At 40.6% G+C, this 144,179-nt stretch overlaps 3 protein-coding genes, 1 long non-coding RNA gene and 1 pseudogene across 10 annotated transcripts in view; all 5 read right to left on the bottom strand.

Moving 5' to 3' along the window:
* Positions 1-2,443: 2,443 nt before the first annotated feature.
* Positions 2,444-2,590, bottom strand: LOC131345536 (U1 spliceosomal RNA; annotated as a pseudogene).
* A 21,221-nt stretch (positions 2,591-23,811) lies between these two features.
* gcgra (glucagon receptor a) lies at positions 23,812-86,117 on the bottom strand. Of its 3 annotated transcripts, XM_058378113.1 has the most exons (15): positions 85,772-86,117; positions 62,332-62,530; positions 38,918-39,069; positions 37,439-37,535; positions 35,882-35,989; positions 35,629-35,732; positions 35,431-35,537; positions 35,046-35,205; positions 33,578-33,746; positions 32,763-32,823; positions 30,261-30,330; positions 28,748-28,836; positions 27,217-27,364; positions 26,165-26,206; positions 23,812-24,421 (listed from the first exon to the last, which is right to left on the bottom strand). In XM_058378113.1, the coding sequence occupies exons 3-15, from the start codon at positions 38,966-38,968 to the stop codon at positions 24,074-24,076; spliced, it is 1,554 nt and encodes a 517-aa protein (XP_058234096.1). In that variant the 5' UTR covers positions 38,969-39,069; positions 62,332-62,530; positions 85,772-86,117; the 3' UTR covers positions 23,812-24,073. The 3 variants fall into 3 exon arrangements, with proteins under 3 accessions (XP_058234096.1, XP_058234095.1, XP_058234097.1); XM_058378112.1 differs by lacking the exon at positions 62,332-62,530 and having other exon boundaries at positions 85,772-86,116; XM_058378114.1 differs by lacking the exons at positions 62,332-62,530; positions 85,772-86,117 and adding an exon at positions 41,272-41,354.
* Positions 86,118-113,397: 27,280 nt separating this feature from the next.
* On the bottom strand, positions 113,398-124,209 carry LOC131345505 (uncharacterized). Its single transcript, XR_009203490.1, has 3 exons — positions 124,073-124,209; positions 116,831-116,890; positions 113,398-114,813 (listed from the first exon to the last, which is right to left on the bottom strand). It is a non-coding gene; the product is annotated as an uncharacterized LOC131345505 (long non-coding RNA).
* A 5,812-nt stretch (positions 124,210-130,021) lies between these two features.
* mrpl12 (mitochondrial ribosomal protein L12) lies at positions 130,022-135,950 on the bottom strand. The gene is made up of 5 exons (XM_058377141.1): positions 135,750-135,950; positions 133,341-133,533; positions 133,176-133,253; positions 132,110-132,247; positions 130,022-130,981 (listed from the first exon to the last, which is right to left on the bottom strand). The coding sequence occupies exons 1-5, from the start codon at positions 135,806-135,808 to the stop codon at positions 130,865-130,867; spliced, it is 585 nt and encodes a 194-aa protein (XP_058233124.1). The 5' UTR covers positions 135,809-135,950; the 3' UTR covers positions 130,022-130,864.
* A 5,062-nt stretch (positions 135,951-141,012) lies between these two features.
* Positions 141,013-144,179, bottom strand: part of hgs (hepatocyte growth factor-regulated tyrosine kinase substrate) — a 12,532-nt gene continuing 9,365 nt past the window's right edge. For all 5 annotated transcript variants that reach the window (XM_058377987.1, XM_058377988.1, XM_058377989.1 and 2 more), the window contains 4 exons: positions 143,975-144,111; positions 143,302-143,397; positions 143,077-143,163; positions 141,013-142,332 (listed from right to left, as the gene is read on the bottom strand). In XM_058377987.1, the coding sequence (XP_058233970.1) occupies positions 142,240-142,332; positions 143,077-143,163; positions 143,302-143,397; positions 143,975-144,111 (413 nt within the window). In that variant the 3' untranslated portion in view covers positions 141,013-142,239. The remainder of the gene's footprint in view (positions 142,333-143,076; positions 143,164-143,301; positions 143,398-143,974; positions 144,112-144,179) is intronic.

Raw genomic sequence — 144,179 nt, 5'->3', positions numbered from 1 at the left:
AGATTTGGCTTCTGAAGAACAGACTCAAATACAGGAATGCTGAGAACACACTCTCCGTGTTACCTCCATGATGCGTGATCTGTTCCTCCAAATCATTCAGTTCAATTCAATTTTATTTGTATAGCACTTTTAACAATGAACATTGTCTCAAAGCAGCTTTACAGAACATAAGAAACAAAAGATGTTAGACAAAATCATCCCTAGTGAGCAAGCCTGAGGCGACTGTGGCGAGGAAAAACTCCCTTAGATGATATGAGGAAGAAACCTTAAGAGGAACCAGACTCAGAAGGAAACCTCATCCTCATTTGAGTGACAGCGGAGAGTGTGATTCTAAACCACAGGGAGTGTGATATGAACAATGTCCTTTCTGCAGTTATGTACAGTAACAGCAATCATCACAAACAAATCTGTTCATCCTTCTAAGATCATCTGATGAGGACATTTCATTTACATTTCCGGCATTTAGCAGACACCCTTATCCAGAACAACTTACAATTTTACCTCATTTTATACAATTGAGGGTCTTTCTCAGGGGCCCAGCAGTGGTGGACCTGGGATTCAAAGCTACCCCATCCCCAAGGACACAATGTATTGGGCAGTGGTGGCTCAAGTGGTTAAGGCTCTGGGTTGTTGACCGGAAGATGAGGGGTTCAAGCCCCAGCACCGCCAAGTTGCTGCTGTTGGGCCCTTGAGCAAGGCCCTTAACCCTCTCTGCTCCAGGGGTGCCGTATCATGGCTGACCCTGCGCTCTGACCCCAACCTCCAAGGATGGGATATGTGAAGAAAGAATTTCACTGTGCTGTAATGTATATGTGACAAATAAAGGCTGTTTCTGATACAAATCTGTTGTCATTTGATTTATTTCTATCTTTATTTGGAAGCTTGCTGAACTCTCTTAGGATCTCCTCCTGAACATTGGGGTGTAAAGTTCATCATCTCCATTGTTGTAGTGTTTATTGAATGTTTACTGCCATTTAGTGACCACACAGAATGTCCGGTTTTGTTGCACCTGTCAGATTTTTCCATCAATTATAAACTCCAGGACAAATTAAAAAAAACCCCAATAAAGCTGCAGTTCCAGCTCCAGTCCGATTGTTCCAGCCAACTGGCCGAGTTCAAACACAGTGAGAGTCATAAATTTGAGCCTTTGTTAATGTTCGTGGTTATTTTTGTGAAGCTCTTGGTGAAAGTATTGTAGCTCTAAATCACAGCAGCAGCCCAGGACACGTGTCACGTTATTTAAACACTTTCAGATATAATCTGCCCTACAGCTGAAGAAAACTGTAGCTAAGTTTAATTTCTGTAAAGTGACACGTTTGGCAGGATGGCATTCTAGATTCCAGATGTTGAGATGCCACAGATGTGCTAGACAAGCTTTTGTGGTTAAAAAGTATACAGTTTTTTATTGGCTAGATAAGAGCCTTGTTCCTGGGCTGGGATGGTTTAGAGCTCTTTGAAGCTGCATTTAAACTGCATTTTGGAATATCAAACTCCAAAGCGGGCACCATTGAAGTCCACTATATGGAGAAATGTTTTCCTCAAAAAATATAATTTCTTTAGGACTGAAGAAAGAAAGACATGAACATCTTGGCTGACCAGGGGGTGAGGAGATTATCTGTAGATTTTTGTTCTGGAAGTGAATTTCTCCTTTAACTCACAGTTTGTATGTTTAAATGTTCAAAATGTAATGAATTAAAATGGATTTTAATGGACTTGTTACTCTCCTACACTCATACAGTCCATCTAAATCCAAACATAACAAACACCAACAATTTATTAATTTATTAGTAGATTATTAATTAGTTAGTTTATTAATAGATTGATATGAATAGATTTTCTTCACAGGATCCGGATCTGGTTTTTCTCGAGCTCACAGGACGACGTGAAGACGATCCAAACGCAGAACTGGAGCAGATGAAGAATTTTAACAGCGCTGTAACTCTACACTGAAATGCTAAGCTCATTAGAGAGGAACAAAAAAAGCACTCAGGAGTGAAAAGGATGAATTTGAGAGCTCATGCACGCTTTCCAAACATGAGCAGAGTGAATTTATGCGTCCAGTTCGGTGCATGAGCAGAACAAACGTGATGGGTGATGTGTGATTTTGTCTGAGAGCAACAGAAATCTGGGCAAGAATCGTGATTGTGCATTAAAGCAGGGCTTTTTTTAGGTACAGGCAGCTTAAGGAGTCACTAATAGAAGAACTGAGGGCATGAAGCCTTTATTATTGCCACACATACAGTACAGCACAGTGGAATTCTTTTCTTCACATATCTCAGCTGAGAAAGTTGGGGTCAGAGCACAGGGTATGATACAGGCCCCCCCTGGAGCAGAGAGGGTTAAGGCCCTTGCTCAACTACCCAAAAGTGGAACTTGGTGGTGCTGGGGCTTGAACCCTGATCAACAATCCAGAGCCTTAACCACTTCCCACAAAAAAATGAGAAAGGGGAGAACGTGAATGCAACCCCCCACTATCAGAAATGATGCAGTTTCATTTGGGGAAGGTCAGCACAGCCTGAGTGGAATGGCTGAGCCTCGCTTTGGGCAAACCACCTCCATGATCATGATATTGCCCCTGCCAGGTAAGCTTATAGCATCATAGGGACGCTGTAGAAATACGCAGGTCGTTTAAAACAATGCATAGATTGTCAAAAACAACAGAACAGTACCAGTGCAAATATCCCAAAAACCTGAATCAAGACTGTGGTTTTTGTTTACCATTTCATCATAATGTTTACGCTGTCCTCCGGATGATGATCCCCTCTAATGTTCCAAGAATGAGCTACAGAAGGTTATAACACTGTGATAATGTGCCATCAAGCAGTTCTGAGCGATCTCACATCCCGAGCTGTCCTGACTTTTAATAATAACTCACGCTGGGTTTCACACAGTCTAATGAAATCCTCATCCCTCCTTCCACACGCCTCTGCCACAGGCAGCCCGGGCGTCAGATATCATACACTCAAATATTGATGTAGGCATCGCAGGAATTTCATTATCAGCTGTAGGATGAAACATTTCCTCCAGGAAGTCAAGCAAACTCCACAATATTTGTGGAGAAGAGTGAGATTTTTCAAAATGGCCCTCTTTAGGTGACACATGAGTGGAGCTCTCATAGGACGTCTCTTTAGATGTGTCTTCAGTGGAAGAAGAATCCTGTGCTTATTATTTCAATGATTATTTTGTCGTTTTCCGTTAAAACAAGCACAAAATCAAGCTGAAACATCATTGAAAAATAACCGTGGAGGGACTGAATATCAAACAAATGTAAGCATTGTGCATGGCTGACCAGGATCATGAACATTTTAAACATCAACTCTCCTTCCCAAAGGCTAAAAAACAGAATTTTCTCCTGTTTTATCATGTCCATGTTCAGCACTGAGAGTCTTGGTCATGTCTCACTCCACAGTGGTGGTTAATACGAAGCTCATATGACAGTAGGGGCTCAGGATTGTAAGCATTTGTAGTGTTTTATAGCCTACTAGGGAAATATTTCTATATTCAAAGACAATTGGTTTGTTTTTTTCCACACAATTGTTTGTATCTTCAGAGTAAATGTTGAGATCAAACCCATTTCTTCTCTCTGAGATGTTCTCCGAGTGTTTGTTCATCTGAAAAGCAGCTCAGATTTCATCTTCAACCAGGAAAATTCTGTATAAGGTTCTCCAACAGAGGGAAAAACACACGTCTAGAACACACTGAAAGCTAAACAGACTCGTTTTAGATCAGACTGGTGTCATTTATTATACTGTATATATTAAAAAGATGTTCCATAAGTCTATTTCCATTTCCCTGAAAAGCCTCTGAATGTTCTAGCTCTGTATGCAGTTTATTTTCAACCTTTCATAAACGGTCAGTAATTTATAGTATTGAATATGCGCCATGTTGTATCTCGGACTGTGCCGCAGTTGTATCACGGACTGTGTACACACTGTTTTCAGCTTTCTGATCAGTTCTCATGGTGTGTCTGTGAGAAATGTACAACTGTAGCACAAGACATTGTAAAGAAAACTGGTTTTCTTTACAATGTTTCATGTTTATTGCCCTGACACTATAAACTGGAAACTTATGTCTGTTAGTTGAATTTGTCTGTTCAAGTTATTTTAACTTGATAAAGTTATCCATTTTTTTTTATTGTGATAATGGATAAAAAGTATAGCCCTTTGGTCAACAGACATAAAATAAATAAATAAATAAATATATATATAAATAAATAAATAAATAAATAAATAAACAACTAACTAACTAACTAACTAATTTACTTACTAAATAAACAACAAAATAAATAAATAAATAAACAAACAAACAACTAACTAACTAAATGAATAAACAACTAAATAAACAAATAAACAACTAACTAATTAACTAACTAACTAAATAAACAACAAAATAAATAAATAAATATATAAGTAAATAAACAACTAACAAACTAACAAATAACTAAATAAATAAACAACAAAATACATAAATAAAGATAAACAAACAAACAAATAAATAAATAGACATCTTTTGAACTGATAACATTTTTTTTTTAAGTTTTGAGTGTAACTTTATCCCAGTCAAGGTAATATTTGTAAAATGTGCATTCTTCTTGCTTCATAATAAATAAATAAATAAATAAATAAATAAATAAACAACACAAATTAGCTCTTTTATGAATCCCAAATCCTTTCAATTTTATTTTAGTTTTTTAATTAAAGACGTCATTTAAGTTACATTAAACAGGATGCACCAAACGAGCTCTGTGCTGGATTTCTATGAATGTAATTAAACAGATGTGTTAATCTTCTCCGAGCATTAGCGATGTTCGTGTTAATGGGTTTATTTTGTTGTATTTTATTTATTTTTTAACGCAGATTATAAATTGAATCTGACTACAACGGAAAAGCGAGTCATTACCTGGTTAAGGTTCTGTTTAGAGCACACTAACTAAAACACACTAAAACAAACTAAAGAACTATGATAAATAAAATAAAAATATAATAAAATCCACATGAGATACAGGAAAAATTGCATCAGGAACGCACACAGATCGTGGTCCTGGGTCAGTTTTCAGGTAAATATGATGTTTAAGTGTGTATTAACTGACCTATTGTACTCCTAGAGATTGATCTGTTTTGTATGAATTATGAAGAGACACGTTTAGTAAAAGACAGAGATGGAGTCATGGAGCGTGAGCATCATCATTTTCCGCCTCAGGCTTGAGCGCTCTGCTCGTGATTCATTATTCTTCTATCGAAGCAGAGTCATTACACTGTGAATTCACTTCTGCCACATGATAAGGACAAACACAGAACTCCATCTTCACGCTAAAAAGATCGAGGCCTGAAGGAATAAAACGCTCAGCGTCGTGTCGTCATAATAGAAAATAATCAACGGCGTGATGGTGATACGATGAAGCAATGAGAGACGTTTTCAGTAACAGCCTGTTATTACAGCTCCTTGTACATCACGGCAATTTGCTAATGATCACAATTCTCACACTATATATTAAACAATGGCGCATGCATTTTATCCATTTATTGTTACTTTTAATATTGTGGAACGTCCATGAAACAAATTCCAGCTCTCTCTTATTGAAGGCAAATATTTAATATTTGGTCTTAAATCTAGTCACATTTATCTGCTATTTCTTTGTAGATATTGAATATTTCATTTATTTTTCATTTACATTTTTGAAAACAATTTGTACTTTTGAATACATTTGTATACACTGATCAGGCATAACATTATGACCAGTGAGAGGTGACGTGAATAAGACTGATGACCTCCTCATCATGGCACCTGTTAGTGGGCGGGATATATTAGGCAGCAAGTCAACATTTTGTCGTCAAAGTTGATGTGTTAGAAGCAGGAAAAATGGACAAGGATTTGAATAAGTTTGATGAAGGACCAAATTGTGATGGCGGATAGATGACAGGATCAGAGCATCTCCAAAACTGCAGCTCTTGTGTGGTGTTCCCGGTCTGCAGTGGTCAGTATCTATCAAAAGGATCAAAAGTTTGTGAGGTGTGACCCTTGGAGGATCTGCTGCTAACATCTTGGTGCCAGATACCACAACACACCTTCAGGGATCTAGTGGAGTCCACGCCATGACGGGTCAGGGGCTGTTTTGGCAGCAAAAGGAGGGGGATCAACACAATATTAGGCAGGTGGTCATAATGTTATGCCTGTTTGGTGTATATATATATATATATATGGTAGATAATGGCTGACATGAGGGTATGTGTAAGTGTTTCAGAAGTATCTGTTATCTACCCTACTAAAGGCAATATATTCATAGAAAAGTTTAAAAAATCCCTAACCCAAAACAGTTTTCCTCACAAATCTTTAAAATAAATGATATCAAAACCATTTCTGCTCTCTGAGATGCCCCAAGTGCTTGTTTATAAGCAGCTAACATTTATCTTCTCTAGTAAAATTCTGTGTAAGGTTTTCCAACTGAGGGAAAAACACACTGAAAGCCAACAGACTCGTTTTATATCAGCCTGAACATCATTCATTTCTTTATACTGATTAAAAATGTCCCATAAGTCCATTAACAAAAATTTGCAAAATAATCTAACCTTAAAGCTTTAGTCAAATATGTCTTGTTTAATAATCTTAGACTTGTCTCATTGTAGCAGCTATAACAGTCTCTCTATTTTCTCTATCTTGAAGTTAATAAATCAATGACCGTTCAGTTTGAAGGGATCTGCGGTCATGCCATCAACCTGCGGTCATTCCTCTCTCTGAATGCAGCGTGGTGCTGACAGCCGAACAGCTCGCGTGTCTTCACATCCTGATAACAGTCTCTGTGTTGATTTTCCTCTTTACAGCCCGTGTCAAAGGTTGATTCAAGCTGAAAGCTGTAAAGAGCATGCTATTAATCTCTCCGAGGTTAGAGTGCTGTGAAATTTCAGAAAGAGTTTGACACACTGTCACCCTTTTATTTGACACTGGCTCATTTAGCCCAGGTCTCTGTGGGTCAGTGAGCATTTTTGAAGACACTGTAGTCTCCCAGTTTAATAATCAGGAGCAGTGACCGGCTTTTAATGCTTCAGCGCTGGAGTGACTCCTTATATTTACATTCACATTTCTGGCATCTCTTTTGTTTTGTACAACTGAGCAAATGAGGGTTAGGGTAGCTTGGTGGACCTGGGATTTGAACTGATGACCTTCTGATCAGTAGTTTTAACCACTAAGCTACCACATCCCCAAGAAATCTACACGCCTGGCATTGGGCAGACATTCTTATCCAGAGCAGCTTAAAATTTACCTCATTTTTTATGAGGTTAAGAGCCTTGGTCAAGGGCCCAGCAGTGGCAGATTGGTGGACCTGGGACTCACAACCTTCCAATCCAGCACCACTAGGCTACCACGTTCCTACCAATGTTACCACGTTCCTACCAATGTTACCACATTCCTACCAATGTTACCACATTCCTACTCCTTTATAGCATGAACCTCTAATGGCTACTGTACCGTATGATTAGGGATTTATTGTATGAATTAAGATAAAGTCCACTGACTCTTGTATGTGAATCTTTTCCTCGCGTTCTAGCGTTATATCCTGGAACTGAAATGGACTTAATTGCAATTATCCATCATGAATATCCACAAAATATCCCGTAACACTGAATTGAGAAAAAAAAGAGCCTCCTCGTGGTCCAGCGGCATGGTCTCAGTGCTCTTATTGCCATGGCCTGGGTTCGATTCGCAGGCAGGGAGCAACCCCACCCACTGAAGGGTTAACTCTCAGTGCTGGTCCCAAGCCCAGATAAAATGGGATGGTTGCGTCAGTAAGGGCACCCGGTGTAAAAACCTGTGGCAGATCGAAACATGTGGACCAAATGATCCACTGTGGCGACCCCGAACTGGGAGCAGCCGCAAAAACATCAACAACAACTGAATTGAGAGAAAAGTGTCTCTGGTGGTCCAGCAGCAGGGTCCCAGCCTGGATAAAAATGTGAGGGTTACATCAGGAAGGCAATACGGCATAATCCCTGTGCCAAATCAAAATATGTGGATCTGCTATGGCGACTCTGAACAGGTAGCAGCTAAAAACCAACAACATATTAATTGAGAGAACAATATATTAGGAAAAAAATAATTAATTAGTTCTCATGCATTAAATAAGGAACTGTAAGGAACATGGCTCAGAAGAGTGATTCGGATCCATATGCAGAATATTTATTATAAAAAATATCCACAGTCTCTAATCTACAGTGAATAAACACCAGAGATCATCAATATTTCCAGAACAGAGAAACAGTAACCAGCTAAACATACGATCCACACAGATCCAAAACCAGCTTTCATGATAATCAATATGAGCCTCCAGAGTATGTATGAGAGCGCCCTCTGGTGATGTGGCATCTAACTGTCCTGAGTGGGTGTCACAGTCACATACACAGAGATCAGTATAAAGGCACATGTTCCAGTATGGTACCAGAGTTTGTTTGAGAACTTCCCAAGAATCCCAAACTTCTAACATCAATAAGAGTGACAATAAATTCATTCATTATTTAAAAAATAAAAAGAATTTGGCACAAGTCAGAGAAGCAGAAGCTACCACAGGACCCAGAGTAATAGTCTCCATGATGTCACCACCACCATGCTTCACTCTGGGGAGTTTCAAGGTGATGAGCAGATTTCGGTTTTGGACCAAAAGTTAGATTTTGGTCTCAGGACAGACTCCAAATCGGATATCATGTGGTTTTCCACAATAAAAGCTATAAAATATAGTCAGAGAATTAACCAAGAATGACACGATTAACTCTGAAGAAGCTATTATGCACAAAGCTCTATGTTTGGCAGAAACCCAACACTTCTGCAAGACACTGCATCATCTCAACAACTGGTTATTAGTGTACTGAAACTAAGCAGGAAAAATTGCTCATTCTTCACCTTCAAATGGATGCATTTATTACGCCTCGGCTGCTGTGAGTTACACTGAAGTCACAGGTTTGGCAGTGATTACTGGTGCAATGTAATCCCTTATAATCAAGACGGATTGAATGAATTAACTCAGACTGTCTTGACTCTTTCTCTTAGTTTAGTATCTTGCAAAGAAACCTTTTTTCACTAACAATATTATTAATGCAGCTAATTGATATAAAGCCTCACCGAACTCTGCTCTTAATCTTAATCCCAGAAACCAACAGGAAACCTCTTGGCTTTTTTATTGAAATAAAAGTTTGTGTTAAATAAAAGCTCCAGTTTTACTTGTGGGGAAAAGACTAATGTCCTCAAAGAAAGTATTTTTGTGGACGTTTGTTTCCCAGCAAGATATAAGAACACACACACACACACACATAAAATGTCTGGTGAATATATCACTAATCAGATACTAATTGGCATCCAGTCCTTAATCAAAGCAACCTCTAATTGACCCTAGGACGAGATCACTGGCAGACTGATTGTGTGTGTGTGTGTGTGTGTGAATGACATCAGATCATCACAATGATTCTGTGCTATACTTATGTTCCACGCGTGAGTGCTTTGGCAGACCCCGCATTGTGATGATGGGTCTTAGTCCAAATCTGTGGCCATTTTGAAAAATCGCAAGCTCCTGTGAAGTTCTGTTGATTTTGTGTTGTCTTCTGCAATTGCAAAATCCTGGAGGAACTGCTACCATCCGTCCAATACAATTTCATGATAAAGTTAAGGAGAAGTAACAGAGTACACGTACAGTAGCTGCTGCGGCTAACAGCAATGAAGGATGTCTAATCACAAAATCCAGTCACATCTGAGACAAATACCAGACAATTTGTCTTAGCTGTCCATTTGTGATTGAAACGCTTCAGATGGATCTTCACACCAGGCCTGGACACTGCCTCAGAGAGATGTTTCTACCTTGAAAATGTTTGATTTAAGGCATAGTGCAGTACTGTTTTTAGTTTAGCTTTCAGCAAGTTCAAGGAAAAGCTTCACTCCCAATGCTGTGTATCACGCCACTCCTTCAAAATCTTTCTGATATGAAGACACAGTGAATATATTCAGGTAGGTTCTGAGTTTAATGAAGAATTTATGTTTTCTCCTACACTAAGGAATATTTTTGTGTAAATATGTCAATATATATAACTTTCTAACTAAAAGGTACGCACTTGAGACGCAGTGGTAGCTCAAGTGGTTAAGGCTCTGGGTTGTTGATTAGAAGATTGGGGTTCAAGCCCCAGCACCACCAAGCTGCCCCCCCCCAACCCACCCTTCTCCAGGGGTGCTGTATCATGGCTGACCCTGTGCTCTGACCCCAATCCCCAAGGGTGGGATATGCGAAGATGGAATTTCACTGTGCTGTAATGTATATGGGTCAAATAAAGACAACTTTAAGTTACAAAAGTTATGGTATCACCACATGCACAGGGAGTGATACCATTTGTTACTAAATTTCTGAAAGCACATTAGAGCATATAATCAAATACAAATACATTTTTTGGATTAAACGGATATAGAGACAAATACAGAGACAATTTTTGGCTTAGTCCAAAGGAACTCTTAATGCTTCAGCATGCCAAGACATTTTGGACATTTTCATGCTCCCAACTTTGTGGGAACTTGTCTGGGGATGACCCAAAACTTTTGGCAATGTAGCGTTTATTAAAATATGTATTGTTAATATACTGTGTTGTCTTTGTCTTATGGAACAGTAATGATATCTGTATCAGATCTTGGTCCAGATGTCCAGTCAGAGCAAGGCTGACTTTTATCTGTGAGCTTCTTCCTTTGGATATCCATTAATTCGTTCCTCAAGTATTTTGATTAGGATGGTGGTGGATCTGGAGTCTATCACAAGGACACAAGATGTGAGGTGGGGATACACTTGGGACACCGTTTCATCTCAGTGCACCATGAACACACGAATACACACCTAAGGACAATTTAGAGTCACTACTGACACACACGGAGAGCATGGTAAACTCCACACACAAAGTAACCTGAGCTGACCAGGGTCATCTGGAAACTGTGCTGCTCGGATCTCAGTAATTTGCAATGATTCAATTGTGACAGATTGTTGACGATGCCCTGGGGCGACCTCGAACAGGAAGCAGCCAAAAGAACAACAACAACAACAACAAATTGTGACAGACAGTTGGCCAATTCTGATGGTCACCTCTTTCAAAAAAAATCCTTATTAGCCAAACGTAGCCAAAGCTTGTACTGTTGAGCTCTTCCAGATGCATTTCGGAATGCACTTTGGCTAGACAACAGAAACTTTTCCGAATGAAACATGGTTTTAAGCAAGCAGCATAAAGATCGAAAGATAAGGAATGCGCTATGTCATGTCCTCTGAAGTGCATTCCATCCTGACTCTGCTTTTTCCACCTTGTTTAGAGCTGACCACATGGCTGCTGTTCAACAGGCCGCTGACAGGAAGAGCACTCGTGAACTCTGACTTCGGTTTGGCCGAATCGTTCGTCTCTTCTGTCCCAGCCCACCCAGCGCGCTGCTCTTTCTCTGGAACCCTGGTGACTCTCCCAGCTGCTGTGTGTAACTTCACAGCCAAATGCGTTCACCCACCCAACGCCGCGGATAACGAGGTTAGTCTGTTTGACAAACACATTCATTCAAGCTTCATTTAGCCTCGGGCCTACTCTATTTCACTAGACATCCTGGAAAAAAAAATGGTAAAGTCGTTCATTAAGATGGCGTATTTGTACACCTCGGCCAGAGAATTGGACAAACAGTTATTTGTGGAGGCTGAAAATATCTTTCTAAGAAGTGTCTATCCACGTCATTGATGGGTTTGAGTGGTGTTGGGTGAATACGCAGAAGCGTCACGTTTTAGCTTAACAAAGTGAGAGCTGACCTGCACAGAAAAGGACACAGGGTTCAGAAAAAGCTGAATAAGGATAATGGTATAACACAATGTTGTTATCTGTCTCTATCTGTTTATTAGGGAAGAGTTTACTTATTTTTATTTATTTAAAATTTTGCTTATGTTTATTTATTTATTTTAATTTTACTTATTTTTTATTTATTTATTTATTTAAAAATTTCTTATTTTTTATTTTTAAATATTATTTTAAGATATAAGTTTACTTTTTTTTGTTTTGTTATTTATTTATTTGTTTTTTAAACAGGGTTGGGGGGGGGTTAGCAAGATCCATAAAGACATGGATGAGTGAGTTTGGTGCGGAGGAACTTGACTGGCCTCAACCCCATAGAACACCTTTGGGATGAATTAGAGTGGAGACTGTGAGCCAGACCTTCTCGTCCAACATCAGTGCCTGACCTCACAAATGCACTTCTAGAGGAACGGTCAAAAATTCCCATAAACACACTCCTAAACCTTGTGGAAAGCCTTCCCAGAAGAGTTGAAGCTGATATACCTGCAACGGGCGGGACAACTCCATATTACATAAAGGCAGACGTCCCAAAACTTTTGGCAGTGTAGTGTGACGAGTGCTCCAAATCGTATGAACTGTAATGAAACACATTGCGCCTCCTAATTCATATCTGTATTTCTGTCTGTTCAGAAAACGTTCCAAGTAACATATTTGTATTTGATTACACCCCATGACAGATCAAGCAGAACACTTTCACCTTTTGTGCTTTTGTGTTTTAATCAGCCTGATGTATGGCCCCTCTTAATCATATATGCAAATTCCTCTGAGATGTGTAATTAGACCTTATTTTAGAAACACATTAAAATGCTGTTTATCACTCCCTAACTGCCGTTTTTTTCCCAGCACTTCAAAACTCAAGTCTGAATAACGACATGAATAGCGTAATTAGAGTCAGATGGGAGCTGTACACACATAATGCTTTTATAATGCCATTCGATTTGAAAGACTTTTAATTTTTCCACTCTGTCTTTCAATAGTTCAGTTCATGATGTTCTGTTAATAACATGGGAAATAGCCTCAATACCTGGAGCTGTCAATACTCTCAATAGTTCTGTCCATTTCCTCTTTATCTTCTTTGATTCACTTCTCAAGAGCTGAAGTCTATTGTTCGGTTTGTGGAAATCTATGTGTCACTATTCATTATCAGACAAGTCTTGTATGGAGAAGAGGCAGCAGGAGTCAGAGTTCAGGTACCACTCCTGTACCTACAATTATTTTTCTACCCAATGTTGAAGTCTTTTACGCAATTAACACTCAGCTTAATCAGAAGCAGTGAGAGAGGTTCGAACAAGAGCAACTTCACCTAAAACAATCGTTATCTCTTTATAAACTGATGCAGCATCAATGATCTACTCCATTGTAATAATCTGTAATGTCAAGTGAGAACTAACGATAAAGAGGATGCAAGTGAATGAGGTTCGGAATGGCCGTTTTAAGCAGTTCACACCCAGAAAAATGAAATTAGGCAGACTGAGAGAGGGAGTGTGTGTGTGTGAGATGAAGAGATGATCAGATGAATGGACAGCACTTTTGGTTTGCTGAAGGAACTTCCTCCAGCACACACACTCATCCCACTCCTGCTCCAGTGTCCTGTTGCAGCAACTGTGTGGCGTTTACGCTTTTTGCATAAGACAAAGAAGATTTTTAACAGTTTTTTTTTAATTGTTGTTTTTTTGTGAGTTTTATGTAGTTTATGATTTATGTATATGTGATACGGATTTTATATATTATCATTTTATATATAATAATAAGACAATATATTGATTAGATTGTACATTTAAAAGTTTCTCCTCTGAGCAGGGAGTGTGTTGGTGATCTCCTCTGAGCAGGGAGTGTGTTGGTGATCTCCTCTGAGCAGGGAGTGTGTTGGTGATCTCCTCTGAGCAGGGAGTGTGTTGGTGATCTCCTCTGAGCAGGGAGTGTGTTGTTGGTGATCTCCTCTGAGCAGGGAGTGTGTTGTTGGTGATCTCCTCTGAGCAGGGAGTGTGTTGTTGGTGATCTCCTCTGAGCAGGGAGTGTGGTGTTGGTGATCTCCTCTGAGCAGGGAGTGTGGTGTTGGTGATCTCCTCTGAGCAGGGAGTGTGTTGGTGATCTCCTCTGAGCAGGGAGTGTGTTGGTGATCTCCTCTGAGCAGGGAGTGTGTTGTTGGTGATTTCCTCTGAGCAGGGAGTGTGTTGTTGGTGATCTCCTCTGAGCAGGGAGTGTGGTGTTGGTGATCTCCTCTGAGCAGAGAGTGTGTTGGTGATCTCCTCTGAGCAGGGAGTGTGTTGGTGATCTCCTCTGAGCAGGGAGTGTGTTGGTGATCTCCTCTGAGCAGGGAGTGTGGTGTTGGTGATCTCTGAGCAGGGAGTGTGTTGGTGATCTCCTCTGAGCAGGGAGTGTGTTGGTGATCTCCTCTGAGCAGGGAGTGTGTTGTTGGTGATCTCCTCTGAGCAGGGAGTGTGTTGGTGATCTCCTCTGAGCAGGGAGTGTGTTGGTGATCTCCTCTGAGCAGGGAGTGTGTTGGTGATCTCCTCTGAGCAGGGAGTGTGTTGTTGGTGATCTCCTCTGAGCAGGGAGTGTGTTGGTGATCTCCTCTGAGCAGGGAGTGTGTTGGTGATCTCCTCTGAGCAGGGAGTGTGTTGGTGATCTCCTCTGAGCAGGGAGTGTGTTGGTGATCTCCTCTGAGCAGGGAGTGTGTTGGTGATCTCCTCTGAGCAGGGAGTGTGTTGGTGATACCCTGTTTTGATGTAGAAATTTATCTTTAAAGTGAATGTGCACTCTCAAAAGGAAGAAGTATGCCTTCTGGGAACGGATGATAAGACTTTAAGACACAAGAGAAACGGAAACGAATCTACACATGAAAACGCATGGCCCTTGTTGCCATGGTAACTGAGCCAGAAACTGGATAAAAACTTTTTTACATTGTGCAATTTTAAGAGATTGCTAGCTAGGAAGATGCGAGGATGAATGTGAAGTCTCATTCGCAGCATGAGTCTGATTTGCAGTTTGTGTTGAAGGAGTAAAGAACTCAAACTCCAGACCCTTACAACACATTTACACTGAAGAATTCTTCCAATTTTGAGAATCCAATAGAGCTGTGATATATATAACAACAAAAAAAAAGAATTATTTTTTTCCCTTTATATTTTGGAATGGGAAAATTTCCACCATCAGCCCTGTTAATGAATTCCTGTGAGGTAGCTATAAGCTAAGATAATGAATCGCTATCGGTTAATCATAATCATGCTAAGCTGCAGAGGCCAAACCAGGTTCCAGTAGAGTCAGAGCACTACACGGCAAAGTCTCTGCCTGCTGTAAAACACCTGCTTCATCTCACACACGACTTGATAATTATCTGATGAGTGTAAACAGGCTTGTTGGAGCCAAAGCGGTAAGCTGTGCAGCACTTGCAGGAATGCAGGCTGACAGATGTGCTGTACACTTTGTATATAACAGAGCTTCTGTGGTGAAACTGACATCTGTGTCTGTAGGTCTGCTTCTCTCTCTATTACTGTACACTCATTTACTGTAAATACCATAAAAAGACATTGCCTAGGAGTCAGTATCTGCTGTTTCTTATCAACAAAGGGTTAATGATTTGACCCTTATTATATTCCCATTCCCATGCATATTTAGCATTTTACAGTAATGGATACTCGAACACACATGTAAGGGTCTTTCCCCCAAATTGTCTAGAATGTCTTAATATGCTTAAGATTTCCTTTTCCTGGAGCTAAGAAACCCAAACCTGTTCTAGCATGACAGAGTTTACCATGCTTGGTGTGGAAGATCTCATGTGCAATCCTGAGGTCCTGAGAACCCCACAGCCAGATTGCAAGATCTGTTAGATGAAAATGAGAACCAACTCCATATTAATGACCATAGTGTATGGTTATGTCTTTAATCAGCATGACAGACATTAATAATCCAACAATAAAGATGAGGGAGAAGAGCATTGCTTTAGGACATAGTTGTCAACCTCAAAATCTGAGGCCATATTAGCATTTTTGAAGGGCAGTAATATAAAGTCATTAGTTTTCAAACATAACTTGTCTATTGATTAACACAAGAACTCACTGATGCACTAACAGTGAATTTCACACATTGTTTTTTGCATATATTGTTAAGACACAAGGGTCAGACCACAGGGTCAGCCATAATACAACACCCCTGATCCTTGCTCAAAGGCTCAACAATGGCAGCTTGGTAGTGCTGAAGCTCGAAACTTACCTGTTTTCAATATCAAAAGAGTGTCAGCCCTGTAAGATCTGAGCTCATGCAGGCCTCGAGCTTTAGATTTGTACTCCATGGCCCAACACTGGCTCTCTGTCCATGGAACATGATCTGTTTAATGTGGGGTTCCTCTGGGTTCCTCACGTCTCCCAGAAACTTGCAGGTGAGTATGTTGGCTGGTGTGAATGAGAATCTGAATGTGTGTGCATGGTGCCTTGAGATTGACACCAGGGTATTTTCCCAATCTCACACCCATCGTTCTCAAGACAGAATCCGCCACGACCCCAACCAGCAGTTACTGAAGATGAATGAGTGAGTGACATTAGAGTATAGATACCAAATTCCTTCACAAAGCTTTTCCTCTATTTTAGACATTCTGGAAACACAGGCTCAGAATGAGCATCTTCACTTACTAATAAATGAACTAGGTCACCTGACCTCTTGCTTCATTTATTTTGACTGGAGGCCCACTGGATTAAGTGTGAGGTAAAGGGAATAATTCATGTCAGCTATCTCTTTGTCACCCTCTGAGTAACGCATTGAACAGAGACAGTTTCTACCACTTAGCCTAATTTATTGGCTTTTATTCTTAGTAATAATCCACACTAGCATAGAATCAGTCTGGCGTAATGATGAAGAGACTCAATAGGACAATCATAACACAATAAAAGGAAGAGCCTGAGTCACTGAACATAAGCCCGGTGCATGTAAAGCCACTCAGTCATATCGCATCAAGAACAAATCCATTAAGGCTTAATGGGATCTGTTAAAAAACCTGCACGGAAGCAATAGAGCAATTATTCGAAATATTTAGGCCAGTATCGGACCTAAAATTGCCTCCTGACGTCACCGTCATTATGTGATTTTGAATCCATTAAGTCTAGACGTCACTGAGTTAGAGGGAAAAAAAAGTGGTGGGGAAATGGCCACCATTTTGTTATCGTTTGTGCTAACCGTCAGGTCTTATTAAAGTAGAACGAGTCAAATAGATGTAATGTAAAAGTGCATGTCATCTCCTAGTTGTATATAATGGAGATTCATTTGAACAAAACACTTTATATTAAATCCATCTTTATCCCACTGTAATAATGACATTAACCTGTACTTGATTACACTGGACGACACATTATCTGGACATGATGAGGAAAATAAGCATCACAAAATTGCCCACACTTTACCTCATACCAGGGATGTCTGAACAATGTTAAGGAGCAGGTAGAGCTCAGGTTGCTCACTCTGAAAGTAAAAGAAGGGATCAGATGATATAGATATGGAAAACTCTGTTAACACTGTTCTCTTACAGCTTTTGTCAACACCTGGGTGTTCTTGTGGTCATTTTTGCTCTTTGTGAAAAAGGTTTGCCCTTCATGCACTCCTGATGCAAGCCGGTCACTTGCTGTGTGGAGTTTATATCATATTAATATGGTTAGAAAGCATCCACACCACACTGATGATAGCAGACTAATAGGTTTCTAATATAAGATTGTAATATTGTGTATGCTTCACAATGTGCAATTAAACGCTCAGAGGAAAGCCCAAGCTACCCTCTCCTGCTTCAGTCTGCTTACAGAGGTCCATGTTTGGTTAGTGTCACTCTGATTGACAGGGGAGAGAGATGAATGACATCACTCACACCTAGATAGCATGTCCAGTTTGACTCTTTCGGCACCCAGTCACAGACAGCTGTGGCATTGTGGGCTTGTGATTTCTATCCTAATGGGGGTGGAAATGGATGTTTGTCAATGCCTCTGTCAAATTCTTGTCAATGCTATCTCTAGAAATGAAATTGTCATTGTGACCAGCAGATGAACTAATTCGATTTTGAAATCGAATCAGGCTCAAGGTCAGATCCGATATCTGAACCATATTTTAATAGGTTTGTTCCTGTTTGTCAGACAGAGATGTTACTCATTCATGCTCAGGAACTCAAGGCCAATGTTTCGGCTGTCTTCTTCTGTCTTTTTCCAACAAGTCAGCGTCCGACTCGTGTTCATTGAAACAAAGAAGTCAGAACCTGTTCTAATATGATGATGCCCCTGTGCACAAAACAAGCTCCATGAAGTCATGGTGTGTCCTGCACTCGAGTGTCCATCCCACTGAACACCTTTGCGATGAACTGGACCTGGATGACTGACCTGATAAACAGCTATTCCTAGGGGAATTAGTGAACCTTGGGCACACAGGATCCTGTCATTGGTTGATCAGTTATTCTTATTTAGACCACCTTTGATCGGTAATGCACTCTGCATAACCCTTTGACTAAACACCCAAGTGTTTTAGATGTTTGAGATGCTCTGACCCAGTCATTCAGCCAGCTCAATTTGGCTCTTGCCAAAGTTGTTCAGATTCTTACGCTGAACCTGCCTGTACTGGTAGGTTTAATGAATTCCCCAGAGGGAAGTTGAGTAGCTAAATCTGTCGCCTGTCTCTGGCCAACTGTCTGTTATGAAAGAGATGATTCACCCTCATCTTATTCTTTTTATAGAGCCAGTGCTTAGAAACGGGTGACATCTATGCCCATTTAATTAAATTCTATTCTCAAGAGCAAAATAAAACCAATTGTAATATTTGTTCAGTGTTTATACTGTAAAATGTCTATTCAGAGTAGGAGAGAAATGATGCCTATTGCTGTATGAGAATCCAAGATAAATGTACCTCTGAATACCTTTGCTATTGAAACATTCCCAGTCATTAGATGCCTCTGTCTGTACTTGATACCTGTAGCCATTTCCATTTAGATACCACATACTTTCATTATTTTAGTGTTGTTTTGAACAACCAGCTATCAGTTTCTGCTAGCGAATTGCTAACCTGTCATGTACATCAAGAAGATTCAAGTGTTTATTCAGTGGCTGGCCCTTTATAAATTAGCGATGTTGTTCCTGACAAGTCTTCCCATTCATGCCATCAGATCCCTGTACCTGATCCCGAATACAGCTAGACACGTTACTCACGTCATTGATGCCTTTTACTCCCATGGTAGATGACAAATTAAAGAAATTGCAGCATACCGTGTCTCAGTAACTGTAAGTTCTGGCCACCTCAAGCCTCTAAAAGTCTCTGGAACTGTACTGAAGGGACTGACACAGTTCTTCCAAAAGATTTTCCCACAGTAAGTGTTTTGATGATTGCACTGAAGAAATCTCCTAAATCTGCAAAATCCATCCATCCATTGTCTATGCCCACTTTATTCCTAATTAGGGTCACGGGGATCTGCTGGAGCCTATCCCAGCACACATTAGGCGAAAGGCAGGGGTACCAAAATCCTTTATAGGCATTTATTTGCTTTGAGATCTACTGAGTGTGAGGGTCATAGCATACGATTCACATCATTTTAAATCATTAAACTATTCATTTCATGCATTTTTTATACATTGATTTCTTTTTCATTCATTTTGACCTAGCATTCTATATAAACCAAAACCTAACACCAGAGACTTTATCATCTACAGCATTTGTGTCTGCTTTTATTCCTCCCCTCATTGGTACAGTGGTGGCTCAAGTGGTTAAGGCTCTAGGTTGTTGATTGGAGGATTGGGGTTCAAGCTCCACTGTAGGGCAATTGAGCAAGGATGTTGTATCATAGCTGCCCCTGTGCTCTGACCCCAGCTGGGATATGTGAAGAAAAGAATTCTGCTGTAATGTATCTGTGGGAATAATAAAGGCTTCATGCCCTCAATTCTTGTTCATTTGACTAGTTGGTCCACAGTGAGGTAGGATTGAATCAACATGTGATATTTTATGTTTTTATTAAGATCTGCAGATTGCATTCAATCAGAAGGACACGTGAGAAAGACAGAAGAGGCTAGTTCATTACATATAATAAGTGATTTGTCTCATTAGTTTTTCCAAAGTATTTAAACTGACCCAAAAATGCCAAATTAATGGAAAATCCAGCATATAATAGTTTATTAGTCTAGCCTAGCTTCAAGGCTGCACACTCCACAGAAACTGCACTTGTGGCCTTTATCGAGAGGCCTCATGCTTCTAGGTCAAGGGAACCATCATCAGTCCTCATCTTCCTTGACCTTTCAGCAGCCTTCGACAGTTCACAAGACTCTCTTGTCTATCCTCCTGAGTCGTGGAAATCATGACACAGCATGGCAATAGTTTGCTTCGTACCTGGAGGGTTGACTCCATTACTTCTCCTCCATGCAGACTCTCCACTGCTGTCCAACATGGCTATGTTCTGGGTCTTCTTCTGTTCTTCCTCAGTACCTCTACAGTATATCTGTCCTCCTTGCCTCACATTGCTAAACTGACTCAGTTGTGCAGGTTTCACCTCTATGACATTAGGAGGATTCGGACATTTTTATCCACAGAGACCACTCAGGTACTTGTTCAGTACCTTGTGAATTTGAGACCGGACCACTGCATCTCGCTCATGGCATGTCTGTCTCTGCACACCATACTGCTTCTACAACTTTCAAAACAATTCAGAATGCAGCTGCATGTCTCGTCTTTAACTCTCCACATATTATCCAATGGCTATGTTCCCTCTACTGGCTTCTTGTAGCTGCTTGCATCTAACATTTATGCCTGCCTTGAACTAGTACCCACCTACCTGACAGCACTTGGCACACCCCACTCTGCACCCTGCTCTCTCTCGTTTATCATAACCTACTAAAAACGTTTTTTTGACTAAAGGTACTCTGAGCCACGTACGTAGTGAAGGGTGTCAGTCAATGACTATAAATGGTGTAGAGCACTGTTGCTGTCTTACATCAATAGATGTTATATTGGATTATGATCAGGTGGGTGTGAAAGCCATAGCATATAATTTATCACATCATATTTATTTTCAGTCTTCAATGAGGACGTAAATGGGGGTGTGGTCAACCTAGAAAAGGTTCAAAATGCTTCATTAGAGGATCAAAACGATCAGTCAGAAGAAATTTGTTACGATGCCGGTCTTTAAAGGATAAATGGAGCCAAACCATGCGAACAAAGGCTCATCATTAGTATTTTGCCTCATGTGGCTGTGTATTTATTTGTCACATATCTGTAAATGAAAAGCAGACAAGATGTTTCTATAATACAGCCTTGGGTCTGAATAAGGTAATACGTTTGATGTCTCACATCATCTCAGGATCTCTGGGTTCTGGCAGGAGTTCAAAGGCCTCATACTTCGAGTTAGAGTCAAAGAAGGAAAATACAGCACCATTCGTATGATTTATTCCCCCTCATGCCCTGCTCTGTCTCATGCTTTTTGTTTTTTCGTCACCAGGCTAAATTATTTTGAACTACTAAGGCTGGACTGCAGTGCTTTAGCATCCGAGATCAGATTTACACCTTTGATCCTTCATGGAGAGAACATTTTGTATCGTGTATGTTTTGTAATATACTGCTCTTCTCCACCTACAGGATTTATGAAATAGATTTTTTCATCCCTAAGGACACAACTGAATCATTTTGTTCAGATCCAAAGGAAAAAAAAACTGGTTTCTTTAATGTTTAGTAACGCACAAGAAAGATGCTATTCCCAAACACATCTAACACCAAGGTAGGCTCTAAAAAACCAAAAAAAATGGCACCCTGCCCTTGTGGAGGCCCACATAGGTACAAAACACCCCACATGCATTGTGCACACACACAACAGACACGGACTTACACACATGCAGAAAAAGCGTATTACATGTCAAGCAGGATGTACAGATATCTACATTTTGAGCAATTATAAATTAACATTGTGCAAACAGACCCCCCCCCCCAGAGTAATCGAACCTCGTCCTCACCCTCGTCATCGATCTTTATTCTCTCCTGACGCACAACATGGAGCTGTGGCCTGCAAGTTTCCGTTAAGACACACAATAACACACAACTTCTATACTCAGCTTATGTTTATATGACCGCATTAATGTGTCTGGATTTTTTCCTTTCTTTTTCTTTTAAACAAACAGGAAAACCTCCTGGAAAAAAAACAACCAAAGAGTTTGATCAAGGTATTTTTGTTCGGAATTTTAATGGCTGGTGAGATTTCATGGCTTTGCAGATGTGAAAAAGAACCTTATACTATCCATCCATCCATCCATCCATTTTCTATACCCGCTTTATTCCTAATTAGGGTCACGAGGATCTGCTGGAGCCTATCCCAGCACACATTGGGTGAAAGGCAGGGGTGCACCCTGGACAGGTCACCAATCCTAGTTATACTAATCATCTTAAATAGCAAAGGAGAAATAAATGACAGACCAATCTGATTTGGCATGATGCCCCATTGAGGCATCTTAGGTTATATTTGTTTATTCCATGTATAACTAAGGTCAGGCTATTTTTACTGCACGTGTGCCAGTTGGCTCGTTGTAACAGTTCGCGGTAATGCATTAACATTAACATAATGCTTCCGGAGTCTCTGTTCATTTTGATTGGACCTTTAAGTGTGTTAATGTGTTCCAGGATAATCACAGTCTAGCCTTAGCTTTACAGCAGCTGTGAATTTGTGTGATCATGTGAATGGATCTCTTATTTTTTGTATATTTTTTATTCATTTCAGCATCATGTTTAAAGATGATTTAGCTCTTCAAGGCTTATCAATAGTTTAGCAATAATTGACACTAATGGGCGTGAAATTGACCGGTAAATATGAATGATCTGAGTCGAGACACAGCAGTAAGCTAGAGGCTGCTTTCACACACTGCTGTTTTGCGTCCACTGCTTGAAGACCTTTTCTGTGTAATCTTATGGAATGCAGAAAGAAAGTGTTTGTCTGGTCTCAGCCTTCAAATGTACATAAGGTTCACGTGACCTCAAACTCCATTCAAACCAATCAGATTGACCTGGTGGCTAAAAAACGTATCTTGTCACCAGATTTATTTAGAATTCATCTGCTAATATTTCAATGCTGCGAGTGAGTGAGGGTTTTAGCTCAAAACATACAACAACAACAACAACAACAACAAAATATGCTGTGGCCAAGTGTGAAAGCAGCCTTCTGGTCCATGTGTCTGGCTCAGAGAATGCAGTCGGATGTGTGGAAACATTCTGCAAAGCTGAAAAGAACCTCATTAATTTCTCTCATTAATGCAGTCACACGCATCAAATAAGGTCTTTGGGCAACAACAACAACAAAAAAGCCTGTGTAGGAAGGCTGTGTCCACTAGGGTCATAAATTCTATCCAATACACTGGAGCTAGTACCATGATGGATAATTGTTTTCGGTGGGTGTTGTGAGGCTTTTCTCCCCAGTTAACCTCAATTTAGCTTGAAAATTTTCTCATCATCCCTTGAGCTTTAGTCATAATAATAATGTTAATGTTGTAAATAAAGTGAACTCACAACCTGGCGATTTACCTGATCAACCAAACCTGGTGAACGAGGAGAAAAACCACATATAAGGATACCTTTTTCTTTTTGGTCATTTTTAACGTCTGGGAGAAAGAAAAAACTGCAAGATTAGGTCATTCACTGAGCTTTGTCTGTTTGAGACGACAGCAATAATTAAACCTTGACACGTTACACAAATACCAACAAGCGTCTTTCATTTTTCCGAGACAACGATGAAGATAAAATTCGACACAGTCGTTTGATTATTACGTTCTTATGTCACAATTATTTAAATTTCTTTTAAATACCTAGGAATCTTTCATAATTTTTGCCTTTCCGAACCGACGTACCGTCCGAACGGACCCCGAAACACAACTAGAGAACCTGCACCAGTATTTTTTCTCGCCTCATTTCACACGACGTCCAGGAATCCGTGATCCGCAGGCTCCGTTAACTGAGATTGAGGTACAGTCCAGGTGTCTGTGTCCATCAGAGGTTCATGTTGTAAGTTTCATTGAGGGTTTTTTTTTTCTTCAGCATGTCTGTGGTCAGGTCCATGTGCTGAAGATGCAGCAGTGGTGTGATGATGTGGTGTGTGAACAACCAAACATTTAATTCTTTTTCTTTTTTTTTTCACACGAGATGGACGGCTCACGAGTGTAGAGTGATCACTGAGGTGCTCACACACTCATCCACATGACACACACACATTATGCATGCACAGACACTCGCATACACGTTTACACCCGGCTCGGACGGTGTGCTCAGAGCCCACAGAGCCCGCTCTCGATGCTCCCTCGTGGGTCCTGATGGCACACCATCGGCTCTTCGGTTGCCGTGCCGTTGGCGCTGCTGCTACCTTCCGGTGACTTGGGATTGAAGTGGAGGCGGTCCGTGCCGTTGTGGCAGCTGAGCGCCAGCAGCTGCTTCTCTTCAGAGTTGCACAGGACGGAACTCGAGCACGTGACGTCCGGCAGCCTCAGCTTGGAGGAAGCGGCTTGGACGTGTTTGTTGTTGGGCACCTGGGCCGTGTTGCTGTAGGTGTGACGGTAGTCTTCGTCGATGTCCTTCCCTCGCCAGCGCTTCCAGAACTTCATGATCTCAGACTGAACCTGGGGGAATAAAAAGCGTACAGAGATGATAATAATAATAATGATAAGGCAATTTGTCCATCACAACGTGAATTTCTGTCCGCAAGCCTAAATTAGAGGTTTTTGCATCTTTACATATGTTATTATTGTTAGCAAGGTGACCGCTCAATCACAGGGACTGGAATGGCAGACCCACCACATCATCTAAAGCTAATTACAGGATACCAGATTCGTCCTGCTAAATATAGCTGCGGTTACAAAATGTCAGCATCGCATCCCTTTAAACGTCTTATCAGTATGAACAGCCGAAAGTTGGACAAAGGTGGACACCTGAACATCACGCTCAGATGTCCAGTTGAACGTCTCTCATTTTCGGCTTTAATAAAATCCATTTATCTGGGAATGCTTTCCAGTAGATTTTGAAGCCTAGCTGTGGGGATTTGCCCATTTAGCCATAAGAGCATTAATGAGGTCAGGATTTTGTGCCGGACACTCGATTTCTACTCCAGTCTACGAAAACCATGTCTTTAAGGACCTCTATTTTATTCTGGAACAGAATTGAAACTCATAGTTCCACTGAAGGTAAATTCTAAAGCTACAGCATTCAAAGTCATTCGAGATCATTCAGGGTAGAATTCTGACGAATTGGACAGGATTAGATTTCGTAGGATTAGTGACGTCTGCGCTACCATGGTAACGATCAGATCTGCTTAATATCTGATTAACCACACCACTTTTTTTTTCTTTAACCTGTTGAAAGAATGAAAGGAATTTTCATTCCTTTGTTTTGCTCATTATTTTTGCAAGCAAGGATTCTCACAACATTTGAGCATGTTTATGTAATAAAATCTTTATAAAATCTTTGTAATAAAAACATTATATACAGGACTAGTACAGTCACCAGCAAAACCTTCAACAGATAATAATCCTCTTGATGCTATGTTATAATTGAAGGTTAAAGGAAAGGAGAGTAAAACTGTAGTAATTTTAAGCAGTAATTCCAAGCAATTTTATTAAATTAGTTGTGATATGTGTGCTGCACATTGCAATGCAGTGCCATGCTCTGAGGCAAGATTTTTTTGTAGCTTTTTAAAAGTTAGAATTAAATTGTAGGTACACTATATTGCCAAAGGTTTTGGGACGCCCCTCCAAATCACTGAATTCGGGTGTTGTTTTTCAGGGGTTGGGCTCCGCCCCTTAGTTCCAGTGAAAGGAACTCAGCTTCAGCTTCATACCAAGACATTTTGGACAATTTCATGCTCTTTGTGGGAACAGTTTGGGGATGACCCCTTCCTGTTCCAACATGACTGCACACCAGTGACCAAAGCAAGGTCCATAAAGACATGGATGAGTGAGTTTGGTGTGGAGGAACTTGACTGGCCTGCACAGAGTCCAGCTGTTATAGCTGCAAAGGATGAGCCAACTCCATATTACATTCATGTGCATGTAAAGGCAGTCTCTGCTCTAATTCATCCCAAAGGTGTTCTATGGGGTTGAGGTCAGACCAGTCAAGTGTGACACTGAATTGTGACCAATCATGGGCATCTGTGAGCTCATCTATGTGGAATATGGCAGAAAGTGCTTTTCTCCATGTGTGCAGCCCGAGCAGCTAGCTGATGGAAAATATGTGGTCAGCTGGCTTAGTGCGAATTGGAGGACGCATCTGCCCCTTGTTGGTAATTATAGCATGATTTGGGAGAGCTAGCTAGTGAGTGGAATTGGCAGAAGAAGAAATGAAGAGGAAGTGGATAGTGTTCAGCTCACCTCTTTGTTGACAAAGCAGTAGAGAATGGCCACCAGCAGCCCCTGTAACCACAACACATGTAAGCATAGATCAGTGGCTGAAGACTGGATTAGTGTGAGCCAGGACAGTCGAGGAACACAAAGCTCAGGGATGATTGATTATTTCTGAAGTATCATCATAAATCAAAGCATGCACAGATGGACCAAGTCCACCTCTCTCTCTCTCTCTCTCTCGCTCTCTCTCGTTTACAGCAGACAACAAAAACGACCCTTATGGTGTTGCCTTATGGTACAGATCTACAAGAGAACACCTCACATTTGCCATCTGATTTGTTAGGTGACCTGAGCTTCCAGATGATTCTGCCAACTGGACGATGTGGATTCGGTGCATTCAGCAGCTGCGCTCCACATGAGTGTCACGGTCAGTTTATCACACGGTGACTCAGCATCACTGTGCCGCCTGTACTTTCACTGCAATTAGCTCAGCGTTATCTCTGTTTTCTCAGCAGAGCTCTAGTATTAATGACTTTGGTAATATTGAACACTAATATCGTTTAAGCCTCACAACATGGTGTCTGAAGAGGCACTGGAGTAGATGACCCTGACACTGGATCTTATTTCAGTTTGGGGTGAACCAAGCTCCAAGCAACTATTCGAACACACAATTAATAATCATAAAGTATAAATAAAACATCTTTTTGTGAATAATGAAGTGTTTATCGGAGGAGGTCACTTAGGAAGCATGCTACAAGACCAAATACAGCAAGCAGCCTCAGACGAATGCAGAGATAAGATCTACATCGAAAGTCTCAGACGTCTTTCCAGAAAGAGTATCATCAGAGTATCTGATGTTCTAATCTGTCATCTATAGAATCCATGTCACACAAATGAAATGGACATTGCATGAAAGGAAAGAAGTGTGTGAATATGGGATAAATGAGAGAGTTAAACACTATAGACTTGTATGTATCTAGAAATATCAGAAACCAGATTCAGTGTTAAGCATGCACTCTGGATATCAGTTACTTCCAGAACATAGTGTTGGAATGTGTTAGAAGGTGTTCCTGTGTCACCTGGAAGGAGTTGAAGACGAGGTCGATGAAGAGTTTCGTGAGCCGCAGGGTGATGGCGCCGTTTGAGGTAGACTCATCAGTGACGAAGGAAAACAGGACCAGATGGCAACCAAGCAGAGGGATGAGGGTGAGCGTGGACTTTGCCAGCCTGGACGACAAAGAAAACCAAAGACAGTAAGACAAACTTAGGAAAAGAAGATCCCTTTACCTGTGAAGTAAACTCTATTGTTCTCCTCTGTGCATAATCTATAAACCACAGAACACTTTATTTGTTAATGTGTATAATTATATTTTGCCTGTTTATTTAAGCCATAGCACGTTTTAATTCCTGGCCTTGATGCTCAAAGAACACGTACATCATTTACAGTCTACTTATTTTTTTTTAGTTGGATTAAACCTTGTTTATTTCAACAGACCAAACAGAGTAATAACTACAAAGCACTCAGTAAGGCATGTAGTGATGGTAGGATGTGATTCTCATGACTTGGTTGGGACTAAAGATGTGAGCAGAAACTCAAGAGAGTTCAAAGCAAAACAGTACAAAGAAGGAACTTTCAGAATATTTACGAAGGTAAAAACAGATGTTCAGCTTCATCTTGTGCTTTCTCTCGAACAACAATTTGTGTTACTCAATAAAGGATACAAATAAATTAATGGAGTTTATGGTTCAATATATTTTCATGTTAATTCTAAATTATGCCAGATTTCTGATTAAAATTTCAAATAAACAAATTCAATGAAGATCTAGAGGTAGTAGAAGATCTAGAGGTAGTAGAAGGTCTAGAGGTAGTAGAAGGTCTAGAGGTAGTAGAAGGTCTAGAGGTAGTAGAAGGTCTAGAGGTAGTAGAAGGTCTAGAAGTAGTAGAAAATCTAGAGGTAGTAGAAGGTCTAGAGGTAGTAGAAGATCTAGAGGTAGTAGAAGATCTAGAGGTAGTAGAAGGTCTAGAGGTAGTAGAAGGTCTAGGGTGGTAGTAGCTCAAGTGTTTAAGGCTCTAGGTTTGTTGACAGAAAGATCGGGGTTCAAGCCCCAGCACCGCCAAGCTGCCACCGTTGGGCCCTTGAGCAAGGCCCCCAACCCACCCTGCTACAGGGGCACTATATCATGGCTGACCCTGCTCTCTGGTTAATATCTACATCTTAAAAGATCTCAGGGGCGGTGGTAGCTCAAGGGGTCTAGGGTCATTGACCAAAAGATCGGGATTCAGGCCCCAGCACCACCAAGCTGCCACTGTTGGGTACTTGAGCAAGGCCCCTGATCCACTCTGCTCTAGGGGTGCTGTATCATGGCTGACCCTGCACTCAGACCCCAACCCCAAAAGATGGGATATGTGAAGAAAGAATTTCACTGTGCTGTATTGTGTATGTGTCAGGAGTCTATAGTCTTAAACTATACATTAAAGTTCGACTTTTCTTTGCTCAATACAGCAACACAGATTTTTTGCTGTGTAGCTGCTCATTCACATGGACGTCCATTCGAAAACAAAAAGATTTGTAAAAGACATTTGACAAATCATGCTGGGGAGACACTTACCGGAACTTGTAGTCGGAGTATCTCATTTGGTGAGCCCTCAGCTTGGACACGAGGATCTTAATGATGCGTATGAAGATGAAGAAGTTGATCTGAACACAGGAGGAAGCAGACATGAGGTTAAACATCTCCAGGGCCGGCTTACCACAATTATGTCACGTTAGGATCATGCGTTGAATGTTAGCAACAGTTTGTTTAATAATGTCTGAAACGTGACATTACTACATCTGAGAACCCTCAAGTGCAGCCATTCCTGTGAGAATCGGGGACTTCTGCACACGACAGCTGTGCTGGAGAAGAAACTGAGATGTGTTTGCCAAACGCCTCTCTGAGCCATTAGCGCTCAAAACTGGTGGAGAGGTTCACAGAAGCCATGAAATCCATCAAGCTATAAACACGTCTGAGTTTTCTGACAGCTGGCATTTTAGAGCAATGTGTTTATGTGTTAGCTATATAGTGGCTAGGGATGCATCAATATGTGTTTGGTGTTTATTTACTTGTAAACATTGCTCTGATATCAGTTGATATGCTGTCATTGTATGCTGAATGAACAGACAACATAATTCCCTAATCCGCTAATGGACGTGATCCTTGATTCTTGATGCCAGTCAAAGCAAAGCAGACTGCAAACACTGTTCTCCAAGAATATATCAAAAGGAAGAACTACGCATTTTCCTACGATACAACTAACCTGATGAAACATCTTTTAAAACACCTTTAATATGAGTGTGTAAGCATCATCAGCTGTGGTCATTAAAAACAAGCCCTGTGAACTGGGTATCCATGAGCATGGAGCAACCAGAGAAGCATTTTGGTTCTGTAAGCACTGAGATTCTTTTCCTTCTCACTCGACGAGGGCTGAATTTTTAATGACCATGCTCACAGATACTGCTTCACACATTCCCATCACACTGTCTACTCAAGATAAGGTTCACGGCATTTGGCAGGCGCCCTTATCCACGGCGACGTACAAAAGTGAAAAGGTTTAAATGCCAAAACTTATTAATCATGAAACAGCACCACAGCAGCAACCAACATAAACAGACCTGAGGAACTTAGACACCTCTGACTGCTTAACACCAAGTAGGTAACTCATTCAGCTATCTGTATCAGCAAGTACCAAAAGCATGTACTTGTACTCTCACTCCAGCTGAAAAAAAAAAAAAAACTGTATTGATGCGTCTCTAATGATAGCAATCAGCGAATGGATTGGACGTAATGGATTAAGTGCTGCTGACTCAAAAGTAGTCCATTAAACAATTTGACACAATTTCTCTCCGTGGCCTCAGTGATTACAGGACAGGAAAGAGGACCGTATAATCACACGTTTTTCTGTGGAGTGTCCTGTACGTTTAGCTGAGAGAGGTGTTTAACAGTCAGTCATTTCACACAATAATCACCTTAAAGTAGCTTTATACTCCAGATCGGACAGTTTGATCTGTGCGTGAAGCTCAGGAAGCTGAAGCACTACGAGTGACCGTAGCGGTGATGAACAGAAAGTGATGGATAGACTCACCAGCACTGACAGTAGGATGGGGGAACGAATAATCCACCAGTATCCCATGTTTATGTTCTGCTCCCAGCAACTGAAGACAGAGGAAATTTCACACACATTAGATAGATTTTTACACAGCAGTATTTTCCTCAATAGAAATCATTTGCTCTCAGTCTCCAGCCAATTAAAATGTCTAATCACTTTCTGACTTGCACAGTATAGGTAATTGATGTTCTCCAGTTTTAAGGAAACTTCTAGATGCTCCGTTCATAACAATAAGCTGTATGGAACAGAGGCAATTCCCTAAGCTTGACTTACTGTCTGTACAGAGCTTTGTAACCTTGTGGGTTTCCTCGTGGTGCTCTGGATTCCTTCCACCTCCCAAATACACAGTTGATTAGCTATGCTAAATTGCCCCTAGGTGTGAAAGGTGTGTGTGTGTGTGTGTGCATGGTGTACTGAAATGAACTGCTATCCCATCCAGGATGTTTCTCCTGCTCATACTCAGTGTTTGAGGGATAGACTCCAACTCTACTGTGATCCTGACCTCAGGGTAAAGCACTAACTCATCACTAGTACTGAGGCAAAGCAACTATTCTGGTGTCGGTTGTTTAGAAGTGAGTGCTAACAAAACTTTGCGTTTTAGAAAATACTTAAGGAAAAATAAATAAAAGAAACCATAAAGCAAACAGGATCAGTCAGCTGTCAGTGACGATGGCCTAGACCACAGGATTGAACTAGGAACCCTGAAGTTCCCACTGAACTGTCATGCTGCCTACTACCGAATCATTTTCCGAACCCACTTGGTTCATATATTATTTTTATTGGTAGTCATGTTAAAAAAAAAGTAAACAAAAAACTTTGAGCAGCTTGAGTTTTTGCAGACCCCAAACCTGTGGACAAGCCTTGTCATCAGTCTGTACCTGCTGATGAGCAGGATTTTGGTTCTGGAACCTCACTGTGGAAAAAGTGTGTGACAAGACATGACATAAATCATGCCTCATACCCACTGGACCCAGTGCATCATATCTCTAGCACATTGTTTGTCAGTAGAAGTTGCTTCACCATGATGACATGCTCTTCACAGATAACAGGCTTTTTAAAGACAGAGACAGCCTAGAAACCAAAGGTGAAGCAAGGCCAGACTAATCCACGGGGAGGTGTCTATCAAAACAGCAGGTCCTAAGAGCAGCAGGTAGACTGAAACACGAGCAATGGTGCATGCCAACTCATCCACATCCACGTGAGAGCGACTAGATGCGAATGTGCAAGTCAGACCTGACCCACAGTGGAGAGAATGCACCATGACATTTATAGGACTTATGTAACATCTGAACATACTCCAAAACTACTTTCAGCGAGCTTGTTTTAGTCTTCATTTTTTATGTTATAGTGACAGATGAGCTTCAGTGTCATTTTCCAGGAATGCATATTATCAACCAGACCAGGGCTCTACAGCCAGAGACCAGCTTCTGCTGGAAAAAGATTCCCCTGAATCCTTTTATTACAAACAAGGGATTTATTCATTTAACAAAATAACTGTATTTAATGAAACAATTTGAGAAGAATAAGCAAACAATAAGCTGTGACTTAAAAGGACTAATAAAGCCTGATCTTTGTGAGTGGCTCACTATAAATCACTGTACCAGTGCAAACAGTGTCAGTTTCAGTACCACTTTTATTACCTCATAAAATAACAGACAGACATCCTTATTTATATTGCTAATAAGTAAGCGAAGAGCATCAGCCATAGAGCGTAATTTACTCCCTTGAGAGCCATCCAGAGCATAAGAAGGGTCGTGTAATTTACACGCTTAGCTGCAGGAACTGTGAGAACGCAACACGTTTTTTCCCAGCTAGTCCTTCAAAAGACAAGCAGCTCGTCTGCACAGCGTCACTGTCACGGGCAGAGTAGTTACCATGGCATAGCTCACGTTCTTGTGCCTTGTAAGTCTTTTAACCTGCTTGATTTTTTATACAACAGCAGCTTGTGAGGCAGAGTGATCACCCTCTGATTTTGGGCTGCATCCAGAAACAAAGTCACTCTGGATGCTGTTTTAAACATGTAATGAACTCACTCGGCATCTGCCAAGGAGCACTTCACAGTGGTCCTTGGGACAGAAATAGGGACCGAGAAACACTCAGAATAAAAAACAGGTTAAATCTAGGACCTTAAAAGGTTCTTTGGTTTGTTTCCCCAGAGGAACCCTTAAAAGATTCCTTAACATAGAAGGTTCCTCTGTCCTGAAAACTTCCCCTAGGTTACAGATTTATCTCATTTTTAAAAAATGAGCTCCTTCCAGAAATCTCTCCTTACAGACAAAATTTCAATGATTTTAATGCATTTGTGAGCATCCACACGTGTACATGTCCATTAGCCAACTTTCAGTAGCTCCAGTGAATTATTATATCATTAATGAACATTTTGAAATTTAGAAATCCTCAATGCACACTGGAAATTTTGAGAAGCTAAAACGAACTGACACTTTATGGATATATACGTGACATTTATTCAGAACTTACTTCTCGTTCTCGTAGATATATTTCACAATGATCCAGGGTAGAACAAAGATCAGTGGAGCTCCTGTAGGAAAGAGAAACAACACAGAACATATCTTCAAGCAAGGAAATCATTATATCTAAGCAGACTAATAACATACTGATTAACAGAAAATGTTCACTAGGGGTGTGTCTGAGTATGAATACATTATTTGGGTGGAACAGATGTAGGGTTTTCTTTACGAAATCTGGGGACATGGAAAGTGAGATGTTTTACTTTCATGCTGGTGTAAGGAAATAAAGTGCAACTAGATTGGTTAAGGAAAAAACAAATGGTTCTGAGCAAGATGGTTCTCTGGTAAAGACCAGTTATGAACCAGAATTAGCACACCATGCTAAGTTGTCTTTATTTGTCACATATACATTCCTGCACAGTGAAATTCTTTTTTCACATCTTTAGGGGTTAGAGCACAGGGTCACTAGGGGTCAGAGCACAGGGTCAGGCATGATACAGCGCCCCTGCAGCAGGGTGACTTGTTCAAGGGCCCAACAGTGGCAGCTTGGCAGTGTTGAGGCTTGAACCCTGAGCTTCCGGTCAACGACCCAGAGCCTTAACCACTTGAGCTACTACTGCCCCGCCATGTGCCATGCTGACACTGCTTCCATTTCTACAGCTGTTCTGAAGGGCATATTTTGGGTTTAAATCTGATTAGAGATTTATTTAGATCATGCTACATATACAGATATGCAATGAATAGAAATGTTTCTAATATTCAACATCTTGTGTTAAAGTCTCATTTGACGTAAAGGTTTCCAGGCTTGGTCAGTGAAGGCCTCACCCCAGCCGATACACAGGTAGATGCTGAAGTGGTTCCCCTCAGTCAGCACGGTGACTGCCAGCAGGTTGTGCAGGTATATTCCCTCCACCAGCAGCCAGTGGCTGTTTGCTATGATACTGTACTGCATCATCACTACAGCAATCCTGCAGCCAACATCCGGCTGTAAAACCTGCAGAACAGAGGAGGTAAACAGTACAATAATGTCAAGTCATGTTTTTGTTCCAAAATGACCAAAAAAGTCTGATTCTACTGAGAAAAGCATAATAGCTCTTTAACCCTCTCTTATTATGTAAAAATGTTATGGTCATAGTAACTTGAAAGAGTAATGGAGGAACATATTACGGGAGTCGTCATGGTGAGGATTAAAAATAAAAGAAGAAAGTCTAGAGAAATTATACAACGCTTTTGACTTCTTTAAGAAAGCCTTTGAGAAACTGTGTCACTGAATGCAATGTTATAAAGATAAAGAAAATGCATCTAGCTATAATAGTGAAAAAAGACTCTACATAAACAGTATGGGAAATCATTCACCAACAAAATTGAAACAAAAGCACTGCCCTAATCAATCTTAACATTGTGACTAACAATTAAAGCCAATTATCCAGTATTACAAAGGATGTTGTTTTGATTCCTCCCTCAGGCCAAGACAAGCAAATTACCACAAATTTAATGTGTTAAGCTGCTGGAATGGTTGTAGGAAATGACTGTCAGGGGACATGCAATTACAGTGTGTAGAAACAGGAAATGAACAACCAAAGTCCTCATGCTCTTTATACACTATATTGCCAAAAGTTTTGGGACACCCCTCCAAATCATTGAATTCAGGTGTTGTTTTTCAGGGGTTGGACTCCGCCCCTTAGTTCCAGTGAAAGGAACTCTTAATGCTTCAGCTTCATACCAAGACATTTTGGACAATTTCATGCTCTTTGTGGGAACAGTTTGGGGATGACCCCTTCCTGTTCCAACATGACTGCACACCAGTGACCAAAGCAAGGTCCATAAAGACATGGATGAGTGAGTTTGGTGTGGAGGAACTTGACTGTCCTGCACAGAGTCCTGACCTCAACCCCACAGGACACCTTTGGGATGAATTAGAGCGGAGACTGTGAGCCAGACCTTCATTAAGAGTTCCTTTCACTGGAACCAAAGCCCAACCCCTGAAAAACAACACCTGAATGCAATGATTTGGAGGGGTGTCCCAAAACTTTTGGCAATACACGGTACGTCTGAGTAATGTTTCCTTTTATTTATTATATGATCTGAATGTTTAAACTAACAGGATTTTATTTTTAGAAGTTTGTCTGTAAACTTTAGTTTTGCAAATGTCATTCTGTGATCTGCAGCTAACTCTCCAGCTAACTGCAATCATCTTGTCTTGTCTTCAAGCATTAAACTTTGTCCTCCTGGATTTCAGTGGTAAAGGACAATGCTAAAATGTACTGGATCTAGAAACATGGTGGGTTCTGACCTCGTTCTGCACAAACAGATCCACCTCTATGTCCGTGGTAGTGCCCGGGTTGATGTTAGGTTTCTCCAACAAGGCGTCTTTGATGAAAATGGTGGCGGCCCGTAGGATGAAGGAGGCAAACAGGTTCATGTGAATGTTGTTCCTCATGCAGTGCAGCTTTCTGAAAATATCACAGCACATGGAACACCAATATGCATTGTTTGCTGTTATCACGATCACAAAGGGCCTGTACAAAGACTATTTGAATGGACCTCCTATATTGAACTTTGGGGAATACCACAAAGTAGCTTATATGTCCATTTAATTTATCATTATTCATTAGAGGAAGTTAGGTGTAGGATCTTTATGGCTCCCTATGCACTAATAATCCGATGGCATGACTTACCTGAAGGCCACCAGGATACCGAGTGCCAGCACCAGCGCTCCCAGTGAGAGGGAATAACCAACAGTGTATATGACCCTGAATTTACTGAGGACCGTGAAATAATATTGCTGTGAACACAGAAGCAGATAAAGCCATACATACATCAATTTATTTTCTAGTTGTCCATATGTGCAATGATATTCACTAGTTTAGACATACCGTGTCATTCTGGGCCAGATCATTATTTTCACACTCATTCGCGTTCTTCTGTTTGGCCCACTGACCATCAGCCTTGCACTCCAGATAAACCAGGCCATGTTGGACTGAAATACACAGGGAGTCATGACGCTGTTGCAGAAAATGTAAAGCAAATGTACCACAGTGCAACTGTGTGCATGACCTTGACTCTCCCATAGAACTGCGGTAAACACATACACCAGAATTTTTCCTGCTGATGTGTGTGGACTCTCACCTTTTGTGTGCCATGGCAGGTACGTGGGGCAGGGGACACTCACTGTGGTGTTGGGTAAGCCATCCGGCCAGCAGGCATATTTATCAAACGTCCTATTACACACAAGACCTGCATAACAAAGCAAATATCAGAGGAGTCATAGATCAAGGATTAAGGTTTTCTCCAAATCTTTATTCCATACTCTGTCTACACAGGTCTCTAGATGCAATGAGACTTGATCACTGCAACCCACTACTGGTTGGTGGGCACCTTGCTGGCTTGCACCTGACTGGCCCAGTTCTGGTTGGTGGGCACCTTGCTGGCTTGCACCTGACTGGCCCAGTTCTGGTTGGTGGGCACCTTGCTGGCTTGCACCTGACTGGCCCAGTTCTGGTTGGTGGGCACCTTGCTGGCGGGCACCTGACTGGCCCAGTTCTGGTTGGTGGGCACCTTGCTGGCTTGCACCTGACTGGCTCACTCCTGGCTGGGTGGCTCCTCATTAGCTCACTCCTGGTAGACTCACTCCTGGCTGAACACTCTGCACATGCTATTACATGCTTGGATCTCATCCGTTATGCAGCTGGCATAATTCAGTGCCACATCCTTAATAATGATCAAAGTAACTCAAGCCTTTTGAGCATCATCTAGCATTTGAGTTGACCAGCCAGCCTTGAAGAATGAAGGCAGACATGTCCCAAGACTTACCAAGACCAGAATGATGGGAATAAGTGTTGTCTTCAGTGTGCAACAAATCATAAAATATCTTGAAGCAGCTATGGAATGTGTAAATGTAAATATATCTTCTCACTCTCCTTTTTAATTCCAATGCACAAATATCAAGATAACTACTAAGGCGTTATCTTTATATTAGTACATCAGCAGCTCTGAAAACACTACAAATATCATATCATATCCAGAACCTCTTTAGAAATTAAAATTCTTCCAAAACGGTCACTTCACCTGCCTTAGAGTGTTGCTTTTTCACACCAGGCTGACCTCACATAGTACCACCTGGTATCAGATGTTTGGATCAAAGAATTTTTATGAGTAAATGAGCGCAGTATCAGACGAACACTAAATACTTATGACTCACGTTATGTCAAATCCGTTAGAGTGCTGTCTGAACACATGCTCTAATGGAACGGATAAAACTTGACCTTTTGTCCAACATAAAATGGTAAAATGGCCAGCACTGCACTTCCATTTAAATAGGTAATACGTTTACATAGTTGAACATTTCCTACACTGATAGGTTTGGTTTTGTAAGCCTATTTATTTCCCATTTTAAATCCCAAATATAAAAGATCCCAGATTTTCAATGTGGTCTCAGACCTTTGGACACGACTGTACTGTGTATGTTGGATATATGGGCCATGAACATGCCTCTATGTATGAGCATCTAAAGAAAGAATCAGTTCTTATATAAAAGTGATCTCTGATCAGAGGGCTGCTTTCCTGGTGGTTCAGAAGCCTTGTGGGTAATGTGTACTTCAAATAAGGTTACAGAGACTTTGATCAGTCCAGCACTCCTGATAGGTACAGCTCTGGAAGAAAACACTGGAGAAGAAAAAGCCTCACCTGTGGCTGGTGCTTCTCTGCTGATATTCATGTGACACTCCCTTTGGTATTTCATCCACTCTTGCATTAAAAGTTTCATGGATAGGGCAGAAGACACCTGTGAGACATGCAGTGACCACAACGCACTGATTAAAATAAAACCGAGCACTCGAGGACCTAATCCTGTGCTTAATCTCATGTGATGCTTCTAAGGTGCAGTTACAGGGGGTGTTCAGATATGTGTTGTTATACAGAAAAACCTCTAATTATTGATATGATGAAGCTTTTTCTAAGAGCTTTCTCAAATGTTAACCCTTTGGAACAGATAGACATAAAGCTGTAACTAAGTTTTCCATCACAGGCCATTGTTCAGGAGTGAGATCAGTTTACACTTATAACATTATATATGTTTAGTCTTATTAAATAGAAGAGAGAAAAATGAGGCTGGTGGTGTAGTGGATGTTGATAGCTGCTATAACGAGAGATAGATAGATAGATAGATAGATAGATAGATAGATAGATAGATAGATAGATAGATAGATAGACAGACAGACAGACAGACAGACAGACAGACAGATAGATAGATAGATAGATAGATAGATAGATAGATAGATAGATACACAGACAGACAGACAGACAGACAGATAGATACACAGACAGACAGACAGACAGATAGATAGATAGATAGATAGATAGATAGATAGATACACAGACAGACAGACAGACAGACAGACAGATAGACAGATAGATAGATAGATAGATAGATAGATAGATAGATAGATAGATAGATAGATAGATAGATACTTTATTCATCCCAATAGGAAATTTAGGATAACAGGACTTAACCTGTTCTGCAGATGTTCCACACATTAAATGTTGAATAGAAATTGCTGACAGAAAGTGACATTATTTCATAAACAAACAACTACTAGGCAGCGTCCAACACTTCAGGGTGGGCTGATGTGGGAAAATAATCACCTTCAGGACGCCAGAAGTAACTGTTCTTCATTACTCTAACCTGTTTGTGTATTTTTTTGCTTTTAAGCCTACTGTGTCTCTGGAAAAACACACATTTCTTTCAAGTTGTTGTCCTTCTCTTAAGCAGTGCAGGGTTCTGGATAATCATATTGTTCTGCTGGTAAATAACACTCCAGTGTGTGTCGCCTGTTCGTCTCATTACCCAGGCAGATAGAGCTGCCGTCGTTCAGATGGCCATTTACACTCCTCAAACACGTCTGCAGGAACTGACAGGCCATCAGCTTTTCCCATAGTCTTATATTTAATTCACGTGTATGTTTTATTCCTCATATTAATAATTCATTCTGTTTCTGTTTGTAAATTTAACCTGTTGTTGTTATGCAGGAAACGGAATGCAGAAAACGAGAAGTGGGATTTTACAGGTCTTCATAGGATAGTTCAAAATATAATAAAATATGACAGCTGGAAGTGGGGGAGGATTGAGGGAGAGAGAGAGAGAGAGAGAGAGAGATTTAAGCTGACCTGGGTGCAGGAGAAGAAAATGATCAGGCTCAGAAGAAACGTCTGTGACATCCCTTAGTCGTGATGCTGCTGACGTTAGGTGGGGGACCTGAGGGTGGCTGAGGTGGGAATCACCTCATAGGAGTCCTATAGGGGTTACCACACTGCCTAGACTGAACACACACACACACACACACACACACACAGAATAACCTCCTTAATGCTCACTGTTTAACAACAAGCATCCATTCGACTTGGTTGTTGTAGGGTTATGGAAATATAACAGATAAATCAGGTCAGTAAAATGAACCACAAATGTCCTAAATGAGCTCATTTCCCCTTTCAAGCTCATCCATTTATCTCTGTTCTGACACTCTTGGTCCCTGACACTCAAGTACTTATCAACCTTTTTAACTTTACTGTATTGTAAAGTACATTTAAACCAAAGTGCTGTACCCAGAGTCACACACAGACAACATCCACTTAAATAATATGAAAAGTCTAACGTGTCTTATATATCCAGCAGTGCTGACATACACTATATTGCCAAAAGTATTGGGACACCACTCCAAATCAGGTGTTGTTTTTCAGGGGTTGGACTCCGCCCCTTAGTTCCAGTGAAGGGAACTCTTAATGCTTCAGCTTCATACCAAGACATTTTGGACAATTTCATGCTCTCAAGTTTGTGGGAACAGTTTGGGGATGACCCCTTATGGGGTTGAGGTCAGGACTCTGTGCAGGCCAGTCAAGTTCCTCCACACCAAACTCACTCATCTATGTCTTTATGGACCTTGCTTTGGTCACTGGTGTGCAGTCATGTTGGAACAGGAAGGGGTCATCCCCAAAAAGTTAGGAGCATGAAATTTTCCAAAATGTCTTGGTATGAAGCTGAAGCATTAAGAGTTCCTTTCACTGGAACTAAGGGGCCGAGCCCAACCCCTGAAAAACAACATCTGAATTCAATGATTTGGAGGGGTGTCCCAAAACTTTTGGCAATATAGTGTATGCAGATCTTCCTAGATTAATGACTACTCTGAACAAGATTCTGTGAGAGTGAGAGTCTGAATAAAGAAAGAGGAGAGAATTATACAGAAACATGATACAGTCATGTGATATTTCAGGTAAAGTCATCATATTTGGGATCAAATATACAAGCTGGACGTAACTTACTTCGGAAGAGAATGAAATATATTTTGACCACAGACTAAAATGCTCAAAACACAAAATCTCATACACATGGCATGTCCCTGTTCAGGGTGTGCAAAGGTTCCTGATGTGTTCAATCCGATGAGAGGAAGTCGTTATTAGTACATTTTGCTAATGTTATGCAGTGTTAAAACGTTCCCATAACTCAGCTAAGGAAGGTTCTGCTGCGTGTGGCAGATGTACAGTATGTACTGAGGTCTATTAGCACTGTAGATTCTCAGTATTAATAAAAATAACCTCATCTCACTGGAGCAAATGGCAGTGATTATCCAGGGTGATATCACAGGTTTTACGTTTTAAACACTGTCATAACTACGGTTTCTAAAAATCCATTGTTTATCAGATGGGTTAAGCACGAGAACGAGCCTGACATGCTCACCCTGGGTTTATTCAGCAAAGCAATCAGATGGAAAAGCATCCAAAAAAATGAAGGAAATGAAACACAGTGTGGAGTGAAGTAGAGTAACATCCAGATTCAGCTAATTCTGTAATGAAATACATGTCCTTTCTGAGCTGCAGTCCCCGGCTCTGTGATGGTGTTTTTCAGCCCAACTAAGAGCTGTAGTGTGTGTAAACAGATTCAGTCTTCAGTGTCCTGCAGTGTCCAGTAATTATTCAGTTAAGTCATGTAGAACACTCTAACCAATTAATAAAAATACATGGAGATAAAGGGGAACACACACACACACACGAAACAATCAGCAGTAGCAGCTGTATCTTTTAAAATAAGTACCACAAAGGTGTGTGTGTGTGTGTGTGTGTGTGTGTGTGCTGGGTCCTAAAGTGTTTTGCTTTTTTTTTTTTTTAATAAAAGCAGCAGGTTTGCTTGTAAAAACACGCAAATGGTGTTCTTGTTCGAAAAAGGATCGAGGTTTTAGACATTTTCTTTGTCATGATGAGGAGAACATGATGAAACATGAGGAAAAATGATTTCCTAATTTATTTATTTTTTAAATATTAATTATAATCATAATTTTTTAATATAAAAAAATAAAAGATTTATGCTTGATAAGGCTAAGGGTAGTTGGTTATGTCTATAGAAATGTTCCTACAAGGATGCTGTGATTAACCTGTGTGTGTGTGTATGTGTGTGTGTGTGTGTGTGTGTGTGTGTGTGTGTGTGTGTGTTAGGACGTGCGTATGGATGACGATCACTGATGATCACTCACCTGCAGTCGGAGAACCTCTGTAGTTGGAGAACAGAACGAAATCTGAAACGTTTCTGCAAAAAACACCTTTACCATGGAAACATTTTTAGCTAAAACGTTTCAAATTCCATTCTGTTCCAGTCTCGGGCCGGGACGGGGTTGTGTGTAGCTGCTAAAATTACCGACAGCATGCTTTGAGTTCTTCTAGCAATCGTAGCAAAAAGAAAAGATAACAGAAAAGCGGTTAAGGAGCTTATCGGGGTTCTGTGTGGTGGCCACGTCGGTTTGAAGGCTCTCAGTTTCACAGCACTGAAGCGCACTTGATCCCAATCACGCTTCAAAGCAAAAAAATAAGTCTCCTTCGTTAACCACCGCAGAATGTTACCGTGTGTTTGGGTTTTTTTTTTTGCAGACAGCAAAACCGTGCCCTATTTTTCATTCTCTGACATCACTAGAAAGCCACAATTTCCTCCAGCATGTCTGTGATTCATAGCTTTCTACATAAATCAGCTATGATGCGAAACCTAGCATGCAGATATGCCACTAATGTAGTAAAAACAAAAACAAAATGAGACAGTAACTAAGAAACCACAAGTGTACAGCTTGGGAAAGAGCAATACGGTGCATCAGGCTTATCTTTAATATGGCACATCTGTAGCGTATATGTGATTACTGCTGACAAGCATCGCTAACACATTCCCACGAACTGAGGAAATAACACGAAAACCTCCTGACGTTAAACTTCACAACCACACATTCTATATTTTATACAACATTGCGATCTAAATGATAGAAATCTTTAAGTAAAAGTGTTTACAAGTCAGCTGTAGCTGCTTGCATCAACAAGGTCAAGAATGCTCAGGAATCGGGACCATAAATAAACGTAATCAGTTATTAGCTGTAATGAAGCTCATTATAAAGTTTAAGTGTGCATGTGCTCTAAGTCACCCTGAACAACGCTTTCTTATTTTAAGCCCTCATTTTGCAAGTCAAGACCTTCACAGCTTTAAGTGTTTGAATAAAAAATGTGAGAACGATGTTGTGTTGCTCAGCTCTGAAGTCGAGGGTATTATTGTTCATATAAAAATATGCAGATAAGAAGAAAACAGTATATTTACACTATATTGCCAAAAGTTTTGGGACACTCCTCCAAATCATTGAGTTCAGGTGTTGTTTTTCAGGGGTTGGACTCGGCCCCTTAGTTCCATTGAAAGGAACTCTTAATGCTTCAGCTTCATACCAAGACATTTTGGAAAATTTCATGCTCCCAACTTTTTGGGGATGACCCCTTCCTGTTCCAACATGACTGCACACCAGTGACCAAAGCAAGGTCCATAAAGACATGGATGAGTGAGTTTGGTGTGGAGGAACTTGACTGGCCTGCACAGAGTCCTGACCTCAACCCCATAGAACACCTTCGGGATGATTTAGAGCAGAGACTGTGACCTTCTTGTCCAACATCAGTGCCTGCCCTCACAAAGGACCACGCTTCTAGAGGAATGGTCAAAAATTCCCATAAACACACTCCTAAACCTTGTGGAAAGCCTTCCCAGAAGAGTTGAAGCTGTTATAGCTGCAAAAGGGCGAGACAACGCCATATTACATTCATGTGCATGGAAAGGCAGACGTCCCAAAACTTTTGGCAATATAGTGTATGTTGTTGATCTAAATGGTGTAGATGCTATGATTAGAATGATAGAATTTTACTTGATGGCTATCATGATAGATGCTACAGTGTCTGAAATGTTCTGAGGTGATTTATGGATGAAGAACTGAGTGAAAATAAATAAACTACTCATAACTCGTGTGTGTTTTTTTTCCACAGTGTTTAGAGAAGCCTTCAGAAGAAGAAGTATCAGAAAGCATCAAGACTGCTGACTCACGCTCGAGACAGAATCAGCCTCTTGCTGGGTCATGTAAAGTTCATCACAGACAATCTGGGAACTTCCTCCATCTAAACTAGGTCACAGCTCATATGCTGCTGCTGATTTAGGTAAAAGCCTAACCTCCACTGGTTTGTTTGGGTTAAAGCCACTGACGTGTGTGTCCTTCTGGTCACAAAAAGATGAATAAATTCTACCTGCTCACATGGCTTAACCAGGTTAACCATTTGGAATGAAGAACAGCAGGGCAGACAGAACAAGGTCAATCTTTAACCCCAGTACTGCGCACTGTCCAGGCCAGATCATTCATAACCACAACAAAAGATAAAGCAGGTCAAGAGTCTGAGGGGTATACTGTAACTGAGAAGTACAGATGAAGCAGCCTTTATTTTGTCACGTACACATTACATGCTCAGCCATGATACTGTTGAGGCAGCACTTCCTGTGCAGCTAGGAGATCAACTATAGCGACAAGCAGACCACAAACGAGTGGGTCAGTCTTCAGCACTATTGAGACGAACACATGCAGCATGTAGTGTACATGAAGATCGAGTGCATTGTTAAACAGTTTCTGTAGAAATCAGGAGAGATCCATACACATTCACACTGACATGCACTACAAAGATCTCTTTATAATACTTACTATAGGACGCTTAAGCATTAAAAGGTCAGACATTTATATCTTTTTTCGACGCCGAGCCACCTTCACCTTTACCACCACATGATTTTAGATTTGTTTTTACTACCTGTGGTTATTTTATTGTCTCAGAAGGAGAGTCCAATAATATTAAAAGTCAAATAATCTCCAGATTCCGGTCAATGCAGACTGTAAAAAAATTACTGACATGATGGATTCGGAAATTTTGTCATCATTATACATGGAGATGAAATATTTCATGCAAACGATCTTATCTGATATTAGCATTTACATATTTCACATGCAAATGATTAAGGTGATTACTGTTCCACGGAATAAGCCAGAGATACTAAACGATTAGAATAACATCATTCAGCTAAATGAAATCAGCAGCTCCTAGTCTCCCTTTCACAGCCGGTGCTTCATCCTTACAGACACCTGCAGCACCTGAGGCTTTGCCTTAACATATTTGGGCATTCTCTACAGGTCCAGTGGTCATCACAAGACAATGTGGCTGCATCAGGGAGAGAGAGAATGAGAGACGCAGGGAAAAAAATCCTGTCTGCTTCGCCAGTGTCGCTACACGACCTGCGCTAATGCAAAGCCTGTTTAATCCAATCAGAATCGATAATTGCTAAAACAAGCTTGTCACAGTGTGTGCAGTAGCTTTTTGATTTAATCAGAGGAGCAGGAGAGGGCAAACGGTTTGCTGGGCTCCTTTTGAAAAGGGCAACGCATTTGCTTGCAGGCTCGAGCACAAATAGCACTCCGTACCAGTAGCTCACCTCACGTCACAGAGCATTACATCCAGCGCTGATTTAGGTGAGCTCTCCACGCCTTCCTCTCGCGTTCTACGACAAATCGACCCTAATAAACATTTCCTTCAGTAGTAGATATGTCACCACAGTTTATTCACCACATTAAGGACTGCCAAGTCCAACCCTTTTTTTCAGAGAAAAGCATTCGTATTATCTCATTACGTATTCATTACTCAAACTCGCTATATATTAGGGTCATTCATTGCATGTTCTTAATGCTGAACATTGCTGCCAAATCGCTCACAGGCACAAGGAAGAGCGATTACATTACCTCAGCCCTCATTTCACTTCAGTTTGCAGTGCTCTTATTTGTATTTAAAGCTCTTAACGGCCTCGTTACGTTGTTAATAGCGCCTTCGAATGTGCAAATGATGCTTGAGGATCCTTACAGGTGACTGGGTATTTCTTTTTGTTTCCGCCTCAAGACTCTGGAACAGTTTAAGTCAAGTAGCTTTTCTTGACTTGAACACAGATACACTGATTCTACAGGTTTCTAGTTCTGCATAAATCTATTCTCTCCGCTGGTGTTTTTGTTGACCGTGGTGTAGAGCGGCCTCTAACGTGTCGCTTCCAAATCTCTGACAGGTGTTCAAGATATGGAGGCTGTAAAGGCCATAGCATTTCATCTGCACCATTTTCATCCTCATCAAAATATTCAGTCAGCCCCAGTGCTCTGTGGATAGGGGAGTCATCCTGGAAGAGACCACTCCCATCAGGATAGAATGGTTTCATCATACGATAAAGGAAATATTGATTTGCAGTGATGCTTCTCTCTAAGGGGATGAGTGGAATCAAACCATGAATAAATAAATGTCCCACCACAGCATAACAGAGACAGCGTCCTCAGTGTTTGAGTCGAGCATTCAGTCTGTCCCCTTTCGGGACGCTACAGATGTACTCACCTCCTTCTTCAAGAATATAGTGAAGGATGAATCACTGAATTCCTTTTGAACACCTTGCCTTTTCTACTTATTTACACTGCAGTCCTTGCACACATGCTGGAATTTGGAAAGTAAGCATCTGACCGGATTCCTCTTTAATGTAACACCATGTTGCTGATAAAGCTGGTATGCCGTTTAGAGAAACACACGCCACCGCGCTTTGCTACCAGTGGGAAATTAGCCAACTGTGTTCTTGGCAAATGCTTAGCCTGATGTGACTCACTTCTGAGTCTGGAACCTGATGTACTGATAAACCTCAACATCTGAACCTGTTTCCGAATTTCAGCTGTTTTTGCTGTGTGAAATCCAGCTCTACCGCTTGCCGAATGTAATTAGAGGATGCGATAATTACGTCCCGCAAAAGAACAAAGCAATGACGAGTACTTACGAGTGCTTTAACTAAGCCACGAGTGTGGGACGATGGCTACTGACTACGTTCATTCAAGAGCTCTCTTTCCTTTCATAGTGCTGGACAGTAAATGAACCCAGAGGGGGAAAAACAAAGCTCTTTGCAATGAGGTGCACAATGCGCTGCTGCAATGGAGAGTCTGTTCACAATTACCTGTGTATGAATAACTTCTATTTATAGTTGTCTAGCTTTAGATACAGATGAAGATCACAAGCTCGATCCCATGCTTGCTTCATCGGACAGAGCATTTAAGGAATGTCTGGTATGAACGACACAATGTTTGGGATTATGACATGTGTAGGCCTGATGATGGCTCACAAATCTCAACTTGTGGTTCAGCACTTCATTTGTCTACTAGTCACCATGTCACCGCTGGCTGGATGATATTCCAACGTGCATAAACTTCAAAATAGCTCAAACCTGTCAGATCTGAACCTGTAGCTTCGTTGTGAAAGCACAAAATGGCATGAATCCATCCCTGAGGCTGATAACATGACCGTTCTGCTGACCTCACTGCTGTAGAAGCTCAGGATCTGATAAGAGGGTGAAGCAGAGTTCAGAGATGCTGGGCGCCCTGTTCCAGCATACCAGGCGGCTCTGAACGCCATGGGAAATTAATGAGGATGCTGGTGATCTGACTCAGGATCAGCCTCTGCCCTTCTTCCAGACTCGCTGAAAATGAGCTTCATGAGTGTCTGGACTGGGTGGCTGTTATAAAAAGACTGTCAAGGGCTCATGATCGGGACGTGTTTTTCCGCACATGACTGTCTCACTGCAAAAGCTGTTTCTATTTGTGTCTGAGTAAAAATAACACTGTCCAGAGCTATCCATAGTAGGGCTACTCAGAAATAAAAACCTCAGAAGAAATTCACTTTATATAGCAAATCACTAAACATCATAGGATATCATTCTATGCTTGATTTTTTTCTGTCATTCTATTTATTGACTATGTTAGCTAGCTACCTGTACACAGTACTGTGCTAAAGTTAGCTAGCTTCCTATTAATAGATCTGCACCAGTACACATTTGGTGTTGGCTAGCTATTTGAATTTTTAATTAACATCAATAGCAAAGGAATTAACAAGCTAGTGGCTATTCCACGCTAGGGTTCCAGGTAACTAAAGTTCGTATTTTCAGCCAGGTACACGCAGATATCATGAACTTCATCAAAACCTTAATTCCCAATCCGAGTGTTCTCGATTGGATTTTGGGGCAGTCAGAGTAAATGGATAGCACAGAAAATTGTGAGAGGAGCACAGCCTTAAAATTCTCACCTCCTTATATGGTTCTAGGTCCGTCAAGGCGACGGTATCAAATGCTTAATTTTTACTCTTAATGCAGTGAAAATGCAGAGAAAATTTGGGACATGAAACAGAGGAAGTAGATATTTGCAGGAGGATTCAACACTAGTTCATGCCACCTGCAGGAATGACCAGGTGTTTCTATTCCCTGTAAGTGGCTGGTGAGTGTAAAAGAACATATATTCACTTGTGATGTTTAACCTACGTTAAAGTGATCGTTGGATAAACATTTCATTGCAGAGAATCTAATCCTGACTGAATAGCGTTATTGAAAGCTAAAGCACACGTCACCTCCCTGTGACTCGATGTTGCCTTCATGTGAGTCATAATTTATGGCAAAACCTCTATGTCCATGATTAACTAGATACCTTCACCTGCCTCGCCCTCCTCGGTGCACACACACCTGCACTGAATAAACACATTAGCACGTTTTTAGCAGTTTATTTCACAAAATTAGCCTGCCAGGTAAATACATTAGTGTGCAGAACACTGCTGATGCTCTGAAACAGAAAATAACATTCACACAACATGAGCCAAGATGAAGTACAGGATTCCACACCGCACACATTAATGCACTTTGGCAGTTCATGGTACGTGAATTCGTATAAATCAGACCCTGGCTTGCTGAAAATGCCTGCAACTTCAAATGAAAGGACTACAGACAGTGGATTTGTTTATTCTGGCTCCTCCATGGTGGTATAATGAGTACCATCACAGTTCAAACACTACTGTTTACTCTGCAGCTAGAGAATCAGATCATTGCATAGAAAGTTGTTGTGTGGGATTTGAAAGGATCTCTACTCGAAAAACAAAACATGTTTGTAATGGTCGCATCACCTTCTGTCCCAAACCATATACCAGAATATGTACAAACTCTACACTGCCATAGATTACCTTTTTCTTTAGAGTCATGTGAGCAGTGGTCATTCAGATCTCTGGGTCAGGGTTTAAGTCCCTTCACCGCTAAGCTGCAAATGTTGGGCCCTTGAGCAAAGCCCTTAATGCTCTCTGCTCCAGGGGCTGCTGTATCATGACTGACCCTGTGCTCTGACCCCGACTTCCTACACTGAAATATCAAAGAAAACAATTCCACTGAGCTGTAATGTATAATTGACTTCTTCCTTTCCCGTACCATATAGTATGCTAGTGTTTGGTTTGGGCCATCGCCAATGTCCCCATGAAATGGCTTTCACATCATCAGGAACCTGGAAGGAGGAAGTAAAGTGACATTAGTTAAACTAAGCACATTGCTCAGCATGTGGCACTAAGCAGAACTTCCTGCCCCGATGTGCACCACCGCAGAGAGCAAATCCCTGACCACCACTTTCAAGAGAACTTGTAGGGCAAACTGCCTAGAGTTCATAAAAATTCCAAACTGAAAATGACTTAAATCTGAGTGACATCTGGAGATCGACTCATTGAATCACTACTTGTGTGGACATGAAGTACAGAAGCTATAGACTGCAACTGTGTCTGAAGTGCCATCCTTACCAAAGCATTCACTGATTGAATATATTGAGTTTCTCGTTTTATCTGAAATATTGGGTTTGCTCAAGATCCAGAGCATCCACAAATCTGGAGGCTGTGGATCTGCTGCTTAAAGTCGAATTACATTTTTTTCTGAACTTACGTTGACTGAAGCAGGTATCACATGCCAATCAGAAGCCAGTCAAGGGATGGCAGTGGTCAAAAGTTTTGGAAAATCGCCAGTGTCCTTAGTCCAAACAGTGAGAACAGCGTGCCTGGCACTAAAGACCATTTTATGAAAAGATTTGGTTAAAACAAGATTTTAGGGAACAGTAGGCTATGACTTAATGCATGCAAGGTGCTGACAGTCTGGAGACACAACCCTAATTGACTTGAAAATCGATTAGACGTGAGCCTTTTCACAGCTCGCATGCTGTGAATGACCAGATAAGGAAATGAAAAGCCGAACAGATAGAAAGTCAGAAACGATTCCTCACGGGAGACACTTCATGACTGCAGTATAACAACAAGCGATCTGCTGAACGTCTGCCCTCGAGATCAGATGTGTGTCTAAGTGTTTAACAATCAATCCTGAGTGAACAAAGACCTGCTTAAGAAGTGGCTTGTCTTACTGATGACCTTTTAACCACACCGTAGGGATATGGAGCGTTGAGACAGTTCAATAAAGATTACTCTGTTGAGAAAATGATGGTGCGAATAGTATTAAATTTCAGCTGCCAAATCAAGTTACATAAAGAGCTAAAACTAGACCAGGCGGCTATTTTGGGTCATTTCATGCCACTCGTTGCTATGCTAAGATTTGAGACAACTGGCAGTTTTTTGTTTTTTTTTAAGAAGCATAGCTGGATCATTAAGCTTGTGGGAGAGCTGACATTCAAGGGCAAACCCTTTTTTTTTGTTTCCACCTAATTACCCAAGGTTCTTTCTTGGGTTGTTAAATGAACTTGTTCATAAACAGTGTTCTTATTATTTCCACTTGACTGATTGAGACTCAGACTGAGACAAAGACCGAAACAGATGACTGAGCATCCAGGATTGATTGAGTAACCCATAACGCCTGGCTAATTATTGCCCACCTTTAGAAAGTAGAAACCTTTCTGGAAAAGTTGTTGTTGTTGATGATAATAGTGTAGAAGGAGTTGGACAGGACTGTCATTGTTCAGCTTTGCTAGTATATATGAGGAGTGTGAAGAACTGAAAGGAAAAAATGATTTATGATATAAATATAAGGTAAGGGGTAGCACGGTGGCTTAGTGGTTAGCTGTGTTGCCTCACAGCACGAAGGTCCTAGGGTCAAATCCCGGGTTCAAACAGGTAGGGTCCTTTCTGTGTGGAGTTTGCATGTTCTCCCTGTGCTTGTATTTACTCCAGTTTCCTCCCACAGTCCAAAAACATGTACTTTAGGTTGATTGGTAATTCTAAATTGCCCGTGTGAGTGGTTGTCTGTCTATATGTGGCCCTGTGATGGACTGGTGACCTGTCCAGGGTGTACCCCTGCCTTTCACCCAATGTGTGCTGGGAAAAGCTCCAGCAGATCCCCATGACCCTCATTAGGAATAAAGCGGGTATTGAAAACGGATGGATGGATATAAGAGACGAGGCGTGTGAGTGTATGACGCAACTGCTGTGTTTCATTGGTAACTATCTCACATGGTAACGTACACTGAGAATGAAATAAATCAACTGATAATAATGTTAAGCCTGCAATCTACTTTACAGCTAATGTAAATAGCCATAATGACAAATTACAGCATTATAGCATAAAATACAGCGCTCTAGTGAAGTTCTGTCACGAATGTTACAACAGTTTAAGCAGCACATATTACAACATACTGTCTACATACTGCAGAGAACAGTGCCTAAAGTGTTGGAAATACTAATTCTGTACAATTCAATTCAACGAGATTCGACTCGTCATATTTAATGTATTTTAACTCATATCTTTATGATCTACTTCCACTCCAGGAGTCTCTGTGCCACCATGAGATGTTTTGTAACACGGTAGATTTAAACACGGACGCACCCTGAGGAGACCCTTACGCACCCAGCATGATATACACTACTACTATACTACTGCTAATAACCTTTACTGAACACACTCTAGTGTATGAACGTCCATCGGACCTCTTAAGGCTCGCTGTGTCCCTCTCTTCGTAGCCTCTTCGTAGAACGTAGTACAATACGGCCTCAGAAGAGACAAGTGTGTTAGTGTATCAGAGACGGCACTGCATGTTTATTTGAAATGCTTTGTCAGTATTGTAAACGTACTGAAAATGTTTTGCCTTGTGAGATTCGCTGACATGTGCAGATATAGGACACGTTACTCTCTTAGTTACGGATACTTCCTAGACAGCACCGATCCCTTGTCAGAAAACATCACCTCACCTTGTCAAGTAGTTTTTATATAAATAGTTGAACTAGCTATTAACCCCTCCCCACCCCACCCCTCATATTTATAACATTATCAATGTAGAAGTTTGTCGTAATAAATCAGATAAAAATCCCCACTTTGGTATCGTCTGACTATTGCCTCGCATGACGGGGCTTAACTGCTGTCATTTGCTCACAGGTAGCTTTACAGATTTTACACTTCTCAGAAGACCTTGGTGGTCAAAGAGGAAAAAAGAATAAAAATAAGATAATATGGTGTAATCTATTCAATGACACTTAGCAGAAATAGCCTGACATTATGATAAGATAAATTTTATTTTAATATTGGAGGTTTAATATCACCATTAACAGCACTGGACATCACATCGTGCCATCTTCTCTAGACAGATGACTCACTTTTCTTTTAGAGTGCTCTGTTGCTGAGTATCTGAACGTTCAGAGTTGACGTGAAGCTTTGGCAGAAAATGAAAATTATGTAATATATATATATATTCAGGAAGCAAATCCATCCAAACGTCACTTCAACCAAATCTACATCCATGGCTCAATTCCATGTTTCCTAACGTACCAAAGCAACGGCACGCACTTGCAAAAAACAAACGCTTGATTATTCTTCCACCGTTTCTGTGTCTGCACCCTGGTGCCAGCGGAGCCGTCTGAGGTTTGCCCAGTGCGTATTTGTTTATCAAGTTTATTCGTGTTGGTCTTTCCATTAACCTCATTAAATCCTCGCTCTTCTTTAAAAGTAAATTATGAACGGCGAGTCTGGTGTGGATTAATTACACAAGTGAATGTGTTTGTGTGACACTGAGCAAGCAAGTGAGCGACAAGGACAGGGAAAGAGCGTATTGCATCACTTAGAATGAATAAATATCTCCTGCAGTGCCGCTCACAAAACCCCAACCGGTCTCATTGCATGGAGCAACCTCGCCGAATGCTAAATATCCACGCAGCTACGTGAGCCAAAGTTCACAAGGGGTGTGCAAAAGTTAGTGCCCCCCAATAATACCTGTAGCTGTCAGAAGTCATGCTGTATTTCAAGATTCAAGATTCAAAGAACTTTATTAATCCCAGAGGGAAATTCCTTTGCCATGTTACAGTTGCTCTAATGAAAATAAAAATAAAAGAGAAAAAGAAAGAAATATAAAATATGAAAATAAAATATAAGAGAAAAAGAAAGAAATATATACAATGTTTTATAAACTGTAAAAAAATGAATAAATAAATACAAATTCTGTAAAAATACTACACAAATACTGTACAAATACTAGTGTAGAGCTGTAATATTGCACACAAGGATTGTAATTAGGTGATAATGGTACAGTTGTTTGTACATTATTGGAAAAAAATAAAAATGAGAAACTGTAATGTGCACAAAAAGGCCTATAATTACTAAAGCAATATTGCACATAAAATTGCACATGAAAATGAAAATGTCCCAACACTTAAAGGGAGGAATTGTACAGTTTTATTGCCACAGGGATGAAACATTTCCTAAAGCACTCAGTGCTACACTTGGCAGTGATCAGTCTCTGGCTGAATGTGCTCTTCTGATCAACCAGCACACTGTGTAGTGGATGAGAAGGGTTGTCCAGGATTGAATGGAGTTTTGACAGCATTCGTTTCTCAACAACAACATGAACTTATAATAGAGCGTGAAGCCAGTGTTTCTGAGCCTTTTCAAGGGAAAGCTAATGCATGCCCAAAAGTCTCCAGGTGAATTTGCATATTCATTGTGATGAGAGTCTGAATTTCAAAATTTGCTACATGAAGTAAATGAAGATCCGAAATAGCCCTGCAGTATCCCGAGGTTGAAGATGCTGTAGAATAAACTATACATTTTTTCTATAGAAATGAATCATTGTTCACTGCAAGTGTGAAATGTGTTTTTAAGAAAACAGGAAAAATGCAGAAAGCAAAGGCAGTGTTAGTGAGGAGATGGGAAGTAGACACCAAGAGACACCAAGAAGCAGTTATAGGTGGAGTGACTTGTTTGTGCATTGACTCGAATCCTTGTTCTGAGTGCTCCTGAGTCTCTCTCTCTCTCTTCCTTTCTCTCTCTGTCTCTCTGCATGCCTTGTGATCTGTTGTGATTTGCAGCTGAGAGGACAGGTCTGCTGTCTTCTCTCCACACCACATCATTATTCTGTAAGAGTGGCCCTCCTCCTGTTTTCTGGCCCAACACCTGAATATAAGACAGCTGATGTGTGCCAGGAGGCGATGGTGATCACGGTTCATCTTAGCTCGGTTTCAACACTTTGAATGAGTGTGAATGAGCATTCTGGCACGCATATACCTGCTATAATCATATCACATCCAAAAATACCTCCGAAAAACTCATTTGTAATATTGCCATGCGGCGAATCTCACTCATTTCTTTCTTTACAGCCTTTTTCCTGGGCCAGAAATGAGCCGTTCCTCACGCAGAACAGAGATGCCCGGGTCCACCCCCTTTTTTTTTCCTCAAAAGGAAATATTAATGAGAGTAGGAGGGGTTAGTTGAGAGAAAGAAAATGGGCGTTTAATGGTTTTCTTTGCAATTACAGTTACATTAATGAAGACATTCTCAGGGCATTTTAGTAGCTTATTGCCCATTAAATATGAAAAATTAAACATGTGCACAAAATATATATGGATAAATAAGACAATTGGAGATCAAAATTAAATCTCACGCCTATGACGTGATGGGTAGCAGGTTACTCATGCTCTATTTCACAAAATATCCAATGCTCCAGTACACCTGAGCTGACTCCGGGACAGTGAAACACATCTTTCTTTAGCTCTGTGAATTTCTCGTCCTGCTTCCTTGGAGGCAGAAAGCACCTTATCTTTAGAGACAGGACCTTCGCTGGTTATTCATGCGTAACAACAAAGTCTGCTAATGAAAAGTGAAAAGCAAAAGAGACGTGACCAGAGTCAGTACCCTGATCAACGTAACACCCAGTCTCCGAACCCGGTACATTCCTCTTTCCTAATCAAAGAGAGAGAGAGAGAGAGAGAGAAATGTCGAGCAGGCGACAGCTGTTCACAAAGCATCAGAGTCCCCGTGCATTAAATAAGCACAGGTCGGTGCACGTGTGGCAGCTCGCTCGTGCATCCTCCAGTTGCGAGTGCAGGTTGATTGAAAATGCACCTGGCTTCATCGCCGGGATTTAGTGATGTCCAGGGTGCAGTGTGTGCTGATCAGCTGTTTCGCTGTCACCTGATGAGACGGTTAATACCTGAGGAGTTCAGAGTACAAGCACAAAGCTGATTCAGAGACTCGGTGTGCTTTCGCATCTATTAGTACAAAATCGGAGCATACGCTGATACTTTTTGGTTTGTGTCCTATTTTGTTTGGTTTATATCATGCTAGCTAGAGAGTGCATGCACACATCACCATTAGACCAGAAATCAGATCAGTCTTCCTGCTAAAAATGAGATATCTTCAGCCATTTGACAAACGATGGCATAAAATCAAATGAATACTCGCAAAACAAAAAAATATAACTACAAAAATCGGACAGGAAATCTGCAAAATTAGACAAAAATGACACTGACAAAAACAATCACTGTTCTGTCGCATATATATAATGTTACAGTTGTGTCCCAATACTTTTGCACACTCTAATATTCACCTTCTTGTAAAGCTACAAATGGGTTCAAAAGAAATTTAACTGAAGCATATTGGATAATGGTGGATTCAGTCAAGCTCTCTCGAATGTTAGGTTATTAAACCACTCTCTCGGTGTGATAATGATCAGTGACTGAGGATTACTGTTAATCTAATTGCACCTTATTACATGAACCAGAGAATATCTAGAGTCAGAGAACCACAGTACACCGCAAGAGTGGAGTTTTATACCCCCAGACAGCACGACCTCTCAGAGGAATACATCACCGCTCACCATATGTTATTAGGTTTATAATGAAAGTTCAAGACATGAAATGGACTTTCATCAATAAAGCTGGCCATGATGGAAATGATGGCTCAGCTCTGGAATGTACTGGAAAGCAAGCACATTAGAAAAAGACTACTTGAGGCTATGCTGGAGGACTTATAGCAACAATTCTCCACATTTCAGCAACATTAAAGAGTGAGAATATATATATAAATTCTTAAAAAGGTGCAAAGGGTTCTTACACAAACTCCAGTCCAGACATTATCCACTATATCCATTACAGCTGCTCGTCTTCATATGCCATATCTCCTCTAGAGAACATTCACAATGACGCTGATGAAGGGATGCTTCGATACAGCTAGCGGTGTAATGTATCAGTCTGATGCACATGCTCATTTGCGCGCTATTGTAGAGGACGTTGTCACTCTGATGAAGAGCCGACCCGAAAGTTACAGCTATTTTTCATGAGTAATGATTGCAATCAAGACGGAGCAGGAAACATCATGAGGAGGAAGTACAGCATGTTCCAACAAACCGTACAAGTAACCTGATTAAGCATCTTTAACGCATATAAACATAAAGCTATTCATGAGCATAGAGCAAGCGAGCTGAGAAACTGTCTGGTGTAACAGAGAGCACTTCAGTACAGTGAGCACTGAGACACGTGCTTCTTTTAACAAAGGTCTTCAATTTTTTATGCAATATACACCAAATGCTACACTGCATGAAGAGTTCATTCCTAACAAAACATTAACCTCTGAGGTTGAGCTATACCAGGTTTACAGCCTAAGAACACTTGAGGGTTTGATCAGATTTTTAAGACACTAAAGGCTAGATCAGGTTTTCAGGCTTGTGGTGCATGAGGTTTTCAACCTCAGGACTACATCAGATCTTCAACCTCTGGATACTTCAGATATATATGAGATCTTCTGCCCTCAGGGCACTTGAGGGCTAGATCTGATTTTCAAGCTTAGGATGCTGGAGGGCATGATTAGATATTTAACATCAGGATACAGGATCAGTTTTTCAACCTTGAGTGTTCAGTGTACATTTGGACAACCATGTGACACATGAGAGATTGATGAGCTCTTCAGGATACTTCAAGGATACATCAGATCTTCAGTCTTAGGGCACATGAGAGATAGATACCACCTCTGAGTACATGTGGGCTAGATCAGATTTTCAACTACAGGACACCTGAAGGCTAAATCAGATTTCAGTTTTAAACTCAATGCACTAATCACCATCAGGGTACATTTGAGTTAGATCAGATCATCAACCTGAGGACACTCAAGGGTTAGATCAGATCTTCAACCTAATGATAAATTTATTAGCTAGCACTGGAAGCTCCATTGGGCTGCCCAGTCCAATATTTTAGTCTGTTTGGATAAATACTGATTAAAGATGATGTATACAGTATTGTACAGATTGATATTTAGTTAGTTAATTGCATTACTAATGACTAAGAGAAACGTCTATATAAATTCTGATTGGAAGTGAAGTAAAACCTTACATGTTTTTGATGGATTCGCAACAAGTACAAGTACCTGGCCAAAAATTCACCAGCCATTTGGGAAGAAAAATCACAAGGAAAAAATATAATTTGAGTCTCAGTCATTTTTATGGGACCAAAAAGTCACAGAATTCTTCAGAACAGGAAGTTCCTGAGTGATGAGTTCAACAACAGGAGGGAACCAGGCCTTGAGGTCTAAATTTCAAAGAAAGACATCACACCAAGGGAGAGTGAGAAAGTGAATGCCACAGTAATCCCTCGCTCCACAGCACAATAAACACGGAGTAAATTAAACCATCGCCTGCCGTTGGGAAACGCTTGGCCATGACCGTGCCGAGGTACAACTGAGGGCCCGGTGTGTCCCACCTCTCATTCCCTTACCTAGTCCCTAGGAAAGTCACAGCAAATCAACCCCAACAGCAACAGACATGAAACGAAGGAGAAGACAAGAAGAAAGCAAAGTGGAGACGTGAATAACGTGCAAAACAGACGTCTCTGTGTTTTTCCTGATGTCTTCACCATTAGCTGGGCTAATTTCATATATTAGGTCACGTAATGGAAGCAGATGTTATACTGAAAGAGCAGCATTTTTTTTTAAAAGCAATCAGATTAAAAAAACAAGCGCTGCCTTATTTCTCCCAGGAAAGAGTAACATAATGGTGATAAACAATCCGGCCTGACGGGGGGAATCAATAAGAGTCCGGCGTTACGTCAGACGCTAGCCGATACTTTTTCTTTTTATTGCTCCTGGGCTTCTGATATAGCTTCAGGTGAGTTTTGACTCACACCATGAAATTTACACTTTATATACTCGCACACATCATGTGCTCTGTTTCGTCCTGCTATGTAGCTATAGTGATAACATCTTAATACCAGAGCAATAAATGAGCTACGGTTATTTATTTATCCCCTTTCTTTAATAACACATTATTATTTCCATGTCAGTTTTTTTTGGGCTTGTAGTTTCCAGTCGCTGTCGCCATGTGCCATAAAATTTTACGTCCCCTTATGCAAATCAGGCAGGACGATAATAATGAGTAATAAATGAATCATCTGTTCTGGTGAACTGAGCAGGGCTAGAGCTGATGGTGAGCATGACTGATACCACTGTCGAATTCTTCATTCTTATTTCTCAGACTTGTTGATTCATTTTTGATAGCAGCTAGGAATGTTAGAAAACGCTGACACTGGAGACTCCTTAAATAAATAATAATTAAATAATAATAAATATTATATAATAAAACATTAAATAATAAATAAAATTAAGCAAGTATCTCCTTGAAGAAACCTCATCATAGCAAGAATTTATTAATAGCCTTTTATTTATTTATAGTAAATTAATACATTAATTGCTAGCCTTAAATTATGCTGAGCATCTACCAGTCACTCTGACTGACCTCTGAACGTATTAGGACAAGCTCGATCATATAAAACTATAAACTATAAAATGACGGCACTCATTAAGTTAAGTTGTCTTTATTTGTCACATAAATTTTGCATATCCCATCCTTGGGGTCAGAGTTTAGGGTCGGTCATGATGCAGCGCCCCCTGGAGCAGTGGGGTTGGAGGCCTTGCTCAAGGTACTGGGGCTTGAACCCTGATCTTCTAATCAACGACCCAGAGACCCTTAACCACTTGACCTACCATCGTCCCAATTAAATTGATTAAAAAGACCTGGAGTATCAGAATAATTAACCACTTTGGAGCTGTTATAGAAAAATAATGAGCTTCAGTTTTGTGACAGTAACAGCAGCAAGTTTTCATCAACTTACTGTTACATTTTATTGAAAGTTCCTGTTGTAACTTACTTTATAGCAGCTATATTCATATCCCGATATTCAAATTCTACTTTTGTTTGTCACATAAACAACCATACACAGTACAGCTTGTATTAAAATGCCATCAAGTGTCATTTCCTCATGCTGTTTCTAAGCATCGTTGTCATTTCCTAAGGCTTTTTTCTTCTTGCTTCCATCAATGGCAAATAAATGTACACCGTACATAACAGCGACAGAAATGATAACCTGCACACTGAAATAAAACCAAGCAGCCAAAAAAAACTAATGTCAGAGCTGCTGGAATAATGTCAGAGAGACTGGGAAAATGGGGCGGAGAAATAAGAAAGGGATAGAAGTGAGAGAGCAAGAGAAAATGAGTGAGAATTACAAGTGAACAGAGAGGAAACAAGCGAGAGACGAAAGCAGAAAAACATCCAAGTGCTGAAGGTAAGGTTTAGTGGAGTTCAGACAGGAGTGGTTTAAGCTAGTCAGAACCTCGGCATCATTGATGAATGAAGATCATCACCAGGAGTGATAACAGTGAGGCCACATGATCCACCTGGAAGCTGAGGCTGATACAGCGGAGGATGAACCTACAGCACAGCACACTAACGTTCATGCAGAAGCCATGAGAACAACCAGCAAAATAACTCATGGTTCGTTTTATTCTCCGCTTAATAAGGAGGGATCAGCACTCCGGCATGGCTTTGTAGCATGAAAGAGAGACTAAAGAAGGGAAGCAGAGAAGAAGAAGGACAACAAGGTGGAGAGAAAGAAAAGAAACTGAAAGAGAAGGGGAGTGGAAATGGAGAATGAGAAATGGAGAAAAGGAAAGAGCAAGAAACAGAACGAAAGATAGCCAGGAGGGCATAGAGAGAGAGGGAGGGAAGGATAGAGAGAGAGATGGGAAGTAGAGAGGAAGAAGGATAATGAGTTGGAGAGAAAAGAGAAGAAAGTGGAAGAGAGGGAGCGGGAGAGGTCAAGACATGAAAAGGAAGCAAGGAAATGGAACGTGAGGAGAGACAAGGAAAGTGTGAGAAATAGAGCGAGAGATAGCCAGGAGGGCAGAGAGAGAGAGAGAGAGAGAGAGAGAGAGAGAATGGGAAGTGACAGGTAGAAAGAACTTGTAGAAAAGGGGAAAAAGAAAAGGATTTTAGAAATACAGAGAATGAGTGGGAGACACAGAGAAGGAGAATGGAGAGAGGGAAAGATAGAAAGAGGCAGAGAGTGGGAGAAAACAAAGAATGAACATGACACACAGAGGGGTTGGAGAGATGTATAAAGAAAGAGACAGGGAAGAAGAAAGAAAGACAGAAAGAGAGAGAGAGAGAGAGAGAGAGAGAGAGAAGGAGAAAAAAGAGAGATAGAGAAGGAGAGACTGAGAGTGTCAGAATGACAGAGTGAAATTAAGAGAGGATGTGAGAGACTGGAGTTAGGCAGAGAAGAAATAAAGAAAGAGGGCAAACAGTGTGGGAAAGAAGAGAGAGAGAGAGAGAGAGAGAGAGAGAGAGAGAAAGAGAAAGAGAGAGCAAGAGAAGGTAAAAGAAAGAGGGAGGGTAAGAAAAATAGTAATGGAGAGAACATTTAATTGCGAGGAATTAAAAAAAGAAGAGCTCTGAAAAAAACAGCTCTGAAGAGTGATGACCTGAACAGAGCGAAAGAGACGGGAAGAAAGAAACTAAAGAAAACTTAAAAGAATCAAAGATGGAGAGAGAGAGAGAGAGAGAGAGAGAGAGAGAGAGAGGAAGATAGAAGTAAGGTACAGAAGGAGAGATAGATGGACAGTAGGTGTGTGGAGGTGGGAGAGAGAATAGACAGAGTGCTGGAGGATGAGGAGAGAGAGAGACAGACTAGAGAGGAGAGAAGAGAAAAGAAACTAAAAGTGAGAAAGGCAAAAAGAGAAGGAGAGAGATGGAAGAAAAGAGAGAGAGAGAGAGAGAGAGAGATAGAGAGAGAAGCCAAAAGGAATGGAGATAGACAGAAAGTTCTTGCTCTCTCTGTCGTTCTTGTTCTCTGTGTTTTCTCGAAGCTTAAATGTATATACTATATACAGTCTTGCCAAAAAGGCTTTATATAATTAGTCATTGGAGAGAGAGAGAGAGAGAGAGAGATGGATTAGTCAGATGAAATAAATTTTGCTCTCTGCCTTCTTTTATTTAAGGCAGGTCTGTCAGGAACAGCTCTTAAACACACATCGTGGTGAAAAAGAAGGAAAAACCACAGACGGAAAACCGTTATTAAATCACGCAGTCGAGTAAAGTCTTCTCCCTCCATTCCCGGGCTCTGGCTCTCAGCACAGCTACACCTCACACATGCACAATGTCAAAGCCCAAGTTATAAACCTCGCCGTGTTTTCACTCGTTCCGGTCGGGTTCTGCAGCGTCCAGAGCGTGGCCAGCGGCCAGGAGAACACACTCTCTAATGTACACTGTGCAGCTTCACTTCTCTGATCCCGTCTGATCCCAATCCGATCTCCTCTCTCAACGCTTCACATGTTTAAAAGAGCAGAGAAATACCTTCGTCTGCAGTTTCACACGGGACTCGCCCGGAGATCCAGTGCAATTCCAGACGCTCAGTTCAAATTGTGTTACATATCAAATAGTGTGAATGACACAAGAGACAGAATAGCTGTAATTTGTGATATTTCAAGGCAGGGTGTAAATACGGGTCATTTATTACGGCAAATCCATTCAGCGTAATCAGTGTCGAAGCACAGGCAGGCAATTCCACTGGAGAACAGATAAAGGTTTTAAAATCACAAAATACAAATCAGAAATATAAAAACACGCTGCAAAGCTTAAAGGACACAATCAACAGAAAGAGGAATAGAGAAATGATTCATTATGTTAACATGGAGGACGTAACACCACAATGACAGAACAGACTAGGAGACAGGGTTAGAGGAAACAGTGAGCAGAGTGTCTGAGTGGGCGTGGCTTAATATTCTAATGAGCATGCGTCACTGACTATTCCACTAATTCCTCAAACTCAAGCAGGAAAGCGAAGTCAAAAGGGTTAATTCGATATATTTTTACCTTTATTTTCCGATTATTCGATTAGAAATGAAATACCAAAAATATTTATTCAAGCATCAGTGACATTTATCACATAATCTATCATGACATGAAAAATATCATCCCACAATAAGTGTCTGCTGTAGTTCAAACACTTTTTACACGTGCACACGTCAAAGCCACACGTGTAATCAGAACACACTCAACCTTCTCCCGGTGTTAATCTGCAGGTTCTCTGCAGAGTATCGTGTCACAGACGAGCACACGTTTCCTCAGAGACACGTGAATATGTCACCGGAGCGGCATTTCTCACCCGCAGGCAGGAGTGTATTAGCCGAGGTGAAGGGGGGGTGGATGAGGGGGGGTGGATGAGGGGGGTAATTAGGCAGAGGCTATGTCCCATATGGCCTTATTAGCCCCTGTGCACACACACGACTATAAGCACTCGATTTATCGGAGCGTGACACTAAGAGGACACTAACAGCTCCTCTGAGAATCCCTAGCGCACCGCACAGGAGGTTAAGCCGCAATGACAGGCTTTTAAAATTTCATTTTCAGGAAGGAAGGCTGCCAGGATCAGAATGTACGCAGCCTGAGGGAACAGCTTCGGTATGGACCAAGTCTTTCTTAGAAACTTTTCGGTCTGTGACCGAGCCAAGACGCTAAACGGCTATTTAACTGACTGTAAACCGAGCTACTGTTTAATCCGTAAAGGGGAATGGTCTTAAACAGCGCTTTATGAATAGAAGCCAAAAGATATGACGTGAATAAGAAGAGGTGTTTTATTTTCTCTTCTTGTTGTCTTGTTAAATTATTTGAGCTACACAGTGCATGACCTTCACTATTACAAATACAAACACGTTTATGCTTACTGTAGGAGTATAACCCAACTCAACAGCCCTTGCCCAAGTTCTCCCACACCACCCCACTGTTGCCCCCCTTCACCAGCTTCCATTAGCTGCTCACATCAGATTCAAAACACTGATGCTTGCCTACAAAGCCAAGAATGGACCAGCTTCTTCTTACCTCAAAGATCTTATCACTCCTCACACTGCACCTCAATTCCTCCTACTAGCACTGCTTGACTGGTCCCACCATCTCTCAGGGTAAGAGGTAGATATACATCTAGACTCTTCTCTGTTCTGGAACCAAGGTGGTGGAATGAACTTTCCCTAGATGTCCGAACAGCCGAGTCACTGACCGTCTTCAAACGACAGATGAAGACCTGCCAAACCAAACCAAAAAACTCTAAACACAGTATTTAGGCTGATGGTATTCTAAGTCTGTGACCTATTGAACCAGTGTTGATGTATTCATTAATAGAGTCTTTAAAGCACTTTTGTACGTCACTCTGGATAAGAGCGTCTCCCAAATGCCAGAAATGTAAAAGAACTCAAAAGAGCAGTTTGTTTGAGGTGTGTTGAGAAAGCTGTCCAACCCAGTGGACCAACAAACCAACTATTTTTAAATGATGTATAATGGCTCTGGAATTTAAACCATGTCTTTTTGATGAAACCTGCATTCCTAATGATTCACACTGATAAATTATACAACTACAGATACAAAGCAAAGCCACATAAACCTCACAGAGCTGCTGGCTGACTGACCATCTCGATGGATGACGCTATGAGCAGAAGCCCAGAACATAAACATGTGCACTCTGACCAATGAGAGGACACTTTACCTAAAGAAAAGCTGAGATATTTGTTCTGAGATGCTTTTCCACTCACCATGCTTGTAAAGAGTGCTTATTTGAGCTAGTGTAGCCTTTTGGGTCATTTTCCTCTCCTTTTATCTGATGTTCTGATGTTAAGCAGCCTTTATTTGTCCATATACATCACTGCACAGTGAAATTCTTTCTTCACATAATCCCATCCTTGGAGGACTGGGAGCATAGGGTCAGCCATGATGCAGCACCCCTGGAGCAGGTGGGGGGGGGCCTTGCTCAAGGGCCCAATAGTGGCCTTTAACAATAGAGCCTTAAACACTTGAGCTACCACCTCTCTAAATGCATGATTTTATGCATTGTGCTGCTGCGATGTGATTGGCTGATTAGATAACTGCATGTATGTGCAAACATATTTTCATTGTGTTAATTCTTTGTGGAAAAATTGAACAAAGACTTTCTATAAACGCTTTATCGCTAACCCGTCGGTCACTTCACAATTACGTTCCTCCATTATCTTCTCACATGAAGATTTTCTTCTTTGTTCGTATAAGTGCCTTCATTCTCCTCACGCACTGTGGTTTCTGTTTGATCATCTCTGGAGTTCAGAGTTCAGAGATGAGGCAGTAAGCAAGGTCACCTCCCGCTCTTTGTTTACACAGCAGCGCGACCGCCGGGGCCAAAGCTGCCCTGACATCCAGCGCTCGCCTTCTGATGACGCAAACCGGCGCAGCCGAGCTCTCATGGAAACTCGATTTGGTGAAATGAGCAGCCGTGCTTGTTGACAGCAGCAGCTAAAAAGCTAATTGGACACGTTTTATGTTCAGGAACAGCAGTGATTTATATTATTCAGTGTGAATTCAGGAACAAAACCCTCGCTGCAGGTGAATACAATTATGACTGAATAGAGATAGGTTTTTGCATAGGGTGGGTTATTAAGGTTGTTTGTTGTATTTGATTATTTATTTATTTTAAATAAATGCATTTATTCATTAACTGTATTATGTTATAATCAGTTTTTTTATTGAATTGAAAACCTTATTTATTTGTTTGTTTGTTTGTTTGTGTGTTTGGATTTTATTCATTTTGATCTAAAATTATAAAAATTATATGTTAGAAAATAATTGTTTTATTTATTTTTTTAAAAAGTCTAAAAAATATAAATAATTTATGAATAAATAATGAGGAAAAAAAATATCCCGGTTTAATAATTATAAGAAAAAATATATTTTTTGAATATTTGGATATATTTTTTAAGTTTAAATCTAAAAATAAAAACAAATAAACATAAACAAACACAAAGACATTCTGCTCTTTTCTGATTTGTTGTTACTGTCATAAATTAACCGACATGTGTTTGTTTTTTCCTTCTGTCACTTTTCAGTTATTAAGCAACATGTACTGTATATGCTATTTCTTCTGTCTCTTTTCAGTTCTTTGCGATGGTTTACTGACTGAGGTGGTCAAGCTCTTACTGCGGTCCTTTTTCAAAATAAAGGCTAAAGCAGGACTGATTGTTGTCTCATTGGATGTTTTGTGGCTTTAATCAGAAAAATTCAACCCAGAAAATGTTCACATAAAAGCACCACTCTGTCTTGCGTAAAGCGTATGTCATGGCGTCTGCAGATTTGTTCAGCTGCTCTGAGACGTCGAATTCAGTATGTAATGATCTTAACACACATGAGATAAACACCATTAGCGAGGGTGTAGCTGCATGTCGTCAGCTTCGTTCTGTCAGCGGCTGAGTATTTGTGCATGAAGCAGCTGTTAAAGCGGGACCGAAAGAGCGCTCAGAGTGCTGCGTCTGTGATCTGAGCTTTCAGGTGTCCTCGTCCAGAGACAGCGCCACTAGAGCACCACTTAACACCCAACAAACACCACTCTTCATCCTGGCACACTTACAAATGGTCTCAGAGCAAACCAGCGCGCTGGCAGGAAAAACAGGGAAAGCACTGATTTGGCTCAATGTGTGCAGTGTGTGTGTGTGTGTGTGAGAGAGAGAGAGAGAGAGAGAGAGAGAGAGAGCCTGGGAAAACCCTACACATGATCAAATGTTGACATTTTCTTACTAGATACTGCAATCACACATTAAGTTTAGACTTCATGCTATAAGAAGAGGAAGAACTGAGGGCATGAAGCCGTTATTATTTTAGCCACACATACATTACAGCAGAATTCTTTTTCATATGAGAATTCTTCACTAATCCCAGCTGAGGAAGTTGGGGTCAGAGTGCAGGGCAGCTATGATACAGCACCCCTGGAGCAGAGAGGGTGAAGGGCCTTGCTCAAGGGCCCAACAGTGGATCTTAGATGGTGCTGGGACTTGAACCCCGGATCCTCCAATCAACAACCCAGAGCCTTAACCACTTGAGCCTGATTCTATAACTAGAATAAATTTCCTGTCCACATAATTCATCTTAATTTGGATCATACAGTACACTGTTACAGAAGGGAAATGATTTATAATCACACTGTCACCCAAATGAGGATAAGGTTCCCTCTCAAGGTTTCTTCCATCGTCTCAGGGAGCTTTTCCTCACCACCGTCGCCTCAGCCTCGCTCATTACGGATAAATTATATGTAAAATCGATCATGTGTATATATTTCTATAAAGCTGCTGTGTGACAATTTATCCAACAGAAGGGAAAAACACTCTTCTCACACTGAAAGCCAACAGAGTCCTGACTCATTTTATATCAGACTCACAGACTGAACATCATTCATTCGTTTATTCTGATTCAAAATGTCACATGAGTCCATTTCCATTCCTCAAGTGGAAAAAGGGTTAGAGGAGATAATTTGTGATAGTAAAAGAGGTAGGAGATAATAAAAAGCATTAATGTAATCATGTGAATGGTGTTTTACAGTCACGGCTTATTGTGAGGAGCTAATGCTTTACTATGAAGGCCGAATGATGATGAGTTTAGTCTCAGTTACAGAGAGTGGTCACAGCTTTATAACCGCACTGACACCGGACCATGTCAGGACTGTGAATACAGCGCAGCATCGATTATCACATCATCACATCATTCTGACCAGCTGATTGGTCAATAGTGGATTTCTTTCATCTTTTTGTCAATATGTCATTTCGCACATCTCTACAATAAAGCCCATGTGCACCGTCAGCGTCCCTGATAGCCGACACGCTCATAATCCCGAGCCGAGGTCAGACACCGGACACTACTGTTATTGACAAATCTGTAATTATTGCTCAGAACAAACCTGAGACACAAAAGGACTCGAAGCTGAAGTTTGTTTCTGGCTGTCGTTAAAGCTTCTTCTAGTTTTGTTCTGTAATAAATGAAGCCCAGACTTCCTGTCTGTAAATGACGAACCACAAAACTGTCCAATTTTAATGCATTAAAAAAACTATCACATAATAAACCTGTTTTTTTCCATAGTGACTAGATCTTGCTCTCAAAGACAGAGGATTCAGTGTACATAAAGTCTCACCAAGATACAGACGTGTGTGTGTGTGTGCTTGTTCTTGTTTATTAACAGGATTAATTATAATCCTTTCAGACGTCCATTTTGCGTGTCGATTTTTGCGAGTCGATGCAAACAGATGCATTTCTCAGTCGCAGCGTGATTTCCAATCATTGGAGAGACAAATTAAATGAACCGAAGGACATGGATTAAATTTGCAGAAATCTGTTTCCACCATTTAAGACATTACCTAACATGCCTATTCAATACCAGCTACATTAATGTGTTAATATATAATTAAAAATATATGTATTTATAATACCTAAATTTAATATACACAAATATTATTAATCTTTTATTTATTTATTTATTTATTATGTGATGTTGTGTAATCAGAATCTGCAGGAAGGCTATAACAAGCTAGCAGCTGATTTCCTCATAAAGATAAATCACATGCATTTAATAAACAATACAATTTTGATTTCATTTATTTCTTGGTACACAGAAAACAAAGTTTGTTGAAATTTTCTGAATTTATATGTAATAAAGCTCTTATTACTCTTCATACTGCACCATGCGCCCGCTTTGCTCGACTGCTCCCACCATCTCTCAGGGTAAGAGGCAGGAATACATCTAGACTCTTCTCTGTTCTGGCACCGAGGTGGTGGAATAAACAAACCCACAACACTGGGGTTCTGTAACAGACACATTACAACTGCACTGTTCTGCTGTGTGTGTGTGTGTGTGTGTGTGTGTGTGTGTGAGAGTAATTCTATAGTTATACTGTAGATCCCATATAAATTTTCTTAAATCTGTCTGACCACATGCTCCATTTCCTTTCCTTCAGTGTTGTTTTCTCCTTCGTCTAGTATTTCCACTAGGTTTTTCCAATTCATTATTTTTGAGGCATCTTCACTTCTATTTTTTTCAGTCTCTTAGCTGATATCACATCCAGATCCATCACCCATTCAGGAGCCAGCAGCGCTCCAGATCCTAATCCAGATATCACAGCTCTCCTCCTCACCTGAGCTCCAGTTCATCTCCTTCCTGCTCATTTCACTCTGTATTTTATTTTGTTCCTGCGATGTCTTTCTGTTTTTTTTCTTTTTTCTTCCTTGACTCACATTATTAGCACAATCAGTTGACCTTCGTCTGTTTCACTATGCCTCTGCTGGACTATATCTGGCACGTCCTCCTGACTCAGAGCTCCTGACAGCTACGCTTTATACTCCAGTTCTATCCTCATCTTTAAGCTACATTTAACTAGAAAAGCCGTTTGTGATGGAAGTCCTGATATTTCCAAGTCGTCTTCACGGCCCTTATACGTTCACTTCAGTTATATTTGCTTACAGGAAACATTTTGACATTTGACATCAAAGTCTGTTGGTGAGAAGTTTTAATGCGCTCCAACTTTTCCATTAAGGCCTGCGAACGTGACATGGCGCTTGTCCTTGCGAGGGGAAATGTGGGAAATCTCCCAAAAAAAAAATGGCAAGTGAAATTCAAGTTTATGCTGAAGGACTAAACAAAACAAACAAACAAACGAAATGCCTAGTGAATAATCAGGAAGAATGAAGAAATTCAGCATGTGCAGCAGTGAATGTTTGGATGTAGAAAATCCTCTGGACTAAACGAAGCCTGCGTCCTGCTCGTGTTGAGCCAGGTCTAATAAATGAAGTGCGCTTGATAAGAAGCACAGCACTGATGACAGATGGCATGTGACCCGGCGCTGGTGCAAGGATGTTCCAGCTGCATCATTTGCACACAAATCACTTCCAGGTGCTTTTATTGATTTCAGATGCGGAGCTTTTCCACCCTGTCCGGAGCTGCGGCGTCGGCCGGCTCGGAGGAAACGCTTCAGTGTTATTGATCTGAAGAGACCGTGTTCGATTCCCACCGGAGCTTCTGTAAAGACTCTGAGCATAACGCTTAACCTCTCCGACAGACGCCGCTTCACTGAACTGACCCCATCTTATCAGCTGAATGGACCGCCAGCTTTGGAAAATATGTGTATTTGTTGTTCTTTTCATTATTTTGGTGCTAGAATGTGAAGGAAGGCACTTCATCTGTCTCTTCTGTGAATGTACACTTATATCACCAAAAGTTTTGGGACACCCCTCCAAATCATTGAGTTGTTTTTCAGAGGTTAGGCTGAAAAGTGAAAGGAACTCTTAATGCTTCAGCTTCATATCAAGACATTTTGGACAATTTCATGCTTTGGGGATGACCGCTTCCTGTTTCAACATGACATGACCAGTGACCAAAGCAAGGTCCATAAAGACATGGATGAGTGAGCTTGGAGTCCTGACCTCAACCCCATAGAACACCTTTGGGATGAATTAGAGTGGAGACTGTGAGCCAGGCCTTCTCGTCCAACATCAGTGCCTGACCTCACAAATGTGCTTCTAAAGGAATGGTCAAAAATTCCCATAAACACACTCCTAAACCTTGTGGAAGAGTTGAAGCTGTTATAGCTGCAAAGGGCGGACCAACTCCATATTACATTCATGTGCAGGTAAAGGTAGATGTCCCAAAACTTTTGGCAATATGGTGTACATTTAAACCCAACGCACCTGAATTCTCGATTCTGATTGGTCAGAAGGTGTTGATTATATTCCTGAAATAAAAATCACAAAAGTTGATATTAACATGCTCATTCTGAAACCTTGTGGTGGTTTCTATAGCAACCACCTTCACAAAGGACTTGTTTGGGAAACACTTCACCAAAACACATTCACAAGATGTTTTTGTCATTTTGTTGTCTGATTAACTTCAAGAGGCTAGTGAGAGAACATCTGTTTGTAGCTGAAGGGATTTAACTTCTAAAGGTCAAATTGTTGAGATGTGAGCAGGGTGTTATGTTCGATCGCTGCGTTCACACCGGTGTGTTTAAATCACTCTGCGCTGGGGGTGTTTTCTCTTTAGTTTTGCTGCTGGTTGCTGTGGTTTCACTAAAAGAACCAAGCTAGAACGATATCCAAACAAACCCCTAGAGCTAGCGATACAATGCAGAGGTAAAAATGGAAAGGAAATGGGTTCCTGCTAAAAACAGCGGTATAGAATGCATCATGATCTACTGCACTGCAGACCCTAAGCGTATATTATACGTCATAGTGTCTATAGAAGATCTAGATAGCAGCTGGGATTCAGCAACTCTTTTTAATGAACTAATTTCAATGCATTTTTTTCTCCAGTCATATTTCAAAGGTTAATGATGGTTCTCGAACCTGTGATAGTCCACTGGTCTCTTTGTAGCTAGGTGTTAGCCAGGACAGTGTTAGATTTTTGGTCCATCGTCCTGAACTCAGTGAGTTTTTTGGTTACACGCCCGAGATCTGTATTAAGGTCTGCGGTTAATACAAGCTTAAGATATTCTCACAGCTTGCTCTCCGACATTAAATCCATCAGACATTTTTTAAGTTTTTACATGCTTTGGAAAAGACGCTTGCTAACAAGGAAGACACTGCCAAAAAGGGAACAGGAAAAGTCATCTACTGCAGCCTCACAGTGTTTATAGTAACACACGCCTATAAACGTCCAGCTCCAACTTTTTATTCATCTAGATTCATCCACAGAAAGAACTGAGTGGATGTGATGATTTTAAAGAAAGAGTGAAAGCGTTGGTGGTGGTGGTGGCGTTGAAATTATGAAGATGTTTCTGTTGATTGTATTTAGGCTTAGTTTCGGTGGTCATACATGAAGATTATTTTTGATTCATTAAAAACACACAAGAATCCTAACTTTTGCAAATCACAGAGATTCTTTTCTGCAATAATGTCCAGAGAACCGGGGTGATGATCACTTCCGGGTCGGTCACCAAACATACCCCATCCCTGCAGCACACTGTGGGCTACAGACCGGAACGTTGTGAATTGAAATCTCAGCATCAACAAACCTGACACCTTAAGCAAAGTCCATGACCCTCGACTGCTCAGTCGAGTTCTCTCTCTCTCTCTCTCTCTCTCTCTCTCTCTTCTTATCGCTTTAGATAAAATCATGAAATGTAAATTTCTGTCCGGGTTGCCAGATTGTGTTTCACAACCCCTGTTTTGTTTTTCATGTTTACATTTTTGAAAAACAAAAACCTGAAATATGGTATGAGTGGATCTTAATGAGAATCAATAACATTTAATGTATATTTAATTCAGTCAGAGATGGTCTGTAATTTGTTGGGGGATTTGTTTTTACCTGTATGTGGATTACAAATAGTCGACCTTGGCAACCCTGATTTCTACATAACCTCCTCTTCCTCCTCCTCCTTCAGGTGTGTGTGTGTGTGTGTTACAGTCCTAACTGTTATTCTAGGATAAAGAAATCCTGAAATCATCTCACAAAACTGAAATATAGCTGATTACTTAATCGAGCCTTGCATTAGTTATGGCTGATTATATAAGTGATAAAATATATTAGAGAACTTTTAAACTCAGATTGCTGTGTATATCATTGAGTTTGAGACTCTGTGTATGTGTGTTTGTGTGTGTGTGTAGCTAAAAATAAATCACAGAAAATTAAAGACTGACTCAATCTATCAGCCAGATCTTTATCCCTCCGCACAACCTGGAAGGAAAGCGTAAGGAAAGTGCAGAAGGAGTGCTGCTCAGCTGCATAAATAAGCAATGAAATGTACCTGTGAGGGTTGTGTTGGGATGGAAATGGCTTAGTAAAGCATGTGACAAAAGTGATTTAACTCACAGAGTGACTGGAGAAGCTCCTGAAATAACCCACCTACTGTACCTCAGGTTACACAACCTGCTCACACCCAGAAACTCTTTCAGGAATAAACACACACACACACACATCCCATCAGACTCATCAGTCTGAGGTGGGTTTCACACTCGAGACGTTTGCTACGGTACGAATGCGACTGTGATCATTTCCCGGTTTCACTGCAGCTCTGCTCTGGATTCAGACTTTTATGGAACCCTGGAGCACTAGCGTTCATCCTACCTCACTACAGAACACAACCCTATCAACTCGAGCTAATTTTCGCTCTTATTTTATTATTCTGGTGCTTTCACATGCCAGAAAGCATCTCATCTGACCCATTAGTTCCTCAAGGTTGCTGTTACAGAAAGGACATTATCATTAACATTTCCATTTCCATTATTTCCTGTCCAGTGTCATTCAAATGAGGATGAGGTTCCCTTCTGAGCCTGGTTCCTCTCAAGGGTTCTTTTCCTTATTTCATCTCATGGAGTTTTTCCTCACCAGCTTTGCCTCAAGGCTTGCTCATTAGGGATAAATGTTAGGGATAAATAGTAACTTAACTTTAAACTTCATCATTAAAAGCTGCGTTCATGTTCACGGGAATCACGTCACAGTTCGACTGAAGTCACACCTCCTCCTACAGGAAGTCTTGGGGTTTAGTGTTCCCTGGTCCATGACAGCTTCCACATGACTTGGGGGCAGTGGTAGGTCAAGTGGTTAACGCTCTGGCTCGTTGACCAAAAGATCGGGGGTTCAAGTTCCAGCACCGCCAAGTTGCCACTGTTTGGCCCTTGAGCAAGGCCCTTAACCCTCTCTGTTCCAGGGGTGCCGTATCATGGCTGACCCTGCGCTCTGACCCCAACCTCCAAGGATGGGATATGTGAAGAGGGAATTTCGCTGTAATGTATATGTGACAAATAAAGGCTATTTCTGACTCACAGCAAACGTTTATTTTTAGTAAGAGTTCCAACGACCAGGTGTGGGCGTGTCCACCTCAGCGAGGAAGTTCATTTATGCAAATACGGAGCGACTACCGATGTATGTTCGCTGGAGATCCGTGACACAGACCACTCGCTGCTTCTCCTTCATCTCGTACGATACGATGCATACGATAAACACTGCACAATTTTACACACAAACACCAAAATCTCCCTTCAAAACGTTTCACTTTATCAGAAACTGGACCGATTCGTTCTGGCCACAGATAAATCTTATTACCATGGCAACCAGTAGTACTGTAGGAACCCTACTGACGATTCCGTGATACAGCGACTGGAGACTCGCAGCAATAATATCACTTCATCTGTCTTTCCTGTGTCCCTCTGACACTCAGTACACGTGCGCTGTGGAAACGTGACGATTTCATCGCTGCGTGTGTGTGAACGCCGGATTCTCGATTCCGATTGGTCAGAAGGTGTAGATCAGTTTTTTATAATAAAACGGCTCAGTTTATATTAACACGCTCGTTATAATAAAAAAAGTACTGCTTCACTGATGACCAGGTGTCTTAGATTTCTTCATGATCTACATGTTCTACATGTTTTGAGCCATAACATTATGACCACTGAGAGGTGAAGTGGACAAGAGTAAGGATTTGAGCGAGTTTGACGAAGGACCAAATTGTGATGGTTAGACCACTGGATCAGAGCATCTCCAAAACTGCAGCTCTTGTGGGGTGTTCCTGGTCTGCAGTGGTCAGTATCTATCAAAAGTGGTCCAAGGAAGGAACAGTGGTGAACCAGTGACAGGGTCATGGACGGCCAAGGCTCACTGATGGACGTGGGGAGTGAAGGCTGGCCTGTGTGATCCGATCCAACAGACGAGCTACTGTTGATCAAATTGGTGAAGAAGTTAATGCTGGTTCTGATAGAAAGGGGTCAGAATACACAGTGCAGGACGGGTCAGGGCTGTTTTTGGCAGCAAAAGGGAAACCAACAGAATATTAAGGAGGTGGTCATAATGTTAGGCCTGATACAGATGTTATAATACATCAGAGTGTATTTATTATGTTAAAGATTTTTCTCTTCAGCTCTTCTGCTGTTTGGTTTGGATTTTTTTTTATTTCTCCTTTCAGCCGTGTCCATGTGTCGTTTATTTCTCCCGATGGTGCTGATGATCTCACTAAACATCTCCCTGATATTTTTTACTCTCTTTTCCACCTCTGTGAAGCTTAAACATTTCTGTTTTCTGAGTCTCACTGACTTTTGACTTGACTGCTTGCAGCAAAACTCTTCAAATGATCTGTTTTTAATGCACTAAGTAAATATTTAATGTAAAAACTTGTAGGTTTTGAACTCATTCGACTCCGTACAGGCACAGCTGGATAGTAATCATGTTAAAGTAAATGTGAAGACAAATCTGAAGCGCTGAGCAACTTTTCTGCCATTTCTGACTCTTCTTCTCTCTGTCCTTTAGAAAAAATCACATGTGAATGCCATTTTCTGTGAGGAAAATAATTTAAACCCTGTATATGCTGCTCACACGTCTTGTTGTCATGGTAACGCTGACATTTAACGTCACTCCACGCGTGTTTGTAACTTCAGATGGGTTAAATCGCATTATCTGGCAACTCGGTATGCAGTACCTGCAGTGTAATAGACATCAGGATCTAATGATGATTAGTGATGGCTCTTTGTAAGATGGTTCCTGTCGTGTCGTGTGCTGAAGAGAAGCGCGTCTCTCTCCGAGACAGAATCGGACGGAGGCCACACGCTGACCGGCAGGACAAAAAGACTCTATGCTAATAGAATTTCTAAGCATGTAAGAGGGATTTATTAACAAAGCTGACACCAGCACCTACGTGCAGCCGCTCGGCTTTGTGCACTTAGACAGATTTAATCAAGCCGCCGCTAATCTGTTTAGCAGAGAGTGTAAAGAAGGAGGGGAGCGTCATCGCCGATCACGCTGAAGCTGTAAAAACACAAGAGCCGATGCTAAACGAATAAACGCCTGCTAACCGTTTCCTATAGATTCTCAAGCTGGGGTCATGCTATTACTGAGCACACACACACACACACACACAGACACAGACACACACACACACAGACACAGACACACACACACACACACACACAGACACAGACACACACACACAGACACACACACACGGGGCTGATTATCTGTGAGGGTGTGAGAGTTAGCACATGTGTGTCTGGGTGTGGTGTGTGTGGGTCTGAAAGGGTGTGGTGTGTATGTGAGTGTGTGTGCATGGGTGTAGTGTGTGGGGGATAGTGTGTGTGTATATCTGTGTGGGTGTGGTGTGTCTGTGAGTGTGTGTCTGTGTGGGTGTGTACAGTATGTTAGTGTGTGTGTATGTGTGGAATGGAATGTGTGAGTTTATGTGTCTGTGTGTGTGTCTCTGTGTGTCTGCATGGCGTAGCGAAGTGGAGTGTGAGTCCGTGTTTGTGTGTGTGTGTCTGCATGGGTATGGGGTGTGTGTGTGTGTGTGGTGTGTATGCTAGTGTGTGTGTGTGTGTGTGTATATATATGTGTCTGTGTCTGTGTGTGTACAGTATGTTAGTGTGTGTGTATGTGTGTCTGTGTGGAATGGAGTGTGTGAGTGTATGTGTCTGTGTGTGTGTGTGTGTCTCTGTGTGTCTGCATGGAGTAGTGAAGTGGAGTGTGAGTCCGTGTTTGTGTGTGTGTGTCTGCGTGGGTATGGGGTGCGTGTGTGTGTATGCTAGTGTGTATGTGTGTGTGTGTATATATGTGTCTCTGTGTGTGTGGTGTGTGTGTCTGCATGGAGTGAAGTGTAGTGTGTGTGTGTATGTAAGTGTGTGTGTGTGTGTATGCACATGTACAGCAGTCAGTTATCCCGTATCGTCCTCATGGCATGTCTCCTTCAGCAGAGTTGCGGCTAATGATAAAGAGTTATTCTTAGCGTGTTTGAATCGGCGTCCTGCAGTGGTCAGGGTTCTGACCTCCAGCTCTGCACTTCCTGTAGCGGGACACGGCTCACACACTGCATCACAACTCTCACATGAGGAAATATTTATACGTCACTTCTATCTTATCCTAATCGTCTCACCTTCACACACTAAGTGTTGCTTTCGGTTTTTACAGAGCTTCTGTTTTTAAAAATGCTTCATAATGAGATTTCTTCACAGTAAACATGAGGAACATGCTAATATCTCAACAACAACCTCCTTATGCTCTTCTCCTTATAACCCGGTCATAACCCCGCCCACCATGCTCAAGACATCATGGTTTCCATGGCAACAGTGACACATTAATTTGTCCCATCATTACTTACGTCCGTTGTTGTGCTAAGCTACAAAAACATACACTGCTCGAACGCGCCCTAGAGTACTGGTAGTCAAAGTCCAAGCATAACCCTGACAGTACTCCACTAAGGCGTGGCCAACCTGGAACTATGCCCAAAAATCCAAAGGGGCCACAATCCCGGCGTGAACCAGGGAGGAGCAAGGGGTGCAGTGAGGTCCAAGGGGGGAGCAAGGGCCACAGTAAGTTCTGAGGAGGAGCGAGAAGCATGGCAAGGCATGTGGGGGAGTGAGGATCACAGTGAGGCATGTGGGGGAGTGAGGATCACAGTGAGGCATGTGGGGGAGTGAGGATCACAGTGAGGCACGTGGGGGGAGTGAGGATCACGGTGAGGCACGTGGGGGGAGTGAGGATCACGGTGAGGCACGTGGGGGGAGTGAGGATCACGGTGAGGCACGTGGGGGGAGTGAGGATCACGGTGAGGCACGTGGGGGGAGTGAGGATCATGGTGAGGCACGTGGGGGGAGTGAGGGACAGGATGGCAAGACCAGAGGGTCCCGAACAACATCCATAGCTGAGCCAGAGAGCTGAGCGATGTACTCAGACGAGCAGAAGGCCCAGGCAAACTCCACGACCAAGCCACGAGAGCCGGGCAACAACCCCAGCCAAGCTATGGACAGATCCACGTCCAGAAAGCAGATGCCGATACCGAGCCACATCTCCCACAGGAGTGAGGAAATGTCCACAATAAGAAAACAGAAAAAAAAAGTCCAGATCATGACATCCCAGTTGTGAAGAAGCGGGAAGGAATAGAGGCTAGGGCGGGGGAAAGACACGTGAACATGAAACATCAACAAAAGCACATGACACAATACAAAAATATACACTGCTGGAACACGCCCTAGAGTAGCATAACCCTAACACCAATAGTGAGAGAAGAAGAAGAAGAAGAAGAAGAAGAAGAAGAAGAAGAAGAAGAAGAAAAAAACCTGTGCGGAATTGGACATGGCTTCACCTCCATAAACAGAAAATCAATCACTTTAGGTAACTGTGTACCCTTATCAGGGTCACGGGGAAGTCAGAGCCGATCCCGGGGTCAGTGAGTGTGAAGTGGGATCTCACCCTGGATGAAACATCACACACACATTCACACACTCACTCACACCTAGAGCTAATCGATCTTATCCAATCCACAGACTGGACTGTTTTTTGGAGATCTGCAAATCCCGAAGAAACGGATTCTAGAAAAACACGCAAAACCCCAAGACTAACCCAAGCTCAGGAGCGAGTTTTGTAAGATACAGCGGGAAGCTTCGAACATCTTACAGCTCCACCGTTCTGCGTTTCAGTTACTGTCTGTGTGGACTTCAGCATTCCTGTGTCCTCGGTTTCCTCAGGTTTGTCCCTGGTGTCCCATCCGGCTTGCATCCAGTGTTCCTGGGATGGGCGCCAGATCCATCAAAACCCCTCCCTCAATAACTGAACGTGAATAAATAACATACACTCTGTTTTTTGCTATTAATAGCGCACATTTTGACTTCTTTTGGGTTGATCTACTCATCTTGTTCTCTCAGATACGAATCATACCCAATCCTTGTTTTTCAGTCTCTCTACCTCTGTTACACGTTACACACTCTCTGTCCGCCTTCCATCAGCTCATACAGATTCCTCAGCCACGCCACATAAATATAACACACACCTCCATATACGTCTGTTCCTGAGTGCTGCTACTGTGTCCGGCTTCTGAACACACACACACACACACACACACACACACACTACACACACACACACACACACACAGACCTAATGACTGCCTAAGATCTTCCAGGACTGATAAGAAACACTCCGTGCCTCAGTTTAGCTGGGAGCAGCGTCCACAGAGCGAAAGTGTGTGTTTCTCCTGCTTTTTCTCTATAAAAGTCAACAGGAGTGGAAAAGTCTCCTGTTTTAACTTTAGACGGAAAAAAGGTTGAGGAAATTCAGAAGAAAATTGCAGCACTGTGAATAAACAAGCGACGAAGCCAGCTGATTGTAGATGCAGATTGTCGGTGTTCAGGGAAAAGAGAGCAAGCAGGATGGAGCTTGTTGTATTGTGAAATATAACACACCTGAACAGCCAGGTGAAAACGATTTGAGTTTATTGCATATTGCAACGAAGCATAACCTTTTTCACCAGAAACCAATAAAATGTCCCTTCCGCCTGTTTTGTTTTTTTAAACCCATCTTTATCGTTGAATGTTTTTATATAACACTGATGGATTATGTGGAAATCCGATGGAAATGTGCATTACTTATAAAACAGAAAACAAACAAAATTTTCATCTTTGTAGGTAATGTGAAGAAGTAAACATGCATAAAAGTCTGATTATTGTGTTATTGTGGAGAAGTGTGAATGATTTGCCCAGCAGTGGGTTCAAACCCCGCCCCTTTCCCATCGCTCGGATCGGCAGCAGATAAACACGCGAGTCATGACACTTCTTCATCTTCAACAGAGCAGAAACGAGCCACTTGAAACCATCGCTAAACAAACCAAGAAGGAAACAAATGACTTTGTTTACATGCCATGAAAAGTGATGAAGCTATTAGAGAAATACAAGAGTTCAGTCCCAGGAAAAGTACTTCAAAGAATTCCTTCTGTCTGTCTGTGTGTCTATCTGTCTGTCTGTCTATCTGTTTATCTACTGCAAAGAATCCCTTCTTTCTATCTATCTATCTATCTATCTATCTATCTATCTATCTATCTATCTATCTATCTATCTATCTATCTATCTTTGTCTGTCTATCCATCCATCCATCCATCCATCCATCCATCCATCTTTCTGTCTATCTATCTATCTATCTATCTATCTATCTATCTATCTATCTATCTATCTATCTATCTATCTATCTATCTATCTATCTTTCTGTATATCCTTCCATCCATCCATCCATCCATCCATCCATCCATCCATCTATCTTTCTGTCTGTCTATCTATCCATCCATCCATCATTTCTATCTATCTATCTATCTATCTATCTATCTATCTATCTATCTATCTATCTATCTATCTATCTATCTATCTATCTATCTGTCTCTCTCTCTGTCTGTCTTCCTATCTATCTATCTATCTATCTATCTATCTATCTATCTATCTATCTATCTATCTATCTATCTATCTATCTAGATCTTCTCACTGAAGAGTCTAAATTCTTGGGGGTGGAGTCAGACCTGCTGTAGCTCCTCCTACCTAGATGGAGAAATCTCTAGTGTTTCAGAAGTGTTTTGTTCTGTGATGTAACAGAATGTGAGATGAGTCTGTGTTTCCGTTGGCGACAGTCAGGTAAATATCATGAAAAAAAGATGTGATTTGGGTGAAAAGACTCAAGTTACTGAAGTTCATGACATGCTTTTTTTTTTTCTTTGTACAAAAAAACAAAGCAAAGAGACGTGACACGTGATGTCTGGTCGCTTAGCAACGCAATCATTTTTCATTAAATTTTGAGCTTCTTCATCTTTATGGCCATGTTTATGATCTGTTAGTTTTCCACTACATCCATCATCATTTATTTAAAGATAAAAACTTTTCCCCCACATTTTTTTCCCACATGATAAAATACTTTTCCATGTCAATCAAGCAAACATTTATTTTTTTGAAGCTTTTTCTTTTTAATTAACCACCCGTCAATAACATGCCCACATTACTCAAAGCTCATTTTTCTTAGTGAGAAGATATTTCTCTAAATATTTCAGGAAGTATTTCAAACGGAAACTAATTTAGAATCTTTGATATAAAGGCGTATTGTTCCACAGAGAGGAAGTTTTTTGGCCATATGTTTAACTTCAAGAGAAATGCAAAACAGTTGGTGTTTTGCATTTCTTTATCCTTACCTATTTTAGTACTCTTGTATGTTTCTGTAACCTTGCACCAGCTCATACAATCTGTTGGAACGTTATTAGCGCCGAAATATGTAAAAAAAACAATCTAAAAATAAAAGAAATGTAAACGTATCTGTGTGATAAAAATGACCGGATCTTCCTGATGTAGTTTACTGTGGAAACTTAAAACTAACTGTACAGGTGACTGTATAAACCATGAATCAGACGAATGGGACTGAAAAAAGAGGTTCTGTACTTGGCCAATAGAACCACGAAAACAGTTCTGCGTAGAACATTTGGAGAGCGATTAATTATTTCTATTAAAACTGTTGTTAGAATTTTCACTCGGAGAAGAAACCTGAGTCACGCTGCTGCCGCTGCCTCCAGAGCTGAGTTGAGGGAAGAGATGCTAAAGAACTGAGATGAACAGGGAGTATTTATACAGAAGAAAGGTATAATCTTCATTATTGTCTATAGGAAAATAAAAAATGTCAGCAGAAACAGACGTGGGGGTTGACGTAATAATAATAATAATAATAATAATAATAATAATAATAATAATAATAATAATAATAATAATAATAATAATAATAATAATGATGAATCGTCTAATTTAGAGTCAGAAAGCCCCATTAGGTTCTTTCCAATGAACCCTTTAATCTGTTCTAAAGAACCACTTCGGGGATCCACACATGAAGCAGCTGTTAGAATCACACAGGAAATCTTTACTGACAGATAAATGCAGTCCAGTGCTGACTGAAGACCTGCCACCATGTCTCCTGGGATTAATTATGCTCTACCCCTAAGCTCTATGTTTAGAATAGGACAGTTATTACGGTAATAAACACACTGTAAAGCTGGATGAGATCATCATGTGATATGGATGTTGTGATCAATTCCATCAAAGCGCATGAGAGTTTCTGAAGTTCGATCTCTACTGCCTCACAGACCCCCAAAACTTAGATCAGACATTTTACTGTGTATATTGTTATGAACGTGTCTTTAAATATTGTTCTAGCACAGCTGTGAGGAATCCTTTACACTGATCAGGCTTAATATTATGACCACTGAGAGGTGAAGTGAATAAGACTGATGATCTCCTCATCATGGCACCTGTTAGTGGGTGGGATATATCAGGCAGCAAGTCAACATCTTGTCCTCAAAGTTGATGTGTTAGAAGCAGGAAAAATGGACAAGTGTAAGGATTTGAGCTTTGAGTTGATGAAGGGCCAAATTGTGGTGGCTAGAAGACTGGATCAGAGCATCTCCATAACTGAAGCTCTTGTGAGATGTTCAGTGGTCAGTATCTATCAGAAGTATCCTTTAAGTCCTGCAAGTTGCAAGACTTAAAGGATCTGCTGCCTACATCTTGGTACCAGATACCACCACACACCTTCAGGGATCTAGTGGAGTCCATGCCTCGGCAGGTCAGGGGCTGTTTTGGCAGCAAATGAGGTGACCACGCAGGTGGTCATAATCTTATGCCTGATCGGTTTATCTCTGATTGGTCAGGATGGATCTTTAAAAGTAGATATGGAATTATTAAATTAATGTGCTTATTTTATTATGATATGGTTTCTATAGTAACAACTAATTCACAGGGATTTGAACAGATGATGCTCCACATAAACGGATGTTTATGGAAGGAGTCTCCAGTGTCAGAGATTTATCTTCATAACTTTCCTTTCTATGGTATTTTTTTCTGTCTTATTAAGTGTAATAATTTGATCTATAATGTAAATAAAATGATAAAGGAACTAACGTGTGTCACAGACATTCACACAGGACACAAGATTAAGTGTCTCTATGGTGTGACATTGTTAGTACTGGTGAATTCTCATGGTATCAAGACTGTGGGCTGGTAGCAGTGACTTCTTACACATCAGACACCTTCTTCTGCTAAATCTAGAATGAGTCACATGGGAAATGACACACTGCTGGGTTGAAGGCAAAGCAGATGCTTTAGTTTTCTAGCCGTCTGACCAGCAGTAGCCTACGCTTTTTATTTCATTACGGCTTTTGATGGACGTTTGTTTTTGTTAAGCTTCACAATGCATCCAGATTTCACAAACCTCTATGGGCACTCCTCTACTAAACCCCACTTCACCAGAATTTCTCGCAGAAGTGTGAGCCGTGTGTTCACGACGAAGCCATCAGTTATTTAACCAGCTTCTTTTTTAACAAAAGCTTCACAGCCTACGAGTGCCATAATGTGAAATATATTCATTTCATTTCAATTTCTCTACTCTGAGTTAATATAAAGACGTTCGAGCGTCCAGAGGAAAAAAAAATCCGATAGAAAAGTCAGTGTCTCTGTTGGCTTAAGTATGTGCACTTAAGCACGACGTTAAACAGAGTACAGAACTGTTCCATGTCTTTTTAATGTCAGCAGCAAGGCACTATTTTACTGTGTGTGTGTGTGTGTGTGTGTCCTAAACCGCATTAACCTCCTTACATTAGAGTCAAAAAATTTACATTCAAATTCCTTTCACAAGAAAATTCAATCAAAGAGACGGCGTTTCGATTCTTGTTGAGTAAAAGAGTTATCCTGAACAATCAGCATTGAGACGTTGTACCACGTGACACACACACACAAATGCATTATATCCATCCATCCTTCCATCTACCCATCCATCCATCCATCCATCCATCCCAACCTATCTGTCTATCTATCTATCTATCTATCTATCTATCTATCTATCTATCTATCTATCTATCTATTAAATTAGATGAGCTATAGGAGTTCTTTCTGTAGGATCTGGAGTACACATGTGCAGTAACTCAGTGACTCGAAACACAGATGGAGCTGCTGCACCCTGCTACAGTTACATAACACTAAAATAAATAATAAATAATATAATAAATATACATATTGCTCATGATCTAAGCCAAAAAAAATAAATCCTGATTTCTGTTCCTGGAAGTTATTAGATAAACGTACACACTTTATAACCACAGACACTCAGACACATTAATAGATATTTTATAAAGGCTGTAGTGAGAAGCCACACAGGGAAATAAATCCCGATAATCCGACTTGGACTCTGACGAATCGCGTCGCTATGAGCTCTTTAACCTCCGTGAAATTCACACGGACTTAATGAGCCGTCTGTGCTGCAGCTCGGGGGGGCGGGGGTGTGTGTGTGGGGGGGTGTCGATCTGAATGAATGTTAAGAAGATACTTGAAATAAAATTCCATCAGTACGCTCTTAGAAAAAAAAGGCTTGTTGGTGTTCAGTATAGAGCTCTAGGGTTCTTTACACAGCTGTAATGAAGCTTTTATGGCACAAAGGGTTTATAACAAGGAAGCCTGTGGGCACAAAGAGTTCGCTTTATGGACGGATTTATTATTATTTATTTTTTTGTACTTGTCTTTTACATTTAAAATTTTTTGCTGACTGATTTTTGATGCTGTTCTTTAATACTGATGTGATTTTTTTTGGTTAACATTTATTAAGGACTAAATCTTATTCTTGAACACTGCGTTTTTGTTATTTTTGTTTATGTTTTATTTTAGCAAAAGTTTCATTTTTGTAAAGCAATAATAATTCTTGTACTTCACCCATTTCTTCATTTCTTACCCAAAGCACTATTGAGGAATTTAGCTGCATTTTATTCAATTGTTTTCGTTATTTATTTTTCAGGATATTTGTTTCACGTTTAAATCTACCCCATGCTACTCTATGAAATATTATTTAGTACAAAAACTGTAATTTTACTGAGCTTATATATATATGTATATATATATATATATATATATATATATATATTTTTTTTTTTTCATTTTCAAAATATTTTCTACAAATATCCATAATATTTTCAGTAAAGAACAAACAACAATATTACAACAATTAAATCCGTGACGATGAACGAATGAACCCATAAAAGGTTCTAGATCAAAATTTTTCATAAGCTACAAAGAACTCTGTAGAGTTCTTTTGATTTAAAAAGGGTTCTATAGAGAACTTGACAGAACTCTTTAAGGTTCCTGAGAGATCCTTTTCTTCTAAGAGTGTGTTAAGAGCTGCAGAGCAACAATGAAGCTGATACGGTAATGTCTTCATTCGTTTTGCACCAAGGACCCAATCAGAACTCCAACTATGTTCTCGGTGTACTTATCCAACACCCTGAACAAACCTCTGACCCTCATCCTCATCATCATCATCAATCTCATTAGCCGAACAACTCCCAAATTACTAAACGGTTCCTCCCATCACCATCACTGCATCACAGTTTCATACTAATCACATGGAGCTCTGCTTTTCTACACTATTTCATACAGCAGACTGTGATTTCAAACAAAACCACTGACTCCTCATTGAATCCAGTTACACGCTGATCACCAAATCACCTCGGGATGTTTGCTAGCTTATAAACTCAACAGCTGTTGTGCTTTCAAGCGTTGTTTTTTCCCCCCAGTTTAACATCATTGTGAAAGTGTCCCATTCTCACATTGCAGCTGTTTGATTAAACTTTCTGTTCTAGTATTAGAAAGCAAAATTGTTAGATTGGAAACAACTGATCCAAAATGATCTGATAAAACCTGGCTACACACACGTGCAATCTGTATTGCATTAGACTCCCCAGAGCCGGACGAATAACGAGTGTTTAATTAACACTTACTATAGTTTATTAGTCTCATTGGTACAGTGTTTATGAAGCTTGTAGGAAGTGTTCACGTGACACGAGCTACTAACTCACCTCATTACTTCCACAACGTCAGAAACAACATCTCGAGCTCTACATCTCACTGAGTCTTAAATGATTCAGAGCCTAATGTGCAGCACACATTCATTTCAGGAGACTTATTCCACTAATCAAATATTAGGCACATCATAGAGTACAGTATGAACATCACTTTCCTTAAAAGTTACTTTTAATTTAATGTTGCTTTTATTTGTTTTTAACTTATGGAGCTTTAGATTAAACCTATTCGATTCCAGATAATAATAATAAAAAAAAAGTAATAAAAACTGCCACTGATACAATCCTCAAGATCAGACTGGAGGGGAAAAGGAATGAATTTGATCCGATCCTATTAAAAAATGGAAAACTTGGAACTGGGCTTGGAAAAAGAGATTTGTCTAAGTCTTTTTTTTTAATTGTAAATAATTTGATTTTTGTGCCAAAACTGTTGTTTTGAGTAAATCATGTATTTACCTGTGTATTTATTTTCTGTCTGTGTGCTTCAGTTAAAATCTAATAAATAAATCTATTTTAAATAAATAAAATTTAAAAGCAATAACCAATTTCTGCCATCTAGTAATCTTAATTCGTGTCTAAAGTTAAATTTCTGTATAAAAAACGCCCAGAAAACAAAGCAACACCTTAATCTAAGTTAAAACTCATGTTAGAAGCTTTGAGATGAACAAACAGCCAGAGTACGTGTTTAATTCATCCACAAACCAGGCAAAAATCCGTGAGAAACTCCAGCTATCATCAGAAAGAAGTGATACAGCACGCTTTCATCTGCCTTTCTATCCAACATTTGGTCCTGGATGTCTGTGACTTTCACATCGTCTGTTATAAACACCGCCTTTTATAACATAAAGTTAAGCAAACAACAATAAAAACATGGAAAATGATTGGCAAATAACTAAACTTGTACATCTACATTTATCCAAACTTGATCCTCTTACATAATCTCAAAAATAAAAAGGTAAGAATGTTGAATTGTTTCACCTGGAAATCCAGAGACCACTGGGTAGCTTTCTTAATAAAAAATAAATAAATTAATTAAAGTAAGTAAGTAAGTAAGTAAGTAAAAATAAAACAAACAAACAAATAAATAAATAAATTAAATAATTCAATAAGATTTAAGGTACATCAGTAGTTTTTACTAAAAGCTTTAAATGTGAACTATTGTACATGTACCTCTTCTAGGTAAAAGATACATACCAGAGATACAAAAGGTGCATTTTGTGGATGACACTAAAAATTATTAAGTTTAATAATTATTTCCTTTTTTAATTTTATTATATATATCCTGAGCTTCATTGTCAGTAACACTGTAAAAAAAAAATATTTTAGAGGTTGGTAAATACAACCCATGCAAATAATTGAAATTCTATTGAAGTATATTAGTAAACAAGTGAAATATCTTATAATGAGCTAACTGACCCACACTATCTATCTGTTAACAGAAAGATAACTGCAACCTAAAAAACAAATACATGAGACTGAAATCTACCCGGAATAATTGCGTGCAAATTGTTAGGTCACTTTCATTGATTCTCTGGGCTTGTTTTCACAGTGATAGTGATAAACATGATATGTTAAGCTGTTAATAGTGAAAAATAGTTTAAAGCTTTACTAAACAATAAATACTGTTTGTTTTATGGCTAAAAGGTGCACAAGGTGAAACAGGTATATTAAATGAAGTAAACTGAAAGGTTTTCCTGAGGATTCAGATCAGTATTTAACTAGTAACGCTGCTGAATTAGGGTTAATGTTTCTGTTTTATTATAAAGGTTTAGTGATTAATCCGAAGCAGGTTGAATCTCGTCTAAACAGCCCGGACAGGGTGTAAAAAATCCAGCAGAAATCAAATCCAAGAGCAGTAAGAATTACACACGCAAACTTGGTACCTCTTTTTCCCCCTTCCTTTGCCGTGTTCACAGCGCGCGCGCGTCCCGAGTCCTCGCGTCGCACCCGCTCATTTTCCGAAAAACTTCATCGCCAACACTGAGCTCCTAATCCACTCCAGAACCCCGGTGCACGTCTGTTGTTCTTTTCGTTGTTGATAATGTTGTTGTTGTTGTTGTTGTTGTTTAGACTTTACACTTTGGATTAAAGCGTGGAGTCGGCGCAGGAGGACTGGCGGACACACGGACGCACGCACGCGCGCACACACACACATACACACATACATATACGCCCCCCCCAACTCTATCTAGCTCACACACATACACACACACACACAGACACACACCGGTGCGCGCTGACGCGGTCAAAGTGAAGCGCGAGCGCGGCGGAAGGTCTCTCTGGAGCCATGTGACGTCACCGCTCCGGCGCCCTAATATTCAATCAAAGCAAACAGAAAGCGACGTGAGGCACGACAGCGCCGTGACTAATTCAGACACGCATTAAAAACTGCGTGATAGATTCTGTTTCAGTGCACATACACACACACACACACACAGAGACACACACGCACGCACGCACACACACACTTCTTCTGCTGTTGCTGCTGCTGCTATTAAACATCACTGTGGCACCTTTAATAAACTCACCATAGACATACAACTGGACCATAAGTGCCAGAACTGTCAGATTGAAGCAGGCCGGTCTTCCTCCTCTGACCTTCTCTCATCAGCAAGATGTTTCCTCCCACAGAACCTGCTCTCACTAGATGGTTTTTGTTTCACAAACCATTCAGAATAAACACTAGAGACTCTTGTGTGTGGAAATCCCAGGAGATCAGCAGCTTCAGAAACACTCAAACCAGCCGGACTACAAAAAAAAAAGGTTTTGACAGTTTTCTGACCTGATCTTGGTTTATTTTGACTTGGCTTCGACCCTTAAGACCTGCTCTCGACGTTATCTGTGCTAGTTCTGGTCTTGGATGTGATGATGATCTTGACTACAGCACTATTTTACATAATACAACAACTTAAAACTGTACAAACATGAGGAACTTGTAGCTAAAACTCATGTTAATGCTGGAGAATAGCTGATTTTGGTAGGAATTTGAAATTGCAATTCCTAGCTAGTCAATTATTTATTTATTTATTTTTAAATAAATTCACATGTATATGCATATATTTACGTCACAGCTTTGGGGATGTGGGTCCGATTCCCTCTCTGCCCTGCATTTGCACAGTTTGCATGCGTCTTTTGGGGTTTACTCCATGTAATCCACTTCCCCAAGTCCGAAGACATGTGTTTTAGGCTGTCTAGCATCGCTAAATTGCCTATAATGTGTGAGTGTGTGTACGATTGTGCCGGTTGTCCCCTGCTTTGAGTCCCCTGGTGTTCACTCCAGCCTCCATGCGTCCCTGTGTTGATTGATTAATATAAATCAAATAGAGGTTTATTCATCATATTTTTAATTTTAGATACTTATACACATTTTAGTCTTGATATAGTCTTATTGGCACTTTTTTACTGACATAAGTTAAGTCTGATAAGTTTGCTGATCATCTTTCTAAAAATAAATGCTTCAAGTTAAAGAACATGATCTTTTTCATGAGTCTGGAAATTGGTTTAATGATAAATATTTGGTTTATTGTAATCTTATAACAGGAAATAGTGAAAAGAAAATGGACCGTGACAATGAGACAAATTATTCAAGATATTTTCACTTAATGTTATTTTTGCGGGCGATTAAGTAAATGGCATATAGCATTATATATAGCATATTCTCATGATGTCACTGTTTCTGAACTGGAGAAAAAGTTTTGAATTTACTGACATCTGGACCTCACATGCACAGCATCTCTCCTATCTGTCTCTCCTATCTGTCCCCTCTCAGCTCCTGTCTCTCCTATCTGTCTCCTCTCAGCTATTGTCTCTCCTATCTGTCTCCTCTCAGCTCCTGTCTCTCCTATCTGTCTCCTCTCAGCTCCTGTCTCTCCTCTCAGCTCCTGTCTCTCCTATCTCTCTCCTCTCAGCTCCTGTCTCTCCTCTCAGCTCCTGTCTCTCCTATCTGTCTCCTCTCAGCTTCTGCCTCTCCTATCTGTCTCCTCTGAGGTGTTATATGAGTGTATTAGATACCGCAGTGCTGTTGTTAAGGTTTTTAAACACTTCAGTATCACTAAGCAGAATTTTTCCCGAAACTGCAAGAGGACAATTAACACACATTGTGCATGAAAAAAAGGTTTTAGTGCCTAAATAAACACCTTAAAGATGACCAGTGAGGTAGGAGTGCTCCTAAAAAACAGGGCTAATCCATTCATATCAGCACACACACACTCACTAAAAAACCATGTCAGCGTCACTGCTGCGCTGTGAATGAAACACCACCCGAGTAATATCAGCAGCTCAGCAGTGGTCCATTTCCTCAGATGAGTGAAATAGATGGGTCTGACAGATGGGCTACAGTCAGTAATTGACCTACAAAGTGTGAGTGTGAGTGAGAATGTGTCGAATAAGAATTTCTACAGCATAACAAACAGAGTTTTCAGTACCTCTAGCACACATGCTATCTGCTTTCAGTACATCTAGCTCACATGCTATCTGCTTTCAGTACATCTAGCTCACATGCTATCTGCTTTCAGTACATCTAGCACACATGCTATCTGCTTTTAGTACATTTAGCTCACATGCTATCTGCTTTCAGTACATCTAGCTCACATGCTATCTGCTTTTAGTAAATCTAGCACACATGCTATCTGCTTTTAGTACATCTAGCACACATGCTATCTGTTTCAGTACATCTAGCACACATGCTATCTGCTTTTAGTACATTTAGCTCACATGCTATCTGCTTTTAGTAAATCTAGCACACATGCTATCTGCTTTTAGTACATTTAGCTCACATGCTATCTGCTTTTAGTAAATCTAGCACACATGCTATCTGCTTTTACTACATGTAGCTCACATGCTATCTGCTTTTAGTACATCTAGCACACATGCTATCTGCTTTTAATACATCAAGCTCACATGCTATCTGCTTTTAGTACATTTAGCTCACATGCTATCTGCTTTTAGTACATCTTGCTCACATGCTATCTGCTTTTAGTACATCTAGCACACATGCTATCTGCTTTCAGTACATCTTGCTCACATGCTATCTGCTTTTAGTACATCTAGCACACATGCTATCTGCTTTCAGTACATCTAGCTCACATGCTATCTGCTTTCAGTACATCTAGCACACATGCTATCTGCTTTTAGTACATCTAGCTCACATGCTATCTGCTTTCAGTACATCTTGCTCACATGCTATCTGCTTTCAGTACATCTAGCACATGTGCTGTCTGCTTTCAGTACATCTAGCACACATTATCTGCTTTCAGTACATCTTGCTCACATGCTATCTGCTTTTAGTACATCTAGCACATGTGCTGTCTGCTTTCAGTACATCTAGCACACATTATCTGCTTTTAGTACATCTAGCACACATTATCTGCTTTTAGTACATCTAGCTCACATGCTATCTGATTTTAGTACATCTAGCTCACATGCTATGCTAGCTGCTTTAAGATCTTGAAGATTCATTAGGAAAAAGGGAAACTGAGGAAATGAAACAGAAAAAACATAGAAACAAGTATACATTTTAAAGATTGAAGGTTTTTGTGATAAAAAAGAAAGTAATCCTCAAGCTTTGTTTAACCTACTTGCAAGTGCATCCTTAAACTAATACTCTATCTAAGAACATTTTGTTTTTATTACATCATTCGGTCCATTTTTGGTTAAGCGTCTATCAGTGTACCACTTCTTATCTTGTCAGTATTTTCCCATTCTTTCTTGCATCTGGAAATTGAGTCATGTCACCAGAACCTCGCAGTTCTGAAGAAGCTGCTCGGATGAGTTAGGAAATGTTTCAATCTTATTCGAAAGAAGTCACATGACTTCCAGATAACCACACCTGGATGACTGAGATTCTTCACAGAAACATTGTAGATCCATCAAAATGCAAGCGCATCTTCCTTGCACGGCCTGCTTCAGGTCACCGCACAGATCTGATCAAGATGTAGGCAAGATTAAAAGCTTGAATAGAAAGGTTTTGTCGCTCTTGTTGGAAAACACACAGCTGATTACGGTTCTGTGATAAAGGATGTGGTAGCTTAGTGGTTATGGTGTTGTTGTACACTGACTGGAAGGTTGTGAGTACAAATCCCAGGTCCACCAAGCTGCCACTGCTGGGCACCTCAGCAAGACCATTAACCCTAAGCTGTATAAATTGAGATAAAATGTAAGTCTCTCTGGATAAGGGTGTCTGCCAAATGACAAAAAGATGCTAAGTCTATGTTGGCTATCACCTTTAGACAGAAATGTTCCAATGACATATTCAGGCATCAATCAGTTTCCTCCTGTGCTTTTATAGGAAAATAATCACCAACAAGATGTTTAATAATGATATTATAAACCTAATCAGTGCTTAGCTATAATCGATAATCAAGTAGCCAAGGTGTGGCAGATGCCCCTATTCTTAATCAGACCTCAGCAGGAAGTAGCTTCATCCTGGTGGGCCTGAATAACGTCTGTCTCTGTAAAAAAAAAAAAATAGCTGTGAGATCTACCACTCTACCAAACATGTCAAATAGATTAAACATGTTGCCACTGCAAGCTTGATTTAACGAAAAGACCCGACGTTATTGTTGTGTTTTCAGGTACACATACCGCCCTAGATGGCGTAGGATGTTATGAGCGAGCGCAAAAAGCATTCTTTTTCATGATTTGTTGCATACGAACATGGGACGGCGGGATGGTACGACGATTTTGCGCACAAAGGTGAAGGCAAGGAAGATACAACACAGTGCTGCTGAAAAAGTGTGTCCTAGAAGAGCAGCTCTGTCAGTGGTGCAGCTACAAATCATAGGTTTATATGGCAAAGTTTCTATAGCAACAGCTCATTCCCAGGAACTTAATCTAAGGCTAACAGATGAAAAACATGTGACGTGTAGTCAATTATCTGATGAAAGTGTCTTTAAAGAGACATTTATTAAGTATCTATTTATATTCTCTCCTGGCAATCGTCAGGAGAGAGGCGTATGTGCTTTACGGTTTCTCTGTGAGCTGTTTGTTTGTCTTATCAACTTAAAAGATAAAGTGAAAAATGCTGTTGAGTGACTTGCTACAACATAAGTGATAACAGGAGCTGACTTATTTTGTTCCCCAATATTAAGCTACAACTTTAAGCAGCTCAAATAGCGATCTATAGATCTAATGTTGATTAATTAAAAGAAATTTCATTGTTGTGGTGTAAGAGGAATAAAACACTACAGTGGGAAAATAATCACCTTTAGAGTGCTAAAAGTATGGCGCCCTGTCATGTGTTCTGTTCATTCAATACCGATACTCTTTAGTGAAGAGACTCTTCTTTAATCACAAAAGAAGATTTTTTTTAGCATCACCAGACAAAGTTCACTGTGCCAGAGGATTAAGCTGCATTAACAGTCCTCATGCCTAGTTTCATTCCTGGAAACGTGGTGCCCTGTCCAGTGAACTCTGTCCATGCACAACACAGTGCCTGCACACAGCAGTCCTGTGGGGATTGTGTGTGTGTGTGTACTACACCGGCTAAACATCAGGCATCCGCGACTGCTTATGAAATTCCAATTTGACATAAATACTGAAATACAATATCCATGGGTCACTGTCTGATGTGTTAACCCTACTGTTTAAAAAATATTAACACACACTCGTCACAGCCTCTGAGACAGACATGTGGCCTTCCGCATGCTGTTCTAAAGGACTTCATTAACCAAAAATAAGTGAGGAAACACACACGAGCGTCGAGCGGCAGCTCAGTGAAATTTCAAAGCATATTTTCTTCCAAAGTTCCCCCTTTACCTGCGAACTTTGTCCCGCGGTGAGGTTCAGTGGCCCCTTGTGCCGATAAGCCAGCGTGAGTCAATACAAGACACAGAGAATTTAGCTTTGCTCAAAACAGCTGCCTCCTCCCATGAGGAAAACTGCTGAAGCCATGTTTCTCTAGCACACGGTCAGATTGTCTTCCCGTACCTGTCATTCTCTGTGAGGAAACTGACTGCAGCCTGTATTAGGTGACTCATGTCTGTGAACAGATGTATTATACCATAGGTGGAATTACAAAAGTATTCCAAATAGGAGTAAATAAAACTCTTCTTCTTAAACTCTTTTAATATTTGCTGGAATTTATTTTAAAAGGAAGATTATTTAACGGAAATGTCATATAACCAGGGCTCAATGGGAGGGGCTTTCTTAAAACATCTTTGTAAGTTATATTATTATTATTATTATCTTATTGCCCTATTACTCATCTATAGACTTTATATTATCTATTACGGTCATAATAAATAGGGAAAAAAGCATTTGTCATAAATAAAACACTCCAGGATGTGCTGTTACAGGAAAATAATCAACAATGTAGTTACTGTTATCACCGCAAACATGATTATTTGTACACTGATCAGACATAACATTGTGAGCAGTGACAGGTGAAGTGAATAAGACTGATGATCTCCTCATCATGGCACCTGTTAGTGGGTGGGATATATTAAGTAGCAAGTGAACATTTTGTGATGGCTAGACCACTGGATCACAGCATCTCCGAAACTGCAGCTCTTGTGGGGTGTTCTCGGTCTGCAGTGGTCAGTATCTATCAAAAGTGGTCCAAAGAAGGTGCAGTGGTGAACCGGTGACATGGCCATGGACGGCCAAGGCTCACTGATGCACGTGGGGAGCGATTTTTTATTCCTAAAATAGGCTACACTGTGTAGTAGACATCCAGCAAAAAAAGACTGTAACCTTATTTATCATATAAATGTAGCGTAGTAGTACAACTAATCTGGATTTCCTTCATTTAAAATGAAGGAAACTTCCACACCAATCTTAGATTCACTGACCATTTTTTCCCCCTTTTTTGGCACCTAAATCTACAAATAAACTTTATTCAAGGCCAGTTACTGAAAATAAAGTAATCCCCAAAGTGGACCTCCTCATCAGTCCATCTGTCCTCACTACCAGAGCACAACCAACCCAACTGCAGTCAGATCTGTACACGCTGGATGGTCGTGCTTTTAAGAGCATGAAAACAGATGCTAATATCAACTGACCTCTTCCACAGATGGATGCTGTGAACAAACCCTTGTATGTTTTCTCCATATAAGTGCCAAAGAGCTCCCTAATTAGAATTACTTAGAGGATCTGGCAGTGTGAAATGTGGACTGCCTTACACTATCTAGCTTAAGCAAATATTGCACAGGGGATTTCTTTCCAAGCCTTAGGCTGCTGTCCAGTGTATATTTAAATAATTATTATGAGCTGGAGACTCGCTTGTGTGATCCGGGTTTTCTTTAAACCAAAGCCCTTGAGCAAGCTCGATTAGTCGGCATATGATAAAGCTGCCTTATCGCTGAACTTGAAACAGCTGCTTGCATGTAATAAGTTCAAATTACATTTTTAAGATGCTAATTAATTGTCTAGAGATTACACGAGTCCAACAGATCTGCTTTTTGGTTAATGGTAAGCAGAAGGCAAGTTGTATAAAGCCCTCTAAAGATTAGAACGTGAAAACTGTGTCCATATGTGCATACGCACAAGGAAACCAAAAACAGATAAAACGTTAAAAGCACCTCCAGATGTATCTTCTAAAATTAGTCCCAGCCAGGAATAGGTCAGTGACAGCTGGAAAGACAGGTGGCAGTTTGAAATGAAAGTAGTTGTAATGGTAATGGTAAGGGCTGGACTAAGGGCTAACTACAGTCAGGCTGCTGGAGACCATTACCTTCTCAGCTGGACAAACACACATTGACAAACCAAGTAAATATTCAAGAGAGAATATCTGACAAATGTGAATGTTCCCGAACCTGCAATATTAAAATGGACATCAAAATCTAGTGGGGTCAGAATGTTGTTGGAGCAGCCAGAGTTGCCATTAAAGGGGAGGATGTGTCAAAGTTTCCCAGTGGCCTGAGTAAACAGGAAGCACAAAATGATCCTAGACAGTAGAACAAATTCATCTAGGGACAGTGGCCCCCTGTAGGGATCTAGGCTCACACAGTAATATTTCAAATCTGTCCAGGGATCAGGATTCATTGTATCCTCTCAAAATTGTCAGGAATCAGGGCTCACTAATTGCCATTGTAGTAACCTGTCAAATCTGTCCAGGGGTCAGGGTTCACTGTGAGTAACATGTCAGAACTGTCCTGGGGTGAGAGCTCAATGTAGTAATCTGTCAAAACTGTCAAGAGGGTCAGGGCTCACTGTAAGTAACCTGTCAGAACTGTCCTGGGGTCAGAGCTCAATGTAGTAATCTGTCAAAACTGTCAAGAGGGTCAGGGCTCACTGTAAGTAACCTGTCAGAACTGTCCTGGGGTCAGAGCTCAATGTAGTAATCTGTCAAAACTGTCAAGAGGGTCAGGGCTCACTGTAAGTAACCTGTCAGAACTGTCCTGGGGTCAGAGCTCAGTGTAGTAATCTGTCAAAACTGTCAAGAGGGTCAGGGCTCACTGTAAGTAACCTGTCAGAACTGTCCAGGTGTCAGGGCTCACTGTAGATAACTTGTCAAAACTGTCCAGGCATCAGGACTCACTGTAGATAACTTGTCAAAACTGTCCAGGCATCAGGGCTCACTGTAAGTAATCTGTCAGAACTGTCTAGGGGTCAGGGCTCACTGAAACTAACTTGTCAAAACTGTCTATAGGTCAGGGCTCACAGTAACTAACTTGTCAAAACTGTTCAGTGGTCAGGGCTCACTGTAAGTAACCTGTCAGAACTGTCAAGGTGTCAGGGCTCACTGTAAGTAACCTGTCAGTACTGTCCAGGTGTCAGGGCTCACTGTAAGTAACCTGTCAGTACTGTCCAGGTGTCAGGGCTCACTGTAAGTAACCTGTCAGTACTGTCCAGGTGTCAGGGCTCACTGTAAGTAACCTGTCAGTACTGCCCAGGTGTCAGGGCTCACTGTAAGTAACCTGTCAGTACTGTCCGGGTGTCAGGGCTCACTGTAAGTAACCTGTCAGTACTGTCCGGGTGTCAGGGCTCACTGTAAGTAACCTGTCAGTACTGTCCGGGTGTCAGGGCTCACTGTAAGTAACCTGTCAGAACTGTCAAGGTGTCAGGGCTCACTGTAAGTAACCTGTCAGTACTGTCCAGGTGTCAGGGCTCACTGTAAGTAACCTGTCAGTACTGTCCAGGTGTCAGGGCTCACTGTAAGTAACCTGTCAGTACTGTCCAGGTGTCAGGGCTCACTTCAAGTAAACTGTCAGAACTGTGCAGGGATCAGGGCTCAATTTAGTAATCTGTCAAAACTGTCCAGGAGGCAGGGCTCACTGTAAGTAGGCTGTTAAAACTGTCCAGGGAATGGGGTTTAATGTTGTACATTGTTAACTAACCTGGGATTAGGCCCCTGTAGGGACTGCTGTGCAAGCGTACATGATGTCAAGCATGCTTTTGGGCAGGTGGCCAGACTTATGTGGACAAAGTGCATTACAGGACTTGTAATTTCTTTTCATGTAAATCATGAAAAGAAATAAAAAATTGGTATTTGGTGCTTTTTGTACGAGTGTTTTTGTGTTGTTGCCACTATCAACACAGTATACAGACAGTATGAATTTTTGAAAATGACAAAAATATGTCATTCTTGTAAGCAAACTGTGTCTCTCTGTGGTTAGCTAGTTAGCATAAAACATGGGATGTTCATGTAGTTCCTGCAGGCCAGAAATAGGTAAATAATTTCCCAGAACCAGTCCATGGCACAGTAGATGGAAACCTCTCTAGAATACCAAACGTAACAAAATCACAATAGGCAGATCTGTCTCACTCTTTTCCACTAACCTCTTTATCCTGGTCAGGATTGTGGTGGCTCCAGAGTGTGTTCCAAAAACACTGGACATGAGGAATAGGTCAGTTCATTGCTAGGTGATTGGCTCGAAGATTACCAAGCGGTGGTGCTTCACTGAAGGACTTTGGACCCTTAAAGAGGAAGGTTTTGAGCAACCTGATCAATTTCAGGATGACCAGGGCAGATGGCTCAATTAATCAGAAGCTTGAACAGAAGAGTCACATGAACTTCACATGCGTTGATTCACGTGGAATTGCGTATGGTTTTTGGACACTTGACATTTGATTTCGCACATGAAGTGTGTTGCTGTTTTTTCATGTTTCAATTATTTTCACAGATCATTTTTTCCCCACAATTCATGTTTATACATCTGATTTTTTTTAACATTATTTATTCATTTCCAAACGATTTTCCACATGAAACACTGCGCTATTTTTGTTAAAATCAGCCTTAAATCATCCATAATCATTGACCCTCTGTCTGAAAGGGTAGCATCGTGTTATGGGAATGCCTTTCTTCTGCTGGGAATGGGAAATCAGTGAAACTAATTACAGGGCAATCATAGAAAAAAATTCACAAAAAAAGGTTGAATGGCCAAGTCAAAGACATTAAAATGACAAATGAAAATTGCTCTTTACTAACAATCTCCGTCCAGTTTGAGCAATTTGGACAAGAGGAATGAACAAAAACAAGTCAGGATCCCGACGTGCAAACTGATAGAAACTGATCCCAGAAGACTTATCACTGTAACTGCATCCAAAGTTCATTCTACCAAGTATTGATCAGGGGGACTAATACTTATGTAACCAGAAGCAACCATGTCTTTTTATTGGTTGTTTGGTTTTCAATATCTAAATATTTGATTGTGCTTTGCTTAACTACATAGCTTAATGCATTTAATATAACACTGATGTGCGCTGTTGAAGAAAAACAATCAGTGATAAGTATACATAATACATTTATATTTCCATCCCAAAGTTCATCATATATAAGTGTTTTATTCCTCATTCACCACAGTGATCTGGCAAATTTTTTTATTACATTTTTTGTTTATTTATTACACAACAGACCTTTTATTTGTTTCTAGTTACATTTAATGCTGTGTAATAAAACAAAAAGCTCTGACATGAAACGTAGGTGTGTTTTGATATCATTTTCACAAATATTAGTTAATAAATGAGTTAAAACATTCTTTTAAATGTATTATGTCACAATAAAAAAAGAATCTTCAAAGGTTTAAATGCTAAAGTCCATTTCAGTTACATGTTGTAACACTACAAGCTATAAATAAATAAATAAATAAATAAATAAATGTTGTACTGTTGATTGTAAAATCCTTTGATAAAACAGGGTCTCTTTGGATATAATAAAGGGGAAAACAAATTATTCTTTTAGATCAACTCTTGTTTTATTTATTATTGACCAAGGCTATCTATTTAGATTTTTATAGCAATACCTTTATAAAAATTGATTTTAAAGGCAATATATCTTACTTTCAGCTTAGTTGAAAAAATATAAACAATATTTATGGCTTAAATCTCTTCCAACTTAATACAGCTCTCGACATTCAGCATTTAGCAGGTTGGAAGTAAAAGACATCGGTCCAGACGCTACACCAGTACAAATGATTGAGCAGATTCAGTGTTACTTGCTGTCATGTGACTTCTAGCCAATTGTCGATCAATTTTTGTTAAACAAGACTTTGACCCCATCTCAATGAATGTCAAAAAAAATATATTGATCTAACGTTATTAATCAGGAAAATCAGATAGTCCTCATAATCTATTGATCTGTCAATAGCAGGCAGTGAATCATTAGTAGCTTTGTACAAGACAGAAGTACGGCAGCTCAATAACATTAGATTCAATTATACTAAACTTTACTGGCAAGGCATTCAATAACATTAAAGACCATACCGTTAACCAAGAAAACAATGGTTTTACTGCAGATTTATAGGTTAAATACATTAAATAAGAAACACCTAGCCTTATGTCATTAATTCGTTACAAGGCTCACGACTTGAGTCAAAAAACAATTAAAAAAATGTAACCTAAATGTAACATAAGCCCCTATAAGCAACCCTAAAACATCACTACACACAATAAGTCGTTCGGCAGTTCAACATTTTTCTGCCTTTTTAATAAATTTTTACATTTCAATTGATGCTAATATAAAGAAAAGAAAAAACAAAAACATGCATGTACCTTATGGGAGAGGTTGATGAGCTAAAATATACGCCATTTCATGAACAACTGTCACCCGACTCAGGCCAAAAGAGACAAATAATATAGTCACAAATTTAATGCAAATGATACACTGCCAATAACACAAGTTTGGATAAACTGCCATGAAACAGCACTGAACTTCATGTGAATAAGACGAAAAATAAAAAAATGTAAGCTTTTAAATAATTATATACATTACATTTTTAAATGATTATATACATTACATTTTAAATGATTATATACATTACATTTTTAAATGATTATATACATTTAAATGATTATATACATTTTACATGGTTATATATATTTAAATAATTATATACATTACATTATAACTAAACATTTTTTGCATTTTTGCACTTTTTAAATCATTTTTGGTGATTTTTTATGAATTTTTAATATTTTTGCTGACCAATATAAAGTTGCCTACACTGAGAAATTTTAAGGGATAAAATATTTCCCTATTATTATCATTGTTATTAAATTGAAAAACATTCTGAATTCAAAAATGTTGAAACGATGTAAGTGGAGTTATATCTGTATTTGTTTTTAATCGGGGAAAATCTACTGGAGGTGGCTGTGACTACATTCTTAATAATGCAGATGCAGAAATTCTTAAGAAGGTTTTGCGACTTGAAATTGACAAAAATATACTTTGAGACAGGAAATGTTTCTATTTAGAGTGCTTTCTGCTCTTGCCTTAGCATCAGATAGCGAGGATCAGGAAGTAGATCTTACTAGCTAAGCAAGATTTGATCACAGTTTGATCAAGTTGCTTAAATTAGACATAATCAATGCAATCAGCCTTCAAAATGTCTGTGACGCTCCTGCACCATCACATACTTATCAAAACAGATAGACAAGGAACTCGAGAGGAGTAAACAAAGCAAGAATTTCATTGTACTAGTACATATGACAATAAAACTCTTGAATCTTGAATCTTGAACAAAGCTTGAAATGGCTGAAAGACATTAATAAGAAATTTAACCAACAGACATAATTGAACAAATTAGTGATTATTTCCACGCGAATGTGAGCATGAACAGAGATGAGTGGAGTGAAGAGAAGACAATGAGACTCATATTTAAATGCTACAGGTGATATGATAAGGCAGAGCCTGATGTGGATGATGCTGGGACATATTTCATAATTGATGTTAAAACCTTTTTCTAAAAACTAAAATTAGGTTGTATGTGTAGAGGGAGAAAAAGTGTCTTTCAGTAAAATTTGAATGAAATCTTTAAACGGTTAAAATGATTTTCTTCCATTTCACTTTTTGCACTTGTCAGACGCTGAAATAAAGAGAAAGACATTTCAGTTCAAGTTTTCAAAACAATATAAGTTAGAAAATGGCAAAAATTTGAGCATATGAAGGGTTTTCCCAGGCCGCCACACATATTCAATAAAGAGCTGAGAACTGAAGCCTTCTGAACGTCCCTAATGTCCCTGTCCTTTTCTCCTCAAACGGAGACATTTTATCCATTTAGAGCTCCCCTGGATATATATTAACCAAAATCCTCCCCTTACACCTGATACAGTTTTCCAGTATATCAAAATTTCTTCAAAAACTTTGGACTTCACTTTTGGCACACAGAAGATGTCCTTGTCCTTTCTTCCACTTCTTGCCTCTTGCCCCAAGGCACACTTGATTAGCTTGTCAGTTAGAATTACAGTCTCTCTCTCTCTCTCTCTCTCTCTCTCTCTATCTCTCTCTCTGATACTGACCTGCCACACCTCAGTTTGTTAGGGAAGTTTTTAAGCAGCATTAATATATCTGTATCTTGTTAAGTGCTTTATGATTTCAAACTACTAAGCTACAGTTTTTTCTAAAGTGTCTAGCTACGCTACATGCTACTGAAAGAAAAAGTAGCTAGCTAATTTTCGTCAAACTGAGCAACATCAACTGTGGCATTTTCTTGTGGAGTTCATTTATTGTGCAAACTAAAGTCTACAAGCTCTTTATAAAAAATGTATACAGAAAGATGCTAGCTCAGTATGTTTTTGTTTAGCGATTAAATTACAAAGCTACTTCAGACATTTGCTTCAGTCTTGCCACAATGCTAGAATATGAAGCTAAGCTAGTAACATCAGTTCTTGTATCTAGCTTCTTGCAGATAGCTTCTCCAACACTGGTCAGAGTTACAATGGTAAAGGTTTCACTGTGAAGCAGACACATCACCGGAAGCCAACTATATGATCTATGGTGCAGAATCTGGAGGCTGAGGGATTTGCTTTTTACATCGAGTAAGACCAACAGTCCGAGACACCAAAGACATGCTGGTCCAGTGTGTGAAACTGCAAGAGCACAAAAGTGGCTCCACTGGATACACAGGATGCAAGAATGTCAAGATTCATTCCTCCAGGAGTTAATCTTCTTCATAAAGTGTTGCAAGAACACCAGGAAATGTTCCTCTTGTATCCCTGAGGGAGACGTTAGTGGTACTGGTGATGCTTTGGATGCTTCTGTGATGCTTGAATTGAAGGCCCAGATGTTCAAATACTAATTTGTGACAAATGATCCTCCAGTTGAGGGAAAGTCTTCACTTCATACATAACAGAGATAACTTGCTCTCGATGGAAGATGGACAGATTGTCAGAGTCGTTCCTGATGTTGGTGTGGATAAAGCTGGCCGCCTCTGGGTTTGTGCTTTTGTGATGGAGAGCTGTGATGTTGTTGTTGTTGTTCTTGTTTTCTGGAACAAAGAATCTCAGTTCTTTACTGCAACTGCCTTTAGTGAATCTGACAGTGTTTATAGAATAGACTTTTCTATTTAGGGGGATATATATATTTATATAAAAAAGCTAAAAGACACCAATTTTACATAAAAACATCCTCAAAGTGGCTCCAGTCTCTTTTTTGTTTACTTCCTGGGACTCCTTCAGCCTCACCTCTCCTTCTCCTCTCTTAGCTGTCTTTGAGCAGTCAATAAAGACGCACAACATTTCTGTCATCCCTGATTTTTTAAGACCCTACCCTGTGTAAGAGCTGTTTATACTTTCACATAGCAGATGCTCTAGCTCTGAGCGCTTTTTCTAGCTGATTTAAGCTCGGAGGTTCAGCAGCTGTCGGCTCTAGAACATTCTGAGACTGTGGACCTTTTGCCATTTCTCATCAAAAAATAAGAGATAAGATCTCCTGTTTATCTTATCACTAAAACAGAATTAAATATATCATTGGAGCTGTGTGTGTAGACGGTACACTCTGTACAGATTGTAATAATAATAATAATGATAATAATAATAATACAATCTAACCAATGATTATATCTATAAATAAGTGAAGAAATGTTTATTATTAAAAACACACGGCTAAAACACACTGAAAGCTAAACAGACTCGTTTTAGATCAGACTCACAGCCTGAACATCATTTATTTCTTTATACTGATTGAAAATGTCCCATAACGTGGCATAATGGAAAGTCAGTGTACTGGTAAAATGTTAAATTAGTGTATGATTTATATTGATATATAACCGTGTATATAAGGATTAAAACACTTTGCTGTTCTAGAACAATAATCAACAGCCAAGCTAATGTGATGAAGCAAAGTTACTGTTACCAACCAAAATCTATTTATTTTGAATTTTCCCAGAACAGCACATCCTTCAGTGTTTTATTCCTCTTTTACCACAGCAATTTTCCAATTCTGGTATTTTTCATATTAATTAAAGAAAATCATGGTGTACATTTTACGCATTTATAGTTACACTGAATATTATGGAATGTCTGCAAAACAGGTTAGTTCCTTGCTATCGCTTATGTTATAGCAGCTATAAATCATCATTACTTTACCAGCCTCACTTTTATTCCACAAAGTAAAAGTTACAGCATTACAGCTCACTAAATGCTAGCACTGGAGACTCCTTCCATAAATCAATCAAAAATCAAAACTCCAGAGATAAGATTAGCAGAATACTAAAAGAGTAAAATGAAGAGAAACAAAGGATCAGAACTGATTGGTTTGTACGGGTCGAAGTGGTGCGTCCTGGGTAACGGTTCCTTGGTCCAAAAACAGGACAGATGTTTTAATGAGCGTTTGAGCCCCACCCTTCAAATTCCAGAGTGCCTCATTCCCAGTATTCCCAGTATGAGCTCCAGATCCTCTGTGACACGGATCATTTCAATATAAAGGGTTTATTGGTTTGAGTGAAGGGATCAGATGTCCATATACAGATTGTGGTAGGTCAAATTTCACAAATCATCCTGTTTAAACATTTCAAGCTTTAATCCTGTCCATAAATTATTCGTAGGAAGAAATAACACACAGGCAGTCAAATTATAGACAGAGGAATGATCCTCGGGGAATCGGCTCTCCCAGCGTGACGTTAACAAAAAGTGAAAATCACAGCGGATTTATGGAGTAAATATCCTGTTTTTGTTTTCTTTTTCATTTCATCCATCATCCCGTCCGCTCCGTCTGTCGTTCAGACATTTCGCCATTACGGCTAAAGAATGCGAGTAAACAGCGAACCTAATGCAAGTTCTGACACACCAGCCAGAGACGTCTCGCTGTGAATGTTGAAGATTTGAGAACAAATTGTGAATAATAAAGATGAATAAAGGAGATCTGGAGCACCCGGGCGGTGAGATTAGTCACTGTGCACCATGGAGCTAAGCACTGACAAATGATTTCAGGCAGCGGGTGATTAATATGAATAAAAATAAAACAAAACCATTACTGCTTCTCTGAATTATAGGGACATTAAAGTAAAGCCAATTAGCTTTTATTAGCAAATCATGAGAATCTGTCATGACGATGGTCGCCATGGCAGACCGAGGCCAGTCCAGATCCAGGACGTTCTTCATCAGTGAAGGTATGAAAAGCATTTCTGTCATCTTTTAAAAACAGCATTAAGGGACAGTGTGTTGGATCACTCCATCTTGGCTCACATATATCCCTATTTATAATATCTGTAATACCTACTGAACCTCCTGCACATAAGTCATCCACTCCCCTGTATATATCACCCCTATAGCTGTATATCTGTACTCGTGATTTATTGCAAATACACCACTGTGCACTTAACTGCATTTCATGGGCTTTGTACATGTGACAATGACAATAAAGTTGAATTTAATCTAATCTAAAATAATTGGACGCATGCACCATATCGGAGCTGAGACACCTGCCCGACTCCTCAGTTTAATTATCGCTGGCCAAATGAACATAAGACAAAGTTCTGTTCGGGTTTGAATCAGTGGTCATTAATCACATTCGAAACTTGAATTTTATTTTTTTAAAATATATTATTAAATTAAATTAAATTTATTATTATTGTTGGTTTAATTCTCAGCTCAGGTCTGTGCTCTGTTTTTGATTTGTGATGAAGTCAATTCAGCGAACACCACAATGATTTCGGATTAAAAAAAACTCAACCCAGGATGGCTAAAACTAGTCAAATATAACAACCAAAAGCTGTTTAAAATGTGAGATGAATAAACGTGTGTGTGTGTGTGTGTGTGTGTGTGTGTGTGTGTGTGATGAATAATGCATGGGAACCTTTTCAGAAACAGCTCTGCTGAATCGCGGTGGATGTGTGAGCGAGTGTGCAGTGAATATCCAGTGATGGAAAGAATACAAAACGCACTCCTGTGAGTAAAAGTGCTGCTACTGTAGGAATAATTAACGTGAGTAAAAGTAAAAATAATCATCATGAAGTAAGAGCCCCGGTGAAATCCTAGCTGAGTAATTTACTAATGACTTCTCGTGGGTTTAAAACTTACACAACTAATGTGAAAATGTTCTTATTTTATTATCTCACCAAGTGATATGCTGAAGTAACTAAAGAAAGGAAATGTTAGCAGGCTAGGCTAATGGCTAACGCTGTTGTGGTTATATTGGCTTGCTAGGTTTGTTAGCCAGCTACCTCATGAACGTGTACATGTTTTTAGCCATCTTTCAAAGATGTGCCTTACACGATACCTACACAACAGGCAACCGCTACTGAGCATCAAAATACCAAGCTGTAAAACATCATAAGATCTGGCTAGCTAGTCTAGCTCACTCAGACAGCTAATGGCTTACTAGACGTTGGTTGGATATTGAGCTGTGGAATGTTAAAAACTCAAATAAAGTTCCGAACATCATCACGCATGAAGCATATGAAGCATTTAAAGCTGCCATCTTAAAAAAATCTCAACTTCACTGTCTCAGACATTGCTGCTCAGAATTTGGTGTGGAAATTCGATCAGCTTTATATTTGATCCTTTGGCTCCGAGAACTGAATTATTAAAACTCTGCACATACTATATTTTATTTTCCTAACAGATTGGATTTTTTTTCTCAAATATGAGTGGAGCAAAAATAATTAATTAATTATTGTTATTATCATTTTTATTGAATATACATTTAATTAATTAATTAATTAATTCTCTCTAATTAATAATTATCTAATATCTAATTATCTAATTATCTCTCTAATTATTTTACAAAAGAAATCGTCTCATTATTAAGACTTAAAAACTATAAAAGACTATAAAAATTTATTTTGTACAAATGACTGTAGTTTCTGTGCTTGATACTGGCCCCCTGTTACTGTGGTAACATTCAGGTTTGCTTTTTCCTTCATGTGAAGTACACAATCCTCTGAATGTCTGATTGCTAAATGAGTTTTGCAGGTTTTCATGTGTTTTCACGCAAGATTTTATTCAAACTCGGTCTCTCTCACAGGCTTCTACATATAACCTTTAACCACATGTACATCTACCCAGGCTTTTACTTTTGTCTCTTAACATCTTTCATGAAAACCTGCTCTTTTATGCCCAGACAGCAAGTCTTCATATGTGGCAGAGTGTATTGCTGGTTGTATTGTTGAGATTGTGAGAGCTGAGGCAGGTAGGAAATAACCTCTAGCTCCGAAACACATGGACTGCCAATCACGCTCTGCCAAACTGACAAGAGCTCTCCTCCATCTCTCTCTCTCTCTCTCTCTCTCTTTTCTCTCCGTGTCTGTCAGCGTATCCCTCTTACCAACATCACATCTCGTTCTCAATGCATTATCCACTGTGTGTGTGTGTGTAAAAAGCCTCCCGGTCGGTTTAAGAGCTGACTTTGAGAGTGAGCAATTATCATTCTGAATGCCTTATTCAGGTCTCTCAAGCATCTCATTTGTGTAGGAATGCATCCATATTATCTATCTGCATTTCAAAGCAGGAGAAGTGTGATGATTCTGCACTTCACTGGCACTCTTCAGGTGCGTCCGCTGTGTGTTTCTGTCCCCAGAGGCGAGGCAGCCGTCTCTTAAGAGCTGGGCAGCGAGCTCGGTCAGTGAGGCATGAAAAAGGTTTGGACACTAACAAGAAAACTCCAACCAGAAACTGAGTAAATGTTTAGAGAAAATATTTGAAGTGATTAGTGATTTGTTGCCTGGTGATTTCATTAATCCTGTGAGACGTCAGTGGATTTGTGCCGCTCTGATGTCAAGGGGTGACTTTGTAAAATCCACTGCTCTCGAACATAAGCGATAAATCACTCGACATTTTTCTGCCATGTCAGGCAATGTCATATTTAATGAGAATACCTTGGTGTCCCAGAATGCAGTGCAGCTATAGAACGAAGTTGTGCTACAAGACATTCTTCATGTGTGTACAAATAAGAACAAATGACCCGTGTGTTTTCTGTTAAAAATATAATAATGGCAGCTTTCCTGACCTGCTCTTGTTGACATGTTCACCAATCAAATAAATAGTGTCTCACTCCCTGCGCTGGTCCTCATGCCACAGATTCAACCACAAACATCCAGCTTTGCCATTTTTTTCTTTTTTAGTTTCCATTAAATCTAATTAAAGTATATAACATGCACTGGGAAAATAATACGCTTGACTGGCACGGTATAATTCATTTTTCTCCGATTAAAATAATTGCACATATTACAGGACACTTATAACTAGCAGTAAAATGATCAGTCTTGGCAACTTTAATAGCTATAATAAATGATCACTGTTAATACAATTAAATTCTGCCAAAGAAGCAAGGTATAAGTTACTTGTGGGATGTAACTGAGACATGAAAATAATAAAGAGACAGGGCATGGTGATGTTATAATTACCACCATGAAGTGGATTATTTTCCTATAACTGCCAGGAAGTGTTTTTATTCCTCTTTTGTGACAGTAATTTGCCAGCATTTATTATATTAACTTCTCCCCAGAGGCCAAAAAATAGAATTTGCTTGTGTCCATGTTGATGATTGAATGTCTTTTAGTTGAATGTTGAATGTTCCACTCCACAGTGGAGGTTAATATGAACATAGACACTCAGGACTTTAAGAATTTGTAGCGTTTTAGAAGGTTTTCTGTTTCTCCCTAGCCTACTAGGGGCGATATGTTCATAGAAAGGTTCAAATTTAACAAAAACGCTTCATTTTTTTCCACACAAATGTTTGTATCTCCAGAGTAAATGTTGATATCCAAACCCATTTCTGCTCTCTGAGATGCTTTGAGTGCTTGATCATCTAAAAAGCAGCTCAGGTTTCATCTTCAGTCAGTAAAATTCTGTGTAAGGTTCTCCAACAGAGGGAAAAACACACAGAAAGCTAAACAGACTGGTTTTAGATCAGACTCACAGCCTGAACATCATTCATTTCTTTATACTGAGTGAAAAATGTCTAAAAAAATGATTTCTATTCCACTGACAGAACAGAACTCCAATAAAAAAAAAGGGATCAACAACGGCCCATAAACAGCTGGTCAGCTTACAGAGAAAATGTAACCTCTGTAAACATTACACAAAGATCTTCTTAGAAGCTTCATCCTAAGTGCACAATTAGACAAGTAGCTTTTAATGTGATTATTTAGAACATCCTCCATAGAAGTCAATGTGTTAGCTGTTACCATAGAAACGATAATTTGTTAGAACAAAGGCATCCAATCTTATGCAGAAAGAGTCGGTGTAGATGCAGGGTTTCATTCTAAGCCAAGAGCAGATGATTAGACAGGTGAGATCAGATGCTGGATTGGAGTGGAACAAACCATTTAATCGTATTAGAACAATTGTGTTAATATAAACCTGTGATTTACATTCATGATGTTGTCAGCGCTCCTGTTTCGGCTAGCCTTGACAGCGTGATATCAGACCTGAGGGAGTCGGACCTTCCTACTTTCCAATTAAACTCATAGAGCCAAAGCACACTCAAATGCTCGAAAAATATTAAAGCAGTTGCCAGGAATGGCCGATAAACAAAAAGTATGAAGAAGTGATTATTGATCCCCACACAATTTATATTCCATAGCGCACACCCAGAGGCGTAATGAATGAAGGATGAGTCTGTTCTTTCTGCCCAGAACATTATCACGGCTCTCTGTGGAACGGCTGCCATTAAAATGAACAGAAGTCGCTGATAAATTATCGTTTCTTTTTTTTTTTTTTTTTGCTATAGCCTTGGAGCAATTTGTTTTTTTATTGACAGCCTGCCTTTGCTATTTCAGACTGTGGGAATTTAGGGTTTGGAAGAAAAGGAAAGTGTGAATGAAATTTTACTTCCCGTACACAACAAGCGCTCCTACAGCTGTTCCCCTGCACATGTGGCCTGCACCTGCACCTGCACACTTGTCCATTTACACATCAGAGTCTGGTGTAAAATAGCCAGCAGACATTTCCTCAAGATCGTTGATGTGGAAAAGTCTCATGACTGCAGCAGGTGAAGCTTTGTGAGGACTCAGTGGCTGCTGCCTGTGATGTAACCTGTACTGGGATACCTGGGATTATACTGAGAGTACTGCGTACTGTGAGAGAGGATTGTGTGTTGTGAGAGAGTATTGTGTGTTGTATGAGAGTATTGTGTGTTGTATGAGAGTATTGTGTGTTGTATGAGAGTATTGTGTGTTGTGAGAGAGTATTGTGTGTTGTATGAGAGTATTGTGTGTTGTATGAGAGTATTGTGTGTTGTGAGAGAGTATTGTGTGTTGTATGAGAGTATTGTGTGTTGTATGAGAGTATTGTGTGTTGTGAGAGAGTATTGTGTGTTGTATGAGAGTATTGTGTGTTGTATGAGAGTATTGTGTGTTGTGAGAGAGTATTGTGTGTTGTATGAGAGTATTGTGTGTTGTATGAGAGTACTGCGTACTGTGAGAGAGGATTGTGTGTTGTGAGAGAGTATTGTGTGTTGTATGAGAGTATTGTGTGTTGTATGAGAGTATTGTGTGTTGTATGAGAGTATTGTGTGTTGTATGAGAGTATTGTGTGTTGTATGAGAGTATTGTGTGTTGTATGAGAGTATTGTGTGTTGTATGAGAGTATTGTGTGTTGTATGAGAGGATTGTGTGTTGTATGAGAGGATTGTGTGTTGTTTGAGAGTATTGTGTGTTGTATGAGAGTATTGTGTGTTGTATGAGAGTATTGTGTGTTGTATGAGAGTATTGTGTGTTGTATGAGAGTATTTTGTGTTGTATGAGAGTATTGTGTGTTGTATGAGAGTATTGTGTGTTGTGAGAGAGTATTGTGTGTTGTGAGAGAGTATTGTGTGTTGTGAGAGAGTATTGTGTGTTGTATGAGAGTATTGTGTGTTGTATGAGAGTACTGCGTACTGTGAGAGAGGATTGTGTGTTGTATGAGAGTATTGTGTGTTGTGAGAGAGTATTTTGTGTTGTGAGAGAGTATTGTGTGTTGTGAGAGAGTATTGTGTGTTGTATGAGAGTATTGTGTGTTGTGAGAGAGTATTGTGTGTTGTATGAGAGTATTGTGTGTTGTATGAGAGTACTGCGTACTGTGAGAGAGGATTGTGTGTTGTGAGAGAGTATTGTGTGTTGTATGAGAGTATTGTGTGTTGTATGAGAGTATTGTGTTGTATGAGAGTATTGTGTGTTGTATGAGAGTATTGTGTGTTGTATGAGAGTATTGTGTGTTGTATGAGAGTATTGTGTGTTGTGAGAGAGTATTGTGTGTTGTATGAGAGTATTGTGTGTTGTGAGAGAGTATTGTGTGTTGTATGAGAGTATTGTGTGTTGTATGAGAGTATTGTGTGTTGTTTGAGAGTATTGTGTGTTGTATGAGAGTATTGTGTGTTGTATGAGAGTATTGTGTGTTGTATGAGAGTATTGTGTGTTGTATGAGAGTATTTTGTGTTGTATGAGAGTATTTTGTGTTGTATGAGAGTATTGTGTGTTGTATGAGAGTATTGTGTGTTGTATGAGAGTATTTTGTGTTGTATGAGAGTATTTTGTGTTGTATGAGAGTATTGTGTGTTGTGAGAGAGTATTGTGTGTTGTATGAGAGTATTGTGTGTTGTATGAGAGTATTTTGTGTTGTATGAGAGTATTTTGTGTTGTGAGAGAGTATTGTGTGTTGTATGAGAGTATTGTGTGTTGTATGAGAGTATTTTGTGTTGTATGAGAGTATTGTGTGTTGTGAGAGAGTATTGTGTGTTGTATGAGAGTATTGTGTGTTGTATGAGAGTATTTTGTGTTGTATGAGAGTATTGTGTGTTGTGAGAGAGTATTGTGTGTTGTATGAGAGTATTTTGTGTTGTATGAGAGTATTGTGTGTTGTGAGAGAGTATTGTGTGTTGTATGAGAGTATTGTGTGTTGTATGAGAGTATTTTGTGTTGTATGAGAGTATTTTGTGTTGTATGAGAGTATTGTGTGTTGTGAGAGAGTATTGTGTGTTGTATGAGAGTATTGTGTGTTGTATGAGAGTATTGTGTGTTGTATGAGAGTATTGTGTGTTGTATGAGAGTATTGTGTGTTGTTTGAGAGTATTGTGTGTTGTATGAGAGTATTGTGTGTTGTATGAGAGTATTGTGTGTTGTTTGAGAGTATTGTGTGTTGTATGAGAGTATTGTGTGTTGTATGAGAGTATTGTGTGTTGTGGGAGAATGTTGTGTGTTGTGGGAGAATGTTGTGTATAAACTAAAATGTAAGACACATTACACCTAACTCAAACAGCTGATGAAGGAACCAACATTCAATCACTAGGTTTGTAAGAAAACAGAGACTCCTTTTGCTATGATGTGTAAATATTCCAGAGATCACTGATCTGATGTGGTTGCAGTATACTGACTATTTTAAAAGACAATTTTAACTAGAACATTTTTGATTCTGTGGTGTAATAGTAACACGACATCAAGCCACACAGGTTTCTTTTCATTAATGACAGGTGTTTTCTTTTAATATCTGTGGTCATCTCTATGCATTTTACTCAAACCTTTCTCAAGGTCATAGTCAAAGCACATAGCATTAAGAGCCAAAGCACAAGATTTGTTAAAAATTAATTATCTTGAGGCCGAAGTCGGAAAGCTCCCAAAGTTCCCTCTCAGACGTGGAAGTAAACAGGATTTTCCCTTTCAGAAGGTGACGTGAACGTGGAATGATAGCAGGGATGGTGTGGTGTGCTCTGAAAGGACAGAGGCTGGGTTCAGGGGGTGTGTGTGGTGTGGAGTAATGTTTGTGTGCAGGCGTGGAATGAAGTGGAAAAATTGCACGTAATGGTCACATGCACTAAATTTTCCACTACATTACACACAATTTACCACAATATGACCCAAACATGCAAACACTGCTTTCATTTTCATCTCTCTCTTTCTCTCTCTCTCTCTCTCTCTCTTTCTGTGTATGTGTGTGTGTGTGTGTGTGTGTGTGTGTGTGTGTGTGTGTATGTGAATGAGAGACCATTTGATTATTTTTGGAAATCACAAAACAGGCACCACTGTATAAGTTTCATGTGTATATTAAGTGTGTGTGTGTATGTGTGTGTGTGTGTGTGTTGGTGTACGTGTATGTATGAATATTCAATGTGTGTGTGTATTTGTGGGTGTATATATAAGATTACAGTACATATGTGTGTGTGTGTGTGTGTGTAAGAATACAATGGGTGTGTGAGTGTGTGTGTATGTATGGGTATTCAGTATGTGTGTATTTGTTTGTGCGTATGAGAATACAGTGTGTGTATGTAAGAATACAGTACAAGTGTGTTTGTGTGTGTGTGTGTGTTGGTGTACGTGTATGTATGAATATTCAATGTGTGTGTGTATTTGTGGGTGTATATATAAGATTACAGTACATATGTGTGTGTGTGTGTGTGTGTGTATGAGTATCCAGTATGTGTGTATTTGTTTGTGGGTATGAGAATACAGTGTGTGTATATAAGAATACAGTACGTGTGTGTGTGTGTGTATGTGTGTGTAAATATTCATTATTTGTGTATGAGTTTACAGTGTGTATGTGTACATATAAGAATACAATGTGTGTGTGTGTGACTATACAGTGTTTGTGTGACTGTATAAGTATTCATTGTGTCCATGAGTATATGGTATGTATTTCTGTGTGTGTGTGTAAATAAAACTTTACCTGATAGAGGTGTAAGATGGTTACCTCTGTGTCATTGTTTCATCTGAAAGCACTTTCTTCAGAGCTTCATGTGCAGCTTATGAAGTGTGTGACAAACAAAAATGACTGTATGACTTTAACATGTGGCTGTTTTCTTCATGATCATTACAGCATTCCTCTGCCTTTTAAGGGAGTATTGTGAGCCTGCTATTATTAGGATGTTTATTTGAAGCACCTAAGTAGTTCGAAATTCTGTTTGGGGCTAAATGACCATTTCTTTTTTTATACCAAATATAGACGAGCACCTCACAAGGTTAACGTGCATTAAGAAGAGGAAAAGGGGACTTCCTGATAAGGGTTATATGGGGATTTAGGCAGTGGTGGACCGTCAGGGCCAGCAAGTCCTTCTCTGCAGGCCTAAACAGCAGTGATCTGAATCACTGACTTGCATTTTAATATATTTAATATATTTTTCCATGAATGTGTATTAAATTATTCCCAATATTCTATTCTCTACATTTCTTAGCTTTTCTCTCGGTTGCGCTGCTTCCAGTAGTGTATATTTATGATAAGAGTATTTATCCAATCATATTTCAGCCAGTGGATGACATCATGTGTTGCCAGAGTGAAAGAAATCTGTCTTAATCAATAGTGCAGGCGCCTGGAGCTTAAAATAAGTGGCAATGAAACTGTTCCATTAACCAATCAGATTTCGAGTTGGCGTCACTCCACTGGATTTAGGACGTTAAAAAGTCTGTCATTTTTCAGTCATATAATAAAGTTGTGAATAAATTCCTTCTAAATTTACAAAAATTTCATTCACTCTTTTCATACTCATGTCTATATAATAATAAACCCCAAACAGCCATCAGTGATCAAGCATGTTCACATTGATAATTAGCCACGCCCATAAAACTTCATAAAAGGTTATGCTCACAGAGAGCTGAAAAATGACAAAAAAAATAACGACAAAACAATGCTGTGAATCTTCCAATAATGCATCTCAGCCACTGCAGCTACCAACACACACATCTTACATAGGGTGCCATTACTTTTGCTTTTATCGTGTCTAATTCTATTTGGCATAATTTATGGCTTTCTTTTGGATTGCTTTCTTATTAATGAAAAGTCATTAACATGAAGCAACGTTTCCGAAGTTTCGGGACTAAAATTGCAGTCACTCATCATCAGTTATTTCTTTTGAATCCGACCAGCTGAGATTTAAATTAGTTCCACACACTCAGGAACTCGTGTCTATTTAACTGGATTTTAATAAACACCAGTTTTCTGGTGTAAATTCTCCTGTGAGCGATTTAGCCACGAATTCATCTGCGCCCAGTTTGATAAATGAGGCCTGATGTAAGAACAATAGCGTTAAATTAAAATGTCGCTCGATTAAAATGTTTTTGATTGATTCGTTTTCTGTACCAAGGACTTCCTTTAATGTATAACAGAGTGTTACTTTCGGCATAAAATAAAACGTCTACTTCTGTGAAAGGCATTGTAGGAAATGAGGAGCACTGATAAAACAGAAGAGCGAATCCTCTCAGGATTTAAGTGACGAGGTTACGATGAAAGAGGGAGGAGGGAAATGATGCTTCAAATGATTCAAATGAATAAAGATTTTTTTTAAAGGGCAGATTTAGTGGAGAGAAATAAATTGATTCAAAAAGGCGAGGATGTCAATGCTAGCTTAATATATTTTGAAACCAGATACAAAGAAATAGCCACTTCTAAATACAACACAGTCTAGTAAGTGATTACACGTATGATCTGCATGGATTTTGTTTAGTAATCAATTATAATGGCTTTAGAAATGAGGAAATATGCCTGCTTTTAAGTCTAACAAGGTTGTTCTTGATGGAACCAGCAACATGGGCTTCACCACCACCTCCACCACCACCAACACCACTGGTCAGGGCTTCTGGGCTTTGAACCATTGTCTGAAACCTAAATCTACATCAACAACTGTTCCAAAAATAAAACTTTTATTTTCTTTATACCAAAAACAACACAGATACTCAGGTCATAACTGAAGAAAATGTTTTTCTTACCATGAATCACAAAGTACTCCTTAATGATATGCAGTGATTTTTGTTTGTTTCTTTTTTCTTATATTTGGTTGTCCAGTATCATGATCATAAAATCAAAAGCCCACATTACTGCATCTCAGGTCAATGCAATTCAGGTTTAATTGTATAGAGAGTTTATCAGTGTACATTGTCACACAGCAGCTATACAGAAAATCTACATTCTCAAAGAGACACAATGATGATAGATAGATAGATAGATAGATAGATAGATAGATAGATAGATAGATAGATAGATAGATAGATAGATAGATAGATAGATAGATAGACAGACTGACTATATTGGTCACATGTCACCAGAAATGCAGTGGTAGCTCAAGTGGTTGAGGCTCTGAGTTGTTGATCAGAAGATTGGGGTTCACCACCAAGCTCCCACTGTTGGGCCCTTGAGCAGGGATCCCAACCCACCCCTGCTCCATAGGCACTGCATCATGGCTGACCCTGTGCTCTGACCCCAACCCTCCAAGGATGGGATATGTGAAGAGAGTATTTCACTGTGCAGTAATGTATATACATAAAGGCTACTTAACTTCCAACTGCTGGACCGATTATTTAAGTACTTATTTCATATGGTTTGAATGATTTGGATTCGTCTGCCAAATGCCAAATGTAAATTTGGAGGTCTGAGGCTCAGGCTAAAGCATGCATCAGTTTGGTCCTGGTTGTGTTCTATTACTGGGTACATTTTGTCCAGCACCGTCTTTAACACACGAGCCATTTCGTGATATTTGCTTTACGTACGTCCTGCTGTGAAAAGAACCTATAATCTCGGCCTTGATTGTGTATATTTCTGAGGCCAGGCTGCAGGCCAAAAACAATTTCCGCCAGCTAATGCGAGGCACTGTATGGAAGGGGTAATGACAATTTTCTGGACATGACGGTCTTCCCGCTCACGTCTCAAATCTAGACCTGAGGCCAATTCTCGCCCCGTCTCGCCAGTTATTACCAACAACCAGAATATGCATACAGATACAGATGTGTTCTCCCGCTCAGGGATCACATTAATTTCCTCCCATCTGCGTCTGGCCTCTGGGGGCAAAATCAGGAAGCAAAGCAAAATGAGCGAAATTGCCTCGTAGCAGGTGCACATACAAACATCCTGTTACCTGACGCTGTTTTTAATAGACTGAGGTCAAGCTCAAACACGTTCCTTGTTTACAGATGAGCTCAAAAGGCCAAAAACAGGCAAGCTAAAGCTGAAACGATGTGTTCGACACCAGTGTAGTATCAGTGCAGGGTAAAATTATTGTCATTATTGGAAAGTTGCTTCGATATAAGAAGAACTAAATACTCCAGGGTGTGGCATCCCAGCTTGTTAAGTAGAGGTCAGAGCATGAGGTCAGCTATGATGAAGAACCCTGGGGTAGATTGGGTTAAGAGCCCAAAAGAGGCAGCTTGGCAATACTGGGGCTTGAACCTTGATCTTCTAATTAATTTCTTAACCATTAAGCCAGCATTCTCACTGTTAACCTGTTTCTCCATCACTCCAGCATGTCATTGATTATTTTCCAATATCTGCACAACTTTCAATCTTTTCTTAATAAAGAAGAAGGTCCATGCTGCAGGTCGTGATGGTGTCTCATGGCTCCAGGATACCAGTGTTCACAGAATAAACTCCACATCCACTGCAGAGAAAGAAAAATGGTGATTAAAGTTGTTACTTTGGTAAACTGGTGAGAAATAGTCTCAGACTCCCATCATGTGTCCTGAACCTTTAAATCCCCGTCATGTCCCTGTAGCTTCTGTGTCTTGCGTCACTGCAAAGTCTTCCTAGTGTTAACATCAAAGCTTTTTCTTATGTACTTGTGTGTTCTGGTATTTCCTCTGGGTTTATCACCTCCTCCCTGTTGTGGATAACAGACTGATGATGTACTTGTGTTGACCCACTCAAGCCAGGATTATCAGAAATACTCGAATGACATACATGAGCTCATTTGTGATGGTTCTAGTCACGTGCGCTTTCTGTCCTGTACTGTTTCAAGCTTTCCAGACTCCCATCACATCCGACCCTGCTCGTGAAAAGCTTAATAATTAACCTCTGGGACCAATCAGATGTGTCTGGAGTCGGAGAACCTTGAAGTTATGCTAGTTCTTACAGCTTAAGGTATAGAGCCCTGCTTGAGGGCATGATTTAATGACAGTCAGCTCCTTCAGGCTCACTGGACTTCCCAGATCACATCAGGATAGCGTGTGTGTGTGTGTGTGTGTCCTTGCTCTATATTGTCAGATTATTGTCTCTGTGTTAGTCCAAGGACATACATAGACTTATTCGCCCTGTGGGAAGATATATTAACTCTGAAGCTCAGGCTTGATCATTAAAACAGATTCTTCTCCTCTAATTAGATCCTTGAATAGTAATGTCCATGAACAAACATCTTATCTTACGTGAAATAAAAAATTTACACCCAGGATGTGAGATGCAGCTGTTTTTTTAATGCACGGTTTATTCATCTAGTATGTAAGGAATAAAATATGTTGTGCTTTTACAGGAAAATAATCAAAAGCCCTGTGGTTTGCCGAAGTGGAGCTTCCTTTACCACTGTGATTATTTTATTAATTTTAGACAACAGCAATTTGCCAAAACCATCACTTTTTGTTCATTTATAGTTACACCATGGAACATCCACATGGTACGTTCTTACGTTCTAGCAGCTATAATCAATCGGTTCTTTAACAAGCTTTCATAATTATTTCTCTCCTGCAGTTAATAAGACCAAAAATGCAGCTGGAGACTCCTTCCATGTGTAATGGAGGCCATCAGAAGGTGCTGTGCAGGTAAACCTCACTCCCCTGCTCTCAATAGGCGAACTAGCGACTGACGCTAGGCTCTGTAGTCTTTAGCCTCATTGTTAGAGTGCCCGCCTCACATGCTGGAGACATGGGTTTGAGACCCGCTTGGAGCGGTTGCAAGAAGGACCTGGCAGGGTTTCATTGGTGGTGTGACCCAGATGGGAGTGAGGTTTTGGGGGGTGAGTGTAACGGAGGCCAGCGGAAGTTGCTGTGGAGGTAAACCTCACTCCCCTGATCTCAATAGGCAGACTAGCGACTGACGCTAGGGTCTGCAGTCTTTAGCCTCCTTGTTAGAGCACCTGCCTCACATGCTGAAGACCTGGGTTCGAGACCCACTTGGAGCGGTTGCGAGTAGGCCGAAGTAGGAGAAAATGTCCCAAAATCAAAGTTTTTCAATGTGTCTGTGGGGATCATTTACCAAAAAAAAGTTTATGTTGTTAATATAGAATTGGCTCATTAATATAAACCTGTAATCATCATTACCTTCTGACCAATCAGAATCCAGAATTCAACAGCACTGTGGGATAAATAAATTCACAAAGTCCCTAAGCATATCCATCCGGATTATCTTCAACTCATCCTGTAATATAAAAGCAGGTTTTAACTATAAGGTTAGCTTCCAGAGAGAACGTTATTGACCCTTCATCTACTCTTTGAAAGGTGTTGTCCTTTTCTGACCCCGACAAAGAAGAGACTGTCGGCTCTTTGTGTAACGTACAAAAGAAACTTGTACTTTTTGTTAACTAGATGGAGAAAGTAAAGACGATGATAATATATGAGGGAAAAGGGCAGGAAAGAGGCAGGAGGTTAAAGAAAAATTGATGTTCTGAGTGTGTGTGATTGGCAGCTAACCTTCAGGCCTCCTGCGAAAATTTCATTTGGGGATCCATTAGCAGCAAAGCAATCCATCACCTGCAATACAGACACCAGAGAACACAATAAGCTATTTTTTACTCTTTTGTTAAAGTAAAAAAAAGACATTACATCTATTATTTCGATAGGCCATTAAAGATAAGCTTTAAGTTTCAGTGTTTCTTCTGAATCAGAACTATTATTTAGCATAGACGCAACAGAAAGAAAGAAACTGCGTCAATGTAGCTTGAGTAACGACTCCAAGCCGTGATTTATGAGATTTGTTTAAGAAATTTGGCAAATTTGGCAAACATCTTGGTCATAGACAAAAGTTTTACTCAAGATGAAACCCATACACTATATGACCAAAAGTATGTGCACCCTGACCATCACACCTGTATTCGGTTCTTCCCTAAACCATTTCCACAAAGTTACAGGCAGACAGTTGTATAGAACGTCTCTATATGATTTAGCTTTACAATTTTCCTTCCCTGGAACTAAGAGGCAGCATGAGCTTGAGCTCCATGAAGACATGATGTGGATGTGAAGGTTGGACTGCAAGAACTGGAGTGTCCTGCACAGAGCCCTGACTCACTGAACTCCTGTGGGATGAACTGGAACTGAACAGTCTGTAGATTCATGCAGCAGACCAGTGACGATTGTGTCATGTGATTACACAGAGTGACACGCCCTCTAGAATTGAGCTCCATTTGGGTAAGAGTTGCTGGGTTTTCATTTTGTTCTGTTCTGTTCTGTTCTGTTCTGTTCTGTTCTGCTCTGTTCTGTTCTGTTCTGTTCAGTTCTGCTCTGTTCTGCTCTGTTCTGTTCTGTTCTGTTCTGTTCTGCTCTGCTCTGTTCTGTTCTGTTCTGTTCTGTTCTGCTCTGTTCTGTTCTGTTCAGTTCTGCTCTGTTCTGCTCTGTTCTGTTCTGTTCTGTTCTGTTCAGTTCTGTTCTGCTCTGTTCTGTTCTGTTCAGTTCTGCTCTGCTCTGCTCTGCTCTGTTCTGTTCTGTTCTGCTCTGTTCTGTTCTGTTCAGTTCTGCTCTGTTCTGCTCTGTTCTGTTCTGTTCTGTTCTGTTCTGTTCTGTTCAGTTCTGTTCTGCTCTGCTCTGTTCTGTTCAGTTCTGCTCTGTTCTGCTCTGTTCTGTTCTGTTCTGTTCAGTTCTGCTCTGCTCTGTTCAGTTCTGCTCTGTTCTGCTCTGTTCTGTTCTGTTCTGTTCAGTTCTGCTCTGCTCTGCTCTGCTCTGCTCTGTTCTGCTCTGTTCTGTTCTGTTCTGCTCTGCTCTGTTCTGCTCTGTTCTGCTCTGTTCTGTTCTGTTATGCTCTTTTCTGTTCTGTTCTGCTCTGCTCTGTTCTGTTCTGTTCTGTTCAGTTCTGCTCTGTTCTGCTCTGTTCTGTTCTGTTCAGTTCTGCTCTGTTCTGCTCTGTTCTGTTCAGTTCTGCTCTGTTCTGCTCTGTTCTGTTCTGTTCTGTTCTGTTCTGTTCTGTTCTGTTCTGTTCTGTTCTGTTCAGTTCTGCTCTGCTCTGCTCTGCTCTGCTCTGTTCAGTTCTGCTCTGTTCTGCTCTGCTCTGCTCTGCTCTGTTCTGTTCTGTTCTGTTCTGTTCTGCTCTGCTCTGCTCTGTTCTGTTCTGCTCTTTTCTGTTCTGTTCTGCTCTGCTCTGCTCTGTTCTGTTCTGTTCTGTTCTGTTCTGCTCTGTTCTGTTCTGCTCTGCTCTGCTCTGCTCTGTTCTGCTCTGTTCTGTTCTGTTCTGCTCTGCTCTGTTCTGCTCTGCTCTGTTCAGTTCTGCTCTGTTCTGTTCTGTTCTGTTCTGTTCTGCTCTGCTCTGCTCTGCTCTGTTCTGCTCTGCTCTGTTCAGTTCTGCTCTGTTCTGTTCTGTTCTGCTCTGCTCTGCTCTGCTCTGCTCTGTTCTGTTCTGTTCTGTTCTGTTATGCTCTTTTCTGTTCTGCTCTGCTCTGCTCTGCTCTGCTCTGCTCTGTTCTGTTCTGTTCAGTTCTGCTCTGTTCTGCTCTGTTCTGTTCTGCTCCTTTCTGCTCTGCTCTGCTCTGCTCTGTTCTGTTCAGTTCTGCTCTGTTCTGTTCTGCTCCTTTCTGCTCTTTTCTGCTCTGTTCTGTTCTGTTCAGTTCTGCTCTGCTCTGCTCTGTTCTGTTCTGCTCCTTTCTGCTCTGCTCTGTTCTGCTCTGTTCTGTTCTGCTCTGCTCTGTTCTGTTCTGTTCTGCTCTGCTCTGCTCTGTTCTGTTCTGTTCTGCTCTGCTCTGCTCTGTTCTGTTCTGCTCTGTTCTGTTCTGTTCTGCTCTGCTCTGTTCTGCTCTGTTCTGCTCTGTTCTATTCTGTTCTGTTCTGTTCTGCTCTGCTCTGTTCTGTTCTGTTTTGTTCTGTTCTGTTCTGTTCTGTTCTGTTCTGTTCTGTTCTGCTCTGCTCTGTTCAGTTCTGCTCTGTTCTGCTCTGTTCTGTTCTGCTCTTTTCTGTTCTGCTCTGCTCTGCTCTGTTCTGTTCTGCTCTTTTCTGTTCTGCTCTGCTCTGCTCTGCTCTGCTCTGCTCTGTTCTGTTCAGTTCAGTTCTGCTCTGCTCTGCTCTGCTCTGTTCTGTTCTGCTCTGTTCTGTTCTGTTCTGTTCTGCTCTTTTCTGCTCTGCTCTGCTCTGTTCTGTTCTGTTCTGCTCTGTTCTGCTCTGCTCTGTTCAGTTCTGCTCTGTTCTGTTCTGTTCTGCTCTGATCTGCTCTGCTCTGCTCTGTTCTGTTCTGCTCTTTTCTGTTCTGCTCTGCTCTGCTCTGCTCTGCTCTGTTCTGTTCTGTTATGCTCTTTTCTGTTCTGTTCTGCTCTGCTCTGCTCTGCTCTGCTCTGCTCTGCTCTGCTCTGCTCTGTTCTGTTCTGTTCTGCTCTGCTCTGTTCTGCTCTGTTCTGTTCTGTTATGCTCTTTTCTGTTCTGTTCTGCTCTGCTCTGCTCTGTTCTGCTCTGTTCTGTTCAGTTCTGCTCTGTTCTGCTCTGTTCTGTTCTGCTCCTTTCTGCTCTGCTCTGCTCTGTTCTGTTCTGCTCCTTTCTGCTCTGCTCTGCTCTGCTCTGTTCTGTTCTGTTCTGTTCTGCTCTGCTCTGTTCTGCTCTGCTCTGTTCTGTTCTGTTCTGTTCTGTTCTGCTCTGCTCTGTTCTGCTCTGTTCTGCTCTGCTCTGCTCTGCTCTGTTCTGCTCTGTTCTGCTCTGTTCTGCTCTGCTCTGCTCTGCTCTGCTCTGTTCTGCTCTGCTCTGTTCAGTTCTGCTCTGCTCTGCTCTGCTCTGTTCTGTTCTGCTCTGTTCAGATCTGCTCTGTTCTGCTCTGCTCTGCTCTGCTCTGTTCAGATCTGCTCTGTTCTGCTCTGCTCTGCTCTGTTCAGTTCTGCTCTGCTCTGCTCTGCTCTGCTCTGCTCTGTTCTGCTCTGCTCTGTTCAGATCTGCTCTGCTCTGCTCTGCTCTGCTCTGCTCTGCTCTGCTCTGTTCTGTTCTGTTCTGTTCAGTTCTGCTCTGCTCTGTTCTGCTCTGCTCTGCTCTGTTCAGATCTGCTCTGTTCTGCTCTGCTCTGTTCAGTTCTGCTCTGCTCTGCTCTGTTCTGCTCTGCTCTGTTCAGATCTGCTCTGCTCTGCTCTGCTCTGTTCTGTTCAGATCTGCTCTGTTCTGCTCTGCTCTGCTCTGTTCTGCTCTGCTCTGTTCAGATCTGCTCTGTTCTGCTCTGCTCTGTTCTGCTCTGCTCTGCTCTGCTCTGCTCTGTTCTGCTCTGTTCTGCTCTGTTCTGCTCTGTTCTGTTCTGTTCTGCTCTGTTCTGTTCTGCTCTGTTCAGATCTGCTCTGTTCTGCTCTGCTCTGTTCTGTTCTGTTCTGCTCTGCTCTGTTCAGATCTGCTCTGCTCTGCTCTGCTCTGCTCTGTTCTGCTCTGCTCTGTTCTGCTCTGTTCTGCTCTGTTCTGTTCTGCTCTGTTCTGCTCTGCTCTGTTCTGTTCTGTTCTGCTCTGTTCAGATCTGCTCTGTTCTGCTCTGCTCTGCTCTGCTCTGCTCTGTTCTGTTCTGCTCTGCTCTGCTCTGTTCAGATCTGCTCTGTTCTGCTCTGCTCTGCTCTGTTCAGATCTGCTCTGTTCTGCTCTGCTCTGCTCTGCTCTGTTCAGTTCTGCTCTGTTCTGTTCTGCTCCTTTCTGCTCTTTTCTGCTCTGTTCTGTTCTGTTCAGTTCTGCTCTGCTCTGCTCTGTTCTGTTCTGCTCCTTTCTGCTCTGCTCTGTTCTGCTCTGCTCTGTTCTGTTCTGTTCTGCTCTGCTCTGTTCTGTTCTGCTCTGTTCTGTTCTGCTCTGTTCTGTTCTGCTCTGCTCTGCTCTGTTCTGCTCTGTTCTGCTCTGTTCTATTCTGTTCTGTTCTGCTCTGCTCTGTTCTGTTCTGTTTTGTTCTGTTCTGTTCTGTTCTGTTCTGTTCTGTTCTGTTCTGCTCTGCTCTGTTCAGTTCTGCTCTGTTCTGCTCTGCTCTGTTCTGTTCTGTTCTGCTCTTTTCTGTTCTGCTCTGCTCTGCTCTGCTCTGTTCTGTTCTGCTCTTTTCTGTTCTGCTCTGCTCTGCTCTGTTCTGTTCAGTTCAGTTCTGCTCTGCTCTGCTCTGCTCTGCTCTGCTCTGCTCTGTTCTGTTCTGCTCTGCTCTGCTCTGTTCTGTTCTGTTCTGCTCTTTTCTGCTCTGCTCTGCTCTGTTCTGTTCTGTTCTGTTCTGCTCTGTTCTGCTCTGCTCTGTTCAGTTCTGCTCTGTTCTGTTCTGTTCTGTTCTGCTCTGCTCTGCTCTGTTCTGTTCTGTTCTGCTCTTTTCTGTTCTGCTCTGCTCTGCTCTGCTCTGCTCTGCTCTGTTCTGTTCTGTTCTGCTCTGTTCTGTTCTGTTATGCTCTTTTCTGTTCTGTTCTGCTCTGCTCTGCTCTGCTCTGCTCTGCTCTGTTCTGTTCTGTTCTGTTCTGTTCAGTTCTGCTCTGTTCTGCTCTGTTCTGTTCTGTTATGCTCTTTTCTGTTCTGTTCTGCTCTGCTCTGCTCTGCTCTGTTCTGCTCTGTTCTGTTCAGTTCTGCTCTGTTCTGCTCTGTTCTGTTCTGCTCCTTTCTGCTCTGCTCTGCTCTGTTCTGTTCTGCTCCTTTCTGCTCTGCTCTGCTCTGCTCTGTTCTGTTCTGTTCTGCTCTGCTCTGTTCTGCTCTGCTCTGTTCTGTTCTGTTCTGCTCTGTTCTGTTCTGCTCTGCTCTGTTCTGCTCTGTTCTGCTCTGCTCTGCTCTGTTCTGCTCTGTTCTGCTCTGTTCTGCTCTGCTCTGCTCTGCTCTGCTCTGTTCTGCTCTGTTCTGTTCTGCTCTGCTCTGCTCTGCTCTGCTCTGCTCTGCTCTGCTCTGCTCTGCTCTGCTCTGTTCTGTTCTGCTCTGCTCTGCTCTGTTCTGCTCTGCTGTGCTCTGTTCCGTTCCGTTCTGCTCCGTTCTGCTCTGTTCTGTTCTACTCTGTTCTGTTCTGTTCTGCCCTGCCCTATTCTGCTCTGCTCTGTTCAGATCTGCTCTGCTCAGTTCTGCTCTGTTCAGCTCTGTTCTGTTCTGCACTGTCCTGCTCTGTTCTGCTCTGCTCTGATCTGCTCTGCTCTGTTCAGATCTGCTCTGTTCTGCTCTGCTCTGTTCTGCTCTGCTCTGCTCTGCTCTGCTCTGTTCTGCTCTGCTCTGTTCTGCTCTGCTCTGTTCTGCTCTGTTCTGCTCTGCTCTGCTCTGCTCTGTTCTGCTCTGTTCTGCTCTGTTCTGCTCTGCTCTGCTCTGCTCTGTTCTGTTCTGTTCTGCTCTGCTCTGTTTTGCTCTGTTCTGCTCTGCTCTGTTTTGCTCTGTTCTGCTCTGCTCTGCTCTGCTCTGCTCTGCTCTGTTCTGTTCTGTTCTGTTCTGCTCTGTTCTGCTCTGCTCTGTTCTGTTCTGTTCTGTTCAGATCTGCTCTGTTCTGCTCTGCTCTGCTCTGCTCTGCTCTGCTCTGTTCTGTTCTGTTCTGTTCTGTTCTGTTCTGCTCTGTTCTGTTCTGTTCTGTTCTGCTCTGCTCTGCTCTGTTCAGTTCTGCTCTGTTCTGTTCTGCTCTGTTCTGCTTTGTTCTGTTCTGCTCTGTTCTGCTTTGTTCTGTTCTGCTCTGCTCTGCTCTGCTCTGCTCTGTTCTGTTCTGTTCTGCTCTGCTCGGTTCTGCTTTGTTCTGTTCTGTTCTGTTCTGTTCTGCTCTGCTCTGCTCTGCTCTGCTCTGCTCTGCTCTGTTCTGCTCTGTTCTGTTCTGTTCTGCTCTGCTCTGTTCTGCTCTGCTCTGTTCTGCTCTGTTCTGTTCTGCTCTGCTCTGCTCTGCTCTGCTCTGCTCTGCTCTGTTCTGCTCTGTTCTGTTCTGCTCTGCTCTGCTCTGTTCTGCTCTGCTGTGCTCTGTTCCGTTCCGTTCTGCTCCGTTCTGCTCTGTTCTGTTCTACTCTGTTCTGTTCTGTTCTGCCCTGCCCTATTCTGCTCTGTTCTGTTCTGCTCTGCTCTGCTCTGCTCTGTTCTGCTCTGTTCTGTTCTGCTCTGCTCTGCTCTGTTCTGCTCTGTTCTGTTCTGTTCTGCTCTGCTCTGTTCTGCTCTGTTCTGCTCTGTTCTGTTCTGCTCTGCTCTGCTCTGCTCTGCTCTGCTCTGCTCTGTTCTGCTCTGTTCTGCTCTGTTCTGCTCTGTTCTGCTCTGCTCTGTTCTGTTCTGCTCTGCTCTGCTCTGCTCTGCTCTGTTCTGCTCTGTTCTGCTCTGTTCTGCTCTGCTCTGCTCTGTTCTGTTCTGTTCTGCTCTGCTCTGTTTTGCTCTGTTCTGTTCTGCTCTGCTCTGCTCTGTTCTGTTCTGTTCTGTTCTGCTCTGCTTTTATGTTTGCTGTGTTTGGTGTTCTGAGGAAACACGGCACAAAGCCAGTACAGCATCTCTAGTGACCTCCTGAGTCACTGAATGAAAACATTCTCCTATTTAATCATCCACATTTGACTCTGATTGGACAAATAAACAGAAACGTTTAAGGGAGATAGCTGTAAAAGTCAGTTTACTAGCTAAATTTCAGGAAAGCGTGTTAAGCCTTTGAAATGGCAAAGAAAATTAAAAGAAGAAAATAAAGTCAGCTAATAAAGTGAGGTCTATAAACTTTTACTTTCTTTTCTTGATCAGGTTTTGAAACATTCAGACAAGCTTCTGAGTTTAACTGAGGCATGCGTCACATAAAGGACTTTTTGTAAGTCCTGTTAAAAGCCGAAACGCTGACATTTCATCTACCTTGAAAGTTGTAAAGGACGTGTTCCTGTAGAGAAACGTTCACAAAAGCCTTGTCTTCGTTCCTGACACTCTGAAACACAAACCACATTCCAGTCTTCCAGTGACTGAGTGTGAGGAATTAATGAAAGGTGTTCAGGTGGCAGGGAGAAATTTGTGCTTGATTTGCTATCTTTCAGCTCGAGATGAATAATGCAGAACGACTCTGTTGGCTTTTTATTCCCTGCACACTTGAATTGTTAAATAAACAAAAACCAAAGTCATGCCTCATTTTGAATGCTACAAGATCCCTGTGATAAGAATCTTACACCACTCTGTTATTTACTTTTTCTTGAGATCTTGTGGAAAGGTTAATGCTGAACCACAGCGAGGAATCTGATGTGCTGTAGAGCAGAACATGGTGAAAAATCCCTGTGGGTATTGTAGCTGTAGGGAATAAAATGAGGATTTAAAGCAACATATTACACATTAAGTTACACAGAACATCTCAGGGAGTCAGAGTTCTGATGTCACTTGCTCTGTTAAAGTTGTGGTGCCACTTGTTCTCAGTGTCAGTGTTGTAATGTCACTTGTCAGAATCAGAGTTGTGATGTCACTTGTTGTTCTGTGTCAGAGATGTGATGTCACTTGTTCTGTCATAGTTATGATGTCACTTGTTGTCAGTGTTAGGGATGTGATGTCACCAGTTCTGTGTCATAGTTATGATGTCACGTTGTCAGTGTCAGAGTTATGATGTCACGTTGTCAGTGTCAGAGTTATGATGTCACGTTGTCAGTGTTAGGGATGTGATGTCACCAGTTCTGTGTCATAGTTATGATGTCACGTTGTCAGTGTCAGAGTTATGATGTCACGTTGTCAGTGTCAGAGTTATGATGTCACGTTGTCAGAGTTATGATGTCACGTTGTCAGTGTCAGAGTTATGATGTCACGTTGTCAGTGTCAGAGTTGTGATGTCACGTTGTCAGTGTCAGAGTTATGTCGTCACTTGTTGTTCTGTGTTAGAACTGTGATGTCACTTCTTCTGTGTCATAGTTATGATGTCACGTTGTCAGTGTCAGAGATGTGATGTCACTTCTTCTGTGTCAGAGATATGATGTCACTTGTTCTCAGTTTCAGAGTTACTTGTTCTTAGTGTCAGAGATGTTATGTCACTTGTCATTTTCAGAGTTATGATGTCACATGTCAGTATCAGAGTTGTGATATCACTTGCTGACAGAGTCAGATTTGTGACGTTGTTTATTGGTACATGAGTCCATTTAATGTCAATTTACTTTAAAACTTTTTTTGCATATCATTTCTCAGTACATATCGATGCCAGCAATGGAGACTAGTTCCATAAATGCCAAATAATAAATCTTTGCCACAAAAACTGAATGAGTTGTCCTTATAAATATCATGTTAAAATGATTAGAAAATTAATCAGGGCCTTCTGACTAAGTCAGATTTGAGAATTCAAAGAGAATTTGAGAATTGAGAATTGTACATACAATGGAGTTACATCGTCCTCTCACCAAGATGCTACAGAAGCCTATGTGCTGCAACCTGCATGTAGTGAAGCACCATCACAAATCCCCCAAAAAAATGCCATCAGCACAGATGGCAGCTTGCCAGTGCTTTATCGAGGCACTCTACAATATCGAGCCCACATGTGCCTCATGTCTCAGAGAACAAACAGTAGGTAATGTAATCACTGCTGGCTTAGCTGAGAGACTGTGAGGGTTATTACTAACTTCCTCTGGTGGTGAGTTGGCTTCTACTGAATGAGAGAGAGAGAGAGAGAGAGAGAGAGAGAGAGAGAGAGAGAGAGAGAGAGAGAGAGAGAATTTTATTCTTTTTTTTTAAGATATAGAGTCACCTTCACAGAGGTGTGGATACATAGGGGGGCACAGAGGGGCAGTTGCCACTCTTAAAATAAACTTTGCCTTCCCAAGTGACATCATACCTCTGCCTCTTCTGCAGCTTAATGAATCATATGTCGATTTTGTTTGTTTTCTTTTAGTGTTGAAGGAATATTACCCTTAACAGTCCTTCAGTATGAGCAGCTATCAAGTCAATACTGTAGTGAATTCATTCGGTAGGCATTTATTTTGCACCAAAATCCTTCAAATTCTTCTCTAAAAGAGTGCTAAATGTTTCACTTGTTGAAACACTTCAGTACCACAACTTCTCATGTTGGAAAAGCATATGGTGCTTAATAAATATTGTACATTTCTTTTACACCCTAAGAACAAAGAAATATCTCTTTAATATTAAGCTCTTTAGTTTATAATCCGCTTTGTATTTTGTACTGTTTAATTGAACTACAGTTCAACAAGATTCAAAGCTTGGGTGTACAGGATGACTTTCTTTAACGGTTCCTTACATCATCCTTTCTTGTGTTGGATTAATTAAATATCTGAGCGGCCCATTTGCATTTTTCCGACCTGGACTCCTACTTTTGTTACGTTCCTCATTCTGGGATTGGACTGACTCTTATTACACACCAAATGGTTTTTTTTTTGTAGATAAGAATGTGTAGGTTTCTGTTCAGACGGATAATAAATTAGTATTAGGAGCTGCACAGTGATGCACAGTGCTAGCAGTAGAGAAGGTATCTATATACACACACCCACACACACACACTTGCTGGGCGATTCCATTTATCAAAGGCCATAACCAAGTCGTTCTTCTCAGTGAATGAAACCAGCTCCTTGTTAAACATGACCTGTTACATAAATTGTCTTGTGTATAAAACTGAACCTGTTACATAATAATAACACACACTGTATGAAGTGCATCATTCCAGATCAAATTCGCAGGACAACGTTATACAGAAATGAATACACATGGCGGTTAAATGTCTTAAAAGTCATTCATAAATAATATTTAATGTGCAAAAAACACACATTAACCATATAACCAGTAACTACATTTTGAGGTGATTATGTTGAACAGCATTAATCTAAGCATATGTGTGCTTAAGGCATACTCAAAATGAGTACTATAAGATCAACACCAAGCAGCGATTTCTGGGGCCAAGCACCAAGCATATCTGTTTCATGCGTTATTGCCATAATGGACATGAATATGAAATTTGTCTGTTTAAGAAGAGTTGCTCCTTGTGGTCCAGCAGCAGGATCCTCAGGCTCTCATTGCCGTGGCCCGGGTTTGATTCCCGGGCAGGGTGCTAACCCAGCCACTGAAGAGTTAGCACCTCTCAGTGCCTGTCCCAAGCCTGGGTTAAATGGGAGGATTGTGTCAGGAAGGGCATCTGACATAAAACCTGTGCCAAATCAAAACATGAAGACCAAATGATCCGCTGTGGCGACTCTGAACAGAGAGCAGCCGAAAGAACAACAAGAAGAGCTATATGCTGTTTTAGCCAAACGTGGATCTGAGGGCCAACACTTCTGGTGCATGTCACAATTGAGTTTTTTCAAAAAATTAAAAATAAATGTAAAAATAAATTAAATAATAAGAAAAATGAATAATTAAGAAGAAGAAGAATTTTAACTGTTGCAATCAGGACCAACACACTCTGTTCCCTTCATATAGACTTCTAACGTCCTGCTAAAAAGGAAATGCAATTTAGCGAAAAATAAAACTACTCTATCGTGTATTTATTTTTCTAGAAACTCTATAAAATAAAATAAAAAACATGGTCCTCACAAACCCGAGACAGTCCACATCTCGTCTCCTACCTCACCTACACCACATGTTCTGCGTTTCTGGGCCGGATACAGAGCGAAATAAGGCTTCTAGAACTTGCAGAGAATGCAGAAATATCACTGCTGACTGGCAAGTACTAACACAAGAGGAAGTAAAAAGTCCTTCTTATAGTTACACAGTGCTGCACTGCCTCCTGTTGGTCAATCTGTGCACTTTCACCCTCAAACCGATACTTGCACTCAAAACCTAAAGGAAGAAACAAGCATCCAGAGCCACTCATCATTTTTACATACAGAAAAGAAAAGATATGGGTCTGAATATTTTACATTTTTAGGCACAAAAAATTGCACATAATTTCACTTTATCCATAACAGTCATGCTATATTCATATCAGTATTCATCATCATTTTATTTCAATTTTATGTTTATATTTTATTCTATTCAGTTTATTTCATTGTATTATATTCTATTTTATTTGTATTTATCTGTTTGTATTCTATTTTATTGTATTTTATTTTTAAAAATCCCCAAAAGCAATTATTATTATCATTATTATTATTATTATTATTATTGGTATTATTATTATTGTTGTTGTTATTATGATGATGATGATTATTATTATTATCACTAAGACAGCAGAGAAGTGTGATCCGAGATGAACAGCTTGGACGTGTCCTGAAGTGATGCAGACTTACTCTTCCCACCCTGAAGATGATCGTTTCTCTATAACTTCCTTCACATCCTGAAGTGTTGTATTCCTCTGATACCACAGTGATACCTCACATTTCTATCATTTGTTACATGCTATACTGAGAAACTGTAAACTCCTCAGTCCTTTAGACTTCCCCAGGTCAGAAGACTGAAAGTTACCTCTGACTGTTACACAAAGTTCTGACACTGGAGACTCCTTACAATGGCGTTCAATTACTGAAAACCTGCATATTACCATGTTCATTTTTTCTGCGTCCTCGACCGCTGTGCAAGTCCCTGTGTAAGTTGTTACTATAGCAACAATCATTTATTAAATCAAGTGCATCAGAGCTGCTGTTGTAGAAAATTAATTAACACCTTTTGATTAAATAAATTAGAATTCAGCCTTCATCAGAGCTCTTGTGAAAAGCCTCTCAGAGGCGTGACCCCTAGACGAATCTCATCCGTGGTTCAAATGAGAGTTGAAACATTAAAGCCTGCTGTCCTGCAGTAATAAGACAGCAGTGATGTGGACGTCAATACTGTCCATCACGATCCAATTCACGGCACGAACACGGAACAAGGAAGGGAAAAGAGTCACGATTCATCAGTGCTGTGGAACATGACCTCGAGAAAATGTGTGCATGATGCATTACTATGTAAATTTTAATGAGAGTCTGAGACTGCTGAAAAGAGTTGAAGTTCTATTCTAAGGCCTTCAATTTATTTTAAATACTGAAGCAGCAGCTTCAGGTGGAGTCCAGGATCAGGTCTGACTCCACCCCCTGGACTTTGGGTTCGACTCTGCAGATGTTAGAGGTGCTGGATTACGACTGAATCCACCCCTGGACTTTTTTTTTTTTAGTGAGAAGCTTGATTCTGCCCAAGTAGGAAGTGCTGGATTACATCAAACTCCACCCACCTGGGTCAACACTGTCCAAGAATGGATCAGGTGTAACTCCACCTCCTGGACTTTTCTTTCTGTAGTGAGAGGTATATGGAAAACAAGTATATGGAAAACATCTTTTAAATGGAGGTTACCCAGTAATAACTTTCAGTTACTATTCAGAAATCAGTGGAGCCTGGTAGCATGTGCTGATCTCATCATAAACCTATTTTATACACACAAACACTTCATGGGAGTGGAAAATCATGAAAATCCGAATTTTTGACGAGCAGATAAGACAATACAGATGCAATAATTTTTTTTCCCCCCCAGAGAGGGATGTTTATAACCCTGCAGGGTGATTTATACCAACCAGCCCTGGTCATGTGACATCCAAGATGGTGGAATGTATTTCAATTCTAATGTTGCACACAGGAAGAAAATGGCAGAAATGATATAAAGGCACTGAGAGTGAATTATATTCAGCAAAAATAGACTCTTAGTGTTGGAAGGAATCCTCTGTGGTGTTCCTGAAAACACCATCCTTCAGAAGATGACTCCAGGTCAGTTGTTTCAGAGGGATATCTCAGTGACCGAAATCATACTTTCATTTAATTTCAGATCCAACAGAATAGGACCGAATTTATTTGAATAGATGAATTCAGTTTTGTGGCAGATGTAATCAAGTGTACCGACTCGTGGAATGTAAAATATTAATTAGCAAACACTTTAATGATCTGATAATAAGTGATAATTCTTTTCTCAGTAAACACAATTCTTATAAGCCGTTACACTCTGGGACACTGATCAGTGAAACAATTCAGTATTTAGATACTACCCTATTTGCCCTGAGGCCCCGCCCACACAAACACTGATATTTCTGAAAACATAATACCCATTTGTTTTTAAGTCATTATCCACATCCAGGTACTCTTCAGGAATAATGTAGTGGTAGATCAAGTGGTTAAGGCTCTGGGTCATTGACCGGCAGATCATGGTTCAAGCCCCAGCACCACCAAGCTGCCACCATTGGGCCCTTGAGCAAGGCCCCAACGGCGCTGCATCATGGCTGACCCTGCGCTCTGACCCCAAACCCCAAGGATGGCATATGTGAAGAAAGAATTTCACTGTGCAGTAATCTATATGTGACAAATAAAGATAAGTTAATACGTTCTGAGCTGAAAGAGAAACCAAAAAACTCCAGAATTATTAAGTGGGGGAAAAAACAAGGATTCTTAAATGTTACACATTTATTTAACCGTGGACAATGGCATACGTCTCTACATGTCCAGGACACACGTCCTCACTGCTTTGAGACATACAGACAGACATTACTGTGACACTGTCGCCGTCTGTAACTCTGCGGACAGACAGACAGACAGGTGTGATGGCCGGGTGGTGAGAGTACGCAAGCCTGCAGCCTGCTAGAGTTCAGTCTGAGAGTTCACACACCCGGATCTTTCACTTTATATCTGTTTCCCAGAATTCTTTTGTTGTGTAAAAAAAAATGAAAGGAACAAAGAACAGAAAGGGAGACACAGTAATGAAGAGGATGGACGGACTGCGGTGCTCTACTCCAGGACCACAGTGCCCCCTGCTGCCTCCAGAGCCGCCTTCAGTTTCTCTGCCTCCTCTTTGGAAACGTTCGCCCGGATCTCCTGCGGCAGCGACTCCACCAGCTTCTTAGCCTTCAGAGACGAGAAATTAAAGAAAAGAGCTCTTGATGAATGAAAGCTAATCAGGCAAAAATATCTGAATCGTTTTGTTAATCACTTAAATCATTTGTGGGATAATTGCATGCTTTCGAATGCTCTTATGAGGAATGTTTTTAATGTTTAAAGAGCAACTCTGAAATTATTATGCAAAATGGTGATTATAAACCATCCTGGCTCTTATTTTAATAATTTCTGACTTTAAACAAAAGTAACATTATTAACAAAAAAATGTAATTAAAACCTTAGAGATAAGACACAGTTTGACGTCGGGTGTTAGTGTGGATTTTTGAATCTCATATTTTACAAAATACATAAATATACTGTTTATACACACCAATCTGGCATAACATGACCAGTGAGAGGTGACGTGAATAAGACTGATGATGATCTCATCATGGCACCTGTTATATCATGGCACGGATATATCAGGCAGCAACTCAACATTTTGTCCTCAAAGTTGATGTGTTAGAAGCAGGAAAAACGGACAAGCGTAAGGATTTGAGCGAGTTTGACGAAGGGCCAAATTGTGATGGCTAGACCACTGGATCAGAGCATCTCCAAAACTGCAGCTCTTGTGGGGTGTTCTCGGTCTGCAGTGGTCAGTATCTATCAAAAGTGGTCCAAGGAAGGAACAATGGTGAACCGGCGACAAGGCTCATTGATGGACGTGGGGAGTAAAGGCTGGCCCGTGTGATCCGATCCAACAGAAAAGCTACTGTTGCTCAAACTGCTGAAGAAGTTAATGCTGGTTCGGATAGAAAGGGGTCAGAATACACAGTGCAGGACGGGTCAGGGCTGTTTTGGCAGCAAAAGTAGGACCAACACAATCAGGCAGGTGGTCATAATGTTATGCCTTGCTGGTGTAAGTGAGAACAGGAACTAATTTCTTTTACTGACTTTTTACAACATAACTATATCATATATAATAACTAAAACATGCTGAAATGTCGTCCTGGTCAGTATACATATATGTACTCCTTCTGTGTGTCTGAAGAATCCAATCCAAGAAGAGTTAAGAGTTTAAGGCTAGTTTAAAACCAGAGCAGAGACTTTAATCTTCTCCATCTGCTGACCACACTCCGGTCTCAGGTTCATGCTCACCTGTACGAGATTCAACCCCTGAATGCAGTTCTTCACTTCCTTAATCAGCTTGACTTTATCCTCTGCCTTCAGCTCGGTCAGTTTGATGGTGAAATGGGTTTTCTCCTTCTTCACTGGGCCCGTGTCTTCCTCCGCTGCCTGGAAATAAACACAGCGTTGAGCAAACGGTTATTTTCAATCCAGATTTCCACAGAGGGAGGAAATATCCAGCATCTTTATCATCTAAAACCATACATGAGCTGAGTAAAAGCCAACACAGGCCATGTTTACGCCCAATATTAAAAATAAGCAGTGTGCTGGGTGTGTGAAAACGTTTCTGTTGAACTCGATATCAGCGATTTCAAATTACAAACACAGCTATCTGGTAAAAAATTAGATTTTTTTGAATGCTTGGATGTCAAAATCTCACTTCTAAGTATTATATAAAGAATGAAACACTTGCTATTGTAGAAAAGCGTTCGATAACAGGTTGTTGTCACGAAGCGGGGGTAACTGTTACCATGACAACAGTAATTATTTTCCTATTACAACAGTGTTTTAGTCATGATTTACCATAATGATTTCCAATAATTACATTTTTTTTTACATATTAATAAACTACAGGTCATACTTCTCCTCTGCTTAAAGCTATATTTAAATGTTATATGTAAGACTCTCTCTTATTTTATTTCTCACCCACTATAAGCTGAGGGTCAGTCCTGAATACTGCTGGACATCTTGAAGCTACATCTTCTAACACTGGAGACTCCTTCCATAGATGATTACAGATTATTTTTTTCCCCTTATGTTAAGGATGCTCTGCACAAATTGGGCTGAATGAGCTGTTACTATAGCAACGATGACGGCCCACATACAACAAGCTCAGCTACATTAATGTCAGAGCTGATGAAAAATCTAATCAGCACCTTGTGACCAATCAGAATCCAGAATTTAACAGCACTGAATACCACAGCGGGATACTTGAAGATGTTTCTATAACATATGAAACGTGTCGTAGTGTGAAAGGTGTGTTTCCATTAACTCCAGATTGTTTAACGATTTGTTTATGTTAAAATCAAATCTTTACCGGAGCTGCTGAGGCGGTGGGGGCGGCGGCCATCGCGCCCATCGGCATCATCCCCACATCCTGAATGTTCAGTGTTTTCTGAGGAGAAATAACACACAACATTTCAAGTAAGTGAATTGTAACTTTGTGCATTAACATCCTGTTTTTGTGTGTGTGTGTGTGTACCTTGAGCAGCTCGTTGAGGTCGGACACCTCTAACAGGGTGAGGCTGGCGATGTCGTTGACCAGCTGCTGGATTTTGGGTGAGTACTGCTTGGGTGCTCCGTCTAACGGCGGCGTCGCTAAGGCATCAGAGAGACGGGCGGGGCTACAGTGGAGCGCTCGCAGTGCCGACAGAGCCGGAGCAGACAGATGATGCCTACCGAGGGACATAACATGGAGTAAAAGGAAAAAAAAAAAAATGCATCAGAGTTCTTCTTTCTGATTGGTCAGGACATGTTGATTACCGTTCTAGAACATCAGCTCACAATGGGTTTATTCTGTAAGCATTCGGGTTCCGCTGAGCCTCCACAGAAACACAGAGGTTTTCAGTAAGGAGTCGTTTGTTTAACATTTAAGGAAAGAGTCTCCAGTTTCACATTAAAAACAGCTATTTTCCATCAACGGAAAAGTCTTCAGTACAGACGAGTTGATGATTTGAGTTTTCACAATAATGTGATGAGAGAAAGAAGAGATGCTGGTGAGGGAACGGCTGTTTAAAGCTGCTGTAAAACAAGCAATAATTTGTTTTGCGGACATCCCACAAACTCCCAGTAAATCTTATTTACTAATTTATCACTAATTCAATGATGCTGAGTTTTGATTATTTAGTTCTTAACAGAACACCCTGGGGCGTTTATTCCTCATATACCACTGCAAATTTGAAACAAATAAATGTATTTATAATACACCGATCAGCTATAACAACACGACCACCTCTGTAATAAACAGCCCTGACCCGTCCTGCACTGTGTATTCTGACCCCTTTCTATCAGAACCAGCATTAACTTCTTCAGCAGTTTGAGCAACAGTAGCTCGTCTGTTGGATCGGATCACACGGGCCAGTCTTCACTCCCCACGTCCATCAATGAGCCTTGACTGCCAATGACCCTGTCGCTGGTTCGCCTCTGTTCCTTCCTTGGACCACTTTTGATAGATACTGACCACTGCAGACCGGGAACACCCCACAAGAGCTGCAGATTTGGAGATGCTCTGATCCAGTGGTCTAGCCATCACAATTTGGCCCTTCGTCAAACTCGCTCAAATCCTTACGCTTGTCCATTTTTCCTGCTTCTAACACATCAACTTTGAGGACAAAATGTTGACTTGCTGCCCAATATATCCCACCCACTAACAGGTGCCATGATGAGGAGATACTCAGTCTTATTCACTTCACCTCTCATTGGTCATAATGTTATGCCTGATCTGTGTACATTTTAGAAGACATTTTAAAACACATTTATATAAAATAAAACATTAATGACTTGTATTTTATCCGTTTTTATGGAATGTTACATTAGCAACAGCCATTTTCTCATTAGCTTCTCTCTAGTTTTTTTCCTCTCTTGAAGTAAATAAATAAAACAGCTTGTCAAGAATCCTGAAGTCTTGTGGAAAAGGTAAAGTTACAGCTTTACCACTAACTGTAATAAAGCACCGACACTGGAGACTCCTTCCATAAAATCCCTGTGTGAGCTGTTACTCTACAAACGATCAGCTATTACATAAAAACATTCATTCAGCGCCTCCATCATGAGCTGCACCTCCATCATGAGCTGCACCAACACCAGAGAGCCGCTGATAAAGAAAATTAATCAACGCCTTTCGACCAATCAGAAGCCAGATTTCAGCAGCACGAGGCAATTACCACAAATCTGTCTAATATTAAAATGACATGTGATTAGATAATATAGACGGGTCTGGGGTGGAGATAGAAGACGTGTGGAAGATCAAATGAAAGTATGTATATTTATATGAAATAACAGCGTTAAAAGGACACTCGTGTTAAACTGGACTGATATTTGACCTTGCACAGACTCCATCCCATTCCTCTCCAAGCTAACGTGGCTAACTAAGCTAAACTGCTAGCAATGAACCTGATAAAGATATCTTGGAGAATAACTAGCTATAAACATGACCTTGTCTGAGAGGATAGAAAGAGTAAGAGTATGAAAGAGGTGTGTGTGTGGGAGAACAAACGCGTCTAGCTAAGAAGAACTGATGCTGCAGACTTGAATGCTAGCTAGCAAGCTAGCGCACTCCTGCTGACTAGCACCCAGGTTAAGCCAATTGAAATAATCGTAAAATAAAATATTTATCCCGAGAATCATAACAACTCGAAACTGTTAATAAAGTATCACAATTAAGTATAAAAACACAGCTTCTGTCCTTGAATCTTCTCTAAACAGAGCTGCAGAATTGATGGCCGCGTTTTAAAAATGTCCCGCATGAAGTCGAGTGCACTAGATAGGACGCGCGAGCCGCTCATAACACATTCGCTCGGAGTGCACTTATACACGGAGGAGCACGCCATTTAGGATACAGCCCAGTACCGGTTCATTTCTGAGCGATTCCGCTGATTTTCTTTTTACTCACCGGTGTGTTTTTGCGGCTATCCGCAGTGAGTTCCGGATGCAGTGTAAAGTACAGTACATTTTTCTTTCCTGTCGTTTCTTTCCGAACAAAGAAACTAATCCCAGCTGCCTCTAACACTGCACAAACTTGTCAAGGCTCTCTGTCACACTCACAAGCACATGGCGTCCTACACTCTGCTTCCCTGACCTACCCACAATGCACCGCGGCGACATCTGGCTGGTCGCGTGGTTGCCAGACGCTCCTATAAATCCCCTTCCTTTAACGGGGGTTATTTCTTGCTATTTTCCTAATCAACTTTAATTAATAATCCACTTCAAGACGTGGTGTTAAAGGAAAATAATCAGTGACAAAGTAGTGTGATAAACTGTAGTAACTGTTATTTTCCTATAACAGCTTTTTATTCTTCTTATTCCTCAGCAATTTGTTTGGAACTACAAATTTTATTTAATATAGAACGACATTTCAGCATGTTTTAGTTATTATATATGATATAGTTATGTTGTAAAAAGTCAGTAAAAGAAATTAGTTCCTGTTCTCACTTACACCAACAAGGCATAACATTATGACCACCTGCCTAATATTGTGTTGGTTCCCCTTTGGCTGCCAAAACAGTCCTGACCCGTCCTGCACTGTGTATTCTGACCCCTTTCTATCAGAACCAGCATTAACTTCTTCACCAATTTGAGCAACAGTAGCTCGTCTGTTGGATCGGATCACATGGGTCAGCCTTCAGTCCCCACGTCCATCAATGAGCCTTGACCGCCCATGACCCTGTCACCGGTTCACCACTGTTCCTTCCTTGGACCACTTTTGATAGATACTGACCACTGCAGACCGGGAACACCCCACAAGAGCTGCAGTTTTGGAGATGCTCTGATCCAGTGGTCTAGCCATCACAATTTGGGCCTTCATCAAACTCGCTCAAATCCTTACTGTTGTCCATTTTTCCTGCTTCTAACATCAACTTTGAGGACAAAATGTTGACTTGCTGCCTAATATATCCCACCCACTAACAGGGGCCATGATGAGGAGATCATCAGTCTTATTCACTTCGCCTCTCAGTGGTCATAATTATAGCAGCTATAAACGGTCATTCCCTCACTAGCCTCTCTTTCTTCAAGTTAATAAAATAAAAAACGAGGAACTCCTGTGTCCTAAAGACTTTGCTGTGATTGTTACAGAATGCTGACACTGGAGACTCCTTCCATAAACCTGTGGTTAGCCATTGTGTCTCAAATTTTACTAGAACATTCTTAAGAAGGATTTGGCAACCGGTGTTAATCCTTTGTTAAAGCAGTACAACTTTATTGAAGGAGCCCGAGCTCAGGTTCTGTCACGAGTAGAAACACAGTTGTGTGTACAGTTCCTGAGTGTAGCTCAGGGTTTCAGTCAGTGAAAAGCTATTGTTTATATGATGCACAGAAGTGACACTGATATTAGTGAGTGTGGTGATGGCCACTTTATTAGGCACAGCTTGTGCACTGTAAGTTAGAGACAAACTTTTGTGTGTGTGTGTGTGTGTGTGTGTGTGTGGGCACCACAGGAATAAAGAATTGTCATTTTGATCTCATTAATTATTGTTCAGATATTTGTATAAATTGCACCTTTAACATGTCTTCTCTTAAACTGTAGAAATTATAAATACAATCCTTTAAATGCCTTAGAAAAAAATCCTTATATTATATTCACAAACAGACATCTCAGTTTCCAGATGACTGATGAAATCTTTTACGTTAATTCTTCTTTTTTCCAATTAATAAACATATTACAAATAAATTTCCCAAATATTTACAAAAGTTTGGATTTATTTTAGCTTTTATACTTGCATTGACAAAAAAAAAGAAAAGAAAAGATTTCTATATGACGTTTGCTGAATTTCTGTTTACGGGAACACCAGCTTTTTAGATTTTAATTTTAATAAGACTGCTAAGGTATGGATATGTAATTAAATGATAAATTTGCTAAAATTTCGAATACAAAAAAACAGAACAAAAAAAATCCAGCAGTGATTAATTATGACATCTACAATTAAAAAAAAAAGTCTTTAAAAAGACTTTTAAAAAGAGTCTTGCCTTAAACCCAAGGTATCTCAATGTAACATAACAGTCAGCTGAGCAGGACTGCAGGAATGAGGAGGAGCTCCGGAAGCTTCTTAAGCAGGTAATCTCCTCGTCCATCTGCCGGATCATCAGCCTGCAGTGACATTCCTCCTCCTGCTGGCTGGAGAAGAAACTCTACAGATCAAGCAGTGAGGATCGGTGAGTGAGAGTGCTGTGTTTTTGTGAGTTTTTAATGTCCACTGTGTCGCATTTTAACGGTTGGTTTCCTTGGCTGTAGATGATGCTGGTGTCTCCTGCAGCCGAGCGCATTCAGGACGCTTTACTCTCGGTCCTGCAGGATGTCCTGGAGGATCAGGCTGAGCGAGATCTCTTCGCCCTGGAGCTGGGCTCCGGTACCGGACAGCATGTCGTCCACTTTGCTCAGGGGTTAAACTTTATCACCTGGCAGCCAACAGACATCACGGAGGAATCACGCAACAGGTGGACGGGATGTCTCCATGCCTAATGATCTAAATTATCTATGAGAGGCCAAGAATGTAGCAATAAGCTGATTTTCTTGCCATATAGATGTACCAGGTTTAATTTATCATTTAAAATATTTTATTATTATGTAATTTTATTGTGTATATAATTATAAATATTATTTAGATATTAAATATATTATTTATTTATTTAGTTATTTATTATGAAAACATGCAACATGTACTATTAGAGGCCTATTGGGGCAGAAATCACACTGCCCCATGCTCAACCTCTGGACATCTGATAGTATGACAGAGTAGCCAGGGTCTTGTTTTATTTATTTATTTATTTATTTTGTTTGTTTGTTTGTTTGTTTGTATTTCTTTTTTGAACACAAGATTTGATTAGCTTAAAAATACTTCATGGCCAACAACATCTCATTTTACAACAAATAACCTTAATTTAACTGAAATTTCCACACAAACAAAGGCAAAGTGTGATTGAAGGCAGTGAGTCAATGACCTACAGAACTATTACTGCTGTAAGTTACACTATATTGCCAAAAGGTTTGGGACGTCTGTCTTTACATGCACATGAATGTAATATGGAGTTGTCTCCCACCCTTTACAGCTATAACAGCTTCAACTCTTCTGGGAAGGCTTTCCACAAGGTTTAGGAGTGTGTTTATGGGAATTTTTGACCATTCCTCTAGAAGAGCATTTGTGAGGTCAGGCACTGATGTTGGATGAGAAGGTCTGGCTCACAGTCTCCGCTCTAATTCATCCCAAAGGTGTTCTGTGGGGATGAGGTCAGGACTCTGTACAGGCCAGTCAAGTTCCTCCACACCAAACTCACTCATCCATGTCTTTATGGACCTCTGGCCATGTTGACACTTTCTATAAGGACATTTATACATATTTATGGGGAAGTGGTGGCTAAAGCACTTAAGGCTCTGAGTCACTGTTGAGGTTTGAGCCCCAGTACTGCTAAGGTACTGCTGTTGGGTCCCTGAGCAAGGCCCTTAACCTGTATCATGGCTGACCCTGCGCTCTGACCTAATTCCTTCCTAATAAGCTTGGATGTGCAGAAACCTTTGGGTGGTGGTAGCTCAGGTGGTTAAGGCTCTGGGTCGTTGATCAGAAGATCGGGGTTCGAGGCCAAGTTGCCACTGTTGGGCCCTTGAGCAAGGCCCCCAACCCACCCTGCTCCAGGGGCAATACATCATGGCTGACCCTGTGCTCTGGGATATGTGAAGAAGAATTTCGCTGTGCAGTAATGTATATGTGACAAATAAAGGCAACTTAATTATTTATCATCTTTAGGGAAGGAGTCTCCAGCGTCAGGGCTGGTTACAGCTTGTCACTTTATGCTTCAGGATTAATGAGTTCACACTTTGTGAATCCTACAAAGAAGAATTGCTTATATTAACATCATGAGAGAGAGAGAGAGAGATTAAAAAGAGAGTCTTGTGAATGCGTAGCTGTTATAACAAATGAGAACTGGAATAAATCTAAACAGTTAAACATAATATACAGATGAAAAGTATGATATAAAGTTTTAGTATTACTTTGTAATAAACAGCAAGTTACTGTGGTTTAAGAGGAATAAAACACTTCAGGAGGTGCTGCTCTTAGAAAAGACTTAACTTTGGAGTAGTAAATGATATTCCGCTTCACGTGGACCTCAGCCCAAGTCAAGGTGGTGGATCTTCTTAGTTCGGGTGAAAAGTGAGAAACAGAACAAACACCACAAAAGGGCCGCTTCACTCTTTTATACTGTGTATACGGAATAATACTTACACACTAACACACCCGATGTGTTTCTCTCTCCAACAGATCGAGATGCAAGAAAGTAATAAATGCCTGATCTTCAGAAAACTGTGATGTAAGAGTGAACATCTAGCTGCTGTTTAATAAAATCACATTATGTTCCCTCTCTTGTTGATCAGCTCCATTTCAATGGTTTTGAATGGTTTTAGGCAGCAAGTCAACATTTTGTCCTCAAAGTTGATGTTAGAAGCAGAAAAAATGGACAAGCGTAAGGATTTGAGCGAGTTTGACGATTAAATTGTGATAGACCACTGGATCAGAGCATCTCCAAAACTGCAGCTCTCGTGGGGTGTTCCCGGTCTGCAGTGGTCAGTATCTATCAAAAGTATCCTTTAAGTCTTGTAAGTCCTTTACGTCCTGTAAGTATCCTTTTAAGTCCTGTAAATTGCGAGGAGGGGCCCATGGACTTAAAGGATCTGCTGCTAACATCTTGGCACCAGATATCCCAGCACACCTTCAGGGATCTAGTGGAATCCATGCCTCGATCAGTCAGGGCTGCTTTGGCAGCAAAAGAGGGACCAACACAATATTAGGCAGACGGTCATAATCATATGCCTGATTGGTGTACATGGAGTTATTGTTAATTTGTGCCAAAATAATAAAAGCACAAATGAAAAATTACATAATTAAATAACTGAAAACGGATGTCAGAAGTGAACGTAATTAAAATTGCATTAGATGTTCTACACAATTCCATCGGTCTGCAATTCTCCATCAGTTTACTACTCTATTTTTGTGTTTCTTTTTCTACAACTGTTGGTGCTAAAAAAGATGCAATGCCACAGTTTAGGTCAAAACTAAAAGTTAACATACCTTCTTCTTTAAATTTTACAACTCCACTTGTCTACATTACTCTTCATTTCTTTCCCTTGTTATTTCAGACACAAGAAAAGACACACAGTTGCCAAAATGTGCACAATAAAAGAATGAGATATTTATTAAATATAATCTTAAAACTCTTTCCTGGAGTCATACAGATCAGTATGATGGAACGAAGCTGTCCACAGACGGCATTAAAGGGTTACAGAACTGCTCACTGGTCGACGGACGTTACAAACATGCAGTACAAGTCCGTTTTTTTTTTGTTGTTGTTCATTTATTTTTAAAGCAACTTCGATATATCCTTCATCTGAAGCATGACAGAATCCTGCCTTACCGAGTGTGTTGCTCTCTTTAACCAATTAAGAAAAGATGCAGGATTTTCTTCATCTCTGTGATGTCCTGGCATTCACATTTCCTTTATTGTGAACTCGGTCGCGTCCTGGAGCCAGATGTTAAATCTTTAATTCGTTTATTTATTTATTTTTAAACACACACAAGTTGTTTTTGTACAAATCAGCACTAAATGCAAAAAAAAAAAAAAAAAAAAAAAAAAAAAAGGCTATACAGCACCGTCCCATCGATATAATATCTACGAAAGCTGAAACTGCGACGATTATTAGCTAGGATTCAGTGATGATGATCCTAAATGTAGAGGAAAATAAAATCCAGATCTTTTCAAAAATTGACTCTGACTATAGGATTCCGGTTGTGAGCACTGCTCTGGAATGTTGGGATTTGTGTCGGAGTGTCAGCGAGTGAGAGGCAGCACTCAGACACCATATCGATTTACAGAGCGAGAAATCCGATCTAGGATCAGCCCTAGCTCTCGGACCTCGACCGGATGCTCGTTCTCCAGGTCGCTCTGTGAATTGCTTGTTAAAGCCGTTTCGAAAGCTTCTTGAATAAAATTAAAACACGTTCACTTGATCAGGGTGGAGACGCCGTAACAGACGACTAAACACATGCAGATTGACTTTAGAAAAATATGAGATGGTCACGTCTTGTTCGCCGTTTCTTTGATACATGTTCTGTTAATATTCAAGGATACAAATGACCAGCTAAGAGGTGTTCCATAAGGAAACACTACATAGGGTTTTTGAGAGATGCTTCGCAGAACCATTTCTAGCCTCCTCTCAAAATAAAGCAGTCAGAGAGAAAGAGTGAAAGAGAAAGAGAGAGAGAGAGAGAGAGTTCATATTTTCATCAATAGATGGTCACAGAAATATGGACTGACTCGGTGTGTGGGGGCAGCAGGAATACAGGAGAAAAGAGCAGAGGCCGACTGTAGTGTGGTGGATCAGGTGAGAATATGGAGGTTTAGTCAAAGGAGATGAGCTGAGCCTCTGCACTGCCTGGGGGGGGCTGCTGGGCCTGCTGGACCTGCTGCTGAGGACCACCAGGGGGCGCCATCTGCATATATATACACACACAACGGATTGAGTGCTAAAATAGGGGCAAAAAATTCCTAAGCTGAAAAGAAACAAATATACATCTAATGTTATATCGCTGTGGTGTGAAATCCTGAATTCTGATTGGTCAGGTGGTGCAATTTTCTCTAGCAGTAGGTCTGACAGTAGTGCAGGTAAATATTAATGCTTGTTTCTGTCTGCTCGTTCGGAATGCCAAGACATTTGGGGAATCTTGCAGCTTATGAAACATTACCACAGATTTGGGCGAAGAGGAAGTCGCAGTAATTTTATGAATGAGTGGAGGAATAAAAGTTAAGCTTCAAATGTAGCTATAAACAGATAAAAAGTATGACTATTTAAAGACAAATCAGCTCATTGTGCTATAAAAGGAATACAAGCAGCAGCATAAAACAGTATAATGTCCACAGCTATTACATTTACAATGGCAATATCCTTGTTGCCATGGTAATCAAAAACACATATAAGCCCCTTAATTAATTAGAATGTCTTCCTAAAGGCTGTGTTACAATTCAGTGTCATTTACAGGTCAGGAGTGTTCAAGTTCATCACCGCACTCATGCCCATACTAATAAGAGTATTGAGTTTATCATTGGATTTAGTAAATATATTTTTCTTAAAGTTTATAAAAACAGATCTCTTAGAAAGTTGATAAGTGTTTAGAGGTTTCATCAAGTCCACTTTACAGATAGCACACTATATATTACTGTATATATTATGACCTCACCTGTTGGTACATGGGTTGTTGGCCAGGCATGTACTGCTGCTGAGCAGGCATGTTGGGGTCCTGTCCAGGAAGTGCGGAGATCATGTTCTACACGGAAGAGAGGGAGACGACGTTAACAATGAAACTCAACCGCTCATTGTCAATCGATTGTGTAAGACAGCTGAACATAATGTCATGCTATAGATCTGAAGGAAAGCGTTATATTGGCTGTGTGAGAATCCTGACCTGCATGCTGTACGGCTGGTAGCCCATGTAGGCCATGCCGTTGGTCGGGGCAGCCTGGGACATCGGCGGCAAACTCTGGGCTTGAGACGCCACGTTCTGCAGCAAACAAACAAAAGCACTGGTTTAAAACTGTAGCATTTCATAGCTGAGATTTTAGTCATAATGCAGGTTGACTTTCTTCACACAACAGGCACTTTCACACCTAAAAGTCAGTTTCAGAACACAAATCCAAAAAGCTCAGTTCTTTGACTCATTTTAGCATCAAAAACAAGTTGCTACCCAAAACACATAGCATGTCTGGATCACTTCCTGTAGGTTCGATTAGGAATCGAGAGTAGACTTTATATGGAGATGGACTGAGTCCACCTTGCTTAGAATCACTTGGATCGGTTGTTTTTGTCCACTCCCATGTGTGAATGTTCTCACCTCCCCAAAGACCCACAGGGTTCCATTAATACAATGGCAGCCAAAGGCATAATTTCAACCAATAACGTTCTTGACACCCGAACCTTGGAAGTAAATCACTGAGCATACGGTGCAACTAGACTCTTTATAGCATTCAAGCTTAAAAATAAAAAACAAGCTATGTAAGTAAAAAAGAAAATACTCAAAAAAGTGTGAGTGTAGTCTGTTCTAAGACTTCGGTAGCCCACAAGCGTGAGGGCGCTCTTACCTGGTAGCCCTGTGTCGGAGTGGGCTGGTAGTTAGTGTATGGAGGGCTGGTGTTAGGAGGAGGAGCCTGACCAGGGGCAGCGGGTTGCCCACCGGTACCTGCGGTCTGATACATGTACGCGTTCACCATGTTGGGATCTAAATGAAAAAGAACACAATCTGCATTATTTTTTCAAAAACTATAAATCCAGCAATGAAAAAAATCA

This window comes from Hemibagrus wyckioides, linkage group LG24, assembly GCF_019097595.1.
Source record: "Hemibagrus wyckioides isolate EC202008001 linkage group LG24, SWU_Hwy_1.0, whole genome shotgun sequence".
In the NCBI taxonomy this organism is placed as follows: Eukaryota; Metazoa; Chordata; class Actinopteri; order Siluriformes; family Bagridae; genus Hemibagrus; species Hemibagrus wyckioides.
The sequence above is the reverse complement of the archived record's forward strand: the minus strand, read 5'-3'. Positions and strand labels throughout refer to the sequence as shown.

Coding starts and splice junctions, on each gene's coding strand:
- gcgra (XM_058378113.1), bottom strand. CDS start 38,968: ATGTCACAGACGTTTCTTCTGAGCCTGATCATTTTCTTCTCCTGCACC. Junction 35,733..35,881: donor CCTGCCATGGCACACAAAAG/GTGAGAGTCCAC, acceptor TGTGTATTTCAG/TCCAACATGGCCTGGTTTAT. Junction 32,824..33,577: donor CTACCTGTGTATCGGCTGGG/GTGAGGCCTTCA, acceptor TCTTTCCTACAG/GAGCTCCACTGATCTTTGTT.
- mrpl12 (XM_058377141.1), bottom strand. CDS start 135,808: ATGTACTGTACTTTACACTGCATCCGGAACTCACTGCGGATAGCCGCA. Junction 133,254..133,340: donor ACCTCAACGAGCTGCTCAAG/GTACACACACAC, acceptor ATTTCTCCTCAG/AAAACACTGAACATTCAGGA. Junction 130,982..132,109: donor AGGGGTTGAATCTCGTACAG/GTGAGCATGAAC, acceptor TCGTCTCTGAAG/GCTAAGAAGCTGGTGGAGTC.